Here is a 142129-nt window from a genome sequence, read left to right on the forward strand (position 1 = left end):
TAGAACATACAAGATATAGTTAATTACTTATATATTAATTTATGATAATCGAGTTAATTTAGGTTTACTGGTATTAAGTTATTAAAAATAGGTTGATTAACATCAAACTAAGATACGCATTGGTATTTATTATTTTATCTTTGTCTTCTCGCCCTTACGATTTCTGGGCTTAGTGATTTGCGGTTTATACTTCCTTTCTCTAAGAAGAGCGGGATGGGGTATTTGCTAAGACGCTCTGACACTCAAGTTAGTCCGAAAACAATATGCCGGTGAGTTAAAAGTGAAAGATTACCTTTGACTTTGGGTCTTCTCTGATATTTTTAACTTTGGATGGACCTTAGCTGTCATAGGTCTGCTTTTTGATTTAGATGATAGTCCAATTGTATCTTAATCATAGTTTATAATTAATCTGATTTAATTACAGTTAATCAAAGATTTATTTTATGTTCTTAAGTTTATTTTATCTTGTCGCCATTCGACCTCTCGTACATTATTAATTATCAAATGAATGAAAAAAATTAAAATATTAAAGATATCATTATCCATATTTTGATAAATAAATTAATACATGTCGAAAGTATTAGTATTTATTACTTTCAAAAGACACTTTTTTCATATAGTCATACTCTAACCCAATTGCACAGCAGAGACTTAGTCAATGCCGATCCTTACAGCAATCTGCTTTGACAGAAATGACAACACTGTTCTCATATATTTTGTTGTGTTTCATTTCTTACTTTAGAATAAAAAATACTAATGATTTTAGAATTCGTACTCTTTTAATATTTCAAGGAAGTGGAAATGAAAGAAAAATAACTAATTAGCAATTTTTTGGTAAAGAATGTCTAATATATGTAAAAGTTTTAATGAACGATACTTTGAAATAGAAATAGCAGCACTTACAAAAAGTTCTACGAGAACCACTGATGAACTAAGCATTTAAAAAATTAAAAATAATACATTATTGATGAGAACAATACCTTTTTAATTATGGATAACATATGATTTGTCCATTTATGACAATAATTAAATTTAAGTTGAAAAGCAAGCAATAGAAAAAAAAATGGGGAAATTTTGAATAGAAGAAACATAGCATTTGCAAATGCAGTGGATTAGGTGTGCTTAGGGATGGAATAGAGGTTAGATGTCTATTTTAGAGATGACATGACCAATCTCTTGTACCCAAATCAATTAATCACTCTTTCTTTCAAAAATAATTTGTCTTCACACCTTTTTAAAACGGAAAATAATTATTAGCTATACTCATTTTATATTTTTCAACTTCTTCTTCTAGTTCATTTTTTATTTTTTTTATTAATTTAAAAAAAAATTATCTCATGTACTCGAACGATCGAATTGATTCCCAATGAGTCGATCAGGAACTTAACCATTCAACCAATCAATCACAGTAAGAAGATCGTATGACGACACGTGACCGACCAGGTCAGCAGAGTTATTCTGACTTACTTAAGCGTTGGAGTGCCTTCTGCAAGTACTATCCCCGCCTGTGAAACCAGACGACCGAGAGGAGGAAGGAGAAGCAGGAAGCTTAAAATGATAGCAACCGACCGAAAATAGAAGCAGAAGTAGTCATTCTCTAGGCCCCAACACCCATTTCGAGAATCTCATTTTAATGATACATAAGTTAAAATATATAGGAATTTGATTATACTTATCTTTATTTTTAGTTTTGGAGTAAGAATTCATCTTTATTCTAGCTTTGAAATAGAAGTGATAGCCTATTGTATATACCACAAAACTCTTCCATCAAAAGAAAGAGGACAATAATACCTTCACATCAGAACTTGACAAAAAAAACTATTATTTTAGTATAATATAATATTTTATTCAAAAAAATTGATTATTTTTTTGAGAAAAAAAATATTAAAAAAAGAATGAGTGTTTCTTTACTGAGACACTCCCATTATGTGAAACATTGAAATGGGGGAGGGCATGGAAGTGTTTTATTTTGATTTTGTTGCATATATAAAATATATGTATGTATGTGTGTTGAGGAAAGTTGAATTGTTGAGGGTTGAGCATGTGGGAAATGATAGCATGAGGGGCCAAGATGAGGAAAAATGTTGTGAAGAATCCAATTAATGAGAAGACAAGATCCATTGAGTCTGACCCAACTAATGCTTTCCTTTGAAACAATCACTTGGTCTGCGATTGGATACTTTTAGACCATCATTATTCAACACACTCCAACTTCCTCCTCTTTTACTTTTCTTACCCTTCTCTTCTCATTTTCTCATTAGATTAGATTAGGATCATTATCCCCTCAATCACTCTTCACAAAACTCCAACCACATCCTAATCACAATCACAATGCTAACCCCACAACATTTTCATCTTCAAAACACCCTCATTTAATATTCTAGATCCCTCTCTCATTTCATTCCAACCTAAGACTATTAAAATAGACCACTATAGGGAATCACTACATTTCAGATATTATCGACTTTGAAACTTAAAATTATGGCATTTTTTTATTCTTAAAAGACACTTCCGTGAATTAAGAAACGAAAGTGTCACCACAAGAAAATCATTAAAAAAAATCAATTTAAGAAACCAAAAATAATTAGTTATTATATTGACTAAATTAGATACCATTTTAGAAACTAAAAAAAAATGGTTTCTAAAAAGGTTTCTAATTTTAGAAACCAAATTTTTTGTTAGTCTCTAAAATGGTCTTTAATTTAGTTAATATAGCAACTAATTATTTTTTGTCTCTAAAATTGATTTTTATTTAATGATTTTCTTGCCGTGTGTATATAAATTGTTTTTGATATGTGACTATTAACTCCTTAGTAATTAGTAATGTGTGACTATTGGATGTATCTCGTTTCGTTACGATCTCAAGTCTGTTGAGATAACATCAACTAAAATTAATCATCGCATCATTTGATGTATCGTCTATTTTAGAACTTGAAACTCCATTACGATTTTTTTTCTTAAAAACGTTCAATGAATTAAGAGGAAAAAAAGTGTATATAAACTTTATCTACATCAATTTTTGTCTCTTACATTGACTCTTCTTAATAATGTATAATGTATGATTATTATTCATTGATAATTTATGACTATTAGGTGTACCGAAATATAAACTAGCCTCTAATAAAACTCAACATTGATGAATTATGTGTAGACAGTGAATGATTTTGCTTTAAGGAACAAAATTGCCGTTAATTAATATATGTGTGCTTGCACATGCACCACTCAATTCTTTCTATATCCAATCACTATAGTCACTACCTTTCCCTTTACACTGTCAGCAAAAAGAAACCCGTGATCCTTTTCATGTTGGAAATTCCACAGTTTTTTTCTTTCTAGGGCTCATAAAAATTCACTCTGTTAAAGATATGAGTGGAAAATTTGCATGCACTCATTGCTTTGAGCATTTCTCGTTTAACCCATATTAATTAGTATTACTCTCTCTCTCTCTCTTTTTGTGTTCCCTGGTCTAACCTAACATTGGCTATGCATGCACACCTTTATGCAGTAGATTTATGGGTACTAAAGATGGAATATAGTGTTCAGAAAATGTTCACGTACGAATTGACAGAACTAAAGCTGAATTCTTCGATCGTTGATTGAGGGGGTCATGTTCAAGAAAACACAATATGATTCAAAACAACAATGATGAAAAAGTGAGGGAGAAAAAGCATGGAGTGATGGAGTTCATATCAGACAAAAAGAGAGATAGAAAGATAGCATGCATTTGCATCACATCATGGTGAATTGAAGGACTGTGATATTTGATTTTGATTCAATGTACTATTGGTTTTCGTGTTTCGGCTGCTTAGATCCTTACATTATTGATAAACGCCAACATATAATATATAAAGATTCTGTTATGTTATGTTATCTTTAGAACTCCATCTTCAATTGATTCAGATTATAACGGTTAAAAACAGAAGTAAAAATATTTTTTTATTTGTGGACTTATCTGAGAAATGTAAAAGTTGTGGATTTCACCATTATTAGGACATTTCATTCATTTTGATTCTAAACGAATGTAAATCTTATTTTATAATTTAAAATAAGTTTTTTTAGGTTGAGTTAAAAAAGTCAATTTCTTAATATGATATCAGAGTCATTTAAAAGTTTATCTTAACGATAATTTGTTGAGACTATCGAGCCGTTATATTTACTAAAGATTTTTATAGATGAGTGTAGACCTTACTTTATAGTCAGTTTTATGAGATAGAGTTAAGCTTAAAATTCATTTTTTAATGGAAATTTTTTAAAAGTTATAAATTGATGAATTTGAGTGTGAAGGTGTTGTTATTTAACATTTTTGAAATCTTTATCTTTATAACTGTTTTCATTTTTCTTCTTTTGTGTGATATAACCCATCTTTTCCGTTTGCATGTTATGGTGCTTGCTTAATTATTGCAAATATGAAAATTCTTTTGGATAGAAAAGGTAGTTAGATTATATGAGGAAGCTCATGTCAAATCACTTAGTTGTGTGGTGTGTGGTGTATATGAAGATTTAAGACCTCATCTTATGAAAAAGTTATCTTTTCATACACTCTATTCTTTTGAAATAACTCTTGCTATATTCTCTTAAAGAATCTTCTTAACAATTCACCTTCTGCAGACAAAGTTCTTTATAATCCACGAGTAATACTTATAAACATCTCAATATTTCATCATCTCATATGATAGGGTGAATTCATATGACCTAAAAGATCATATTATATTTCACACCGCAGACAAAGTCATATGAACCTCCATCGACTTTCACCAACTAATAACTTCATCTATGTGATTCTATTATATCAGTAGAGTCATGATGTCTTATTACGGACCTAACAGATCAATACACCCTAACAATAATCTCAACACGGTATTTCCTTTCCTGAAAATACTATATCTTGATCACACTTTCACATCATTCTATACCTCATGTAACACATCAATGCACCATTCAATCATATCATATTTTAAATTTTTCTAAAACAATTCAAATAGATCTCAAAATTTACCGAAACACATAACTAAGTTCATTTAATCATATTTTGAAATAAGATTTATAATTTTCACTTAAAAACAATATACAATAATAAACTAGGCTTTCAAAAGCAAAACTAAAAATTTTAAGTTTTTTTTTACAGAGAATCTAGCTTGAGCGAGAATTTGCTCACTTGAGCTAGACTCGTTCTCACTGAAGCGAAAATTTTCCCGCTTAAGTGAGATTCAACCCGAGAGCACCCAGAACTTCATCCTAAGTCTCGCTTGAGCGAGATATGCAGAAAATTTCTGCATAAACTTGTTTAAATTCAAAACCAACATTTCATTCAATTGATAAATTTATAAATTTACATATTACATTGACAGTTCCTGTTCAGAATTATACAAGCACTCTCATTGACTCATTGAGCTAGTATATCAATATATACATACATATGATTTCTAAATCAAAATCATTTAAAATCAAACAATCAATTCTCATCAAACATTTCATTTAACCTGATTCAACAAACTATTCAAATACATTCATAAACTCTTTCAATTACAGACTCATATACATTCTACAACATTTACTATATCTACCATTTCATATTTCAATTTCAATCAATTTCCAATCGACTCAAAACAAGAAATTCTGCAAACAAAAATTTGGAATTGGTGACCACGTCACCCCCACATCCAGATCTTCTAGTTTAGGGTTCTATTGAAAATTTAAACTAGCTTCACTTACCTTTACTTGAGCAGATGCTCACTAAGAGCTCCAAACCTACCAAAAGCTTCAAGAGTAGCTTAATCTGCACCATAAAGTTTTGATAAAAAAATCTAACTATACCACTAGGACTCTTAGCTAACAAAGACTAATCATAAAGCTAAAAGGGTCACATGCGTAAACTTAGATTGAAACATATCTACAAGTTCAAAATTTAACTCAAAGAGAAGAGTAAAATTGAACTTACTTTATCAGAGATTCTGATCGGGTAGTCTTGTAATCTTCGTTGTCAAAAGTCTAATGGCAGACTCCTATTTCAAACTGATGAGCGATGAAGTCAGAATCTTAGAGAGAAATAAGAGAAAAGGAAAAAGAAAACTTCTAAAAAAATGATGATTCTTTTGAAATGAAACTTGTATAACTGAATTTTTTATTTATATAGTTTTTTATTTTAATGATAAAATATTTAAGAATTATTTAAAATATACCATTTCTTGGATACTTGTATCTTTCTTACAAACATTTTTTGAATTCTGCATACTTTATAAAAACTTTTGGAAACATATGTATTTACACTTTTATTTTTATCTGTATTTATATTTATTAAAATAAAATATAAAATTTGTGTATTCGTATTTTATAAATATTAAATTATATATATACATATATAAGATAATATAAAACAAAATTAAATAAGGTGTACTTTGCTAATAAAAAAAATTGTACTTGGTTCAGCTTAATTTATTATGCAAGATTCATGCCACAATAAAAAGTTAAAGATATAAACATTTTTTCAGCAATAATTGAAGTAACGATTCACGGTACTATCCTTTTTGCTAAAGTCAATTCTCACTGATGTGTAAAGTTACATTGTTATTTTAGAGAAGTTAATATTAATTTAATTTTTCCAAAATAAAAATACATACAAAGTATTGTGTTACGTTAACAAAAAAAAATGTCAAGACATACAATTTAAATTTGATTCAATCTGTACTGAATTAAAAACCAAGTGACTACCACTAAATAGTTTTAATTGTTTTTTTAATATTGTTAACGAATACTCTAAGGTTTTATCTCTTGTTAATCCAAAAAAAAAAACATAATATATATTGAATTTTATTCTCCCTTGTACATGTTCAATTAATTAGTATATAAAAAAATTGTGTATCAACATAAAATAATTTAAATATAAATATAATGAATTTAAACAAATAAACCACTTAACAATTTATGTTCTTCGTATTTTCTTGATTATGCTTTCGTGTCAAAATACGGTTTATTGTACAATGAAATAATATACATAAAAAACATTATTAAATTTTATTTTATAATTAACATTAAATCATAAAGAATGATTAATTATTTATAAGAGACTTGTATTTAGCTTATATTATATATATATATATATATATATATATATATTATTTGTTTTGAAAGTTAGTGTTTTGTTACGATTTTATTATTTAAAAATATATTTTTTAAAGAAAAATAAAATAAAAATAAATAAATATATATATATATATATATATATATAAATTGTTATTATATATATTAGTATATCAACACTAATAAAGTTCAATAGATAAATTTTTAAAGTGATGAAATAAATGTAAAATTTGACACTTGAAAGTGAAGGAATGAGAATTGAGAGTCTTCAAAAAGTGCAAAGCACAAACATAGGTTTGACAATTCTTAGTCCCAAAATTCCACTTTGAAGACACATCATTACTAGTTCTATTTCTAGTCATTCAATTATTAGTTAAACTATATCTCTATCTTTATTATTTTAAATTCTTTTATGCATTTATTATATTGCAACTTTTTTCTTTTAAAGTAAATTAATATAGAAAAAAAAATTGAAGTCAACTATGCATATCCTATCTATTAAATTAAACAATTTTGAAAGTTCCAAATTTGACATATATAGACAAATGCTGGCAATGAAGACCTCCTATCTTAAATAAACCTTATCATGTAATCATGTTCATAATAATAATAATAATAATAATAATATCTAAAAAGTATTTTCTCACATAAAATATCTAGAATGCTATTTATAACAATTATCAGTAAGATAATTATTTTTAAAATATAATAAATGTTATCAGTTTTATGTGTAAAATCACTAATTAATAATCAATTACAATATTTAATCAAATTATTTGTGGTAAGAATTTATAAACATTGAGTTTTTATATAACCAATAACTCGATATTAGTATGTAAAATAACAAAGGTGTAACCATTATTATCTCAACAAATTTAAAATCTTATTACATACATATATTTTACACGGTCATTACTTAAGAAAAAAAGTTTGATTTAAGTAATTTATTTCAATACTCAATTATTTTTCTTTTGATTTAAGATTTACATTATTTTGAATCATTGTGAATATTTTAAAGACTATTTAACTCCAATATATGAACCTTTAATATATTTTTCATCTTATATATTTAACTTGCTCAAATGAAAATTACTAGCTACACCCCTAGATAGGTACTTCGTGTGGATGTAAATCTGCAATGAAATAAATGGTGGGGACAACAGAAAATTTAGAGAGCCTTCCAAAGTGCAGAGCACAAACATAGGACTAAAATATAAATCTATATTAAAATAATTTTTTTATTAATAAAGATTTATCGTAAAATAATTTTACGAGAGATGTTATTAGTTATATTTATATTTATTTAAATGTTAAAATAATATTCATTATCATTTATACTTTATTTTTGTTTTCTTCTATTTTAAAGTCAACACGTAAATAAACGAAAGAAGTCAACTATGCTATGAAGCTTATGTCCTTTTAAGCTCCAAAATTTCCACAGACATCATACAATATCGACCAGAAAATACCTCATGAGTTCTTTATGTAATCATAGTTTCCATTAACGATAGAAAAAATGCAACAAAATTATATGAACTTTCGAACTTACGAAAATTTTCTAATTGGATTTGTGAAACATCTTGAAATTTCATTTTACAATTATTTCATGTTTCATCATGTTTTCCGTCCATTGTTTTCTCAACCTTGTATCTCACTTAAGAACAAAGAATGAAAATGCAAGGTAGAGTCTAAGTAAACCCTTTTCTCTCTATATATCTATGGTCGATTAGATAACAATATTAATTTAATTTTATAAAATTGATTTGTAAAATAAAATTTACATCACTTTTATATATATATATATATATATAAATCTCACATCAATTAGATATTAAGACATTTCATTATATATAAGTGAGTGTAAATCTCTCCTCATGAACCGGTTTTATGGGATTGAGTTAGGCTTTAAAGTCCATTTCATAATATGTTATTAGAGTCATTTTGAATCTATCCTAACGAGTGTTTGTTGGGCTTATCAGGTCACCTGCTATCAGAGAGTGTGTTGGAGATCCCACATCGACTAAAGAAGCACCTCATGAGCTGGTTTCATGGAGTTGAGTTAAACTTAAAGTTCACTTCATAATAATATAAAAAATTGTCTTAATTAATATATATTTTTTAACAATATTAAATAAATATCATAATTATTCATGTTTTCTGCGAAAATAATGAATATAATATGTAAAATATAATATTGTAACAATAGTCATACCTAGTAGTTACATAATCTTCTTCAAATATTTTTATTATAAAAAAATTGGTAACTATCCTAATTTTTATAAGTTTTTTTAATCAACAAAAGGAAAATTAAAATTATAGAACGAAATCTAGGATGCCTTCTATACAAACGAAATAAAACAAACATGTACAAAGATTAATTATTATTATTATTATTAAGAAGCTTATGTACATAATAATCACTCAAACTACATGCCTTCGGGACAAAATAAAGGTAATTTCATAATAAGCGCGTTTTGAAAAATAAAGCATGAATTAATGTTTGAAGTAACCATGATGATTAAATACAATTAAGAGAGTTTTGTTAGATCAAAAGACTATGATGTAATAATAATAGCACGTGACAAATTTATAATAATGTCACAACGGAGATTAAATTTTATGAGATTTGTTTTTGAAATCGTGTAATTTACATTTACACCTTTTGATTACAAAAATAAGTTAGTAGCCAAATTCAATATATATTTTTAACCTAATATAAAAATTACCAAAAGTTGCTTAATCTCATAATCAAACATTTGAATATCTACACAAACTCGCATCAACTAATATTTTAATATGATTACGAAAACCCAACTTTGAAACTAAATATTTTGCTTGATGAATTAAAAAACTAAAAAAAATAGGATTTATTACTCTTCCGAATTTCTGGTTTTAAAGGATTTTTCATTCTTATAATGTTTTTTAAGATAACTTTATGCATATCCTTGTGTATTGAACTAAAATTAATCCAAAAGAAGGATCAAAACAAATAACACACCTTCTCTAGAAATGATAGTAATTTGCATATTTTAATAATTACAAATTACAATACAATTAGGAGATGATATTTCACCTATTACAACCGAGTCTTTTAACGAATAAAATAATAATAATAATCAAACGGCTCTTATCATCGTTTAATCTCTCTAATAACCTAAAAAAACTCACCCAAAATCATTAATTAGGATAAAAATTACAAACCCCAAAAAAAGTAGTTAGTGACAAATGAGTATTGTATTTTCAGGTGAAGGAAACCGAGTCAACTCAGCAGATCAGTTCATCACGAAGCAACGGCCACGATTCAGAGTTGCCGCTCGACACATCCACGTGGCACCGTCTCCTTAAATCCTCGAGCGTGTACAATCCGGGTACGGGTCGGTCCACGACCCGGAGAAGCTCTTCGAACAGAGACTCGTCGCAAGGAAGAGCGAGAGGACCGTGGTTGCAGAAACCGTATTCTTCTTCTGCTTTCGCGAGAAGCATCTTGAAGATCGGATGGTTCAGGTACGTGGCGCGCACGATGAACCTCCTCCGGCTAGGCCCCACGCACACCGCCACGTGGCCCGCCGGAACGTCCGACGTCGCCAGCCGCGCCTTCCTCCGCCACCGGAGAAGCATTTGCCGCACGCGCACAATGCGCCGGATTTTGCTGCAGTTCCCGGTCGTCGACGGCGACATTCTCCAACAGTCTGAACGAAGAACAGAACGGAACGGAGTGTGAGAGTGAGTGCGTTTTCGTTTTGGAGTTTGGATTTTGAAAGTGTGAAGAGTTGGGTCGAGTAGGTAGGTGGAGTGGAAGAAGGTAAAGAGCGCGTGGGGTATATATGGTTTGCGGAATTCGAAATGCCACTGGAGTTTGAGATAATTACGAGATTGTGCCTGTTGCCTGCGTCGTAGTCAAGCCCATGTGGAACCCAGTGGGGTGACTCGATGTGGGCTTGCTTTAGCCCACTAGCCCTGCTTTCTTATCTTGCATTTCAATTTTTCTATGCATTGTACTAGGTCTCCTTTTGCAAAGCTAAAACTATATCTCCACTTTTTATCCCTAACACCACCTTTTTCTGTTCTCATCAACCTTTTACACATCTTTTTATTTTAATTTTATGCCTTTTTTGTCCAAATCAATTTTTAATTCATTCACTTTCGTACAACTCCGGAAACTAAGATTTAAAAAATATAATTTGTAGGCTTAAAAAGTATATCTAAAAATTGTACCCATCTAAAGACTAATCAAATAATGAATGGTGTTAGTGGGAGTTCAAGTCACTGTGTTAAAAGTGCACAGAGTGTGGAAATGAGAAATGCTTCAAAAGACAATGCACCTTTGTTGGGATTTTTTAGAAGAGCTGTTTTCAAGATTGTTCATGGCACTTTGGATCCATCTATTATGGTTTGAGTTGAATTCCTGTTTAATACATGAAATAAGAGAAAAGAGAACAGCCCATGATACACCATTCACTCATATAATAAAATAATAAATTTTGTTATTGTATACTAGAAACTTGAAAAAATAAGGGCAACAAGGGTAATAGTTCAACAATTTGATTTTTCCTCTTCGCTAGTCTTTCATTACAAGAAAATCATGAAATATAGACTAAATTTAGAAACAAAAAACAATTAGTGGTTAGTGACTAAATTAGAGACCATTTTAGAAACTAAAAAAAATAGTTTATAAATTAGTTTTTATTATTGTTAAATGGTTTTTAAATTGATATCTAACTAGCTATCAAGATTTTTGCTACCAAATTTAGAATCTAAATAATTGGTAGTTAAAATCTTGGTAGCTAATTAGATACCAATTTAGAAAATAATTTATAAATCAAAAAATTTTTTAGTCTCTAAAATGGTCTCTAATTTAGTTACTATATCAATTAATTATTTTTTGTCTCTAAAATTGATTTCTATTTCATGATTTTCTTGTAGTGCTTTTTCCTTTCTTCCATCATTTCTAAGTTTTAAGTTTTGGCTATCGATTGAAAATGACCGATGCTTGAGTAAATGTTTAGCATTAGATGATGTTGAGTAAATGTTCAGAATTTGACGTGTAATGAGTTTGTATTGATTAAATGTGATTATTTATATAATTTTTTATATATTATATTATTGATAGATGTATATAATCATAAAAATGAAAATACCTAATTTATTTTATATTTTTTTATCTTTATCTAGTCTGACTATATTCAATACCAAGTATTATACGTCGTCTAGTACCGACCAATTAAAAAATAATAATTTACAAAATGATGAGAAACAAGAAAATGCCTCTTACTAATTGATCTGTTGTTTCTTTAATAAAAGAAATCGCAGAAACGTGGATGTTGTGAATCAAAATGTTGTTTTTATTTTTTTATTTGAAGTTGGAATAACAAGTAAGAAAGAACAATTAAGGCTTAACTTTGTTTGTGGTTTAAGTTACTGAACATGCTCACGTTACATGTGCTTGCCTCAATTAATTATTATGTTTCCTCATATCTAACATAGAGATTATGGGAACTCAAAACCTGATCTTTGTCTTCGAACTGCATTAGATCCCAACTACATAATCCTGTTGCAAAATTTTTAGCTTTCATTATCCTTCCAATTAGTAATATATTCTACTCATGATGTTGTCAATTACCAATCAAGGGCACAAAAATGGAAGTGAATGCGAATTGTTATGATTAGATTAATAGTGAGAGAACCACACTGGATCTGGCTTCTGTGGACACAGACCAACAGAAAAACTCATTTTGCTTTGAATTGATTAACTAAACAAATTATTTGGTCTTATAAACCATGATTTGTGTTCATATGAATCTAGAAAACTATTGAATTCTTCATTTTTCTTCTTCGGTCGGGCAACTTGTTAAGGTTTCACTGGAATCCTTCTCGCCTTCGTGTTTCTCCTTCGACTCTCGGTCTCAGGTGAATACCGAATGGGGTACCTACAGAAGGCACTCCGACGCTCAAGTCAGTAAAGCGGGTGATTGACACTCAGGTAGATACACAGTAATAAATGACATATCTTTCTCATTGGAATGTGTGTTATTTATATTATTTTAATAGGCTTACCTTAGTGGGTCTGATTAGTAGAATGAATCACACTTATGGATGTATTACCTAGTCCTTAATGACATATTAGTTTCACTGACCTTGATTTGAGAGTTAATGGATTTATGTGTCGATCGGCCAAACCGTTCGTGATGATTTCCCTCGGCTCGACCGGATTTCCCTTATCTCGACTAAATTTCTCTAATCTCGATCAGAAAGATCGAATCTCGATTAGGGAGATCGAATTTCGGTCTCACCCGTACCAATACAATTTGATTCCAAAACGGAATGATAAGAGGGAGGTTTAGTGTAATTAACTACTCATAAAAGTTGAAATGGTAGGAGGCAAAAGAAGACAAAAGATATCTATGCGATGAGATTCGGTGATAGCACTGTGGTCAAATCAAATTAATAGTGTTAGTTGTTTATTAGTAACATTAACAAAAGATTTTGAAGAAAGAGACAAACATTGAGGGACAAAATCAACTGCATTTTAATTTGTAATGTTTAGTTTTCTTAATCCCATGATTTTGCTGTCCCCAGAATCGTTTTAACATAGTAATCCTGATTAGAACACCGGCATAACTGATTCTTTTCGAATATATGCTGCCTCCTGCATTAACAATAAACAGAAAAAAGAAAGGGAGCAACAGTGGAGAGAAAACGATAACTGTTTTGCAATTTTTTTACTACTATCACCACTATAATGTCACACCATCCAAATGCTAACTCTTGTGTTAGTTGAGAACAAAGCGTAGTTGCTGGTAAAATAATAGTTAAACAAACATTAAATAAAAAATTACACTTCATTACCCGAAAGTCATATTTACAAAACACAATTTCAATTTTTATTTATTTTATATTAAAACAAAATCGTATGAAAAAGCATAATTATAATTTTATTAATAAAATATACTACTTCAAGTTTATTATGATAATAATATTCATTATAATATTATCATAATATTTTTTTATAATTACAATAAAAATATATTATTATGATTAGTGTTACTATGATGATTTGTATTTTTATTATAATAAAAAAGTATAACTATTATTATTACATTGGTATAATGATTATTATAATATTATTATTTTTATAATTATTATTTTAACATTCATAATAATAGTATTAGAACTATTATTCTCATTAAAAAATATTAATTATTATCATTATATTATCATAATAATAAGATTGAAGTTCAAATTTATCATAATTTTTACGATAAATTGAAAGCGTATTTTGAACGATAAGTTCATTTTAATTTAATTTGATTTTTTCTATACTAATTATGTTTTTTAAATATGAGTAATCAATTTCTATATTTTTAAAAAATATATAAAAAATGGAAATTGCACTAATTTAGTAAGAAAAACCGAATTCTGCCTTAATTTCTTTGTCTTTTCCCTAGTAAATATTTGGAGTTAAATTTGGCATGTCAGCCAATTTTGGTGGAAGAAAACCCATTCCATGGGCTTCGAATAACGAAAAATATAAATCACGGGCTTTGCTTACATAAACAAAAAAAAGTCCCCTTCTTCCTGCACCTCCATGATCTCTGCATGCACCCATAGAAGGTGCAAAGAGAAAAAAATATGCCACCGCAGCTTCTTCTTCCTCCACAAGTTTTCCACTGTCCTTTGCCAACTATTGTTTCATTCTGCTAGTGCCACTCTAGCCATCCTCGTATAAAAAGTAACTTTTTGTACTATTATCTTCTGGTACATTTTTCATGTAGAAGAATCGACAAAGATTTCAAATAAGATATTATATATAAGATTTCAACCGGAAACATATTTCAAATTGACCAAAATAAAATGAGTACAAGTAAATTTAAGATTTTGGATAGAACTATCCAAAAACCTAAACAAGAACATTTCATAAATTGTTTAATTTTTAATATTATAATAATTTGAATTGAGCAATTCAGAATGTATTGAAGTATCCTGCAGATTTATAATATTGAAATATCTGCAATACATAAACAAATTGATTAATCTACAATACAACAATTGAAATGTATGACTATAAAAAGCTTCTCGATATTATTAAGCATTCAACAACCGAAATATTGGATGCCCCGATCCCACTCTAATGCACAAACAGATATAAAAATAATACAACTATCTTAACGACATGGGGATTCCCTAAAGAAACCACCTTCAAAATCAAATTATATATAATCAATGATAGATTAAGCACAAAGACATATTCATTGTTTGATAGTTGCTTAATATGAAATTCTCGATCGTTCCAGCCACCATTGGAGAAGAAAGGAGAAGCTACATAAAAGAGATTGAGGCAATATAGCGTTTTTAAAAATTTGGGGCTGCATGGGAGAAAGAGCATAAAGAAGAATGGGTATTTCAGGCAGCTGAGAAATAAACAGAGGTTAGCAGAAGTCTGTGTGGCAGACTCTTACATAATAGAAGTAATTTTTTTTGGATATACCCATCAAACATAGTAATTATGGATAATCTTTAACGAAGAAATAAAATCTCTTTCGTAACTTTGTAGGACTGACTTCCTCATGCTTTGCTTGACTTGCATTCATTCATTGGTAAAAAAGCAATTCATATGGTTGCAAAGTTATGCAGATTGTGAAGATAATTTAACAATACGATTCTTTTGCTATTCAGCGGAAATTTATAAAGAAACCCAAATTCACACTCATAGTAAGTGAATAAAACAACAGCACCAACCAATTTTAACTTATAAACAACACAAATACTGGTCAATCCAGTAAATTTTGGTTGTATTTAGCTCTTGATCAAATGTGGAGAAAGGTAACATCTATACAAACCACCATTGATAAAGCACGTGGATCAAATCAAACTACTTTCTCCAGTATTTGTGGATCAAATATATACAGCGTTTTCCTCCTAGATAAAAGTGAAATGTTTCACACAAGACTGCTATAACTTACCGTTCAACAAGAACATAAGAACTCTTGAAACTCGAACTTGAACACAAGAGCATGATCAGCAAGACAAGTAGATAAAGTATTTAATCTTTCAACCGTCTAATAATAGAAACATACGATGTAACTATAATACCAAACAAGGTATACTATACAGAGAGAAAAAAATTATTTATTTATTTATATGTATATATATATATAGAGAGAGAGAGAACGAGAGAACTACATTTTTTGGAAAACAGCCATACGAAGAGGGCTTACATTAGCTGTTCTGGAACCAGATCTAACAAAAGACTAAAGTTCATTTCACTCCCACCCATTTCAATCAAGCACAACAACCAAACAAAAGCGTAATGGGAGAATACACTCTAAACTGCATACATTTGATACACAGCACATGAAATAACTGACCAACTTAATTTAAAAATAAATTTGAAAAAATTTCAAAATGCATTACTATTAAGCAAATATGACAGTCTAAGCATCTTGCAATATAAACATGGAAATAAAATAAAAAAGACATCGTATTTATTATAACAAGGCAAAATCTTGAATATTTTCATGATGCACTGAACTCAATGCTTCAAGATTGTCTAAAGCTTAACCAGAAAAAAAAATGGGAGAAAACATGGTACAGTTTCTTGTCATGAATTATTTCAGTATTCTACTCCATCCTCAGAAAGATAACAGCCTAGGCATGTCCCATTCCTTTTCAGTGATGAGCCTTCTCCTGAGCTTTTTTATGAGAGTTGGCTTTTGCCTGAAAGTAAAACAAACATGAATTACAAAGAAGTTCTGCAGAGTGCGGTATAATCATAAGATGTAGATGTTGGAGCAAGGTAAACCAACCTAAATTCAAGAAATAACAAATATAAGGCATTAAGCACGATCGGAGTTTGAATAGAAGACAATAGAAATACAACGCATGGCACAGCACAACAATGCATGCCATTGAAATTGAACAAATATTACAAAATTATATGACAAAACCAGAACAGATTTCAACCATTAAGGATATAAAGCCTTTCCCAAACATCGGGAGACTATTCACAACTCATATCAAAAGATCGTAACCAAAACATCAGTAAGCCGCCACTCAAATTCACCCAGCAGAAAGGCTTAATTCACGTTAAGGCTGTAGATCTGGGCTGAAATTAGAACTAGTCACGAGAGAATCGGCAAGCTGGGGCTTTGATTAATCAAACCAACAACAAATCCGTATGATTCACTCCAAATTTTTTAAATCACAAAAACAATATAGTGCCTAAAATCCCTTAATCAACTGATAACCCCACTCAACATGAATGTAGTGTTGAAAATCAACATGTGGACAGCAATTTAGAATTTCAGATAAACCATGGATTTCTCTAGATCGCCAAATTACAGTTTCAGAAATGCATATCATCGTCACAAAAGAGGTGTACGATCGGATGAATTTTAAAACAAAAACTAGAGATTCGTTAAAATACCTTAAGATACTTGAGCTTGATGCTTCCATAAACAAGGCCGAAGGAAAAAGCAGAAGCTCTAGCAACCTACCAGTGCATTTGGTTTTAGATAAAAATACTAAAAATGTTGTCACTGAATTAGTACCTCGTTTTTCACGAGAAACAAAGAGAATAGGGTAATTCGGGGCATACCAAAGCTAGGGTACTGGCACCGGAATAAGGTCCTGGAGGAGGTGCCATTAGATTGAGAGACGTCGGCGCAGTTGTGGTTGAAGAGAGGAACAAACAATGGAAGGCAACTACTCCGAACGAAGACGATGAAGAAAAGAGTGCTTCACAATTGTCGATTATGGAACCCTAGCCAAGGTAGGACCGAAAAGAGAGGGTGACTCGTTAACAGCACAGTGTTCGTTTAGTGGACTGAGACTAAGTTTCTGCCTCCAAAGCCCAATAGGCCCACATATAGTATCAGCCCAATTTTGAATTTAGAATCCAAACCCCTATGTCTGTAAAAAAACACACGTAGCAAAAAAAAGTAAAATGAAAAAAAATATATAATGTCAGAAGTGGGATTTGAACCCACGCCCTCTTTCAAAGACCAGAACTTGAGTCTGGCGCCTTAGACCACTCGGCCATCCTGACTTGTATATTTAGTTTCAATACTAAATTATATTTATAAATTTCTTAGTGTATTATTATTGGGCCTTTAAAATGCAAAAAAACTAGCAATAGTTTAAAAGGTGTGTAAAGATATGTTCGTGATTTAAAATTAAAAAAATATACATTGTGAAACTAGGGTGTTGAGACTTGGGTTGGGTTCTGAAATTTTAAATTTTCTTTTCCCTTGATTTGTGCCTTACCATTAGCAAAACAAAGTCAATGACTTACAGATTCAAGTATAAGATATATAAGATATATGACCAACACAATCCACGGAATAAAGGGTTTCTTAGAAATGCTAAAACAGAACTTGATGTTTATATACAACAAACAGTGTTGTTTCTACAATTCTTTTTTTTTTTTAAGATACATTTTTATCATTTTTGAAACTTAAAAACTAAGTTTTCACTTCAAAATAATAAGTAGACAGAAAATTTTAAATTTTTTTATAAGAAAAACCATCAAATATAAAAGGTCATAGATCAGACGGGTATGAAATGCTCTTACCATCCAATCAAGTCCAACCATATTAGAAAATAAATTGAGTTTAGAGATTTTATAAAAAAAACTTAAACTTATATAAAATTATATTTAGATAAATAAATTGATCTCTTATCAGATATTTTCCAATTAAAATAAAATAGTACATTCAAAGTAATCTGAGTAGAGATGATCTGAATGGATAATTAGTATGATAATTTAGATTTTCTCAAAACTAGATTCCTTATTAACAAGGTATTTTAAGTAGGAAAAGTTAACTCTCTTTTAAGTTATACTTGGGTTCTATGAGATGAATTTATTTTGTAAAGATCAAAGTTTAATATGTATGAATTTATACTTTTCTTGAATAATTTAAGTTTATAGAAATATTATATTCGTGGAAATTTATAATTAATGTCGTTAAAGCTTTACGAGCATTAATTTGTAATTTTAATTGAATGATTTAAGTTTAAAGAAATATTGTATATAATTTATCTTAATTGCATTGTTATATAATATTTTGTCTGTCTTTAAAAGGGTTAAAGTGCTGTGTAGTGATTGGTGATGATTTGAACTTGATATATGAATTATGTGAATGTTAATTACTGTGGTAGTAATTGATTTGTTTAATGTATAGGGTATTCAAACCATTGCTACCATGAGAGATATTTACGCTTCATAAATAACTCAAATTAAATAGATAGAGATACTAAATTGTGAGAAGTTGATAAAGATTTTTGTCCAATAAATTGTCAAGTATATGAGGTACTGTTAACTTTTTTATCATTGTTTTACAAATATCCACAACTGCGGAATTATCAAGTTAAGCTAAAACATTTCAATATGGATATAGTGGTACAGTGTAGATTCCGTGAGAAGATGTCGGCAAGGCCCTCATACTTGAATTATTGATTTTGACTTCGAGAAGATAAATTGAACAGTTTAGATTAACTTGTTCCGAACGCCATAAAGTAAAACAGATCCATGACAGAATGGTCATTCTTTACAAAAAGAAAGTCTGAACAGTGTTTCTAAATGTCATCACAAAACAAATCATGTCCAAATAATGCTTACAATTTAATAATATATATTATATATACTGAAATTAAATATGCTCTATAATTCAGATATAGGACAGGAATTAGAACTTGTATATGAACTTTTTGCCCGAGTTGGACAGGTAATGCGAATCAAACTTCATACCATAATAATTAAGGAAAACTTTCTGTAAATATGAGAAAATGAGTGCAGTGAAACAGCAGCGAAATATATAACGAACCAACCATCCAGCTGCAGGACCTCCTTCCCAGGCTATTGTTTTATGTCGGAATTTGAGTTGCCATTACCATTCTGGTGGTGCTGCTGCTGCTGTTGAAGATGAATGTTTTGTTGGGATGCAGTGGGAGGCTGCTGCTGCTGGAACATCAGAGGGTTGACAGAATGTTGAGGAATCAAACAGCTAGAACCATGTGAATCCCCACTAAGTTCAGCTGTAGCAATCTTTAGTCTTTGAACCTCGGCAGTAAGAGCCTCATTTAGAGCTATTAAAAGAAAACACAGGGTAAAGAATCAATCAGAAGGAGTCATGGATGATTCTACTAGTCTCCAAAACAAAGCATACACAATGAAGATATGTCACTTTGAAAACCAGTCATTCTTGCAAGAAATTTACATAACAAGCTTCTATGAAAAGGAATGCAGAAGCATATTCTTATTCAGCTTGATAAGTTCATATCCGGCAGATCCTATAATGGGATTGCTTCAATATTACTCATGTTAACTGCAACAAATATGTTGTGTAAACAGAACGTAATTGACTTGGTTATGGCTCACACAGCATTTCTCAACTCTCCCCGAGAAATTTGGACATAAATAACTGAGTAGGTATCTTACACTATAATTCCTACATGCCATTCCTATAATTCCATTTACTTTGGAAGTGCTTCAACCGAGTTGCTCACGAGATAAACTTCTACATAGAAAGGCCTTAATACGATGAATATAAAGCATTTCGGTTTCAATGGGCCTACTATTGTTAGCAAAATGCTTTGATGATACATTTACAATAAAGGGAGCATTATTAGCATTGAATCCGAGCCATAAAGTTTCAGTGATTTGAGAAATATTAATAAATGGATCTGTAATAAACTAATTATTATCCCAAAAAAGTTAGTTGATGAAGGCTAATGAATGATTTTTATATACGAAACACGACCTTGCCCAGGAATCCCCTTCAACGAGAGTGACAAGAATGAAACTCCTAACCGCTAGATAATAAAGTTATGGTATCATATCAAGAACCAACTCGCCAAAGAGTATAAACTGTTAGGTGAAAAGACATGATAGATTATTATTTCTGAAAGGTTCCTAACATTTTATAAAAATATTACTAACAATAAACCAGCTAACAAAATGAGATCATGTAAAGGCCCGGTTTCGTGCATAACATTTACTGCAACAAAATAGAATTGAGTAGCTAACGTAAGCCAAAATCCCAAGTTAGATTGAGAATAAAATTTACCCCCACAACTTGAAGGACCAACATGAACGACTTTTCTACACTACTGTCTATACTTAAAAGCTTCTCAGCTTGCAAGTATCATAAAAGTAAACAATGGCAATTTTATCGTCAATTGCAATGTTGTTTCCACTTTACAAGCCATCTGCTGAATCCTTTCACCCGTACTCTTGCACTCTTTCACAAAAAGTATTCATCATGCACGTTGACATGAAATATAATATAAAATGTGAAGACTAGATCAGCCAAGACTATAAATGAAAAAGTAACTACTGATACCTAGCACATATCAATAAAACAAAAATTTTGAAAAACTACGAATGAAAGGGAAGTAATACCATCTCGGAGCTTTGCTTGTTGTTCCATGGATTGAAGGCGAAATTTCAACTCGCTATTCTGATTAGTGAGTCCAGCAGAATCTCTCTGCGTTCATATAATTGGAGGAATTCAATAAAATTAGAAAGCAAAGCCATGGCCACAGTCTAATCATTAAATTACCAACACAAACATGTTAGGCTCCCACCTGTAACAGAGTAAGCTGTGCAGATAGTGTGGTGGCTTCCGTCTGTAGTGTCTGAACCTTATGCTCTAGCTCAGATATGTACCTCATCTTCCGCTCTTTGGATCGTGCAGCCGATTGCCGGTTAGCCAAAATCCTGAAAATCACCCCAAAACCTAATCAATCAGTCAACTGGTAACATGAACTATATATGTTAATAAGTTTACGAGCTATAAGATAGAATGTTTAATGGTTCAACATCATCACCTTTTTGCACGCTTTGGATCGGTCAAGGCAATCTCAGCAAGTTTTTCATTGGCCATAATTTTCTTCAATTCAGGCCCACTAAACTCCCCATTTCCAAACTCCAAGCTGAAGGCCGATGAATTGCCATCAACTCCACCGGCAGGCGAAATCAAACCAGTTCTCGGCCCCGGCGACGGTGGCAGCTTCGGCGACTCATCACCGAAGTTCAACTTCGAAATGAAACTATCCATGGAGACACTCCTATAGTGCCTGGTGGTGGGTGCAATCTCCCCACCCGCACTCCTCTTCATCCCTTCCCTCTTCTCACTCCCTCCCTGCCTCACCGCACCATCCCCACTCTCATTAACACTACTCTCAGCTTCATTATCACTACTGTCACCACCATTAGTCTTGGTCCCACTCGCTCTACTATCCAAATCATCGCGATTTTCAGTCCCGTTTTTATCATCGGTTCCAGAAGAGTTCAACGCATCAAAGCTATCTAAATTCATGTAAGCAGAGAAAAGATCATCCACAACTTCCCCTTCCGGGGATTTCTTCTCCCCGGATCCCTCTACATTGCTGTGGTCAACACCCCTGTCCCACGGTGTTTCTCTTTTGACCAATTGAGCAGGTTTCGCCAAAACGGGGTTTTCTCTGCCCCGGAGTGGAATAAGCGGTGGCGAAGATTGCAAAACGGTGGAAAACCCAAATGGAATATCACTGTTAGAGCGTCTATGCGCTTTGCGAGGGGGTAAAGGCAAATTGCTGTTGGTTGAGGTGTTGAGTGTTCTGGCGAAAGGTGAGGGTGGCAAGAGGGAGTGAGAAGTGACGTCACGATCCTCCATGGACACGTCAGCAGCTTCCGAGACAGATGTAGAGGAGGAGTCGCGGAAGGGGGAAGGGCTGAGGGGAGGGAGGGAGTCGAGGGAGAAAAAGGAAGGCTGCGAGAGTGATCGCGTGTGGGTGGGTGTAGGGGAAATGTTGTGCGACCCCATTTGCTGCTGACGCGTCACCGGGATCTGAGAGTAGGGCGAAATGGGCGGGATCTGGTGCGGGTGCGAAGGTGGTATACCCGCGCGCTTGTTACTGTTCCCACCGTCGAACTGATGCTGATGCTGATGCTGATGCCTGGCGCGCATTTGCGAGGGATTGAACTGCGGGATGCTGAGTTGCTCCATGTTCAACGGCTGTTTCAGAAACGAAGAACAGTGAAGCCTCTGCATCATGTCATTGGTGGCCTCTTCATTTTCACCCATTCTCCTTCACCTTCAAATTCCACTTCCAATCAAAATCTGCAACCGCACACCACAATAACAACAATCATCATCACAATTGAGGTAACTGAGATTGAGCGAGTTACCAAATTATTATCATCGTCATCGCTATTCATTACCTTGCCACTGTTCATCTAGAGATTGGAACAGAGAATGGTGCAGAGGCCAGTTGAATTGAATTGATTAATAATACCACCGTCGGTCTTGGAAGTGTTAACTTTGTCTGACGGAAATGCCGAAGGAGCAGGCGCTTATCTCTCCAAGATTCACTCTCTCTCTCTCTCTCTCTCTCTGTCTCTCGAACAAGACCAACAACGAGAACAAAAAAAAAGTTTTCTGCGTCTCTCTCTCTCTATCTCTTTCTGCTTTCTCTCTCTACATCCACGACGATGACTACTACACGGATTTCATGACTCCTACGCGTGAATTTAATTTAATAAGAATTTCATTTCACCCCAATTTGCATTTCGCCCGCATTTCAATTTCATTCCGACCTCATTTGTTTTCTCCTACACCAGGTTTTTCTTCCCCTTGTCTCCGCAGCTTATTTAGCCACTCTTTACCCAATCCACAATGTCTTTTTTTCTTTTTCTTTTTCCATTTTTTTTTCTTCTAAAAATCTGTTTAAAGATATAAAACCTATGAAGTGGGGACACTTCTCTTAAATGGCGTGTATAATACTCATATCGAACACCGACATTCGTATGACACTTGTAGGACACGTATATGTGAAGTGTCTAATTCAAAAAGTATTCGTTGAATTTCTGACCATTCTAATATGATTCTAACACAATTTTAAAAAATAAAAATACATTAATTTTTTAAAAACTCAAACTTATTCTAAAAATTATTATTATTATAAAAATAAGAAACAAATCATTTTCAATAAATGATGAAAAACATTTTTTTCTCCAAAAAATAATCTAGAATATATTTATGTATATAAATTTTTATTGTCAATTTATATAATTTATAATTATATAATATATAGATCCATATCACATGTCCTATATTTTAGATATTATACGTATCTCCGTGTCCGTGTGTAGTACCATTATGTCCGTGTCCGTGTGTAGTACCAGTATGTGCTACATACCCTAAAACTTATTTCCTTTTCATTAAATTATTCAAAATAAATCGTTACGAGATATTTGCCTAAATTCACGTTTAACTTAATGAAACCGCGCAGGGTAGTGTTTGTTCATTAAATTATCCCTTTTATTTAAAAAGATACTTTATTTCTTTTTCGGGAAAAAAATGTAATCCCACCACTCTTCCTTCATTGGGGGCTTTAATTTGCAATTTTAAGATGAGATTTTGATATTTGAAAACTGTGGTATATATCTTCCACGTAAATCAACAAAAGTATCTAATTTGACATGGACGGGGCATAAAGATTTGTTCAGATTCTCATTCCTATGATTCTGTCTGATCTTAACAAAAATACTCTTTGAGTTTACATAACTAGTTGGGATATAAATATATGATGGTCACCAAGGACGACAAAAACAACAAAACAAAGTGTGTGGACACTGAAAAAAGATGAAAATTCCATGGGGAAATTTTGGTATCAATTTAAATCATGGTGCAGGGTTTTCTACCCTGTCCCATATCAATGGCACAAGATTGTTAAATAGTAAGATATAAAATAGACATTGAAAAAAGAGATAGTTGTGGATCATGGAGTGTTTAGCAGCCCATTATTACAGAGCTCATCTCAAGGTTCCATAACATCGTCATTGCCCTAGCTGAATCGGGATGGTTGGATTTCTTGAACGGTGGATGAGTCTTACAGATCGAGGTTATGTCCAGAAATTTATTTTTTTATTTTTTTTGGGATTTTATGGAGTACTTTTTATTCACTTAGTTTCATTTTATAAAAGGGTCCAAGTATTTTATGATCAAATATATTATCAAATTCAAGATTTTAAAGGAATTTAAATTCTAAAATTTTATGAAAGTAATTAAATTGTTTAAAATTATAGAATTTTAAATTTATGGTAAAAGAAAGTAAATTTTTGAATTTTTTATTTTTAAATTTGTATATTCTTTCCTATTATTATTTTTTTTCTCTTTAACTTGCCTTTTGGTGGAAAGTTGTGGATTATACTAAATCATAATATTATTGCAATGACTATTTCTTTTTAATTTAGGTTGATTATAATTTTGTTGTTTAAATTGATAAATATTTTATTTTAAATGTTACTATTGTTTTTATTGTTGACTAATGTTATTTTTTCTCGATAATAGGTAGAATTTTTCTGATAAATGTCAAGGAGATTATACTTTGACGAATGCCAACTATAATTTGTCATGATAATTTTTTTTTATGTTTGTAATGATTTTTTCCCATGTTTGCAGTGATTCTTTTATCATAAACACCGATGTTATTATTTTTCAATAGTTTGTTAAAAAAAATGTTGACTATGAAAACTTAAAATATATATTAATTATGATTTTTTTTTATCAATGTCAATTGGAAAATCTTTTCTTTTACATTGATCGAAAAGTTTGAATAAAAACACTAACCATCAACTTAATAAAAATAACTTTAGATGATGTTAACATGTTAAAAGTAAAATTTAAACATCTTTAAATTTTTTATTAACTATTAAAAACAATCAAGTATAAAATGTTATAAGGTTTCTCTTTTGAGATGATGGTTTAGTTTAAATAAAAAAAAAATAACAAATTAGGTAAGATACAAGTATTTTGTCTTATATATGAAATAACATTGTATAATTCTTTATGTCTGATAAGGTATCTATATGCTGAAATCATACATACATGGACTAAGTTAACCACATATTACTTAAATATCTATATGTTTATTCTATGTTGCGGAGAATTTATGTTGTTTTTTATGTGAAAAAAATATTTTTAAAAACAAACACAAATCTCATTAAATGATCTATTGCAAAAACAGTTAAGTTGTTTTCTTCAATAACTTATTGATATTGAAACTAAGTGCATTTATCTCTAACTCAACTAGCTTGAAGCACTGTGTTTCCTTAAGTTAAATGTTAGTTCTGAAAGACATACTATTTTTTTTTCAAAGATAAAGAGAATGAGACACAAAGTGAGACTATATTATTAGTATTTAATTATATAATAATTATGTTTAAATATATATACATTTTATAACCAATTATATCATGTCTTTCGCATAATTAATCTTCCACGTAATTAATTATGCGGTAAAAATATTTACTCATTTATAATAATATTTTACTTAATCTAAATAACTTAAAAATTTAATATTATTTCTCTCTCTTTTTTTTTTTCTTTTCTCTCTTTCACCTTTCATCATTTTCTACATAAACATCAAATTTTCAATAAATAATGATTGATATATTATCTTATTAAACTCGTGGTTACAATATTAATGTAGTTTATGAAGATAAAAAAATGAATTTCAAGCCTTTATCACTAACCTCTTAACCAGGAAAGTTCTTATACATTCAAAAAATCGCATATAATAACTTAATAATAGAAGTCAATAATATTTAACAAAAAAGATTTCTTAATCAGTTGAGATGTCATAAAAATGTAATTTATAAAAAGGTCATATATATATATACACTTAATGTGTCTTATAATAATAAAATTAGGATGAAATTGTCAAACTGAAAAAAAATCTAAATCTCAAAAATGATGATTTACCCTTAATAATTACATTTTAGTGGAATTATAGTATCCATAAAGGTTGAATAAAGAATCATTGCGTTTCATTTGAATCTAAATGTTAAGTTCTTTATAGGATTTCATGCTAATCAGACCAGATCTATGATTAATTAAGAATGAATCTTACCTTATACTTATACTTATAGATCAGTTATATGATAATAAATTAAATTTAAACATAATTTTTAATTTAATATTATATATTATTCTAAAAAGAGTTTATTAAACTTGTTATATCACCTACTATAAGATACAAATATATAATTTCACATACTATATTCATTGTTTTAGAAATCTCACTAACAACTAGACATAATAATACTTAAATTTACTTTCTTACTTTATAATAGGCTCCATGCATTTGCATCTTGATTTAATGAGAAGGAAGAGAAAGATAACATGTGAGAAAAACAAAACCAGACGGCAAAGTAATGACCATAACCAAAGTAATGACCATAACCGTAGAATTTTGTAGATGTGTGGAATAAGAGAATAAAATTTGATGATTTGAAGCTTTGAAGAATGGACAATGAAGGACAAAGAAGAAAGATGATAGGTTGATAAGTGTAGAGTATAATTTAAACCATGGCAATGATGAAACCAATCGTCTGCACCAAATCCTTCTTAATCATTAACCTTTATGGTGCCTTTTGGTAAGTGACCAAGATTCATTCCATAGACCACCAAAATCATTTCAATCTGCAAACATCAAAGATCATATTCCTAACTTTGTTTTTTTCTTTCTTCCAAGCTCACCAATCCACATCTATGGTGAACCCTTTCTATCACACTACTGTGTTTCCCCGTACTATGTACGGATCGTATAAATATATTTAAAGTAATGTGAAAGTTTATATAGTATTTACAAATGTATTTATAGAAATACGTGAGTAATACATAAATTGCTATATCATGTTAATGACCTCACTTTTTAATTAGATTCCGCTTAAATAAATATAAAATTAGAAAAAATTGAAACTCTTGTTACAAGTTTTGTAAATAGGCTTTTGAACGATTATATAAAATAAATTGTTAGAATTAATAAATTTACAATAATGAGTAAGTAGTAATTTATATGTATAATTTTTGTTCTCGTAAAAAATGATTGAGAGAACACCTATCGGCTTAACTATTGACTTTTTTTGTTTCAGTCGGTATTATTTTCTTTTGCTCATTCTCTTTTAAGTCTTTAAGTTCGGTTGGACTCTATTTCCTTCCTTCATTTTCGTTCGCTACTTTCAGTCAAACTTTGCTTTTTTCCTTCACTCTCATTACTATATTCGGTCAAGCTCTGCTTCCTTCCTTCACTCTCGGTCAGGACATCTGCAAAAGGTGTTTTAACGCTCAAGTAGGTGTTCGTTATTCGGTGCAATAAATGCGTAATAATATTATACATTTTTCTTTGAAGTTGTGTTTATTTATATGAATGTGATAAACCTCGTTAGTATTGGACCAAAATTAGTACATGAATCGTGATTCGGAGAATTGATCAAATTCTCCGTACAACTTAGTTTTATTAATCATCTATTTATCTTAATGCATTTTAAATTGACATCGGATACTAAGACATCTAGGACTCATTTGGTCCAAATCGTTACAACTTTAAAAAAATTGTATTTAACAAACACCACTATAAGTTACAAAGAAATTAATAATAGAAATCATGTATATAAAATACAAATTCAATGCAAAAATTAAACAAATAAATGAAAGAGTAAAGACTTTGGTTCTTTAATATTACCATTGAAAAAAGTTATTGGTTAAAAAGAGATTGAATAACATTTGTTACTAAAGCATAAATTGTTTTTAAAGAAAATTATGGTAAAATGTTTAATTAATAAATAAGTCCGAGAATTCATGATAATTAACAATTTTTTAAATATTTTAATAATAAAATATTAAAATATTAAATTAATTTAAGACTTGAGATAATGAATAATTTTTAAAATTTGATGTGAATAAAAATGCATGAGATGCATGAAGAAATCCTATTCTTCATTAGATTCACTCCGCGGTAGAAATGATTTTTCGTTTTTTTCTCATTCTCTCTCACCCTTTTCTTTCTGTTTTTACTTTTCTCTTACATGCCCCCTCTCTCAAACATATTCCCTTTTTCTGTTTTTTCCTTTCTCTGTTACAGTTTCTTTTTTGTGTTGCCTTTTTCTCTTATTTGTGTTTGCTGAAGACTTGAAGTGTGTGTGGTCAAAGAGAATGTAAGAGTTGTTGTCTGTATTCTTAGAAGGTAGTTTGTTACAAGACACACCTCAGCATTCACTTTTAGAGATACTATGATATAAAAATAGTGTAAAATTCCATTTGATGTTAAAATAATAGGTATAGAGTGTTTTTTTCTTAAGTTCTTTTATATGGATTGTATTTATTTATTTTTTAATAATATTTTTTTTCTTGTGTAAGATAAGATTATTGAAACTCGAAGATAAGATTATTGAAACTCGAAGTGTTTAACTTAAATGTCAAGTTTTATAATAATGTCTAATATGATAATTTTTTATATAAAAAAATATCATGATTTGAAAAGATATAATCACGAATAGATTTTTTCTAATTTTTATCCTTTTGAATTAATGATATGTTTATTATTTTAATTATTTAAAGAATAACTTTTTTTTAAAAATTTTAATTAGTTATCCAAACGAAATTGAGATTGAGTGTTGATATATACAATTACTAATTAGTCTTCCTTATTTCTTACACACAACATGTGGAGGTCAAATATGAAATTCAATCTCGTATTAATAGATAAATAATATTCATTCCTAATTGAACTTCACAAGTGTTTTAAATATTTTGCAGACTTTATGTTTGATCAATACATATAATGACAATTTGATCATATAACGATAACATAAGGATAAAACTATCAAATAGCTTGAAACTCTCTATAGTTACATTACCAATCGTTTAAATTTAATTGTGTATGACATTGGTCAACGTCCAAGTTGGGGATTACTATTTCCTTACCACCAAACTTTGATTTTTTTTAAATTATACATTTGCACATGAAACATGATAGGTTGAAGTTGTTCAATTTTTTTTACTATAGTACTAATGTCTTATCATGATTTTATTATTTCAAAGGCTGTCTTAAAAAGGATATAAATGTGTAAAGATTGTGTTTCCTTCAAAATAAAGTTCATACATTCGACTATATTTGTTTTTAGATATACTCGTACCTCATGCCTTCATCATACGTCTTAGTCAACTTTTTTAATGGTATTTGATCTATTTAGGAAACTATTTTATTCGCAGGTATCAACTCATTTTTTATAAAGAATTTCACTCTTCAAAATAGAGTTCATGTATTAAAATAGCTTTTATTGTCATATGTTATAATTCACTTTTTAATAAAATTTGATTTATTAAAAATAACTACTTTGAAACTCTTAGTAAGTATTGATTTTTTTTTTTTAAATTCATTATCCAAAATAAAGTTCATACATTCAACTAGATTTATTGTAATATAATCATACCTCGTGCATTCATCATATGCATGAATTCACCTTTTAATAATATTTGATCTATCTAAAAAATTATTTTGAAAAGTATATGTTCATTTAAAATAAATAAATAAATAAATAAGGCTATGTTTAAATTTTAATACTACGAGTGTGGATGGTGATAGTATCCCATAAGAATTCATTGTCTTAAAGAAAACCGTAAAACTAGCTTTAGAATAATTAATGCTAAAAGTATAAAAGGCTTTTGAGATTTTATGAATCTTCTATTCAAAGTTTTTTTTAATTATCAAAAGATCAAGATAATATTTTAAAAAAGAAGATATTAATCTAGACGCTAGAATTATTTAGCAATAATTTATTCTGGTGTGAGGCAATATAGTAGAACATATCATAAAAAAATGTCATAAAATTTAATTACTTACAAATGTCACTGTTAATCATGTTAAAATTTACATTTTTGTTTTTTTGAAATCGAATTATAAAAATTCTAAACACTATTCGGGTGCCCAACCAACACAAGTTGTCAATTTCGGACATATCATGTTGTCCACCTAAAAAATCTCATTCATTTATTTCTTGACAACAAAATTATTTATTTTTTGAACTCTAAATCATAAGGTATACAAATAAATCATTTTTTAACATCTTCCTTTTTTTTTGTTTAAAACCAAATAAAAAAAGCTAACTCCTCTCTATTTTTCTTCTTCTTCTCTCAAAATGTCTAATTAAAATTCTAAGGAAACTATTGATACAATAAAAATACAGTTTTTTCAAAATAAAAATTAAAAAGGCGTGTTTTTATCTTGTTTCATTTTTTAAAACATATAAAATTACCTTAATAATATTCTCTGCTATTTTTTTATGTTTCCCATAAAAATATTCTCTCAAGAAAGTAAAAAAATAATAATTTTTTTTTAGTTAAAAAAATGTACTATAATGAAAATATCATAGTATCCTTGTTATTTATAATTTAATGTCATAGATAATTAAAATTTCTAGTAACAACATGGTGTTATTTGGTTTTAAGAAAATTTATATGAATATTTCTGGAGATAATTTTTTACCACTATATTTAAGAATCATAATTTTCAAAAAAATCATAGTTTACAATTATGAAAATAAAATTTTCTTACATTAAACCTTTTCAGTGACCTTTTAATATTTATAAGATTTGAAGATGGAATATTACTTTTAAAAAATATAAATTTTACTCTATTCATAGTAAGTTAATGATTTTCTATATACACGTTGGTGGAGAATAGGCCATTAAAAATGGTGGCATAACGAAGGGTATTGATTTTCCTCGTCCATGTGATACATCGTAGTCATATTGTTCGTATTTATCACTCTCCCACGTCCTATTAGTAAAGTATTTATACTATAGCGTGTGTCATCTTTTATTGCTTTCCCTCCCACAACACGTGTGACCTTGGCCCATGCTAATAGCAATAATTATATGCAATTTCTTCCTTCACCATATCATTTTTATATTCATCAAATATACATTTTTAAACTCAACTTTATCTTATCACATATTTGCTTACAATGTCAATATGTGGAAGTCATATATTTTGGTATCGATAAGTGTTAGTTTTGCTTGTTGGTATTTGAAAATGTTACATTTATCTACGAATATTGTCATCTAAAATTATATTATTTAACTATAGATATCTTTATCTAGAAGACACCATCATACTTTCATATATACATATCCAAAAATTAATCATCCTTAGCTTTTTTTTGGCAGTGTGATGCTATTGAAGACTTGCAGTCCAAATTAAGCACTTTATTATTCATATAAGGTCGCACTTTTCACAGATGTAGTTGGTCACACACGATTCACATTAGAAGATCCTCCTCCTCTAATCCTGACCATGTTCCTAATCATAAAATACTATCAAATAAAAAAAAACGTACATACACTGACTTCCAGATTTCCACATCCAGAATTACTCGAAAATACTACCTTCTAGATTTTTTTCATCCAGAACCCATATGGATATCCATATCCAGAAACAATAAATCACAAAAAACCTTCAAGATATAACTATTTGAAACCCCTCTATATACACTTCTGGAACACAAAAAACACTTCCAGATATACATATCTGGAAGTCAAAGAATTTACAAAACTTTAACGTTCTACATTGAGTATCCTTTACCTTTCTGCATTGCGCATCCTCCTACGTTAATGACACTTCCTTTTCGCTACATCGTCATTCTTCACCGCTGTTGGAAAATCCCACATCGACTAGAGATAAGGACATTTCATAATATATAAATGGGTGCAAACCTCACCCCCAAGAGCCGGTTTTATGGGGTTGAGTTAGGCTTAAAACCCACTTCTTAACAACCGCAAAAACACTAATGTGTGTATGGACTTTCAGATATGTTGAGTTCTACCCTAGCTCCAATTACAAGAAGAATGAATTTACTAAGACTATTAGGTGTTGAATGCATCTTAAAATTAACCTAATTTTTACTTTATTAAAGATAAGACGGTTAATTCACACTAATATATTGGGGTGTCTGAAATAATATGAGAATATACCTTTTTTTACCAAAGTGAGAATAGTTTTATCCCATTAAAAATTAGAGTTAGTCGTATTAACATGATATCATAACTTTAATCTAAAAAAATCGTATAATGACATATCATATTATGGTAAAATCGTGCCGACAACTTCTGAAAATAAATTTGTTGTAATGTGACATTCCTGTAATTAATGATTATTTTAAAAGTAAAAGTACTTCCAACTTGATACTTGTAAGTCAATATTTTGATTTTATTTTATTGATATACGTGTATATTAATATATATAATATTAATTAATACAGATAGTAAATAAATTCGATGTAAATAATAATATATAATTAACTATTTAATTATAGTTTAAATATATTAAAATTGAGTTTTGAATGATAATAAGTTATGTAATATTTTGATTTGTTTATTTAATAAGTAATTATTTTTAGGAGTTTTGTGTTAAACAAATATATGTTATTTAATATTGTATTGTTTTATATTTGAATATTACTAATTTTATATAGGAAATCTCTAATTATGAAAAAATAATAAGCATATAATTTTTTATTAATTAAAATTACTAAACATGTGGCATAAATTAAATCAAAGCCAAACAACAAAGTAACAGTTCACGTATAACTACTGTAATTTTGATAAAAAAAACTTTAAAAACTGCAGTATATACATACATACTTCAACTGAGTCAACATAATTTCACATTCCACTAGTAATTTAATATAATTATTAAAATTTGTAATTAATTTCAAAGACAAAGTCCTGCATAACAACTAATCTATTTGAAGTAAACTAATTGTAATTACTTTACTATAAGCAGAATAATTTTAGAACTGTTATAATAATAATTTATTTTTTCCACTATTACAGTTTTTATATATAAAATTAGTAATATCCAAATATGAAACAATACAAAATATATTTTTTAAAACAAAATTCTTACATAAAATTAATTTATCAAATAAGTAAATCAAAATATCACATAACTTATTATTATTCAATATAAAATTTTAATTTATTTAAATAATAATTAAATAATTAGTTAAAAAATACTATTTATATCAATTTTATTTACTATTTACATTAACTAATATTATATATTAATATTTTTTTATACAACACATATATGTAAATAATAAAAAAGATTAACTTAGACATTGTAATAATGTGACATGAATTCAGTTTAAATCTATTTATACAAAAATTGTGATAACTTTCATATAATTATATTTATCACCTAACACAATTTTATTATTTTTTCATTAATTAAAGTCGTATCATATTGTTACGAGTTTATCTTCAACACTAATATTGTCATCTTGAAACAAATTCACTATGATTTTTTCATCATTATACAACTTTTTCATATTAAAGTCGCGTCATATTCCACAACTAACTCTAATACATATTATATAATATACACAAATATATAATATATATAATATGATTGATATATCATATATGTGATATATATTTTATTATATAATATTTTTTAAACTAAAACTCACCTTATTTATTCGTATAAACTGTTATAATAGTACTTAATATAAAAACAAACAAGTTTACAAGTATATATTATTTTAAAAAACTTAACATTCTAATATTGTGTAATATAAATACTATATTCAGGTAGAATAATATATGTTTGTTTGCTATTGTATACAATCATTTTCACGTTGAAATTGCTTATATTTAATAATAATAATAAAATAAAATTATAGATAAAACAAAGTAAATTGGGTTTAATAGACAACCCATCACCACACCACCAATTTCGTAGGATAAGTTATAAATCAATCTACCATTTTTTAAATGTATTAAAATATAAATACTATAAATTAAATAATATAACACTGTATAATAATTTAAACCATTAATGCTTACAAATTAATTTTTTATTAATAATAACGAACTAATTTAACATGTTAAAGTAAAAATATTATCAATTTTTCCCATTAAAAACACAAATTAAATGGGTAAAACTTATATAACTAAATGAATTTTTAATGTATTTAAAAATATTAATACTTTTTTCCAAAGGTAAAAAAAGTAAAAAAGTAGTAGATTAACCTATCAATTTATCTTAACTATAGTGTGTCAAAACAAATATATTGACACCTAAATAAATTTTTCCAAAGACAAAAAAAAAAACATAGGAATAAAAAATGAATGGTAAAAGATATATTTTTTATTCCTTTCAAATAAAATACATACACACTTGTATTTTCATCACTTTCTGATTCTATTTTACTCCAACCCAACAACTTTAACTTTTTATTTTTTCTCTTCTGCTCGTATAGTTTTAAAGCAGCATTAAACAAACAAAACAGAAAGAAAAAATAGAAAATTTGAAAAATAAAGTTAAATGGCAAACTAAATAAAAACACAAATAATATGTATGAGTGTACGTATAGGAGATTCCTTCAGTTAGTATTCTATCCCTAAGTTCCACATTGGCTAAATATATACAATTTAGTAACCTTCCATTCCATGCGCACCCACCACAACCATCACTGTTTAGTGCGCCGTGGACAAATGACGCCGTCACGGAGGTTCTCCGCTCCATCTCCCACTATTCCCCGCTGCTGTGGCAGCTAAACCTCCAACACCAGAAGCTCTGCAACCTATACCTTGTAGTAATGAGAGATAGTGTTCCACACATGGCATATTTGGCATCATGGAACATGAAGAAGCTAGGAGGAAGAATGTGCTGGCTTTCTTTTACTAGTCTACTTTTCTGTTTTCTTTCAAAGCTTTTCTGTTGATTTCAGTTTTTTTAAACTCACCAATCCATGATCACCGTAGTTTACTGATAATAGGATAGCAGGATATGTTTTTCTGACAAAAAAAAGTGTTTACTAAGATAGTCCCACATTGAAAAGTTTTCTAAAAGAAAACAAGTTTATAAAGGAACACCTAATGCACTTGGTCACGACCTTACTTGAACAGGATCTGTTCTATAGGCTCGTACCTCTGTATCCTTGAGTTCTAAGGAGACAGGAACTGAAGTCTGGTGGATGAACCATGACCCTGTGATCAGAGCGTGATTAACGGTCAGGTGTGTCTTCTCTCAGGATTAGATACATCTTAGCTGTAGAGGATCGTTCCTAGTTGTCAACATCTGGGATGGTCACAGGGTTGTCTGACAGACTCCCTCAAATATTTTTTTTACCCCTTTTCCACTAACTAAACCCAAACTGGAAAGGGTCTTATCCACTTTTTAAAATCAAAGGGCCCAACAATGACCCATCGCAGTAACATCATCTTATTCAAAATGATTTTAAAATTATAAAACTATAAAAAAATTAAAATCAAATCAAAATTTCATAATTAATATAATATATGCAGCGAGAGAGTTACCAAAAAGTGCCTAATTTTTTTTGTCCTAAAATTAAAAATTCCATTGAGATGATTTCAAATGAACCATTTGAACAGATAAAATGCAATTAAAGAAAAGATTAAAAATAAAATAATTTAGGAGGTTCGTGTCAAGCAAGGGAAAGGCCTTCTGCGATGAGTTTCTACTCACCGTTCTGATGGTGCCATAGGGGTCAACACCGTTTCCACTTTAATTCAACACAAACATTCTTCAATCTCTCTCACGCTTATTATATCATGATATTCATAGTTCCTATTCATTCAACAAGAGGAATGAAAACGAAAACGAAATTGAAATTGAAATTGAAATGAAACATTGTAGCCAGATCCCTAATCCTTCCCTTCACGCACCATAGGTTTTTGGCGATTCCTCACCCACGCTTCGTATCTCTCTCCGCTTCATAAATCCACGCAGAAACCATGCTTCTGCATGACCAACCAATGGAGGAGGTCCTCGTTCAAATTCTCAGAGCGGCATGGCTCGCTGCCACGTTACCAATCGTAATCGCGTCCCTTCCGATTCCCAATCTAAGCTTCCTCCGCCGCACCTTGATTGGCTTCGCCGGGCGAGGCAAAATCATGCAATCCTCCTCCCAAGTAACGCCACTTTTACGCGGTTTCATTTTCATCCCTCGAAATTTCTCATCACCGACACAATTTTCTTTGTAGCAGAAATTCACCATTCCTCAGAGGCTGTTTCTGCACTTCTACGCGGTGGCTTTTTTGTGGACCACGTTGCTGCTTGTCGCGACATGGGCGTATGCGTACAGCATGGTGCCGCTTGTAGCGGAACCGTTCTCGTACTCTACTATCACCAGCTTCTTGACGGGTGGTTCCACCATCAGAACCGATTCGTATAAACTGAGGCAGAGGTATGTGGCGTGGGAAGCGGTTTTTCTGCTTTTTCTGATGGAATTTCACGTCCTCCGACGACTCTTTGAAACCATTCACGTGTTTGACTACAGCCCTTCCGCTCGCATGCACGTCATTGGTTATCTCACTGGATTGTTGTGAGTTTTTTTTTTCCCCATCTTTTTCACTTGCATTTGTTTCTTTTGAAGTATGGAAGTTGTTTTTACCGTGCTGAATTGAGAATTTGTGTGAAGTCTGTTACTTCCTGTTGTAGTTCGTGGGATGAATAATTCTTAATTGTTGATTGTTTGGTCTGAAATTGTAAGGGAGACTTGTAAACTTTGTAAATTCGGTTAATACAATTCCTGAGGTGCATGGATCGCTGAACTAATTGTCGAGAAATCTGAGTAATGCACTCTTTAAAATTATCTTTCTGACACGCTTTTCCCATAGGTGAATTCAGGTGGGTCTCACTAAATATGTGGTTTCCATTCCCCGTTTGGTGGGCTCCCATTTCTAAATTAGTAGGACCATGAGAGTTTCATCTAATAAGAGTGTCTCAATAGAAAATGTTAGAGAACATGATGCGAACACACAAACTCACATATAGCACTACTAAAACGTTTGAGTCATGTCAATATGACATAGGTTAAAGTTTAATGTTGTTTCCAGGGATATTCAAGTTTGGCTTTCATCATATTGCATTTTCTGAATAAGCTTTTATGAGGATGAGCATGCCGTGGTGCTTGGAAAAAAATGTTGTAGTTGCCATAGCACTTCGAATGTTTAGCATGAGCTGAGAGAAGTAGAACACGCATATTTAAATACTTCTTCTATTATAGAAGACTTCTATTATTTTTTCATATCCAATATAATATTTATGATTTTTTTAATAAAACAGGTCTAAACTAATCGACATTTGGACTTAGTCTGTATATTTGAGTGTTGCCGACATACATAGTCTGAGTGTTAAATCTTTAATCGATACACTTGATCTACCATAATGCATTGAAATTAAAACAGGAGCAAGATGAGGAAAGTAGTAGATGATTTCAAATGAGAGTGACTAATTCCATTTATTTTTTCACTTGTGAATTAGATGTTAGTTATGTGTCGCTTGTCCAGAATGATTTGAAGTACTAGTATTACTTGTTGATTTGTGCAAGCTAAAATAAATTCAATCTTTCTGTTTTTGGAAGTGAGAAGGTCCACACCTATGTTCTTACATAAATATTAATTGCATAATTTCCTGTATTTGTACTTTTTAGTTATATCTGGTTGCTCTCCAGAAAATAATAAAATAAAGAGGATTAATTTATTATTTTTCTGAAGCTAGTTTCTACATAGCAGCACCACTATCGCTGTGTGGTGATTGTGCAGTGGAGGTGTTTAACTTCGTAGCAAATCTAGTGACCGAGTTCATTGTCAAGGGCAAGAATCAGATGCAAGTGACAGAGTTCGAAATCTTTCAAATTTTAAATCCTCTTTTCAGGCTTGGGTGGAAGCATTGGATTGGTACAGCTGTTTTCTTATGGGGTTGGATTCATCAATACCACTGCCATAAAATTCTCGTATGCATTTACTTGTTAGACCTCTAAATCCTTTATTTTGAGAACACGCCTTCATAACTTATAGGGGCTACTTCATGGGTTCTAATTGCTATTTATTTTCATATCACTGATATAGAATTATACTAATGCTACCAAGTGATAAATTTGGCGTAAAAAAAAAATCTATAGTTTTCTTCATTTGCTTTGCGTGTGGATCTTTGTTTTACATTTTGTAAACTAATAAACAAATGATTCTTTAAAATGAAATGTTGGAGTTTGAAGCAAATATGTCAGTTTTGTAACGAGGTTAGGTGAATTAGGTTATCTTAATATTGTTACATTCAATTGTCGTGAGGCTATCTGAGTTTAGCAATTTTGGCAGGGTTCTCTACGACATTCAACACAGGCAGAGGAATATGTAATTCCTCAAGGTGATTGGTTTGAAATCGTATCCTCTCCACATTATCTCTCTGAGATTGTAAGCCTCTTTCTCTGTCTTTTATAATATGTACTTATGTGACTGATATGAATAAGCCTAATATTTGATAATGATGAAGGTTATATACGCTAGTTTTGTGGTCGCTACTGGAGGATCTAACCTAACAATCTGGTTACTTTTTGCTTTTGTGGTAATATTTCTTTTGCAATGTTTTAATGTTTTAAACAAAATTGCCTTCTGTTTTTTCATTTGTTTTTGGCATATTTCTTTTCTAGGTGGCAAATCTTTCATTTGCAGCTGTGGAAACACATAAATGGTATCGTCAGAAATTTGAAGATTATCCAACTAGTCGATTTGCTATAATTCCATTTCTTCTGTGAGTTTGTGAGCAATGTGTAATTAGATCTCAGCAAAGAACTGTACTATTTCTCTAAGTTGTACTTATTTAGATCAAGTTTTTTATTGTAGGGAAGCTTATACTGAAATTACAGAGATAACTTTTGGCTCTCTTTTTGGTGTAAAAATCAAACATTCAGAATCAGAGTCGATCTTATTTTACTTTAACCCACCAAAATAAACCCTAATTTGATATAATTGCATTCATTATGGAAATTTCAGAAAATTCTGGTCATGTAAAATACTCATCGGTTACTGATAACTTTCCCGGTGACAATATTATTGGTTGAAGTACTTTTTTCTATGTTTATAAAATTACAAATCTCAGGAGGACAACTTGCATAACTTTGTATACAGATATACTTTTTTTTATCTTGAAATAACCATGGTTAATACTGTTATCGTTAGCCAAGTCATCAATTCATCATCGTCATGGTAATTAATTACTACTAGGATTCCGAATATAGACTTAGATCATTTTTCTTTCTATTAAAAATTAATAGGCTTCGACCTTCCTCCGTGGCATTATTAGCCCTCTTTAAAGTAGCTTTATATCTGGTAGGAGTATTACTGATAATCTTATTTTGGCTCATGAGATTGTTTACTCCATGCACAAAAGTACGCGCTAAAACGGTTTTGCAGTCTTTGTAATTAATCTTGATGAAACTTATAACAGGATACAGTGGGATTTCTTAGAAGGTGTTGGTGAGGGATTTTTTTTTTTTTTTATATTACCATTTAGCTCATCATCTGGTGTATTGAATCAAATTCTGTATCTTCTGAATGGATCTAGACCGGAGAGCTTCAAACCTATTAAAGGACTTACATGAGAAGGTCCTCTTTCTGCTTATCTTTATTGTGTATGGAGAAGCTATCTCTTTACATTCAGGAGTTGGTAGATGATGGTGCAGGGCAACCTATTTCTATTTTTAAGGATGGTCCTGCTATTTCTCACATTTTTTTAGGATGGTGTCTTTTAGTTTTGCTAAGCCAAAGAGTCTCAGTTTCGTTTGCTTTCTTCCATGTTGAGACATTTTATGGGAAATTCGAATTGAGGTTGAATCTTAATAAATCTAAATTTTATGTTAACGAGGTTAGGGATCTTGGCAAATATCTATCCCTGTTGAAGGAGACGGTGAAGAAAGAATAATTTAATTATATCCTGGATAGAGTTCGCGGTAGACTTGCGGCTTGGAAAGGTAGACTTCTCAACAGAGCTGGCCGGTTATCTAGAAGTTGTCGTAATACAACTAACATGCAATGAAGGTATAAGTTGATAACACTGATAAAGCTATGTAGTTTCAGTTTCTTTAGTTCGTCTGTTTTCCTTTGTACTCTTGCTATATAAGTCTCTTTCTGAGACTTAAGTGTTAATGCAACTTATTTCTTTTCTTTCTTTCTAACAATAAGATCTATGCTGTGAATTCAACTCTAAACTTGCGTTGGGATTGATTCATCATCCTGAGGATAGTTTCCATTTATTTTTTCTTGGTCAGTTTCATTCCAGAGCTTGTAGTTTTGGATTGCAGATTGGATGATCAAATTTTATTTTACTAGGAATTTAAACGTAAATTGGAAGTGTCACATTAGATGATGGAAACATAAAAGATGAATAGTGTATAAAAAGAGTATGATAAACATATTATCTTAAGAACTTTTTGGAAGTGATGTCTTATGAGATTGACTCATCGATAAAATTCTTCGTTGAAGTATCCCAATTGATAAAATTTACCAAATTTTTATAATTGCATTTTCTATATTTCAGAAACTTATCAATTAAATGTTCTCATTTCCAAAGATGAAGACTCCCAAATAGAACGGAAACTAAAAGGGAAGGGAGGGGGTAAACAAATGGGCAAACAAATTAACTAAAAATATTCAGAAATCTCCCTTATTTACTACACGAAATATTCTATGTGCTAAAAAGATAATTTTTGAACCATTAAAATGAAGAGTTTACATTATCAAATCAATGAACTACCAAGGAGCCAGAAGCTTATACCATCTCTGAATGTCAATACAAGTCTCAAGATCAAACGGCCATTATATTTTTGCATACTTGAAAGATTATGATACATTCTTAGGAACGGTGTTCTCACGCATACAGATTTATGCCCCAAAACACAGCTGGTTGATTAGTTCGGTATGTTTTATCTATATTTCCAATGAGCTTCATGTCCTCTTTAGACAACTCAAAATCAAAAACCTGAAAGTTTTCTTTCAACCTCTCCAGTTTTGACGATTTAGGAATGACCACAGTGTTCCTCTGAATGCCCCACCGAAGAGCAATCTGGGCGGCAGTCTTTTTGTATTTTTCAGCCAGACCCTGAAATCAAAGAAAATGGTACAACCTCCTCAAATTAATCAACTCCGTGAAACTGTTTTTGAATAGACGATTGCAGGCAGTTATGGTAGTTTGTTAATAACATTGTGCTCGGAAACTAGTATTGACCACTCACTTTGAAAACTTGGTCATCCAAACATGAAACTGAACCAAACCATTCAGTATTTGCTGCTGCACCTCCTAGTGGAGTGTGTGCAGTGACACAAATCCCATGCTTCTGACAAAATTTTACTAGAGACTCACGCTGGAAGTATGGATGAGTTTCAATCTGATTTACAGCAGGTTTTATCTTGGAATATGCTAAGCAATCTCTTGTCAGAAATATATCATAGTTGCTGCAAATAACATTTTGTCAGAGTGCAATTTCAATAAAAAGAATCAAGCATTTCTCAAGTTAATACTAGGAACATCTAGACCATTAAATCAAACATAGATGGGTTATCCAATACATTCCTCTTATCATGGAACACGAGTCAAAGAGAAATCAAATAAAATAAAGTCTTATTAATCTAGCTAAGGGTTACCCGAACGAAACATGAGACAAGGATGAACAAACCAGAATGATGGAGATCAAAGAATCAGATTCATATCACAGCATACAAAGAATCTTGAATGTGAATCATACCAGTCAATACAGTTTAATAGCTTTATTACTTGGAGAGACTATCAGAATGATAAGATGGATAATGCAAAGAGACTTAGCTGGAAGTCTTTAATCATCCCCAAATAATATAAACTTTCATGCAGATGTCAATCTTGGTGAACTTTACAAAGCTGTTTGTTTTTATCTTTCTTCATTCTTGATTTTACTGTTTCTAAATAACTGGACAAAACTTGCCCATGAAGGGTAGTAAAAAAATGTTTTCTGGGGCATCTACTAGAACATAGCAAAAATTGTTTGCATAACCAAATTGCACCTGATCCCTATGCTGCGAACCAAGCCGGATGAAACAAGATCCTCCATCGCATGCCAGGTAGTTTCCAGGGATATGGTGGTATCTATATCCAGAACTCCATCATCACCCAAAGGACTAGAAGTATTACCAACCCCTGCATGTGTGCAATATGAGAAAATTATACTAGAAGGCATTCAAATGTGCACGAAATCACTGTTAAAAACCCTAAACAAAATGAAGAAGTATTCATGTATATGTCTGATCTCGTTTGTAGGGAATTGAAGCTCATCTGTATTTTCAGTGTAATGTTAAAACACTAGTTGTAACTACACATGCACCGAAAGATAAATGAAAGGGGTGCATAAAAAACGGACATACCAGTATGCCTTACGGCAACAGGAAAGTGAACAAGATATAAATCTAGATAAGTTAACTGAAGCTTTTTGAGACTGTCTTTACATGCCTCAAGAACGTGTCCATGATCGGAATTCCAAAGCTGAAAGCAAATTCAAAAGCAAAGAGTAAGACTGTAATTATCTGAATCAGAAGAATTATCATTACCATCTTCACCTACACAAGTCACAAACAAACAAGTGCACAGGAATCACTGTGAAACTAACCTTGGTGGTAATGAAAAGGTCCTCCCTCTTCACAAGGCCACTATCAAAAGCCTCCTTAAGCGCCTCTCCAACTTCTGCTTCGTTCTTGTAGTCAGCTGCAACAACGCATCCAAATCTCGTCAACCACAGTATGCTTATCCACACATCACTAAGTAAACTAATCAACTAAAAATCATGCTTTGACATTAATTAATCAACAGGTTTTGGTGGGGTTAGTCTAATACTATAAAAGGGATAAGAGGAGCCATTAGAATATTCTGAAAAAAAGAAAGTAACATTGAATCATCATCCATTTAGGGAATCACTAGTCGTTTTGATACTTTAAACTGCACACAAAGAACATTTAGTGATTTTGGATTCAATTCAAATGATGCCGTAAAAAAAAATGCCTAATAAGGTAGAAGATTCCAAAGTAGATAAAGAAGCAAGAAATATGCCTAAATTGGAACTTTAGAATACCAGCACAATCAAAATGGCGATAACCAATTTTGATAGAATTGAGAATTAGGTCTTTGATTTCTTTTCCTTCCATGCGCCACACACCCAATCCAATGATGGGCATCTTGAAGCCATTGTTGAGCGTAATTGCCATGCTTTTCTTCTCTTCCTCCTTCACTCACCTCTGCTACTCCATACTTCTGACCGTGATCTCTTATGCTACAAGTTTGGGCCACAGTGTGGGTAAAAGCCCAAATCCGGTGATAAAATAAGGCCCACTTGGACTGGGGAATCTCTGTTAATTTCTTCTTGCACCTCCATAAATCTCTTTCATTTTCAAAATTACTCTTAGGAAAAAGGTGCAGGATTTGGGATTTTTGCATTTTCGAATTGTATAATCCATAAAAATTCCCTAAAATTCAAAATTATGAACTTTAGAGTTTGGAACTATGAGGCTCGGACACTTCTTCTTAAATGACGTATCCGTGTTGGATGCGTGTATCCGTGTTGACACTCGTACGACACTCGTAGGATACTTATCGGTGAAGTGTTCAATTCAAAAAATATTTGTTGGATTTTAAAAAATTTTAGCACGGTTTTAACACAATTTTAAAATGTATAAATACAATAACTTTCTAAAAACTCAAATTTATTGTATAAATTTTTATTATTATTATAAAAATAAGAACAAAATTCTTTTGAACCAAAAAGATATCTTCCTACTCCCAACAGAATCCAAAACATACCTTTGCACATAAATATTTATTTTCAATTTATATAATTCAAAATTACAGAATATATAGATTCGTGTCTCCGTATTCTTCATTTTAGAGATTATATGTATTTCCGTGTCCGTATCCATGTCGTGTCAGTGTCTGTATCTGTGGTACATAGGTTTGGAATGTATTTTTGAAGTCATAAAAATACTTTATAAACTCTAAATTCGGAATTTTAGAATCTGAAAAAAAGGAGAGAGGGTATTAATGAAAAAATGAAGAGAAGGGCAAAGTTGTTCTTTCACGTCTTCTATGGAGGTGCTCAAAGAAAGCATGGAGGTATACGAAGAAAGGATGGAGGTGTAGGAAGAAATTAATGGAATCTCACTCCAATAAAAGCACGACGTTATGAGAAATGGACTGGGCTGGTTAAATTTGGGTCCAATTGGGGGCACGGAAGGTAATTAACTAACTATAAAACAAAGGAAATGGTTCCTTCCCCTCCTCAGTGTACGGTAACAGAGATCGGAACGTGGAACTTCTCTGTGCTGCGGAAACCGGAATATCCAACTTCTCAGATCGGATCTATTCGACTTCGTTGCAGTGATTATGGCTTCTTTCAGCGGCGATGAGACGGCACCGTTTTTCGGCTTCCTTGGAGCCGCTGCTGCGCTCGTCTTCTCCTGTAATTCAATTCTTAACTTCTCAATTAGATCTATGTTCGAAGTAGTTACATGATCTCTTTCCAGTTTCAATTTATTAGGAAATTTTTTTGTCCTGTGCGCAATTTGATCCCTGCATGATAGAAATAAAAGGTAAACAGTATATGTTATGATTGGTTGATTCAGTTGTTTGTTTTAGTTTCTGTTGTTCAATTGTTTTGTTGGATTCAATTGCGCAGCTTCAAATCGTAGATATAGTTTCTTGTAGATATAGGTTGATGACTGATACCGAATAGTTTTGGTTAGAATATTTGTTTCTTTGGTTGGCTCTCAGTGGACAAAATTAGTCTGTTGAAATTGCTTCACGTTGTTTTGATTCTTGAAATTGCTTGGTAGAAGAGCTTGAATAGTTGTGTATTTAAACATGGAAAGAGGAATTGTGAGGCTTTTTGTTAGCTCTTCATTCTCTCTAGATTTATCTTACTAAGAGTTGTTTGAAATGACGGAGGAAGGTATGGGAGCTGCCTATGGCACAGCAAAGAGTGGTGTGGGCGTGGCTTCGATGGGTGTGATGAGACCGGAGCTGGTGATGAAGTCTATTGTTCCTGTTGTTATGGCTGGAGTTTTGGGTATTTATGGTCTTATTATTGCTGTTATTATCAGTACTGGCATTAATCCCAAGGCCAAATCTTATTACCTCTTTGATGGTTATGCACATCTCTCCTCTGGTCTTGCCTGTGGGCTGGCTGGGCTCTCTGCTGGCATGGCTATTGGCATTGTTGGTGATGCTGGTGTTAGGTATTATTCTTCTGCCTTGGTCACCTTTTTCATTCAACCTGTTTTGATCATATTCTGAATCCTATAGAATTCACGTAATACTTTATGCAATTGCTATGCTTTCAATCAACGGGCATGTTATCATGTTATCCTTGATGAAATGTATATTTTGCTGTTAGTTTGATACAGGAATATAACTTTTATAATGAATCCTAATAAAATTCTTGCTCTAAACAATTAATCTTCTTCTTCTGCAGAGCCAACGCACAGCAGCCAAAGCTTTTTGTTGGAATGATTCTCATCCTCATCTTTGCTGAAGCTCTTGCCCTGTATGGTCTCATTGTTGGTATTATCCTGTCCTCTCGTGCTGGTCAGTCTAGAGCTGATTAAGAAAGATGTGCTGCAAAATATTCTTTGATCTCCCTTCTGTTTTAACCTTCTTATTTTGAGGGCGAGGGGGTAAATTGTTGATTGTGGAGGTTAGTGATGTTGGGACGGCACTTTCAGGATTTAACACAAACTTATGTGAAAGCAGTTGCTGCACCAGTCATTTTTGTGTCTGTATAAGTGTAGTATTTATTTGCTTAATAAAGCTTCTTAAGCTTCTTTTTCCCTGTGCCATATAATCTTAGTATTAAATTTTTTGTGCTACTGCCATTGTAATTTATTTGTATTAATGAGTCTTTAATATTGGATGCTAGTGTGGCTAAATGTTGCCTTGTGTTTTGATCAGTTAGTTGTATAAATCCACATGGATGTTTTCAATAAAAGAACATTTTGAGCATTCTAATATTATTTTGAATACTTTTATTGTCGGAGCAGGTACGAATTATGAAACGAACTTGATTAAAATTGAATAGGCGAACTTGTCAGTGTACTAATTTTAAATGTGGTATTATTTTTCCCTACTAGAAAATACAACGAAATTACTAGATGAGCTATAATATAAGAGCTTTGTTATTTGTAGATTAAAGTCAGAGTATTATATGTATCTTTATATACTTATTTTTAAGTTTCACTTAGTTTTTTTTTTCATTCACATCAGAAAAACATTTATACAAAAATTGAAAGAACAAAATGTTATGTTAAATTGTTGTACAAACAAATAAACCAATAATAACAAAATATCAAGATTGAATTGATGTTTACAACGTGCTTGCCTCTTCATCTAACCTCTTTTTTTCTGAACCTCTCACTACATGACATACACGGAGCCACAAGATCCATGAGTTAGTTTAGGAAATTTTCTTATAATAATGCACTCTAGTCACGTGCTGCGCCGTGACCTTCTTACTCATACAAAGTAGGTCTCCTTCACTGTGTTACTGTTGTGTTGTGTTTATTCCTGATAAATCTTGATCGAAAGTTTTTTTTAGTCTTGGGCTTGACGGGCCTGAAATGGTTGTTATTAGCAAAAGAGACTTCCAACGCTCACATAATTGAATCAAGTTATGAGTAATAAATGTTATTTGAATTACCTCTTTAATGTCAACTATATTTATAAAGTTTGTCTTGAGTTAAGGATTTGTAGGAATGAGGATGCTTTATCTCGTTTTATTATAACAGTACGATTAATGTAGTACGTTTATAGGTTAATTTATTTCAAGTAAAAGAAATATGACATTATCAAGTATTTAATATTAAATATATTTTTTTTTCTAATATTAAATATTAAGAAATAAATTATAATTGTATAAATATATTTTTCCTAAACTCTTGATGTTTTATGTAGCTTCTTAGTCTTAATTGAGGTGTGAACCTCCTCCAAAATAGTGGTTTGTTCCTTCTCAAACAATAAAGCATTATTCAAATGCTTAAACATTTTATGTTATGCATTAAAAAGAAGTAAAGGTTTATCTTCTTTACCAAGCTTTACTTAAATATTTTCTAAATCATCCAAAATATTGTGAAAGTCTTTTTGATGCTCAAAATATTATGAAGGTCCAATGAGAGCTGAAAGGGGGAACTAACCAAAACCAACAAGTGATGGATGGATATGAGAAGATGGTTGGTGTGGCTCCAAATAAACCACGGCGAGAATAAGAATACGAATGAATAGTTTATGAACACACACTTTATGGTTTTTGCTAACACTCACTCGCTGTCTTCCAAATTGTGGTGAGTGCTGAATCCTAATGGAAATGTGTGGAGCCACTGCTCTGACATGGTCTCACACCATCTCTCCGTCGCTTCACCTTCCTCCATCTCTCTCAGTAAGCTCATTCACTCAACCAACCTTTTCCTTTCTCACCTTTCTGCATTCCCCACTTATCATCAATGCCCATTCCTTCCATTTTACCAGACCAGAGACCCTAGGAGCTTCAGGGTTTGGTGCGTCACCGATAAAGATCCCAAGGTATTTCTTACCCTTTCATCATTCTTTCAAAGTCAATGTGAGTGAGTGGCATGCCACAAGTGATACTTTGTAAAATCCGTTTTGTAGCTTGAAAACTAAACACAGTGACACCAAATTCAAGGATTGGTCCAGCAATTTCAAATCCAATGCTATAAAATTTATGCTTACATTTTAGTGTATACAATTTATTTTAAATGATTGGATTTCACGCAGTTGAACATTCAATTAAAGTGAAGAGAACCCCTTATCCGAAAATTTACTGCCAATCTCAGAAAATTTGGTTGAAGGCTTACTTTCTGTGTAAATCAGAAGCAATAAATGGAGTAGTTGAGAAGCAGGTGTTTAGACCTATTAGTTACCCATGTCACTGGCTGGAGTAGCATAGAAGAGGATCTTCTCCTATATATAGTAACCACAAGCTTTCATCCTCCTATTGAGGTGTATTCTCCTTATTTTAAGAGTTTGTTTTTGTTCTATCCTTGTATTCAGAGAGAGATTATAAAAGAAAATTTCTCATACTTTTTTCCCGTGGTTTTTCCCCTTATATGTATTCCACATTAGATATTTTATTTCAGTTTTAATTTAGTTTCATGGTATTATTTCTGTACACTCAAAACCCAATACGGTGGTGTTCTATTTGTTGCTTTTGTGTGCTAATAATCGCAGTAGGCTTGTCTTGATCTTGCCTTAGGAAACCTGATTCAGGTTAGGATTAGCTCTTTTGGTTCAAAATAAGAGTGCCACCTGTGATTATTAAGTTATACCCATCTTTGGCTTAGCAGGTGGTATTACAATCTTTAAGATTTCGACCTCTCAACCTCACAAGTGATTACAAGCACAAAAAAGAGGGATGAGCTATGCAACTTTGTATACCTTGTTGAGTGCTGCGTATAACTAGTATTTACTTTAAGATTGACAAGATTGCTTCTATGTGTGTAGGAAGCATGCTTTTTTGTAAACATTACTTTGGTAATTTGCATATTAAGAATGTCATTAACTGTTATCAGTTTCGCCTTTTCTAACTACTTATTTAGTTTGGGTTTCACAGTATCACCTAAGAGTGTTTTTGCAGGGAAGTAAAATGATCATATCTGTAACTGGAGCAACAGGTTTTATTGGTAGAAGGTTGGTGCAAAGACTGCAAGCAGGTTATGCCACGCTCTAGCTTAATGAGCACATTTGTTTATGTTTTATGATATGAAATGCAGCATTTTTCTAGTGATCTATTGTACATCTAGATTTCGGCCGTTTTTAATCCTGCATAAGTTTTACTCTAAAATGCATTGTGGTTGTATTTTCCTAGTTCTCTCTTGTACATCTAGTTTGCACACAGTTATCCTCTTGCTTTGCAAAATATAAACCTAACGAACATAAATAGTTGCATCCTATAGTATGTTGCGTCCTTGGTTTGGTATAACCTCTGGTTTTTTCAGACTCCTGCTTGTCTATTTTTTATCGATTAAATTCTATCTAAGCTTCTGTGGGTATATGCATAAACATTTAAGCTAACTTGCATCTCAAATAACAATATTTGCAGACAATCACAGTATTCATGTCTTGACGCGATCTAAATCTAAAGCAGAAACAATTTTTCCGGGTAAGAAGGTAATAAATTAATGCTATAAATGTACACTAACAGTCACACTTTAGAAAAGAATACCAACAAACTTATTCACAAGTGCTAACCTTTTCAAAAGATCATAGTGACAGGTCAACTTCAATTACAGCAGAATAACTTTAATTTTTAAATTATAAGCAATATATATTTGTTAGTTTCTATTCATACTAATTTAGACTCCTCTAGTTTTATTTTTCTCATAATGGTAGAAGAAAAACAATTTTTTTGCACAACCTGACTCTGTCAGAACATACACTATAGGTTGGATTAATTGGTTAATTTTGCCTTGGTATCTACAGCAAAAGACTTTCCAGGAATCAAGATTGCAGAAGAACCAGAATGGAAAGATAGCATTCAGGGCTCAACGGGGGTTGTGAATTTGGCTGGACTGGCCATAAGTACCCGTTGGTCTCCTGAGGTTATTGCCGTTCTAATTACTTCCACTACTTATATGATTTAGTACTCAACTTACACATATTTGGTGGTTATTTAGGCATATTAGGTATCTTTCTACTAATATTTTGATATTGTCTCTGTTCAGGCTATTTTGATTTGTAGTTTGCTTATTGGCAGTGCATGTGTTCTTTTATAGTTGTGCTGGAAAGACCTCATTTACTTTTTTTAAAATTTTATTGGAATAAGAAAATTTACAGACGACTTTTTTATATCCAGAATTCTTAAATTATAAAATAATATATTGATGTATATTTTGGAAATTTTTGCTATCTTGGACATTGCTGTAAGTTGAAAACTGCTGAACATTATTTTTTAGAGGAACTGACTATACGCATACACATACACTGTTTATTTTTCTGTCTCTTCTTCCTCCAACCTTTACTTTTGTGCTGGTAAAATTAGCACATGCATAACTTGAAGTGAGTAACATGCATTTAATGCTGCAGATAAAGAAGGAAATCAAGCAAAGCAGGATTAGAGTGACCTCAAAGGTAACCATACATTTCCCATTGACAAAAATGAAAATAAATGTATTTTTTATTATTTTCTCTCGGGAAAAATATGTTCCTCCATATATTTTTCTGTTATTTACATAAATCATTGCTTATTCTTCCTGACCTATTTATTTCGTAGCAAAGGTTGTAGAATTGATAAAGAGTGCACCAGATGAAATTCGACCTAAAGTTCTTGTTAGTGCAACAGCTGTTGGTTATTATGGTACGTTTGTATGCAAAAAATGGTTAAATACTAGTTGATCACTGTCTTGCTTTGTGATTAATATTATCATTGGTTGTTTAATGCACTGGTTAGCAAATGTAATGTAATTACTTTTGGAGCACGTTTTATATTCACCGACTGGTTAATAACTATGCATTATTTTGCATACAAAGTAAGTTTTTTCATTTTCCTTCCACTTTAATATGTTCAGGTACCAGTGAGACACAAGTCTTTGATGAACAAAGTCCATCAGGAAATGATTATTTGGCTGAGGTAAGTAAAAAAAATAGGAAAAAAATACTTCTTTGCTTTGTGAATGGAATGTTTAAGAGTATACTCATGAATTTCGAAAGGGTATTGATCTTTCTTATTTAACATTTTATAAGATGATTTTTTTAATATTTTAGCCTTTTGTTTTTCTACTTAGTTGACGGTGTACAAGAATATTTGTCACAATTGATTGATATACCTTATAAATAGCTTTTGTCTATTTTTCCTCTGAAAGTGTGTTTCTGATCATTCAGTTCTACGAATCCGATATTTTCCAATCAACTAAAGGTATTAAAACTAATCGACTTTGGTTTTGGGCATTTAAGTAATTTGAAAACCAACATTTATTAAAAGTTGAAAAAGAACCCAGTTTCTGCTTTAAAATTTGATCTTGAGACTAAACTTTAAAGTGTCTAGTACAAAATATACAAGTTAAATGAAGGCAGTTGTTATGAAAAATCGGAGCTACTTCTGTCTAACTTCCTGTCCCTTGAGATGTTATTCAAATATATGGAACAATGTCCAACTGTAGCCTCTAGATTGTATTGATCAAGAATGCCCCTTCTGTACAGGTTTGTAGGGAGTGGGAATCCACAGCCCTAAAGGTAAACGGAGATGTTAGACTGACTCTAATTCGCATTGGTGTTGTTCTTGGTAAAGATGGTGGAGCACTAGGTTTGACTTCTAAAGTGCAAATTATGGACTTAAATATAGTATTTGATATATTATTGTCCGTAGGCTTATATTGGTGATTATATTAAATAGGAATTTGAAAGGTATTTTTCTTTTTTAATGTCATGAAGAAATTATATCTGATAAAAAACTATTGAAAATTCATGATATTGTTGGGTTAAACTGATAAAAACATCTGAGTCTCTGCAGCTAAAATGATACCTCTCTTCAACTTGTTTGCTGGTGGACCTCTCGGCTCTGGAAAACAATGGTATTTCACTCAGTTTCTTTCGCTTGTAAGAGATGTACTTCGTAGTATTTTTAGCCCATTCTAAGACACTGTCGATGAAGCAACTTCCCACTCCAACCTGGTGTGTTTTGTAAAATGCAAAAATAACCCTTTTCACAGCTTGAATGCTGCTAATAAGATGTGTAGTTTGTATTAATTTCATGGTTGATGCCGTAGTTGAGTACTTGAGTTCCTTTTATTCTTTCGTGCAGGTTCTCCTGGATTCACTTGGATGACATTGTCAATTTGATATATGAAGCGCTATCAAATCCATCTTACAAAGGTGAATTATTCACTCCCATATCCCCAAAACAAATTTATCAAAATTCTTTAAAAAAATGCAAATGAATAATGAACAGTGGATATTGGTCATAGCACAGACTTCATTGTAATAGGATTACCCATTTTCCTCCTATTACATTAATACCTCCAGCCGCAATTACACGGTTAAATTATGTTATTCCTTTTGAGATTACCTCTAACAACTCTAGACACTTTCAAGCAAAATCATGGATATATTTTTCTGTTTAGTTTGTTGCATTATCATGAATCATGTTTGTTTAGGTGTTATCAATGGAACTGCACCAAATCCTGTGCGATTGGCAGAACTGTGTGACCAGCTGGGACATGTCTTGGCTCGTCCGTCATGGCTGCCGGTACCGGATTTTGCACTCAAAGCTGTTCTTGGAGAAGGTGCTTCTGTGGTAAGGAATAATCTATGGTTAATTTGTCCTCAGTTTACTTAACTTCTGGCATCATTTCATTTAAACGAACCTTTAACTTCTTTTCTTTGAAGGTTTTAGAAGGGCAGAGAGTAGTTCCTACTCAAGCTAAGAAGTTGGGTTTCACATTCAAATATTCTTACGTGAAGGATGCCCTTAAAGCTATTCTATCTTGAAGCATTTTTTGCCCAGTAACTGTCATATTCTTTATTCTTTTCAATCATGCATGCATCATCAACCTTTTAAGGACATTAGTGGATGTCATTCACCGTATTGAGATTTTTGAAAGCGGTATACGTTTGAAGATGTGGTTGCATTGTGTAGTCAATATTATATTTTGGTAATGTGTATCAGAACGTGTATTATAGCACATTTTCTCTTACTTTTTGTGAAGTATTTTACATTATCTCTACATAACGTTAGAGAAACAACTAGGTCCGAATTTGTCCAACTAAATTCATTTTCTCACCTTTAATTAACAATGCAGAACGTTTTATCGTAACTATCCAATTACACATCCTAATGTATAACTATCAAATTCATTCAGTAATTGCCTATTCATTTAAATTAAATATAATTTATACAACAATTTAATTATTTATCATAAATTCAAATTATATCATTATCATTAGAGTTTTAATTATAATATATCTTTCATTCTGACCAAAGACCAATAGGAGAAACTTGTTAACTGTGGACACCAAAGTAACATTGAGGACCACCGGCGCATACAAGAACAACACTCCTATAATTTATAACCTCAGTTATAAATAAAACTCCTTTGCCAAACACGTATCGTAAGGGTAAAAATGTCTGAAGATAAGCATATTATCCTAATCCACGTCTGTGGAAGTTTGGGCAGTGCTCCTTAATTGGGCGTCGCCGTTAGCGCAGTGAAGTCCTTTGGGTTTAGGGTTCCTCCAGAAATTACCAAAAGAGCCTTCAATTTCCTCAAGAGTCTTCCCACGTGTTTCGGGGAGCATTGTGTAGTGAAAAATCCACGCAGCAACAGCGACACCGGCAAAGAGAAAGAAGGCACCCCCAGTGGTAATGGCCTTACAGAGGGACAGAAAAGTCATTGAGATCACCCCACTCGTCACCCTATTCACCACCGCCCCAATCGCCACGCCCTGAGCGCGCAACCTAAGCGGGAAAATCTCCGAGCTATACACCCACGTGATGGGCCCCGACCCAATCGAGAAAGTCGACGCATAGGCCAACACCGCAGCGATGCTCAGCCCAATGGCCCACGTCAGCGTCGACCCAGAATGGCCCACCACCGTGAGACACACACCCAATGTCACAAGCGATAATATCAGCCCACTAACGCTGCATAAAAGCAACACGCGCCGCCCGGCCCGGTCCAGCAAAAACGTGGCAACCAAAACGGAAGCGGTTTTCACGAACCCAACCGCCACCGTCGCGAGGAGAAGGTAGTTATCGGATTTGATTCCGGCGTTCTGGAAGATCCTGGGGCTGTACAAAACGACGGCGTCGATGCCCGTAGCTTGGGCGAAGAAGTGAATCCCGAGCGACGCGATGAAGATGTGGCAAACGGCGCGACTGGGGTGTAGGAAAAGCTCTTTCCATACGCCTTGCCCGTGACTCCGCTTGGTCACTAATACGACGTCGTCGTCGCAGTCCTGAGGAATCCCAGCCGTGTCTTTTATGTCGGCTAGCCTTAGCCGAGCCTCTTCCTCCGAGTCCGAGATTTTGTGCAGAATTCTCTTTGCTTCGCCTAATCGACCTTGCGCTACGAGCCACCTCGGTGACTCCGGCATGGCCAACACTGCCACCGCTAGAAAAATGGCCGGAACGGCTCCCACTCCAAGCATGAGCCGCCATCCCAGCCGAAGCGGCAGCTTCGAAAATCCGTAGTTTGAAATGTATCCTATTAGAATCCCTCCGTTCAGGAATATCTGAAAAACCGAAATGGCGTCAAATAATTTTGCATTGAATCGTTGTTCATCTTAACTAATCGAAATGAATCAGAGAGAACCAAACTGAACTTAGCCATGTCAACTGAATAAATATATCAATGAAAAAAATAGTTTGTTACCTTTCAGTTGAGTTCGAGCGCATAGTTTATTTCTAATTTGATAAAACAATTCACTCGATTTCATAACACTTTTGAAATTCTTATTTATGCAGCTTTGAACACAGTAGTTTAAAGTCATTATTAGAACATGATTGGAAGGAGAGAGAGAGAGAGAGAGAGAGAGAGAGAGAGAGAAATGGAAACCTCTGGGAAGGAAGTGAGGAAGCCGCGAGCGGAGGTAGGGGAGATTTCGGAGTTGTAGACGGGGGCGATGAGGAAGGCGAAGCCGATGCCGACGCCGGCGAAGAAGCGGCCAAACATGAGAAAGGCGTAGTTAGGGGAGAATCCCATGAGGATTGCTCCGACGAAGAAGATGACGCCGGCGAGCGCAATGGTGTAACGGCGACCTATCCAGTCGGAGGTTCTGCCGGCGATAAAAGAGCCTACCGGCGAGTAGAGGTTAATGATTCCACTCAGGATTTCGATTTGGACGTCCGATACTTTGAGATCTCGTTGTATGTACAAAGCTGCTCCACTCATGACTCCAATATCTGGAGTGATTAAAATTCACATAAGAAAGAGAAAGAGTGTTGGAGTGAGAGAAATTAACGTAGCAGTAGTGTGATACTCACCATAACCTAGTAAGATAGAAGTCATGGAAGCTAAAATGGCACAAGCTAAAGCAAACTTGTTTCGTTTGGGTTTGTTTTTAGGATCTATCATAGATGCAGCTTCGTCCACAGCCATCTTTTTGTTGAAGAAGATGATGCAGATTTTTGAGAAGAACAGTGACCATATATAATTGGAATGCACGTTCCTCTGATGTTATCTTATCTCACACTCATGCCATTTTCTTTGACTCTTCACTCTTCAGTCAAACAAACGTGCAATAATTTTCTACTCCTAAAACAATACTCACTTATGTAATTCACTTATTTCCATTAAATAAATAATTAAAATTGTCTCGTCTCTAAATTATTCTTCTATCAATTTGTGATTACAGTGCTATGGCCGAGACCGAATGATACAGATGTCCGAGACGATCGAAACTATTATAGAAGGTCTGAACTAAATCATTAACGATCAAATCAATCAATGCTCAAATCAAGATCAATGAAATTAATTCATTATTAAGAATTAGGTAATACAATTATAAATGTGATTCATTCCACTAATCAGATCCAATAAAGTAAGTTCATTAAAATAATATAAATAGTGCACATTCCAACAAAAAAAAAAGTACCTCATTATTACTCTACACACCCAGGTGTTGAATATTCGTCCGTTTCAATGACTTGAGCGTCGGAGTGCTTTCTGCAGGTACTTATCCCATTTGACATTCCTCTGAGGCTGAAAAGAGTAGTACGAAGACCAGAAAGACCACAATAAAATCCTAGCAACCTCCCCGAAGGAAGGAAGAAGACGAAACTTTCAATAGTTATTTAGGTCTCATCTCCCTAACAGGGAGAGTAAAACTTCATAATACTTTATTAATTATTTACCAAACTTAATTAGTTATAATTTTTATAAACAAAAAATAGACGTTTATATATTTTTTTAATTTTAGAAATCTCTAAGCTTGATTTATTTTAAAATTCGAATTAAATTATGATGATGTTATCCATATTGAATGTGGATAAGGACATTTTGCATGGAAAGAGTGTCCCAGACCAAAATCATTCATGCGGTTATTTCTTTTATTTAGATAATGTAGATCAGAAAGAAGTATCTGAAACACTAAAATGCTTTAGATGATCAGGATAATGAACCTGTTATGTTTTCCAACATACTAGGTTATTTCAAGAATCAAATTTAAATATAATATTATAAATATTAGACTTAATTAAGTTTCAAAAGTTACTCGTAACTAAATTTTGAATATTTTTAATTGATTTTTTATTAAAAAATAATTTACTTCAAAAATTTATATTTTTTAATACAATCTTCATAATTTATTTTTCTGAGTAGATTATCTTTTGTTTACTTAATTTCATACATGTTAATAAATGTAAAAATTTCTAGTTAATATAAAGTAATATTACACTTAATATAAAATAGCGAGTACTTTTTATTGATTCTATTGAAAAATGTGTTTAATAACAAACTATTATCATGGTCACCTTTGGGCAACATTCTTTTGGTGGTTGGTGTAGATAATGATGTAAAAGCCATAAAAAAAATCTCATTATTTAACACATTTTTAATTAAAATAATAAAAAATTTATGTCAATTTATGTTAATTATAAAAGCTCAGGTCTCTTAATACATGAAGACAACAAGTAAGCAATATTATCAGATAAAATAATAGTCACGATATTCAAATTGCAAACAAATTAACAACAACTCAAATTAAACAATATAATTTTTTTAATATTCACTGTAACAGGAAATTAAATAGAGATTCAGTTAAAATATTTAAATTTACGAAGAATTTCAAAATTAATTAAACTTAAATATTATTCTCTCTAGCTTTTAATCAAAATTTACATTTTCATTTCACCTAGTTATAATTCACATGCATTTTGTTATTACTTAAAGAAAAACATGACTAAAGTTAAAAAACAAATCATTGCAATTCAATTTTTTTTTTAAAAACATTGTATTGTACACTGAAACAAAAAATTTGATCATACGAGATAAATATGTATTTAAGACAAAAAAAAAAATCATAAAGTTGATGGAATTTGTACTCTAACCCAATGAAAGTGAGGAGAAAATAAAATGTACAGAAAACAAATGTCCTATTGGAACAAACTATAATGGAGATTGCTAGAACCTCATTAATTATTACCTTAATCTCTCTTCTATTAGCTCCTTCAAAATGGTTTTCCAACAAAATCAATAAAACAGTTAATATTATTTAATTACTTTAATATATATATATATATATTTATATTTAAATTAATTATATTAAAAGTTATATACAACTATTATGTTATTGTCAAACTATCATTTCTCTTAAAAAATAATTTTGTTTGAATGATTGAGATTCACTTTTTTCTTTGTAGTTAGAGATTAACTTCACAAACTAAATAAAAAAAACTATAATTATTAATTAAAATTTAATAATGGAGATTGTAGTAAAAGAAACATATATTCTTTATAAAATAAAATAAATAATAAATTTAAAATTAAACTAATGTAGATAAAAAATTGAATTTCCAACTCCATGAAAAAATAACAAAATGATTATTATTATTATCATCACTTATAACTCTAAATAATCAAAATTATAAGCAAAAGAATTATCATGTATGTATGTGAATAAAATTGATATTAGCTATCCAGTAAATTTATGATTCAATAAAAATATATAAAATAATTTGTAACTTGAAAGAATATATTTTAGTAAAAAATCTATAGACTAAATTAACTTTTATATATATATATTATGTTGTTTCATTGAGATTTTAAATAAAATATTCTCACGGGTATGTGGAAAATAAACATAACGAAAATAATACCTAGTTGTTACATACACTCGTTTTGTGATTTGTTGGGAAAATATAAATATACAAATTCATTTTTCTTTGAAGTTCTTCAATTAATTGTAAGATTTTAATATTCAATAAAATCTATCAATTCTTCATAAAAATGTCATATTATTATTACAATTTTAAAAATGAAAATTTTGATTGAACTACTCTTAATAATGAAAATTACATGAATAGAATAAATAATATTCAAAGCAAATAAAAAAAAAATTGTTAATTTATTTTTATATTATCATTGTGGAAATAGAAAATACACTATAATAGGGTAAAGGATTGAATTGTTTTAAAAAATATTTTATTTTTTTGCAAGTATCCTCTACGTACTAAGATGATAAGTTTAATACTAATCAGAAGAATTATAAAGATTTTTAGATACTTGAAAACGTGTCACTTTTACCATTATTGTTGAGACCATTATTATTGAGCGAGTAAACCGTCATTGTCAATTGCTGAATTTAATCAACAATGAAGTCTTACCAGGTTTCCAACGAACTCGTATTTTTTTGCCAAACATAATCTTTTATTTAGCAGATAAAAAATGGAGAGGTTGTTTAGCGCGGATAAAAAATGTATAGGTTGTCAGAATGTTCATATAAGAAAAAATTATATAAAAAGATATAAAAAAAAGGCTCAATTACCATTTACATCTTTATTTCCCTATCTAGCACCCTTTTGTTTTTATTTCCCTTATCTAGCACCCTTTTCTTTTTATTTCCCTATCTAGCACTCTTTTATTTTTTATTTTCCTATCTAGCACCATTTTAAAAATAAATAAATAAATAATAAATTATTTTTTTTTTTAATAATTTTAATTTTGAATGCATTAAAAAATAAATATTTTTAATGTTTAAAATAATTATAAATATAATTAATGAATAAATAAATGAGTTTTTACAAAATAAAAATAAAAAAGTAATAAATTAAAAATATTTAGTTTAAAATTATTTTTTTTTACAAATGTTACACTTATTTTATTGTTGTTGTTTTTATTTTCTAGACTTATTTATTTTTGTATTTTTTTCTTCTCATTTTTAAGCATTAAGTGTAACATTTGTATTAGTTTTTTTTAGAATTTTGCATTTAGGTAAACACTTCAATATTATTTATGTGTCCACTATTAATTAATACTAATTGACTTTGGTTTTTTTATAAATATGTCCTGTATTTTTTACTTGAAATTAACATGATTATATCATCAATAATAATCAAAATAAATAGTAATTTATGTTTATAGATTCAACTTTTATGTTGTTGTAAAGTTTAATTTTTTATTTTCTTCTTCTATGATGGAGATCAAGCCCAAGAGAACATGGAGGCCACTCATCAAGCTCAAGAAGAGGTGGAGGCACAAATGTAGGACGCCCATGGAGGTCAAAGTCCACCTCAAAGGATTACAAGAAGCATGTTCAAAGCCTTGGGAGCTAGAGGACATTTATTTTCTCTTTTTGTAGTGTCTTTAGTTGAAGGTGCTTAGAGGGAAACCTTAGAAACCTCTTTTGTTATAGCATCTTTTAGGCTTTAGTTAGGAGCTTTAGGGGGGTGTATTAGTAGATAGGTGTAGGAGTAGAATAGGGGGTGCCAAAGTGAAGGAAAGGATCACACCTTCCTTGCTTTGCAAATAGGCGCCGGTTCTAGTTTGAATTGGAGGGAATTTTGAATTGTTTTAGCTTTCTTTTTTCAGCACCTTAGGCTATAAATAGAGGTGCCTTCCTTGTAAAATTCAGATTTGAATTCATCTAAAGAAACTATACTCAAAATTGGAGTGAGCATTTGGAGAGCTTTTGAGCTTCTACTCTAGTCTTATCTTGAAGGACCATGGTTTCCTCAAGTGGCGGCTTGCACACTCATCTAGGAGCATCCATACTTCTAGTGGCGTGATCATCCAACCATTCTTCCATCTTCATGAGCATTCTCTTCTCCTTCCTTTCTTCTTCTTCAATTTGTTCATGTTGCCTTGTGTTTTGAGTTGTTGTTGTTTCGGTTCTTCTAATTTTCCAGCACCTATATTCTGTTTGTTTCTTAATTTCTGTTCGGTACATTTGATTTTGATTCAATTCTGTTCGGTCTCTTCTTTTTAAATTCCTTTGTTGATTCAATTTGACAATATTTGGTTCATCCAAATGAGTTTGGGATTTGGTACTTGTTATTGGTGAGTTCTTGACTTAGAACCATGATCCAACTTCTAAGAAAGTGCCTCTATATTTTCCAGCTCAAGGTGATTCCTCAAAGTGTCAAGAATCTTGTTCTATGTGGCTATTGGAATCACATCACTATTACAATCTAACAGTCATATATTTATACAGAAAAAAATGATCAGTTTTTGTTATTTCAGTTTTGATGTGGATTAGTTAGAAATGGATAAACAGTTTATTTTATTATAAAATCCATCCACAAAAGCCATCCACATCCACAACAGCCCCACCATATCTTTGGTATATTTTCGTTTCTAAACTTATTCTCGCATGGCGAAAACATGTATCATTTGGACGAAAGAGTTGCAAGCCTGTTTCTATGACTTTATTCTCTTATGTGTATTTACATAATTTCATATACAGAAAATATATACAACTATATGGAGACTTTCTCTCATTGTCCTTTTTCATTGTATATATCAGTGTATGCAAACCCTTTTTCATTGTCATTTCCTTCTCAACTCTATTTGGATTGACTAATCAAAATGGTAGAATGAAAAAAAGAAAGAATAAAAGTTAAAAATTGATTGTTTAGACTGAGAAAGAGAATAAGGAAAAAAAATACTATAAAATTTGTGAGTAATTTCATAGATAATAATTTTTAAAAATATGTAATAACATATTTGTAAAACAATTAAATTATCTTTGTTATTATAAATTATTTTTAATTAATTATTAAATTATAATTTTATTATTATTATTATTTTTAATGGTTTTAGTATTATTTAAATTAAATATTATTTTTATTTGTAATAACTTTTTATTTTTTATTTCATTATTTCTTATATATATATATATATATATATATATATATATATATATATATATATATATATATATATATATATATATATATATACTCAAGAAGTAAGCCATCCACTGGTAGTTTTGGTTTATAAATATTAATGAGTACGTAAACACAAATTAGAAAAATCATACACCTTTAATCACTGTTAACCAGAGGGATATATCCCCTCCTTAACCTTTGTATATAAAGTAGATTATATACCTTTAATAAGATTGATTGAGTTACATTTTATATCTTCTCTCTCTAGCTCCTCTACCCTGTGCCTAATATGGTATCCAGAGCTATTAGCTTTTTCGCTTTTCTTTTCTTTTTTTGAGTACCCATGACTTCTGCAGCCTCTGGCCCACCTCCTCCACCTTTTCCACCGCTTCCACCTCTTCCACCTCTTCCACCGCTTCCGCCTCTGTTTCTTTACACCATTTCCACACTCCGATTCTTCTCAAGCTTGATGAAGAAAACTTTCTTCTCTGGAAACAACAGGTGTTGGCCACGCTTGATGGTCTTATGCTCTCGCATTTTCTTGATGGTTCTTGCGTTCCTGAATCGCCTTCAACCTCCGCCGATGGCACTGTCCCAGCATCTCATGCTTATCGTCTGTACAAACAACAGGACAATCTGGTGGTGGCGTGGCTTTTGGCGTCAATGACGACACCATTGCTAACGCAAATGGTTGGTCTCCATTCTGCAACCCAGATCTGGACCACGCTGCACACGTATTTCTTGTCTCATACTCGATCTCAGGTCAAGAAACTTAAACTCACTCTCAAACAACTCAAGAAAGATAAATCTGTCTCAACGTATGTTCTCGGCATCAAAAGAACTGTGGATGCTCTTGCGTCAGTCGGTGCGCCCATATCCGTCGAAGATCATATCGAAGCCATCTTGGATGGTCTTTCGTCTGATTATGATCCATTTGTTGCCTCTGTTTTGTCACGAAGGGATCCCTATACTGTTGCTGAGATCGAAGCCCTTCTTCTGGTTCAAGAAGAGCGTCTTGAGCGGCACAATCAAGTCGATCCATTAACGTTTCCTGCCACTGCTGCATACACATCCTGGCATCCGGCAAATCCATCTCAAGAAAAATACAAGAACAATTTTTCTGGTTCCCGTGGCTCTGGCAGAAACAACAATTTTAGTCGCGGTGCTCGTGTGGCTCGCTCTTCCAATCGTGGTGCTTGGAATAACTCCAAGATATTTTGTCAAGTGTGTGGCAAACCCGGTCACACTGCTCTTCATTGCTGGCGCTGGTATGATTATCAACCGCAACCTCCTCCACATGCCCATGTCTCTCATTTTTCAGATTCTGATCATGCATCGAATGAGGCATCTTTGTTGGGCGTTCAATCCACTATGGACGATCCTCTTTGGTACCCTGATAGTGGCGCCACTCATCACGTCACAAAGGACTCCACTGTCTATTCTTCAAAACAGCCTTACCATGGCACTGAAACTGTCAAAATGGGTAATGGATCAGGTTTGTCTATTGCCAATATTGGTTCCACATCTTTTTCTTCTCCTTCTACTCATAAAAGTTTAGTTTTAAAAAATCTTCTACATGTTCCTTTAATTACAAAAAATCTTCTCAGTGTGTCTTCCTTTGCTCGTGATAACAATGTCTTGTTTACTTTTACTGCTAACAGTTGTTATGTTGTTGATCAGGCTACGAAAAAGATTCTTCTTCAAGGCACCCTTAAAGATGGGTTATACAGTTTCCCAATGCTTCATAATCATCTTCCTTCATCCTCTGTTCACAATATTTCTTTTACTCGTAATACACTGACTGCTAATGTTTGGCATCAAAGACTGGGTCATTGTAATATGGATATTCTCAAACAGATTTTTCACAATAATGATATCAGATGTTCCAATCATATTAGTTTTTGTTCTAGTTGTCTGCTTGGTAAACATATGCAATTGCCTTTTCATTCTTCTGCTACTGTTTACACAAAACCTTTAGAACTTGTGTTTGCTGATGTGTGGGGACCTTCTCCTATACCAGCTTCCAATGGTGCCCGTTATTACATTTCGTTTGTTGATGCTTTTAGTAAGTATACATGGATATATTTTCTTCATGCTAAGTCACAGGTTCCTGCTGCTTTTCACAAATTTAAATCTTTTGCTGAAAATCAAACGTGTTCTAAATTGCGTTCTTTACAAACCGACAATGCCCGTGAATTCCTTTGTCTTAAACAGGTTCTTGATCAGCATGGTATACAACACAGGCTCATTTGTCCTCACACTCATGAGCAAAATGGTGCTGTTGAGCGTAAGCATAGGCACATAGTTGACATGGGATTAACTCTCTTGGCCACTGCTTCTTTGCCTAGGCGTTTCTGGGCTGAAGCCTTTCTTACTTCAACTCATATTATCAATGTGCTTCCCACTCCTGTTTTGCACAACTCTAATCCTTATACTATGTTGTTTAACAAAAATCCTAATTACGCTATTTTCAAAGTTTTTGGTTGTGCTTGTTTTCCTTTATTACGTCCTTACAACAAAAATAAGTTTGATTTTCGTTCACAACAGTGCTTGTTTCTTGGGTATAGTGTTACCAACAAAGGTTATATATGTCTAACTCCCTCTGGTAAGACAATTGTTTCCAGACATGTGCACTTTAATGAAACTGAGTTTCCATATCATGAACAATTAAATTCTTTTCCTATTTCATCTGTTTCAGTGCCTTCCCCTGTGACTACAACTCCTCCACTTACTGTTATTCATTCTAATGCTAATACTAATATGCCTATTCATAGTTCTTCTGCTCTTGTCCCTCTAGATAACAGCACTGATATGCATCATAATACTGGCTCTGAGATTCAACCTATCAATTCTCATCCCATGGTTACTCGTGCCAAGGTAGGTATTTTCAAACCTAAGACATATAATGCCATAATTTCTATACCTACTGCTCCTACGTCTGTCAAGGAAGCAATTTCTTCACCTATGTGGTTTCAAGCAATGAATGACGAATATCATGCTCTCCTCTCCAACAAAACTTGGACTCTTACCACACTTCCACCAGGAGCCTCTCTTGTTGGCTGTAAGTGGGTTTTCAAAACCAAGCTACATGCAGATGGTACTTTTCAACGGTGTAAGGCCCGACTGGTTGCAAAGGGATTCAATCAAACTGAAGGTGTGGACTACACAGAGACTTTTAGCCCAGTGGTGAAACATAACACCATCCGCATTGTGCTCTCTCATGCTGTCACTCAACAATGGCCTGTGCGTCAAATTGATATCAATAACGCCTTCCTTCATGGTGACTTGATTGAGCATGTCTACATGCAACAACCTCCTGGGTTTGCATCTCGTGATTCAACTCTTGTCTGCAGATTACACAAGGCCATTTATGGTCTCAAACAAGCTCCCAGGTCCTGGTTTTCTAAACTTAGTCAAACTTTGATTCATCTTGGTTTTCAATCTACTGTCAGTGATTCCTCTGTTTTCACCAAATTCACTACTTCCTTCACTTTATTTGTGCTTGTTTATGTTGATGATATAATTATCACTGGCTCTTCATCTACTGCTGTCACTGATCTTATTTCCACTCTTAGTTCTTTCTTTGCTCTTAAAGATTTAGGCCCTCTCCATCATTTTCTTGGGATTCAGGTATCAACTACACGACATGGTAATATGCATTTATCTCAGGCTCAATATATCAAAGACTTGATTCGTCGAACGAATATGCTTCATGCAAAGTCCCAACCTACCCCTATGACTTCATCAACTCGCCTGCAACAAGACTCCTCTGAACCTTTTCAAGATCCATCTATGTACAGGTCAATCGTTGGTGCTTTGCAATATATTCTTATAACGCGACCTGAGTTATCCTATTCAGTTAACCGTGTTTGTCATTTTATGCATGACCCTAAACTACACCACTGGCAAGCTGTGAAACGCATCTTACGCTATCTAGCTGGAACCATCAACTTTGGTCTTTTACTGAAACGTCAGTCTTCATCTTCCATCATTGGCTTCTCGGATGCAGATTGGGGAGCTGATGTTGATGACAGGAAATCAACAACTGCCTACTGCATCTATATTGGCTCCAATCTCGTATCATGGTCTACTCACAAGCAAAAATTTGTTTCCAGAAGCTCAACAGAAGCTGAATACCGTGCTGTTGCAGCTCTTCTTACTGAAGTTATATGGACTCAGTCTCTTTTATCAGAATTACGTATTCCCTTTCTCACACTGAAGTTGTACTCTGATAATCTTGGTGCTGTCCTTCTAAGTGCCAATCCTGTCATGCACTCAAAGACAAAACATTTTGAGTTGGACCTACATTTTATTCGTGACCACATCTGCAAGGGCAACATTACTCTTCTTCATCTGCTTGCACGCTTCCAAGTCGCGGACCCTCTCACCAAACCAGTATCTGGAACTATGTTTCTTAATGTCAGGGATAAACTCATGGTGGTTCCTAATCCAGCCATGAGTTTAACGGGGGGTGTTAACCAGAGGGATATATCCCCTCCTTAACCTTTGTATATAAAGTAGATTCTATACCTTTAATAAGATTGATTGAGTTACATTTTATATCTTCTCTCTCTAGCTCCTCTACCCTGTGCCTAATAATCACACAGAACATGTTTCTTCGAAATTCACACCTTTCTCATTATATAAACAATCTTCAAGATTGTTAATAGAAGCTGCATCTATTCTATGTAGCAATTATCACAAAATAGATTATTATACCAGCTATAAACCTTGAAAATCCGGCAACTACTACTTTACCATAAATAAGATTATTAGGCTTCGCGTAGGTCACTATAAAGTGATAGAAATAAAAATAAAAGTAGTTCAACAATAAAACTTCAGCAACCAGAGAAATTAAAAACACAACATATCCATAACAGTTGTGTAAAATAATCTATACTGATCTACTCTGCCTCGTGGCACAATTCAATTGTCTCAGTGTAATATACAAAAGTACATATGACTGACTACCTTCAAAGTGAGGGAGAGAAATTAAAGTAGTTCACAATGAAATAAACTTGCACCAAGGAATTAAGGTTAAGAAAAGAAGAGAAAAATGTCAACTCGTTAAATGATACACCAAAACCATAAAAAAAGACAAGACAACCGCCCAAAGTGGCTTAATCAATAACTCACACATCTTATCTAAATGAAGATGCAATCCTCACGTTTCTATGGTTGAAAGAATGCAAAACAAGTTGAAGAGTGTGATCAATCAGAAACACTGATAAAATGTCTTTAACACTGTACACGGGCGGAGCAAAAATGAAAGGACTATAAAAGTGATGCTGAGCTATTTTTCCATGAATAAGATGATCTCCGCCCTGTGATTTGGGGTGTGAAGCTAAGCCCAAACATCTCCTTGAGGGCCTTGCCCCTCTCCCAAAACCTCACTAACTTGGCAACTATCGTAGCACTTTGCATTACGTGGTTCGTATCATTTTCGCTCCACAAACGGTTCACTAGTTGCAGTCTCCTGCGCTTTGAATCCAATGAAATGCCCCACTCCTCGTACAGCCTTATTCTCTCCTTATCGGAAAGCCTCCTGTGCATAAGCTTCACAAGCATTCCTCTTTCTCGCCGAAGTGCTTTCACGCTGTATCCCCAACCAAGCGCATACATGAAATGAAATACACTAGTTTATAAATTAACCACCATGGTGCAACGAAAAGCAATAAATCAAATAAACCATAAGTGAATCAAATCAACAAAACAGACAACAGTTTTTTGCAGGGTATGATGAGTCTTTATATGTGGATAAATAGTCATGATCTATTTCTTAACATTAATTCAGTGTCACAGTGTTCCATGTAGAAAAAATTTCGTTGGTGGTAGTATTGGCCAATATGCCCATTTGGATTCCAAATAATAATATAATATACAAGAAACTGAAATACATGCAGAAGTGACAGAAAGAGAGAACAGAACCTTGAAGCTAGTGTGATTGTCTGACTATCTCTCACAGACTGGTTTCCATCAGAAAATGTTTCTTTCAGGAAGGATAGTCTTCTAAGTTCTACCTCCATGTAAATGGAATCTGTTGGATCACCCCTGAACAAAAGAAAGAAGTAGGTCCTGTGGGTCAATGGTACACAGCATGATTGCCACAGTTCAATTATCTCTTTTTGCTGTCTACTGAATTGCAGAGACCAGTCTAAAGGAGTTCCAGATGTCTCCAACATTGGATCCACACCTGCGTCTTTCACGTTCCTCTTTCTTCCTGCCTCATGGTCCTACAATTCAGGAAAGCATAATTTTTTTAAAAGCATCGAGATTAAAATAATGACCTTCCAAATGGAAAGTTCTATGAAATTATGAACAGCAGTAGCACATATAATTTGTAGCATATAGATATAATTATGTTAACTCATTATCCATGTTGTTAGTATTAATATTCAAGTCTTGATACGGTGGAAGCAGGAGTTTCTCCTACCATTTTGCTAGTGAAAAATAAGAATTTCATGCATTAAATGACAGATAAGAAAATTCCTAGAGTAAGGTTTTCCTACTTAAGAACCTATAATTGCCATAAACACTACAATCTAACAATCATATATTTGTACAGAAAAAAATGATCAGTTTATCTGATGTCTGCATGAATGTGATCAGTGATCAATATTGCATAAATAGTAAACAGTCTCCTGTACTTAGAAAGAGAAAATGAAAAGACGGTAATACTTTAAAAATAGCTGAAACGAATTATTCTCACCTGACCATCAAAAAGCTGTTTTTCATATTCTTGTTTGACCATTTCTTTCATCCCAGTAACAAAAGTCTGGATGCTAGCAATATCCTCATCAGCAGATGTTCTAATGCTGCTCGCTCTAAGATCATCCACAGAAAGACTTCCCATGGAAGACTGAGAACCATTCCTTAACAATTTTATGGAACCATCATAATTCAACTGAGGAAACTTTCTCCGCAAACCATCTGGCCTACCAGGGAATCCTTTATCATATCCATTGGCTGGAGTCCTCTGTATTACTCCCACTGACTCCGGAGAACCAGTCATGTGATATTCCGTACAACTCCAGCTTCTTGTTAATTTACGATTCCTATAATTTGACACATTTTCTGACATGACCAGCGGAGATTGTTCATCAGGAGAAGGACATATAAGAGAATCAATGGTTGACTGTACATCATGCAGTCTCCGCTCCAGCAGTGTTGAATTTTCTTGGATCTGGCTGTCGCCAGTATCTTCACTCAAATGTGAAGATATTTCCTGGCCTGTTCCACTTTCCACTCCAGATATTGGTGAAGTTAACTCTCCAATGTCAACACATCGAACTTCCTTGCAGTAATCTTCAGTGTCTTCTGTACAAGCAAAATTAGCTAACAAATGTATAATGACTGAATCTGATGCAGTTCCAGCAAAGAATATGATCTTTATTATCAAATTATTTACACTACAGGCATAGATATGCAAGGACCTACCTTCAGGATTACTTCCACTATCTCCATCAATATAATGAGGGTTGTTGAACTCTCTGTGTGTATTAGGATGATGAGGACCACAAATGCTCGATGACTCTGATACTGAACAATCATCTTCCCATATATCTTCCCCTTCCTGCAGATTAAGATTGATGATTAATAATGCTAGACTGATCAAATACAAGCCCAATTTAAAGATACGACATCAAACATGTAAAAAATTATGAAATATAAACTACTTTTCCAGATATCTGCTCCTTTCCGACCATGCGCAGCAAATCTTCAACCCTTGATTGAGCAAGGTCACGTTGCTTAGTTAGCTCCCTAATCTCCTTCTCCATCTGAATGTGAAATTCATATTATGAACATGTAAGGAGTAAAGAAAACAGACATTTATATATATATATATATAGCATGAATCTGTCTGGAAAATCTATCATTTAACATTAATACAACTATATCTAAGATATCAAATTTTATCCCAAAAAATAAGGCTATTAACCTATATAAAATGACTACATTCAAGTGTTTCCAGGGAGAATGTGACACGTGTTGAACACTGTCTCTAACCGCCAATAAAATATAAATAACAGTAACATATATTAAAGAAAACCCCTGCTCCATCAAAAAATATAAAAAAGAAACTAAGGCCAACAAATCCATTTGAGATCTAGTCTAACACTTAACAATCCTTCTTATAGATAGTATACATAAATTCACAGGGGCAGTATTGGTCACTAACACAAGTATCCAGAAAAGAGAGATTACCACACAAGACATGTCACAATCAATACAAACATGCTGATAAAAAAAATCAATACAAACATTATAGCACAAGAGTTCAAACAGTAAATTATACAACCTTCTCTATTTGGAGATCTTTCTTTCTCAACAATGTTGCATAATCACAATTGGAGGTAACAGGAGCACCAGGAGTTTTCAACTCACTCTCTAATCTAGCCACCTCTTTCTGCAAATGCTTGACCAAGGCCTTATCAGACATCACAACATTAACCTGTGCTTTAGTGGTCACTTCTTTTGCACAACAAGCAAAAAGAAGTGTGTTTCTGGTTTGCTCAACATGACTTCGTGCAGGGCTCAAAGTGCAAATGATAGCCGTCCTAGCATTTCCACCCAAGCAAGGCTGAAGTATACGTGTCAACTTGGAATCTCTGTAATTGATGTGTCCATGTCTCCCATTACTGTATTCATTCACATCAAGTCAATGGATTTATTAAACAGGTATAGGTAGCTCCAGCATTAAAGTTTTCAACATACAGAAAATTTCTAGTGTAAAGTAAAGATATCTCCAATTAGCCACAGGGTACATAATAAACAGTGTAAAGATTTCTCTCACAGTTTCTTGACGATGGATGAAATAAACATCATATTAACTAGATTTCATCTTTCTAACTTAAGATTTCATATATATAAAAATTAACTAAAGAGGCTACCCTAGTTCTTTATATGTAAAAACGCCATCCTACTATGACATTATAATAGTCTCATTTGAGCTAGTCAGTTTCATGCATATAGAAAACCAAGCAACCTTATAGCCAGGAGATTATAAAGAAAAACTAGAATAATATGATTAAGCAATAATAAAATTAAAAGACATGTCTTGTGAAATTAAATAAAATTGATGTGGATTTTTCTAACTACATTAGAAACGGCATAAATAAGGAAGACACCATAAACTGAGGAGTGAGTAGACAACCTAAGCTTGCGAATAACTGTTCCAAGAGTAAGTAAACTCCGGTTTATATGGCACCCTTCTTTTAGTCTCATCCCAGCTGATGATGCCTGAGATGCACGCTCACTCCCCGCCAAATCAACAAAATTCTGCAGAGAAACAAAAAGAAATTAAATAATTATAAAATATTTCATAATGCCCACAATAGGAAGGGGATTTTAAAGAAAGTAAACATACCACACCAGCTACTAGGGTGGCCGAGTTGCCTTTGCCTAGGAATTCCCTGGCAGAACTTTCCATTGTCTGAAATGTTGCAACTCCGTTAATGGAAATCTATCAGTAAAAAATACTAAGCACAATATTTTAAGCATGCAAGGGGAAGGCACATACCAATCTGATAATTTGGTGAGATCTAGAACTCTTTTCATTTAGGTATGTCTCTCCCACCTGTCTCTGAGCTGCAAGAATAAAGTAAACAATACAATAATACCTACTACTGACTAAACTGTAACAAGAAAACTATGCAAAGACCTTTACCTTCACTGAAGGCTATAAGCTCTTTTAAATGCCCCCAGTCTCGTAGTGTCTCCTCTGTGAGTTTCTCTAAAATGGGTCCTCTCTGATATGAAAATAATGAATCATTAATAAAATAACAGTTGATTATGCAATCTTTATTATTAAACTTTTATCCAATAAAGAGGCATTCACCTCTGGATCATCACGTAGCCTAAGTGGACTGTTGTCAGTACTGAGGAGGTCTCGAACAATTTCATTGTAAATTTCAATTGCTGAGAACTTCAATATAAATGCTCTTTCTTCATGCTAAAAAAGTTAATTACCGTGTCAACAGCACTTAGTAATAATATTTATTATAAATAAGGGCTCTGGTGAAGAAAGATAGCCAAGAGCTAAACAAGCATATACATATATATAATAGTAGTCTAGTTACCCTCTTTATATAGTCAAAAATATCAGCAACAGCGTATTCGGTTATTCCAACCATCGTATATGTCTTTCCACTACTTGTTTGCCCGTATGCAAAAATACTTGCTGAAAGAATATATAGATATACCTATATTAATCAAAGTGGGCAATGAGTACAAGAAAATAGCCATCGTGACAGTATTTACTCACAGTTAATTCCACCAACAACTGAAAGAGCAACTTCTTTGGCTCCTTCCTCATATACCTGCCTTGTGGCACAATCACCCCGAAATACTTTGTCTATCACCAATGATAAAAAAAAAAAGTTTAGAGACACTCCGCCAATAATCAATGGGTCTCCGGTTCAATGTCTTTATTAAAAATAAAACTTTGAAACGCTTTATCATACAACAAAACGAAGCAAAATGCAATTTTAAGCGTAATAACAATAGATTTAAAAAATAAAGTTTAAAGAAAAGTGGGATTGACACTTAGCAAGTTGTGCTAATTCATCCACCAAATGTTTGCATAAAAAATAATTATTTTCTAAAGTTAGACCACGTAAATTAGGAAAAAAGTGCATTGCCGCGGCAGTGAGTCAAGGAAATGCAATCCTAAACTAATCGAAATGTAAAAATAATAACTAAACGTCATTCTTCAGATAAGGGAAAGAGATCCGTGTAGCGTTTAGGACTATATATTTACCAAATCTAACCCACGTTAAGTCCTCAATACTTTGTTAGTGTCAAGTATAAACCTGAAACTGAATAACTCAGTTTCAATGGCAATAAAAATTCCAAATAATAAAGCAACATCTAGATTAAAAGCAGGCATTTGCTTACCAAATGTGTAGGCACTTGGAAATGTGGATCCCTCACGCAGTGTGTTCCGATACAAGATGGTAGTATCATTAATGCATTCCCAGTCTGCTGATTCATTAGCGGCAATCTCCTTCTCATTCAGAGGCCTCAGCCTTATTGACACAAGAATCTTCTCTTCGCGGCCACTCACTCCTTGCATCTTCTCCCATTTCAGCAGCTCTTCTCCAGCGATAGCTCCCATGTCTCGCTTACTCAATGTTTCCTCCGACCCAATTAACAAGCTAATCAGACCTCAGAAAAAGCCCATGACTCCTAAAAGTGGACAAGTGGGGTGGGTGATTATTAAAGTTATTCTTCATTTCCCAAGATGCAAGCATTTAAAAGAAAAGAACCGAGTTTAAAAAAAGAATAACTAAGCCCTTAACTAAATGCAAGAAGATAATCACAATTCATAATCATGAAATGACCAAACTCAGAAAAGATGGTAACCGTCAATTTCGGCTGATAAATAAAACACTCGTTAACAGCAATAGCGAGCTAACTATTGATTATATTTATATCCAACCAACGAAAGAAAGACCGACACAATACAGAATGCTAATTAATTACGCTTTAATCATCAATAAACTACCAGCGGTTGGCAACATATCACGACCTAAAAGACTTCTGTTTAAAGAGAGATGATCAATCATGGTTTTTAGCTTAGTCCGATTAAAGGACATACGGGTCTTTTACTTTTATTCTTTGGTACTAAGCTTCATATGGAGAGAAGAATAAAGAAGAAGGAGCGAGGGAAAAGAAAAAAGGGCTGGCTGGGGCCAAACAAAGCATAAAAAGTGAGGTTCCCTTTTTTATTAATCCTTCCTTCAACAATAAACCAATTGCAATGTAACAATAGAAAACTTTGAACAGCAGCGACCCCGATAACGCTTGAGAACGAAGTAACAGAGTTTTACATAATAATAAATATGAAATTGACCCTGAATTGGTAGTTATGCACAGCACGACACACAACACTAGTCCCCAACCAACAGAATAACAGGGCCATCCCTTTCAGTTTTTTTCACCCTTTCTCTTTATTTTCACTTCTGGCCAATTAACAAAAGCATCACAAACACTCACTCTCTCGCTCATTCTCATACACATCATTTTTTGCAAACCAAGGGATTTTCACCTCTCAACTTCCCCGTCCTTTTCGCCACACTGTATCAACGATAACCTGATTCACTGCACAACGTAGCTTATTTACGAATCTGCAACCTCTACTATTTTTTGGAGCTGCTTTATCTGTGATCACAATTCAGAAATACTACGATACGAACCGAAATATAAACAATTTATCATCTCCGCTTCCATCAAACAAATGCCACGATCATTCACAACAAAACGCTCCAAATCACCTCGAGTGGACCTTTTGGAAGTTAGCAAGTATATTATTCTTCCTTAGCCGGCACAAGCCACAACGCAGCGTTAATCACCATCAGATTTTGTTAAAACAGGGAAAAATAACACAGAGCAAGAATAGTAATAAAGAAGAAGAAGAAGAAACATACTCGGTGCAGAATAGAACAGTGTGAATCCGTAACGACTTCACTCTACGAAATCACGAACCGCGATCTGAAACAGAACACAATGCGAGTTAGAGAGAGCATTCGGTTGCTTCCTCTCTCTCTCTCTCTCTCTCTCTCTCTCTCAGAGTCTGAAGCTCACACGCATCCTTGTTGAGAATGGACCAGAGGGCGCGTAAATCTGATGCGGTGTCAATTTCTTCCATCTCTCGTTTTTTTTTTTTTTTCTTCTCATTTTTTAATTTGACTTTTCATGTTTGTTTTTGCTTACACTCGGTGTGGTAGGAGAGAAGTCAAATGACGATTGTGCCCCTGCTTTTTGCTTATGAATTCCTATCCTCAGTCACGTGTGGAGGGGCATTTGGGGTATTTAAGAGTGAGGGTGTGAGCAGTTGTGACCCAGACGCCGCCAAGGCACGTGCAGAGTGTGGAGAAAGCGGTTGCAGTTCTACCCACTAGCGTTAATGTCTTAATGATGTGTTTGAGAAACCGTCCACACGGATAAAGATCCATTGCCGAGAATCCACACGTTTGGAAGTTTGTGTCTAACGGTCACTACAGTCAATAATAAATAAACTAATGTAGCACTTGCTAGTTTATTTATGAATGTGTTTTTCTATTTTATTTGTCACTCTGTTTAATTATAACAATAATAAATTTTTTTATCACCTCAAATTGGCCTTTAAAACTTTGGAACAAAATAATATACTTCAATTATTTCTTTCAATTAATAATATACTATACTATATCACATATTTATTTAAATAAACTATTATATTAAATATTTATTTAAATAGTATATTATATTAAACAATTACTCAAATAGCATAGTTTGTTGTAACAGATACAAATTTTTTTACTTCGAATTTAAAGAAAATAATAAAAAATATTTTATATAATTTAAATTATTGCTTTGTGAATAATAAATACGATAATTAAAATATTTTTTAATGTAATATTTATTTTATAAATAATTATTTAAAGAAGAAGAATTATTTATAAAATTATTTTTTGTATAAAGAACACTATTCACTAATTTTTTATCTATATTTTTGTTATCTAAATATTTTATTAATTTTGTGTATAATTAAAAAAATTAAATTGTATAAATAAAAAATTTGAAATTTGAACTAGAATATTTTTAATATAGGATATTTTACATTTACATTTACTCTGTGTTTTATTTATAAATAAATAGTTATTAATATTACATTTATTGGATTGAATACAAAACTAAATAATTACTTTTCTAAATATTTGATTTTTTAACAAGTTAAATTTTAATTTAAATGTAAACTATATTTTCACTCAAACAAGTCAATTTTTGTTCACAACAATTTTTTGTCAAGTTAAAAATGTCTCTCTTTTTTTCATTCTCTCTCTTTACTGGTTATATGTGAATCTTCATTATAATGTAAAGTGAATGTTAATATTTAGATTTAATTGATTTATGATTTTGTTTAAATGGTATGAATCTATGGTCACATGTATGAGATAACATGTAAACTATTATTTGATTTGTGTATTAAATATTGACATGTAATAAAATTCTCATTGTTTCATTAATCATTTAAGTCACATAAAATAAAATATCAGGTGGTGAGAAGTTGATGGATAATTCTTGTAATAAACCTACTCTGATACATTATTTGTAGTTTTGTTTGTAAATCTAAGTACTAACTTCTATAAGATGGTAGTCTTTGGTGAAACATACTTAATACGAATCTTTCAAAAAATATCGGTCAATATTTCGCTTGTTGAATATATTTTATGTGCATTTTTATAATTTTTGATATATTATTGTATGATAGAATTGAATTATTTTTTATTTTCTAATCACAGTGTTTCATTTATATATACTTTTTTGAGTTAAAAAAAAATATTTTTATAACTTATCATTACATATATTCTTTTGTATTGTGATATGCAATAATTATATTATCTACGAGCATATATGTAAACAATTATTCATTTAAGTAGCTATAACTTAACATGTAGAGATTAAAATAACTATTAATGTCAATTTTGATTTTATTAAAAAATATGTGGGATAAATACGAATTTAAAGACAATTGTTTTGAAAAAGCAATAAAGTTATCGTAATATTATTGATAAAAGTGAAAATGAAAGGTAAGGTAGGTTGATTACATTTTCAAAGCACACATCGATGAAAGTGATTATATAAAAGAATTACCAATAGAATTAACTTAAGTTAAAAGATATTTAAGACATTTGATAAAAAATCACATCAGCAACCAAATATTTGAAAAAGTAAAAAAGAACAAATAAAGTATTAGATAGATGTCAACATTAAGAATATTTAGACAATACATCATTTATAAGTTATAAATTAAAATCGTCAATTTAATATAAAAATCTAACATATAACATAGTTATAATTAGTAATTCTTGAGGAATGTCTACAAGTAGAAATACGTAAATATGTATTCAATAATGTGAAAAACATATTTACACAAACACACGTTACTTTTAATGCCCAACTATGACTAGTAAAAAAAAGTAGTTAATGTGCGTTTTATTACCATTTAGTTTTTCCACACATTCTTTTATTTACGTTGTTTATTTTTCATTTTATATTAGCCTTCATGATCATTTAAAGTTATTTACTTTATTTTTTTCAATAAAAAAATTATGTTCTCTTTAGTTTCTTAAACTGTTACTAATTCTGATTAATGATGTAGTACGATTTTTTTTTATCTTCGATAGTGGATGCAGATGATTATCTGCAAAAGATATTTTGATTCTAAGCTAACATTCAAAATGAAACAGATGAATGTAATAAATATTATTTAATGCATACATTTATCTTGATTTGTGTGTCTATTTATAGAGTTGTGATAAATTTGACTTAAAATCAATATAGGTTATTATAGGTTATTGGATTAACCTTTAGATTAAAATGTTAATAATTTTGTGTTAAGGTATATTTGTGAGATCTATGAGGGATCTATGAAAATTACGTCACCTAAGATATTTAGTTAATGATTTTAATCGAGACACCATTGAAATTCATTCGGTAGAATTTTCCCTCTAGTTACTTTTATTTTATTTTAGGTATTTTAGACTTGTGGTTATTTATATTTCAAACCATTTTACAATTTTTCAATCTATATAATTCTCTTGTATTCATTTTCACATCACTTTAAATTATATTTCTTTATAATTATTGTTCTTCAAATTAAGTTAATTCATTCTATATTCGTCATTCGGTTCAATCTCAATTAAAACTTTTGTTTCAATCTATGTCTCTATAAAAGGATACATTTCGTTATAAATGCTTTTGATCTTATTTTCAACTAGAATGTTACCCTTTATTCAATTAAAATATTTTTATCATTTTTCAAAATATACCACCATACAATTCCAAACCAAATATAATTATACAAGCTTTAAAGTATTAAAAAATGTAATAACTTCTCAATTTTTATCTTTTCAGAGTAATTTTAAATCTATATTTTTTTACATATAAAAAAGTTGACACACGCTCTTCTCTACTTTCTAAAAAATATTGCATAAACACAAAAAATCAATGAAAAAGGTTAATTTGTTTTAATCAATATGATAAGATTTTGATAATCATAAGTATAAGTGTTAATTGTCACAGTAATGGATTAAATACTAAAATTAATTATATTCCTCTGAATTTATAAACTTTTGTTAATATAAACAAAGGAAAATTTCGGTCATAACACAATGTATATTTTCACAAAAAACACATATACTAATTTCTCAATAATTAATGATAAAAAAGTATTTATTTATACTGTATTTTTTTCTTTAAATTGAGTGGTAATAGAGTATTAATTGTATTATATTCTATTCTATGTCACTCACGTACAAATTAACATACCAAAGCAATCATTTAAAAAATTATTAAATACAAATTAATTTTAGAAAAAAAATAAATAGTTGTTACAAGGATTAAATTAAAAACATTTTAGAAATTAAAAATATTATTAATTTTTATTATTATAAATAATTTCTAAATTTATATTTAGTAACTATTAACTAACAATATTATAAATTTGATAGTTAATTAAATACTAATTTAACTAATATAATAATTAATTATTTTTACTTGTGTTTATTTTCTTTTTATATTTTTTACATAAAATTCTATCATCCACTTTTCACATCATGACATTACCTAATAAAGCAGTGGCAGGTGCAAATTAGATTTATGGTTGTGTTTGTTTATCTATCTTCCAACATTAAAGCTAAATTTTATTGGACTCACGATAATCAGAAAAAAATAAAATAACACATTCTCTCTCGTCTTCATTTCGAATTCATATTTTAATTTCCATTTTGTAGTAACACGTCTCAGTTATTGGTTTGTACCATAAACAGTGATAAAATCTTCCACACATTTTCTTCGCATAAGACTAATTCATATAAAATATTGTATATTTATAGATAATTCGATAATAATTACATAATAATAAATATTTTTTATGATATATTTTCAATGATTCTAATTGTATCTGTGTGGATGTCAAAGGAGTAATATTGATCCACGTCGATACACAATGGTTATCGTGCTTCGAGCTGTCCAATTTTTCAAGTCTGTCTTCCTTCTTGCGTGCGTTCGTCCGGTCGGCGGGTACCTATGATTGCACTCCGACTCTCAAGTTAGTGTTAGTGTTTAGTTAGATTTCCCTGATAGTATCCAAACGTACATTTTATCCTTTCAAAAATTCCTTTAGTAGGACATTAACTGTGTGGGCCAAGTAATCGATTGCTAGAAACATGCCTAGTGGTCTTTGATGCTGGTGACTTCCTAATATTAAGGAAGTACTCTACGAAATGCCTTTAACTCAGGAAGTTACAACAATTTATTTTCTACATGTAACCATGTTTACTTATTTATTTATTTAATGTGCGCATGTCCGGTACCGACCAGTACACTAATACTATTTTAAAAAATACATTTAAACATAACATTGTATAAACTGAAATTTAACATATTATGTAAACAAATTTATATATTATATAAACTGAAATTATATATAATAAGTTTTTAGTTAAAACTCATGGAATCTCTTTATTTAACATTGTATTGATTAGCATGTAGAAAATCAGACCTTGATTACAGGAAATTTGAATTACGCGTGAATGTGTAGAATCTTACAAAGTCAATGGTGATCATTGCCATTTTCTCTCTCTCTAAGGACTGCTTCAAACCTTCATAATTTTCTTCGTTTCGTGTTTGGAACTAACAACATTATTAAGCACAGGAAAACGATGCCCCTTTCTGAAAAAGACATTAATCATATATAATTACAAACAGTACACTTATATTTTCATTTTGAATCTTGGACTTACATTGATCATTCATGTGTCCTTTTCGTGTTTTTCTATGTGTAGGTTTTGTTAGTCCCTTCACAAATCAATGAAAATTGGAAAATATGCCGTTAGCAGTTAAGTTAATTATTATTATGACTTGGGTTGCAAGTTTAGAGTTTACGTATGAATGATAGGAACAATTTATTAAAAAAAGTACATCTATAAATAACTTTGGCTTTGGCTTTATGTATAATAATAATTGATTTGTTTTTTTTATAAGATTATAAGATAATAAAAAAAAATCAATCAAAGTATTAATATGAACTTTAAACTTAACTCAATCTCATAAAATCAATTTATAAGATGATATTTGTATTCAGTTATATATTATAAAATGTCTTAATTTCTCTAATTAATGTAAGATCTCATGATGTATTCATTTAAATTGTATGATTTTTTGCGTTAGATGTTTTTTTACTGGATTAGTTATGAGAGTTCTATATAGGTATACATGAGAGTAAGTTTAGTGAGTGAGATTATGGTTGAGTTCATGTATAAGAGTTGATCACCCCTAAAGTGGTTCATATTTATTATTTTTTGTTGTAAATAAAATAAACTATTAACTATTGTTAGAATGTGTGTTTTATGATATTTTTTTTTCATGAGCAATCTTCACTCCTTTTATTTGGGTTCATTTGATTGATCTTCAATTCCATCCGCAAATTAAGTCCACCTTCCACACAGTGACAAGGAGACCACAACTACATTTGATTAAACTTGAAAAGTGATTCTCAAAGAATTCAATATTGTATGACTTAACATTATCAATTAAGCTACAATTATTAAATGGCATTATATAAGATCCAATCAAAAGCAACTTAAAAACTTGTGGGTTAAAGCTTTTAGGGAGAGGAAGAAAAAAAAATGAGGTCTTTAATGAATTGATGGAGCATAATAACATTGCAAAGTGGCAACAAAAGAAGAAAAAGGAGACTGCAAAAGATTGGTACGGTAAGAGTCAAAGACAACTCTTCTATTTTGGTTTTGGGTTGCACGCGTTTCTATGATTTTATGGGCCCTTTGTGTTTCATGTAATCTCAACAATTTAATTAGGGTAAATTCTCCCTTTTAGTTCCATACTTTTTTTGAATAATCTTCATACCTTTTTTAATTTACCCTTATGAGTGTGGTAAGAAAGGTAATGTTTTATTTTTCATTTTATTTGTAAGAGATAGTGGTTGTTTATGGTAATTGATGATGAACAAATATGATTAGAGTAAGTTTTCTGATGATTTTATTAATAATTGTTATTTTTTAAAAGTCACAAAATCTAAAAGAAATCTAAAAGAAGAGAAAATCAACTAGATTCAAAACTAAAAAAAAGTTATTTTCACAATGAACGTTAAATATAATAAATATTTTTATCAATCTTTTTACACATTCAAATAATGAAATTCTTCTCTTAAATAGTATGACGCGAAATAAGGTATAACTGGAATATAATATATAATGCTAATGAACTTGAAATTATTTTTAAAAAATAAGTTATATTTTATTTAGAATTATTTAAAAATTCTCTCCTTATTTAAAAAAAAAAGTCACGAACTAAAAAAAAAAATCACAATGAAAAAAAAATTAGACTAGTGAAAATATAAAAAATAATCAAAATTTTATAAAAAGAATAAAATTATATAGTCACGAACTGTAAAAAAGTACTAATTTATGCCTAATCTTAAATTAACAATAAATCGAGAAGTAACAGCTTTCACATGAGCACATGCAAAAAAAAAGTGGTAACAGAGTGAAGGAGAACAAAACTTAGATTAAAGTGGAAAGAGAATGGCTTTAATAAAGAGTGCTTGCATGTGTTTTTGTTCATGTTTTTGTCAGATGCAGGCTTTTCTCTTGCATTATCAAAACGTTGCAACATTTCCCAGTTTTCCCCTCTTTTCTTTCAGATCTTCGAATCAATCTCAGGCTTTGGAGTAAAGTGACGCATATATAACACCTTCATAGCTGTTTTATTTAATAAAGAAAAAACGAAATAAAGGCTAATCATAAATGATGATTAATTAAACCTACTTATAAATGATGATTAGTTTAATCTGAGCTTAACTTTACTCCTTTTATTTTTTAACCCTCACTTATTTTTTTTTCTATAATTTAAAATTATATAATATGTAGTTATATATTCTATAACAACTTTAAAATGAAGAAAAATGATACTTTGACAATTTTAAAAATTATATAAGATTCTTGATGTGATAAATTTATATATAAATATATATAATAAATGATAGATTTGTAATTAAATTATATGAAAAAGATATTAAAATAATAGTACTGAGGTTGTAATTTGGTTGTATAAAAATTATGAGTTGTCAATATATCATTACCCTAAAAATAAAAATCACCAAATTTCCCCTTAGATATGGTATTTCTTTCTCTCTTTCCATATCTCCTAACTTCTCTTTTCTTAATTTCCTTTTCCAATTTTCATCTATTTTACAATTTGATCGGATCATGTTTTAGTTGAAGAGTTAAGGAACATTTCTACTTGATCAGATTTTTAAACAAAGTTATTTTTGTTATAAAGATATTTTATTATCTATTTTTCTTTAAAATTATAATTTTTTAAAAAACTCTAAATTTGTATAAAAATATGTTAGACATATACTGTAATAGTTAGATGTATACCTGGAGTGTTACATATTTTTGTTTTAAATTATGCAATTTGAACTAAATTGTTTGATAATATTTTATATCACATAATCATGTTCTTTATTTAATCCATGATTCTTTCATATTATGTCACATGAAATCATATTCTAAATTACATAATATCTTTTTGATTACTTAATCCATAATTACGTTATGAATTAAGTAATTTAAAATTTTTAAATTAGGTAACATACACTACATTCCGGATATACGGAGGTGAAGGAATAAAAAACACAAAGGGTTATTTGTAAGCCCATCTACAAGTGTTTTTGGGCCAGAGTTACTTTTAATTATACTCTTAACAAAAAGACTATTTCTTCCTGCACCTCCATAACTTCTCTTCTCATGCACCTTCATAAGTTAGTCAAAAGACTATTTTATTCTTAAAAAAATACATTTTAAATTTTACAATCTGGAAATGTATTTTTTTCTATTTACCCATATTGTAAAATTTATAAGGTATTTTAAGATGTGAATTTTTTTTCCAAATTTTATATATATATATTTATTTATTTATTTTAATAAAATACATTATAAATTACAAAATTTATAAGATATTACCGAATTTATAAATATATTAGGTACTATACCATCTATTACAATCTATTAATTTAATATATATTTTAATTGTACAATTCGATAAAAAGAAAAAAAAAACACCAACACAGAAACGGTTAAATATTATAAAATTTATCTCAACTATTCACCACCACCAACTACGAGAAGCACTTTTCACTAAAATAAAAACCATAACATTTATCCAAAAAGTTATATAATTGGAATTTAAAAAAATATATAAAAATACAGGTAGAAGGTATGAAGTGCAGGGACAATTTGCCAGTAAAAATATCAACCCAAAAGAAACATCAAGTTTTTTTTTTCTACATTGACAAAATCAAATTAAAATTCTAAACTTCACATAAACCCTATGCCATTGTGTCCATCATAATTAGTTAAAGACATGCAAAGCTAAAGTATGTATTCCAACCATTATAAAGAATGGAAATGAAACCTAAATCAAATAAGAAAAGGATAAACACATGACAGTGAACATGTTTTGGTATTTTTGTTTATCATTTTATTCTCTTTTTTCAAATATACCCAATTGTTGAAAGCATTAATGGAAAAAAGTAGTAATTAAAAAAGAGGGAATAATTGTTTGTGAACTTTTGGGAAAACATTACCATGTTGCTTCCTTTAATTCTTGTTTATGATTTTTATGATTCTAGTTTTTCCGCGATTTAAATTTTCATAATTTACAAAAATCACACTTGTTTCTATTCTTACTTTTTATATAAAAATAAAAAATAAAAAATTCTTATATTATAATACTAAATTGTTTTTTTATTTTTATCCAAATTGTTGGATATCTCACTTCGACTAAAGATGAAAACAATTCATTGTATATAAGTGGGTGCAAACTTCAACCTCATGAGTCGGTTTTATGGGATTGAGTTAGGTTTAAAGTTCATTTCTTAATATGGTATTAGAGCCATTTTCGAGTTTATCCTAATAAGTATTTATTAGACTTATCAGGTCACTCCCTATCGGACCGTTATCGAACCACCCATAATATGTTATCCCACGCACGAATTGCTATTACTCTTAACGTGAGAGGTGTGTTGGAGATCCCACACAAATATTTATAATATGAATAAAAATTAAATTAAAAATATATATATCAAAATTATAATTTAACCTTTATAACAAATAAAAATGAAGTAACTTATTTTATAAACTAAAAAATAGATAAAAAATATGACAAGTAAAAAAATTTATGACCATAGAGAATGTAGAAAAGTAAAGGTGCAGAAGTATGAAGCATGTGATTCGATTTGGTGGTGCTTTTAATGATGTACACAATCTTAAGCCACATTTTTGTGGTTTTGCTTCACTTCATTTTCCACTTTCTTTACTCTGCAAAATAGTGTGGCTATGAATAGATGAACAATTGCTTTCATATTAGTCACCTTTGAATCTTTGTGGTTCCAACATCTTCTACCATCTACTTTTTATTTTCCATTTTGTCCACTTTATAAATGGGAAAAAACTTAGTTCTCAATGCTTGCCACTTGTTTGGAAAATCTTTATTTAGATGAAAACAATTGTTTGGTTGTTGGTGTTTATTTTAAATGATTAGGTTAAAGTACTTACAAATTTAAGTCAAAGTTTCAAACTAAAAAGTTTTTTTTTTCACACAACAAAAATAAAACTTGAAGTTGGAATATAATGAAAAAGTTTATATGGTTGTAATAATGGTTTTAAATTTGAGTTATGTAAATTTCTAGGCTGTTTTATATGGTGCACATTGTCATTAAATCTTACCAAAACTAATTTGACATTTAATAGAAAATATTTTAGGTTTAATATTAACTCATAAATTTAAATATTATTAATTATTTAAAAAAAATTGAATGTTTTTTATTATTTGTCTATTTAATATATCATTCTCTCTAATTTTACTATTACCGAGATTATGTTACTATTACTTTTAGTTTTATTTTCTTTATTGGTCCATTCACATTTCTCTTTCCAACATTCGTCAATTTGTCAATCGATTTATTTATTTTATAGAAAAAAATAATGAAAAAGTTGATCATGAAGTTTGAGATAAATAAAAAGGAAATAAACAAGTTGACGAGTTAAAGATGAAAAAAAAATTAATAATCAAGTAAGTTTATTAATGATAAGATCAAATGAGGATATTTGGACAAAATTAAAAAAAAAAACACTTAATAAAACAAAAATTAGAAACTTAATTGAAAATATGAAGTATTTAAAACTTAATTAAATTAATATTTTATTATAAAACATATAACTAAAAATTAGTTTTTAACTATATTATTAATATGAAATATTTACTTATCTTATTTAAGTCAGATAAAAAACTTATTAATAAATTAAATTAATTTAAATTTGTATTTTAGTTATGCTTGATAATATAATTTGTAAAAGTAGTTCTATCAAAACATAAATGATTGGACTCTTAATTTTATCATTTAGATTATTTAACATTACAGATTACACAAAATCCAGTGCTTGTTTCTCAAGAAAGTTACGTGATGTTTTACAGATTAATTTAATCATATACTTTACATTATTTTACATAACATTGTTTTAATTAGGTACTTTTTTTTCACAATTTAAAATCATTTTGGTTTATGATTACTCATATTTTTCGTGAAAAAAATACGATAAGTTGACTAATTTATGATTTATTCATAAATAATCTTTTCATTAATATAATAGTCTTCAATATAGTTTGTTCTTATAATTCTTTATTAATAAGTATAGTTTATCTATGCATTATTTTTGTTAATATATGAGTTTTGGTATAGTCTCTCCATATATATATATATATATTTTAATAATATTTTCATGTGATGACAAATAATTGTTGTTACTTTAGGTGTAAACCTAACTAAGATATCAACTAGCATAATAATATCTAACATAAAAGTTTTTTATAAAAATAAAATAAAAAATAGGTACCTTTTTAATATATATATATATATATATATATAAATTATGTAATAATAGATGGTGATTGATATTTGAAGTGTGAATTAAAATGTTAAATTTCATAATAATACCTAATATAATTTTTTTTTATTGAAATAAAAAAAAATATGAGAAAAAACAGTTAAGTGATTCAATCCCGAAAGTATTTTAAGTGATATTTTTTAAAAAGTATCATAATCATAAGTATTTTTTTTAAATAATTACATATGCATTATCATTGACCGTTTAAACTGAGATTTTGATATTGATCCACATGCTTAGTAATAATTTAAGTAGTTCAAACAGATATTTAAAACCAAATAAATGTATTAAAAGAATAAAGTTTTTGATCCTATATCACGATATCGTGATTAGCACTAAGTAAAAGTATCTGTCCATTGTTTTAAATATTGTTGGTGAAAAATTAATAAAAGAAACAAATTTACATATATTTTAACAAAATTTAAAGTTAAATTAATTTTAAAAAAAATTATAATAGTAAATTAAATATTAATTTTAAATATATCTAAATAAAAAATAAAATTACAGGCAACCTGAGCAGAGAATCAGAGTGGGCTGGGTATAGCAGACCTGGTTTATGGCTGTTAGTTTTGCATGTATAATTAATTTGAGGAAAATCTGATATTAAAAAAGTATGAAAATAGCTTTTATATAAAATTTTTATTATAGTATTATGCACAGTTAAATCAAGTATGTAATAATATAAAACATAATCTAAAGGTAAATAAAATTTTCATTATAAATATGCATTTCTTAAAAATATGTACTAAAATATTAGTTGCAGTGACTTGAAATATAATTTAAATCCAAATTTATTGAAATATTTTTTTTACATTATATATCTATCTATATATATAGAGAGAGAAAGATTAACTTTTTTTTTTCTACTTACTTAATTTTCAAATTTAGTTAAGTTGAAACTTTAATTTCTTCAACCGTAAAATCATAATTAGTTTTGTACAAATTGAGCTTAAAAATATATATTATAATTTATATTTTTACTATATTTCCTAACATGAATGTATACATTTTTTTTTAATGTATATAATGAGTTCCTTTTATTATCATTGAGAATTTATGTATTCGCCTTCTCTTAAGCATAATATGTTTATTTTATTTTTTTTATAATAAATATATTTTAGAAATATTGATCAAGTAAATTATCTTTATATAATAAGATAAGGTTGTAAGTAAATAATTTTAACAAAAGTGTTTTTTTTTCTATTGTAATCACATGCAAAAATATTAATAACAAAATATTTATCTTAATAAAAAAAAATCCTGATTCATAATTGTCTTTCAAATATTAAAGAAGACCGTTTCCAATATCATGTTTTGTAATGACGATAATAATACTTAGAATAATAAACTTCACCTCTTACGTCAAATTTTCCCACATAATTGACCATATATTGTTGTTTCTATAATAAAAACAAAAAAATAGATTAAAAATATCTATTTTGGGTGAAGATGGAAAGAGAACTGATACAACTAAAATTGTAGTGTAAAAAAAAAATATTTGAAATAAAAAACATAATATTCAATCATAATGGGAAATATAAATATTATTGTAAAAGTACAATATAATTATTTCTTATTTATTTATTTATGATACTTAACTTCGTAATTGTTTATTGAAGGAAACATAGATTAACCAAAGAAGTTATCCATAATTATTTTGAGACAAAACTATATAACAATAACATTGCAATCAAAATTTACATTTACATCTGATAAAAGTAAATATAATATTAGTTAATAGGACAGCTATCACAGAGTATTTGTAACTACAAATTTTTACAAACATTTGAATACTTTATTGATTATATTGTTTATTACTATTAAAATTACTTTAAAAATTTCAATTATTTATTATACAACATGTGTGAATTCACTATACAATAATGAATAATTTATTTGTTCAATATGTTCCAATTTCAACATATTACATTATGCCAAATAATTATGGACAAAAATTTAAATAATAATTCATACTATTACACACACATTTTATAGTGTATTTTTTTTTACAAGTGATTACTTTAATTATTGTTATTATTATTAAAATTCAAATATAATACATACTTCTACTAATTTTATTATATGGTATAGAAACTATTTTTATTAGTAAACATTAATTTTTTTTTCTAAAAAGTCTTATGCAAGGATAAAAATACAGCTTTGTACAAATTTCCATTAAAAATATTTATTATAATCTATATTATTATATATGAGGTTGGTACATTTCTCTTAAATAGAATGTATGTATCAGAATCATGTATTGGACACTGATATTCGTAGGATAAAGTGTCTAATTCAAAAAATATTTGTTGAATTTTTAATAATTATAGTACGGTTCTAATATAATTTTTAAAAAAATACATTAATTTTAAAAAAAATTGAATTTATTGTATAAATTTTTGTTATAATTATAAAAATAAGAAACAAATATTCTTGAATATCAATCAATAAATTGCAAAAGTATTTCTTTGAGTGACATTGTTTAAGAAACAATCCAATATTGGTAAAAAAATTCAATCGATTAAAAATAACAATAACACTAATGAATAGAAATATAATTCACATATGCATTGAAATCAATAGACTTAAATTAAAAGAAGATGAATAAAAATATGATTTATGTAAATATTAATAAAAAAATAACTACAACAAGTTTTAATTAAAAAGAAATTTTGGTCAGCATTTAAAACCCGAGTGAAATTTGTCCCTAACAAATCATCCTTTAAAAATTCTTTATCTAAACTTACTATTTACACTATCTTCCAAACACAGTTATAAGCACTAAATAGTAATTAAAGTTTGTATGATGATTATTGATATGATTATAGTTAACATTAATTTATAAAAGATAATCTTAAAAGTTATGAAACATGTAATTTAAGATGAACTCAATTAGAATAATAGATGTTATAAAGTTAATATAGTAATATCTAATAATATGCTGATGCGCGATAAGTTTAATTATTATTACAATAATTTTCAAACTTTATAATTGAAATTATTTTTGGATTTTTTAATTGTGTAAAAACATATTCATATTATAGAAAATTAATATATTTCTAAATGCAACTCTTTTTATAAACGATAAAAACAAACAAATAATTATTTAAAATAGAATAAATTAAACACACAATATTCTTTTAATCCATAGAAAAATTTCAACACACCTTAAATAATTGATTGATATAGATAATAATGTTCAATATAAAATATAATGTTATTCTCGTTTATCTCATTAATTAAAGTTAATTACGTATTTAGTCTTTGGTCAAAAAAGTTGAGTATCTACAAAAAATATCTTGATATGGTAGGCAAAAATAATATATACTTTTCAATTGATACCTTTGTTGGTGTGTGTATTTATATGATTATAGTGGATCTTCGATGTTGAATATGAATTAAGGTGAGTTATCGGATTAACTTTGGAGTTATGATAATATTTCCTATTATGATTATGTTAATCCTAATGGATAAAGAGACGTCGAGTCTTTATTAACCCTGTGAATCACATAGTTATCTTAATCAATAATTCTTAATATAGTTAGTATAGGAGGGTACATATAATAATAAATTTATGCATTTAACTATTTTTTGTTGTTGTATTTTATGTGTATTGACATGTGATTAGTGGAGATGTCACCACAACTAACGTTAACAAATTTTAGTTTTAAGAATAATCTACTTATTCATGGCTTGTTTGGAGGATTTTCTTATAAGATTTTTTAGAATAGAAAATTAAAAATTAAAATGATTTCATACATAAATCATTTGAATATTCTCCTTCTAATAGTAGATAAATTGATTTTAAAGAAAAAGTTAATTATTTTTTCGTATACTTTTTTTTTCTAATGCTTAGTTTGGTTTGAAGTATTTTTGAGCTCCGACGTGGTTGTATTGCGTAAGTGATTTTCAGCTTATTAATAGAATTGTTAAGTAAGCCGTTTTGAAATTAAGAGGAAGTAAAGTTTTGAGGAATTGAAGAAGAATCGAAGAAGAAGGGTCAAAGAGCATAGAAATAGAATAGATAATGCGAACCCTTTGCGACGTTTGCGAGAGCGCCGCTGCCATTCTCTTCTGCGCCGCCGATGAGGCTGCTCTCTGCTTTGCTTGTGACCAAAAGGTTCCTTCTTTCTTTCCTTTCTCTTTCAATTCTATTCTTAGCAATTTCCAATTTCATCCATAAATTAACAAATACATACAAAACAATTCTTTACTCTTTGCCCTTACTGCAAGTATTAATAATCTGTGTTCAAAGGAGCCGAAATTCGCTTCAATGTTGTTTCACTTTGATTTTGATGTTTGGTCCTGAGATTGCTTCAGCTTTCATATGCAAAGTAATGCATTTCCCATGAGTTTGGGCCTTAATTTTGAACCTCTTTTGGTTTCAGTTTTCATCCTATGTATGTTGGTCTTTCTTTCAATGCTCTTTTATTCATATTATTTTCTCAGTTTTTCACCTTGTTTTTAATTTGCATTTACTGCCATTTTAGACACTGTTTGTTGTTGATGTCATTTCTACCTCCTTCCGTACCACACACCCTTGTTTAGATGAATATCACCATTAGTACATGTGAGAAAAGAAAGTAAAGAGGAGATCTCGTGTAAGCTAAAATCTCCGTATACAGTTATAAAAACTTTTTCATTTAGCTTCTGTATAAGCTCAAGTCTATAAGTTGAATTTAGCTTGAAGAATTTAATTCATTTGTCATTTTTTTTGTGAGTGTTTGTGAATTTTTTTTATCTAAACAGGGTTTATATCTTTTTAAGATGTGTTTTTGCATCATTGGATCTGAAATGCCTTTGAATTATTATCTCATAGAATCTTAATGTGGAGATTGATTCACTTAGCAAAAGAGGTAGCATTAGGACAACCGAGTTGGAGTTGCGACTCACTTGAAACTGGAACAATACTAACTTAATGAGTAGTTAAGCAATCTAATGGAATTATATTTTGCCCCGCATGTTTTCTTCGAATATCTTTTTATGTCGAGTGAGGCATCCTACCTGTGAATTTCATATTTTTTCTTAGATGGTGCAATAATTACTATGACCCAATTATTTATGCCTTTTGTCAAACGTTTCTGTTAACAACATTCATATATAATTTAATGAAAGTACTACACACTACATTTGCATGCAATTTTTTTCTGACAGCATGTGTTTGTGGTTTGCATTGGAGGTACAGATCCATATGTGTAACAAACTTGCTAGTAGACACATTCGGGTTGGCCTTGCTGACCCCACTGATGTTCCACGCTGTGACATATGTGAAAATGCGCCTGGTACTGAGGGTATTCATATCTTTTTTGCAAGATTGTGCATTCTAAACTATACAGAAGTTGAATCTTTCTCCCATGTCATGGAAATTTGTATGTGTAGCTTTCTTTTACTGTGAGATAGATGGTAGTTCGCTGTGTCTGCAATGTGATATGATTGTGCATGTTGGTGGTAAAAGAACTCACGAAAGATATCTTCTATTGAGGCAAAGAGCTGAGGTATGTTTTAGGATGTTGTAAAGAATTATCAATCTTCCTAGCTTCTGAATAGATCATTTTGAAGTTTATATATCTTGCTTTTGGCCTTTTTATGGCAGTTTCCAGGAGATAAACCTGCCCAAATGGAAGAACTAGGGCTGCAACCTCTGGATCAAAATGAATTTAGGAGGGATGAAGGTCAGTCCCTCAAGCTAAAAACAAGAGACAGTCAGCAGAATCACAGTATCTTACCTGTTCCAAGACAAGAAAATAATATTGATGGCCATAGAAAAATGGATAAAAAGTTAATTGATCTCAACACCAGGCCATTGCGGCTAAATGGACCAACACCAAACAACCAGGTGATTGTTTTTTCCTTTTCTACGTGGACTTGAGTTATTTGATTGAGGGTTGTTTTATAATATGCATTTCATTACCCTTGAATTTAACTAGTTTTCTTAAACGCGCAGAAACAAAAAAGTTGTGACACTTATTTACTTGTCGAATTAACGTATAATCTAATTCTTAAGGAACAGGGTATGGATATTTTAAGAGGCAATAATCATGAATTTGCAAGTGTGCCACCAGTTGAATCCTACAAACAAGGGGCTGAGAAACAATAAAGGTACAACACATGAGATGGGCTGAGGCAGTTACAGAAATATAATGTTTACTCAATTTTCTTTTACACTGTTGACCTTGTTTCTGTCTGCTTAAAGTTTGACTTGTTTGGCTGCAGACCAAATTAATGAGGGAACATAGTTACTTTCATATGAATGAGCTGCATTATGGAGGTAGCTTAAAGTCGATGGTATATACTAAGTTTTCTTAAAGCAGCTTATGTTAACATCCTTAACTTTTGGTTTCTTAAACTTAGTCTGACCTCAGAGGAACTGTTGGTCATATATATTCATGATATTTAATTACATGTCTGCATATTATATATGATTAAATTAAACCCTCAAATTGTTTAAATCTGCTGATTTCAGTTTCTGTACTATGTTAAAAGGGACTGTATGCTAATGCATTGGTTGAAGTAAAGACTTATTATGGCTTCTTTATTAAAATACCAAAGGGGGGGAGGATTGGGGAAGAGTTGTATGATGATGATGGGGTGGTTGTATTGGTACCTATCTGGTTTAACGTTTGGAGCACCAACCACAGTTATAAAAAGGAGTTTAAAGCAACATTATTCTTCATTTATGAAAACCATAATATTTCATTACTATGGTGAAAATACTTCAGAGAAAAAAAGTGGGATGATAAATAAGATTTGACTAATATAAAAGGAAAATAGAAGGAAATAATAATAATAATAATATACTTTAACAACCTAAGAAGATGATTGTTTCAACCACAATCTCAAGGACAAACAAAAACATTGAATTTGTTTTTTTTGTTTGTTTAATAGCACCTCTTTTATGTTGTAGTTACTTTTCATGGGTTATGTTTTATGACCCTTATATTTTTTTTCTAGTTATAAAATAGATATGTTTTTCTCTGTTTTCAATAAAATGACATTTACCTTTTCTATAATTGTAAAATAGACTTTCAACTCTATTGTGATTTTAGTAAATGACATTAATTTTTCTTATATTTTTATTAAAATAATGCTTGACTCTGTTATTTATTTTAAAATAATTCATTTACTCAAACTTAAATACAAATTATAAAAACTAAAAAAATAAAGTTTTCAAATATAAAGTTAGATAAATTTTGTTAAACAAAAGATTGGATTTCACCCCGTTCTGGTTGTCTTTCTAAAAGACCCAGCTAAAATTGATCCACTTCTACCACAGTTTCTTGGACTGACCCAACTTGTATTTTATAAGTTGTTGAGAGCAAAAGTAACTATTTTTTTTGACAAGGGGATTTCATCCTGCACTCCCATGATTTCTACCTGCACTCCCATACTTTCAAAAATATCAATATGATATATTTTGAGTTGTATTACGATCCAGAGTACAAAATTTATATTTCAGACTACAATTCAAAATACAAAATATGTAATTAGAAATACAAACTTTGTATTTTGTATTATTCAATCTAAAATACAAATTCTAAAATATAAAATTTGTTGGAATGTATTATATTTTAAATTATACAATCTAAAATTTTGTATTTCAAATTACATATTTTAATATAAAAAATTACAAATTTTAACTTCTGAATTCTATACTTTTTTTTTTAATTTCATAAAAATACTAAAGAATAATCTGGATACTATGGAAGTAAAGACTGAAACATAGTCGAGCAGGCTGAAAGTGCAGGAAGAATTTTACTTTTGAGAACTCTGCACCTAAGTAACTGTTGAGCTTTGTATTAATAATTTTTTTACTAAAGGTGCACTCCAATAATTTTAAAAATATCAAAATTATTTATTTTGAATGGTAAAATATACTATACAAAATTTATATTTTGAATTATTAAACTAAAATATAAAATTTGTATTTTGATCATAAAACATAAAATACAAAATTTTTAATTTAAAATATATATTTTTAAATACAAATTTATATTTTGTATTATATAATTTAAAATAAAAATTTCAAAATACAAAATCTGTATAGTCCAGACTGCAGAACTCAAAATACAATTTTTTTTAATTTCCAATTTCATATTTCAAAATATAAAAAAAAATACAAATTTTAACTTTTAAATTTTATATTCTAATCTAAGAAGTATCTCAATTCCATATTTTAAAATTGAAAAAATATTTAATAAAAAATTTAAAGAATAACTTGAATAAATATGAAATTAAAGAAAGAAACATACAAGAATAAACACGCAGAAATGTAGGAAGAATATTTTCCTTTTGACAACTGCCCAACTAAGTAACTCTTGAGCTTTTATATTAATAAAAAAATATTAAAGGTCCTTCCCAAACAATATAAAATTAGACAAAAATAATAATTAGTTAATAAGTTATGAGATCTATTAATTTTATATTTTTAATAATTTTTTATCAACAAAAAATAATAATCTTAAATAATGTATCATAACGTTTCTTAAAATTTAGCTGATTAAAATTTATTAGAAATTATAAAGTTATAAAATTTTAACATGCCTACTTTCTTTTTGTTCTTTGTAGGTTTCACCATTGCGTCTTCTTCTTTCTCAACGTGCTGCCTCCTCGCCGCCGAATCATCCTCCTCCCGCGGCGCTGCACGGACCCACGGACCGCCGCATCCTCATCCTCTCCGCCACCATTCACGGCCTCCGTGAGAACCGTCCGCTGTATGATTCTCCCCCTTGCTTATCGGCACATCAACAAACAAGGGATCGTATGTCATTGAAACTCATTCTTTCCCCTTTTTTCTTCCCATTGAATGATTAACGACATTCACTACTCACTCCTAACTTGCTAAGTCATTGAAACTCATTGTTTCACCTTCCTTCATTTACTGCAAACAGTTTATGAGTGTTCTCTGTATTGTTTTCACATTATCTTGAAATTTCATGTCCGTGTTGCCACGGAATGTTTTTCTCTATGTCATTTAGGGTCTGCTAAAATTCTCAATGAGCTAAAAGAAATTCCATTATGAAAGTGCTTATAGAAGAATTTCCTACAAACAGCCCTTACTTGTTTCAATGATGCAGGGTCTGATTGGATTTAACTGCCACATTTTGGTTTTAAGTTGGAGATTTACCTGTGCTTTTTTTTGTTGTTGACATTTTTGCATTTGATTCTCCATAGGGGTTTTAACAGAAAACCAATGGCAAGTGCGTTGGTTAACAGAGTTGGTTCTGTTCGAAACTGTCCTTTACTAAGATCTCCGCTCAACTTCATGAAAGCCTTGAGCACTTCTTCGGATTCTACTTCTTCTGCTCAGAACCCTAAGAAATCAAAGCGAAGAAAGAAGAAGAACTTGTTCGAAGTGGCTCAGTTCTTACCTAACTGGGGAATTGGCTACCACATGGCCAAGACTCACTGGAAAGAAGTTTCTTACGAGATCACTAAGCTCAATCTGTACAAGGTGCTTCTCTTTCGATCCTCAACTTTTTCCTTGTCCTCCTATTGTTTTGCATCGGATTTCATCCAATTCAAATTGAATTTTACAGTGATTTATTCCTCTGCTGTTATCCGTTTTCAGAAGTCACTTTCTTAATTTTATTTTGCAGGATGGAAGGCATGGAAAAGCATGGGGTATTGCTCATAAAAATGGTTAGTGTCATAAGTAGAAGTGATTTTGACTTTTGGATATTCTGTTTATCAATTCTCTGTGCAGCAGAGTCTATTGAAGCCACTGATAGTTTTTCTGCACTGCTATTCTTCAATGAAAGTGTAGGCTAGGCCAAGAGTGACTTTCTTAATTCTTACATAAGAATTGCCTTGATGTCCATTTAGGATAGTCAATCTATTATTGGCGCTTATCAATCTATTATAAATACTTAACAAACTGGATAATAAGCAGAGTTTTCCATAAACAATAAAAATTTGGGTTAGTGAAAAATGTGGGGAGTTTTAATTGAGAACTAAAGAGTTGTTTGAGTTTCATCTGATGGATAAGCTTCATTGCCTTTTTGAGTTGCAAATTTAAAACAGGTGTCCTTCTGTCAATTACGATATACCATGATGTAGAAAGTAGAAATTGTTTACCTGATACTTCATTCCCTTTCCAAGCTTGTCTCTGTTTCATAGCAATATTGCTTGCAGTGTTTCTGATTACACTGCGGTGCTTATGGATTCTCAATCGGAATTTGTAGTTTTTATTTGAGTTGGTTTATGTTGTTTATGCATTCACTTAGGAGGTTCTGTTGGAGTTATTTATTGCTCAATTCAGTGTACCCAGTCCTGCCTAGCATAATACCAAATTGATTCTCTATTATGCTGGTCCCTTGTCTTAGTCTACTTTAACCAAAACTTCTGCTTTAGACCCAAAAATTTAAGCAGTTCTTTATTTCATCCATTCTAACGGCTACTGAAAAGAAGAATTGTAAACATATTCTTATGAATTTTGATAGAAGTGTCTGTTTGACATTTCTAGAGGAACATTTCTAACATTGCCGTGGTGAAGGGCCCTTGGAGAGTGTTTAACGCTTATTGTGAGCTTGTTAGAACTTGTGAGAGGATTGAGCTGGTGTGCATAAGTTCGTCTAAATGATGCCACATGCGGCACTCCATTACATTTGCATGTCTCGGTGTTAACTTTCTTTCTTTTTTTCATTCATGTTCCATATCGAATTAGTTATGATCTTAGTTATAAATCACATTTTTTTTCTTATTTGACAATGTAGTTTCTGTTGGTTGTTAGAACTTGGCAGCTTTATTTTGATAAATTGTCAGGATGTTTTTTGAAGCATAATGTACCTAAAATAAAGTGTAGATTGTATGAAGCATTGCATAAACACTAAAGCATTTTTTAGTACTTTTTTCTGCCTTGATTTTATATAGTACAACTTATTGCAGGCTTGCCGTTGGCAGATGCTCCAAAAAAAATTAGTGGAGTTCACAAACGCTGTTGGAAGTACCTAACGGATGTAGTAAAAGTATCAGAAAGCTCAACAAATTTAACGAGTCCAACAGACAGTGGCTTAAAAGTTGAAACTGAAGCAAGTTGATACTTTCTAGTTCAGGTCTTTGTTCAGGTCTTCAACATTAGCTCATGTTTTTTCAATTGGTCTTGTTGTTTTCGACCATTGTAGATTTTCTAGTCAATCTTGCAATATTCCTTACGCAATCTGCAAGGTGCTTACATAAGTTTATTTTTATATTTATAATAATCAAATGAACTCGCGAATATGAAACGTGCTTTGAGGGAGTCATCTGGCTGCATTTGGTTATCACTATATTTTGTCTGAGTTATTTTATATCCATTCTAATAAATCACTGAATCTATGGTTTCAATATGTTAGTTATTAATTGTGTGTTGATTGTAAATGGGGACTTTGTATGTATGAACATAATTTGGTATCCATATACTTCAATGATGTTCATTTAAATTTATCTACGTACATGATGTAAGTGCTTCTCTAAAGCTATCAGATTTGGATGTCAGATTTCATTTAAAATCAATTGACATTTAGAACAATTTTCCAGATGAATTGTGTAATTTGATACCAAGTCACATTTCAAGATTTGAGACAGACTAAGACCTTTCTATAGTTTTTACATGAGATGATGATAAGGATTTAGACTTGATAGTTACTACATAAATCAAGTACCTTTACATTTCAAGCACATACAAAAAGGTGACAACATCTTGACTTTATGAAAAAGCTTAGGTGGACCTCGTTAATAAATAATCAGTTAACCAAAATAACAATCAAAGCAACAGGGTACCACTGAAGTTGTTCTAATTGGGTGTGTGATAGATAGTAAAGTATATTTACAAGTGATTGACCTATAACATTTAAAATCCCGAAGGTGTAAATAGAAAAAAAATGACATTTTTGGATTGTAGAATCATAAATACTATAAATTAAGACCACGAAAGAAAGCTATAAATATTTAAAATTACTCATTAGAATACAAAGTCTTCGTGTTAAATAAATTGAAAGGTTGTTTATTGACTAAATAGTACCAAGCCATAAATCTTGTACCAAATTCTTCCTACACCTTCGTACCATCTTACTACACCTCTATAACTTTTTAATTTTAACTCTACCTTTTGAGATATAAAATTTGTAACATTCCTTATTATAATATGTATTTTGGGTTGTACAATCTATAAGATAATTTTAGATCCGAAAATATCTTATGAATTATACAATCGAGAAGTTATTACCGGACATGAGAATATTTTCTGTATTATGTAACTCAAAATAAAATTTTTGAATGAAAAAATATATTATAGATTGTAGAATCCGAAAGGTGTAAACAGATTTTTTTTTTTTTTTTTGAGTTATAGAATCTATAAATATTGTTTAAGAACAAAATGAGATGGTCGGAGAAGCTATAACTTTATTTCGGAAGGAATCCAATATCATTGATCAAGTTCATCTCCTCTATGAGAAGCAATTTGGTTTGTTAGGAATTGTTTCACGTGATTATTGTTTCATATGACCATCATTACGTATGGATTTGAATTTCTATTTCACATGCTACATGGATTAGGCTAAAGTTTATTTTCTCTAGGCTTTGTCCAAATTATGATTTTGAGATTTCAAAAAGAGAATACAAACACACTATACATCAATAATGATACTACACAAATTAGACATCTCTTTCTTGCTTTAAATCTGGATAGGCAGAACATTTTTTTATCCAATCACGTATGTGTTTGCATGCCATTCATCATAAATTAGGTTAATTTGTAAAATTCAGCTCAATATTTCGTAATCATAATTGAGGGTTAACAAATGAAATATTTAATACAATGTCTATTTTTCTTCCTAAATTTTGTCACTGTTAAATCTTGAATGAGTTATTACTCTCTTCTAATAAATTCTTGTGGTTTAGAGTTTAAATATCTACTTGAGTTTTTTTTAAAATGAAAAGCAAATTTGTCATGTAGCATTTGTCAAAAGATACGCTGTTGTCTAAATAAAAAAGCAATATATTACACTTTTTTATGTAGTTTGTGATAGACAAATATGTATCATGTGGCAGAGTATCTGTCTTCAAAAGTTCTGTAATGAGAAGTTGTGATATATATTATTAGCGTGTTAAATCAATTACACATTTTATTTTTCTGTTACAAGTACAAGAAGAGAGTGCTAAACAATTTTCTTGAAGGTATCTTCTTGCTAACTTTGACTGGTTTTATCTTCCTTGGGGATTAAAAGTTGTTTGATCTTAGCCTAAGCAAGGAAGACTTCATTTTCGTTTAAAGAGGAATAGAGTGGACTTGTTGGTAAGTTTGACTCCATGGCAAAATTTTCAGTTCTCAAATTGATGATATGTTAATAATCATATACCAGATTATAACTGAAAAGAGAAATATTTTTTTTGGGTTTTTATCAGATAGATTCAACAATTTTGTTATACATGGAAACATATTCAAGTACACAACTCATAGGAAAAGGTTTATTAAGTTGTAAAGGAACATGTAACCATAAACAAAAATAGTCTCCAAGACTATAAAAACAGTACATTTTAGACAAATTAGTCTTTCAATTCATCCTCCGTCAACACCTACTGCAACTGCTGGTGGTGTTGCTGCCTAACATGTATCATATGCACTAGAAACATCTTAGTAGGAGTAACCTTTGACGAACAACTCCTTCTTGGCTTCCTCAGATTCACCCTCACCAGTGTACTTTCCAAGCTGAGCCAGTGAGTTGGACTTGGCACGGAAAAGGAGTGCATCTTGTGATGCTTTCACTTGCTCTGGGAGTCCTCCCCATGTCTTCAAGGCAGTGTTTTGGAGGGCTCTGGCATATGAAAATGACACATGCCAGGGGTTTGGAGACTGGTTCATGGCATTCAAATTTAAGGTAGCTTCAACCTCAGACTGTCCACCAGACAAAAACTGCATAACACAACTTTGGTTACCACATGAAAGGGAAGTTAGGAATGCAAAGAATGATGCATTTTGGCAGTGTTACTTACCATAATTCCAGGAACAGCAGGGGGGATTCTCCTGTGAAGGAGCTTTAGGGTGTAATCAGCAACTGTTTCAGGACTGACCTTCTCCTTGGACTGAGCTCCAGGTGTAACCATGCTAGGCTTCAGGAGAATACCCTCAAAAAGGACATTGTTCTCAGCAAGGTAGAAGAAAACCTCTGCCCACACCTTTTGGGCCACTTCAAAAGTTCTATCAATAGTATGTTCCCCATCAAGCAAGATCTCTGGCTCCACAATTGGGACCAATCCATTGTCCTAAAATCATTGAATGAAAACATGTTGACCCTTCAGAATCAATACATTATATGTTCAGCATTAAACTCAAAATCGTTATCAGTTTTGTTCGAAAATTTAAATGACAGATAATTATTATGGTTTTAAGTGTAAGTTATAGTATAGTTGCTATCAGATAACATGTTTGAGAAGTCTATTGTGAGACTAGACTATTTTAAAAAGATGTATTCTCTATTTGAAAAGTATCAGTGAACTAAAAATATATTCTGTGTTCAAAATAAATAGGTCCTCTTCTTAGGCTTATGTAAAAAGCATCCATTACCTTACATCCATAAACAGAAGTGTAGCTCTAAGAAAAAAAAATCAAATCACCAATACAACTTGAGTGGTTTTCTCACCTGAGAAATTGCAGCATAGCGAGCCAGACCCCAGGCTGCTTCCTTAACAGCCAGAGCAGTGGGACCATTGGGGATGCTCACAACAGTACGCCTAATATGGTGTTATGGGTTGATATGATGAAAAAATGAGCATGATGTGTAGCACAAGAAAAAAAAAGGCACAAAATTATGAATGATTTTGCTGTCACTGCAAAGGGCAATGAACAATGAACACTCACCATTTGGCGAAACGGGCACCTTGCTGATAGTATGCAGCTGAGCGAGAGGCAAGACCATCCAAACCTTGGCACCATGACTCATCGTTGGATCCAGCAAGGGGAACCAAACCCTGTTGTCTCAATTACATAAACCATGATTTAAATGTACATACACTGCCATATTTTAGTTCAACATCGAGATTTTCACTATGTTGAACTACAAAAAAGCTAACCTCCGATATCTTATAACTAAGCAGTGTTTATGTGAGACTTGAATCATCTTTCTATATGGACAATAACAAATATCTGAATGATGGTACAATTAAGCATAAAGTACATATCATATTAACATCCATCAACACTCATACTAATTCTTTTCATTGCTATTTGAGGTGTTAGTAGTAACTGCATAGCAAAGGAAGAAAAGGGTGATTCCAAAATTCTTACCTTGTCGACCTTAATACCAGGAACAATTTTTTGCTCTTGGAGCACATCGACAATCTTCTTGCCATCAATGGTGGATTGGTAGAGAGTTTCCTCAAAGAGAATGGCACCAGAGATGTATTGACCAAGGCCTGGAACTGTAACAAGGAGGGTACGGTATGCCTGGCGGTTAGCTTCAGTATTCTCTAGCCCAATTGAAGCCAAACGCTTCCCACAGGTAGCATTGGACTCATCCATAGCCAAAATACCCCTCCCTGGTGAAGCAACGATTTTCTGTTTCCACACGCAGCAAAATATTATCAACAATGTGAAAACCATACTTTGGAAGCAAACAAGAACAACCCCAAAGATTTAGCTTCTAAAGTAGAAAACAAAGTGAAGTTATATTCATTGATTAGAATAGTTCATAACTACAACACTTAGGCACATATTTATAACCAGAATCTCAAGTGTGACAGTCATAAACTATCCTTTCTCCTCTAAATTCCAACAAAGCCAAATGGAAAACAAGAAGGAATCGGATTATGAGTGTGAATAATTTCAGTTTAGTTCAATTACAAGATGCTTTTAGTATCTATCTGTAGATAAAATTGTCCATAAGAGCCAGAGAAAAAGGTAAAATGCATTTAGCTTCTGTAAGCTAAAATAATCTAAACTGCTGAAGAAGTTAAACAGAAAGAAGTCACATAAAAAGAAAGTGCATGAGTTGTTTACTATCATACCGCAGTCTTAACAAGCTCATCAGCATAGGAACCAGCTCTGATGGTGAGGGCTGAAGGGTTGGTGGGGCTGCATCTGACAACTGATGCAGAAGGTTGGCGAAGGGTTTGACCCTTCACCCACTCAGACTTGTCAAGAACAAGTGAAGACTTGAGCAGAGAGGGTGATGCAGAGGCCATTGTTGAGTGCAGGTGTTAGCACTAGCACAATCTTATCTCCTACAGCAACCTTTGTATAGGCCTCTTTACCACACATGCAACGTTTTCGCTTCATTTATAGTTCTCAAGTGATGTCTCATCTGAGGCTGCTGTGAGCTAACCTATCCACACTTGACATGTGGATGATAACTTCAGCTTCCTTCCCACTCTGTGCTGCCATTACGTGGTTCAAATGGATGCTTTTTTTCTCACCTTGTAAAAATGACTTAGAAAAAAAGAAAATAGAGGATCGATATTATTTCCCATTGTGTTACTAGTCGTGACAAGTATTACATGCACCAAAAAGGGTACCAATTATTGCTGTCTGTGGAGGAAGGAAACGATGAAGCAAGTATGAGGTTATTATTTACATTGTTGATTAACTGTTTTGTCTCCTTCTCACTGGTTTATGGTCTTGGTTCAATGATAGGGTGTTGTGAGGTTGAGGTAACGATGTCTCCAGATCATGCCTTGTCAAGGGTTCCTTGTAATTATGCCTTCTTCCCCTGTCCCACATCCTCTGCAATGATATTTTAATGCCTAATTAACTCAAATATATACACACTAACCATATCTTTGGGTTAACTTAAATTTTAATCTAAAGAAAATTGATAAGTTCACAACGTAACAATTTATAGTTATAATTATAATTTGGTCAGATGCAATTTTAGAAATTAATTTATTTTAATATAAAATTAATTTTCTTTTTAGCTTTAAATTTTTCATTATCAAATTTATTCTTATTATTAAATTTATCCTTATTAGTAAAGAATATTTTAATGATAAATTATGGTATATTAAAAAGTATTTTAATAATGGATTATGGTATATTTTTTTATAAGTTTGAGTTAATTTTTTTAATATATAATATTTATAATTATTCTTATTTTTGTAATAAAAATTAATTTTATATTAACATTTAAATAAATTTATTAAATATATAAAAAATATTGAAAATAATATTTATTATTATATATATTTATTTTTTATATAATTATATATGTTTTGTTGATATTATAATTTTATTTTATTATTTATAATTATATGTTATTATTAATAGTATAACTAAAATTTATTAAATAAATTTATTTAACATTTAATTTTATATATTATATATATATAATTATATTAATATAATTATATATATACAATATATAAAATTAATATTTTATATTATATAATTTCATAGTTATATTTATGAATATTTTAAAGGGTATTAATGTAAAATACTTTTATTCTTTTAATTTTTGTGAGAGGAAAATAAAATTTTAAAGAGTGTTAACGTAAAATACTTCTATCCTACATTTCTTTTAATTTTTTCATGTGAGAGGAAAACAAAATTCATGCTCTCTTCAGTCTCTTCCTTCACTTCCAAACATGTTGATCCAAACAAGGGATCTTTTTACTCGTTCATCGATGTTCACACTTCATCAGCGAATCCAAACACAACATTAATCTAATTAAAAAATTGATTCATTTCAATACAAAATCATTTTCTTTCTAATTTTAGTTTCAAAATGATTCATTTTAGTTGTAATTTGGTATATGATTATCAACATATGAACACTCTAGATCTAATTAAGAGTTTTTTCATCTTGTTGAAAAGAATATATTATCTCTATAGACAAGTTGGGTTTTACCCGATAATTAATACTAAAATGAGATTTTGCATGTTGTTCAAGAGAATATGTTTTTTTTTATTAAAAAACTTTTATGTTAGACAGTCCAAGAAAATATATTTAGAAGACTTCTTTTACACCCCTATGTAATATAGTAGGTTTATACAAAAGTTCCAACCCTAGTGTTTCTAGTACATCACGAATCAATAGTAAGTATTAACTTTTTTTATGTCATTAGTTAGAATTTTTAATAATTTATTCTAATTTTATATTAGATTATTTATTTATATATGTAGTTCATTTCACTTATTCTTTATTATTACAATGCAATTGATGAGTGGTTAATAAATATGATAATATCCTTTAGAAAATTTGAAGTGATTATTTTTTTTTTTAGGAAATTTGAATTGTTTAAGGATAAACTATGCTATTTAGATATAAATTTTTATATGAAATTGAAAGTAGTAATTTGATTATTTAAAATGAAATAAATTTAAAATTTATTTTTAGTTAGAATTTAAAATTCATATTCTTAAATTTATATAACTTTTTTTCGTATTTTTTTGGTTGAAACTTCATCGATTTGACTAAGATTGAAGTATTGTTGGTGATGAAAATCATTCAGTCATAACATGCATAGGATAAAGAGACCAAATAAAAAGGACAATTATAGGAGGAAGGAATGTACAAAACATATCACATAAGACCTCCACACCATGAAAGAATACTAGAGTCTTGGTCAAAAGACTAAAAAAACTAAGACTCAACTGACTCAGTGAGACAAAGTCAAACATCTTTTTAGACCGTACTTTAATTTATATAATTTGTAAAAAGTAGATTATTTGGATCATTTATTAAGTCTTGGTTTAATTTTGAGCCTTATATTTGGACCAATAAAAGAGTGAGTGCACATAGTAATAGACCGTATAGGTTAGAAAAGAGTAATCCACCACTTGGCATCAGAAGCATGAGTGTGTTATGAAAGTGGACTTTAGGCCTAACTCAACCCCATAAAACCAGCTCATAGGATTGAGGTTTGCACCCACTTATATACAATGAAAGGCTCTAATCTCTAGTCAATGTGGGATCTCCAACACACCCCCTCACGCCGAGACTGCCAACTCGTGCGTGGGACTATATATTTTGGGTGGTCCGATAACGACCCGATAGCGACCCGATAGCGGGTGGCACGATAGGCCCAACACAAACACTCGCTAGGATAGACTTGAAATGACTCTGATACCATAAATTTAGCATAGTATGAGTTGAAACTATTTGAATTGATAGAATATGTAGAGTTATAAATGGATCCTTTTTGAGTAATGCTAATCAAAAGATAGTCAATTAACCTTCTCTTAAACTTATTTATGTGTGATTCATGTATAGGTAATAATGCCTCAACTTCACTAATTGGAATATGATCAAAATTGCTTTCAATAATAGAGATTATGAGGTCATACTCTTCTAGTAAACCTTAAAAAATAATATCTAAATGTTTGCGAAGAAGAATAAGATCAAAATGGCAAGAACCAAGAGCATCAATAATATATTTGACGTGAAGAAAAAATTCATGCACCATAACATTCCTCTTCATTAAAACATAGTATTTTTTAACTCTTATAATTAAATATATATATATTATCTAGATAAAATCTGAATATTGAAAAATAAATCAAATAGTTTATTGTGACTGAATGAAATAAAAATAATAATAACTAATAATAAGAAGAGAAATATAAAAAAAAAATAAAGAAAGAGAGAAAATGGGATTTTGGAGTAATGTAAGAAATTTTAAACCTAAAAATATTTGTAGCTTAATTATAGTGTATCACTCCAATCAAAAGGTAAAGAAAGAGTCATGTTAAACTCTTTTATATTAATATTAATAAACTTATATATGTTCTATTAATCTTTTATTTTTTTAATTATATATTATTTCACTTTCTTTAATTTTATATATATATAATTTAATTTCCAGTTTCTGTTTATTTATACGGATATAATTTAAGTTATCTCTATTTACACACTAGTTTTGTTTGTTTATATTTGTGTAATTTAATTTATCTGCAATCATATTTATTTATTTATTTATAATTGTATCATTTAATTTCTTGTTACATATTGGTTTTGTTTGTTTATTTATTTATATGTTATTTAATTTATCTTTTGATTAAAATTCATAAAATTATTCTTGAATACTCATGAAAATTACATAGTCTACACACGTCTGTTTATGAAAATACTCATGAAGCTGATCCGAAATTTGAAATGAGTGAATAGAATCTATTAGTCGAGACAAAATCAACAAAGAAGAGAGTCAATTGAAACCATGACAGAAGGATATAATCTTATTGTTCTCGTTTACTCCCTGCAGCATCTTACTGCACTAAAGGTGGAGTTAACTTGGTATCTGCTGATTTTCCACTTTCCATCCGAAAGTTATTCCATTCTGTTTCCATATGTAATATGTAGCAAAGTACTTAATAGTAGTAGAAAGGAAGTGAATCATATATGTTATTATGCAAAAGATTCAAATGCTGCAGATGCCTCCTCAGTATTTTTGTATTCAGAAAGTAAGAAAATGGCTTTAACAAGTACGAAGAATCTATTCTGAAGGTTCTTTTTTAAGGTTCTTCTAAAATGTTATGTTCTTTAACTTTTTAACAGTGTAAGTCACTTATATTTTACCTTGATGATTTATGAGAATATCTATGATAAGGAAATCAAATTAAATTGATAAAATAACATTTGTTCTTGGTTGGACTCTGCATCCACCAAGTAGGAGATTAAACACACTCATTATGTTTTCTTCAGCAGAAGTAGTTTAGGTGAAAAAATGGACCTATCATCAATGATATGAATAAGAGCAAACTGGATCTAAGAATCGCTGAAAGAAAAAAAGTTAATTAGGACCATATGTGGTTTTCATAGATTCACATTGTTCTAGATGGGAACAAGTCATCTGCTACTTCATTATTCTGTTTCATTTTGTTTCTGAAATGATGATTTTTTAAATGTGTGAATAAATCTTGATGTCACCTTTTTAGAGGAATAAAAAATGGATCAAAATTGCAATTACAATCCTTATAAAGCATTGCATGTATAACTTACTTTACACTGATAGCAGGATTCAGAACTACCGTTTTTTCACATGTCTTTTCCTGTACTTCCATAACTCGTCCTTTTTTCTCTTAGGTTTCACAATACCCATCTTATTTCTAACCACACCAATCAAGGATCTCCTATCCGTTCTGTTTTTGATTGCAGCTTTATCATCAAGAATCGTCCGAAGCTTCTGGTAAGAATTGGCATCCATTACCTTACCATTCTTGACCATCTCCTGGTGATAAAAGAATGCCTGAGCAAAATCTCGAACGCGGATAAATGCATATATGATTGTTGAATAAGTTACAGAATCTGGCTTTATGTTACGATCTGCCATCTCTTCCAACAACTCTGGCAGCTTTGAGTGTCGCCCTCCTCGCGCATACGCATTCATCAGCATATTGTATGTCAACAATGTTGGATGCAATCCAACTTTCCCAAATTGAGATATTACATCTCTTGCTTCCTTGTAGTGACCATGTTTAGAAAAACCATCAACAAGAGTATTGAATGTCACTCGTGTTCCTTCAACTTTCTCCCTCCTCATCAACTTCCATATTTTCATTAATGTTTCGGTATCACCAGCTCGTCTAAATGCATCTAGTAAAGCAGTGTAGGTTTCTATGGATGGTTTAACACCTTCCCTTTGCATGTTTTCAAATGCTGCATAAGCTTTCTCATGCCAGCCACTAACTGAATATGCATGGATCAGAGCTGTATACGAATGTGAAGTGGGTTTAATACCATCCTTCCTCATCTTCAAGAATGTATCTGCAGCCATGTCACTCATCTTTTTCTGCTTCCCATATGCACTGACAAGACAAGTATATGATTTGGCATTTGGCTTCAACCCAACATCCAGCATTTCAGCAATCAGCTTCTCCACAATCTTAGGCTGCATTTTTCTGCTGTATGCATGCATTAGAATGTTGAACGTAGCTTCAGTGGGCTTAATCCCTTTAGCTTTCATCTCAACAAGAAGGCCTTCAGCTTCTTCTACACAGTTGGATTTACAATATGCATCCATCAGGGTGTTGTACATAATAGCATTTGGAGAAACTCCTTTCTTCTCCATTTCAGATAGGATGATGAGAGCTTCCCTCATCAAACCCTCAACACAAAATGACTTTATGAGTGCACCTAGAACTTCTTCACCCCATTTGACTCCTTTTCCATTCATTTTCTCAAAAAATTGCCATGCATCTTTTGCACTATGGCCAAGTTTTCTCATAACAATAACCATAATAGAGCATGTCACGTGATCCGGCAGAACATTATCTGCTTCCATTGACTCATACACTTTCCAAGCATCTTCATACCTAAAACAATCAGGTAGACTTCAGCAATAAACTCTTACAATACACGGTATTTTAGAGAGGGGTGATGCTGCTCTAAACATTGTGAGAGCATTTGTCTAAGTAGGGAGAGATGAAACATCTTTGGTTATTTTACATTGTTTTCCATACAATAATAAAAATATCTTAATCATAAATAATATTTAAGTTTTGACAGTTTGAAGTTTGTAAGCAGCACAGGGAACCAATACATCAGAGGTAATTTGTAACATCTTAATTCTCTGACAAGTACCACTGGAGTTTAATAGACTTTATAGTAGTTCATAGGACTCTCAATAACAAACCTAGAACAAGACAAGCCCAACAGGCAAAAGAAAGGACTTCCATTGATCAGCATTAATGGGAAAACTGACTGGTGTTTAGAGACTAGGGATTGTTTCAATCAATGGAAAGGCTGCAATAACCAACACCTAGTTAAATAATCTGTTAAGGTATATTTTTACCCAAACAAATTAAATTATATATTTTTCGCAACTGGACTGGAGTAAAACTACAGAAACATTATATAAAATAAAGTAATTTACAAAACAATATACTTCCAGTTCCACCTTTGAAGAATAATATACATTAACAATGTTTCCCTAACTATATTACTAATATATCTAAGAAACCAACGGATAGCCCATCAAGAGAACTTGCAAAGAATATGCAACCACATGAAAGTCATGCTGAAACTGATGTGCTAGTACAGTTAATATTCAAGTCATAACATTGTCTGGTTTCTTGTAATCACTGATCAGAATTCTAGGTAGAGATGATCCAATAAGTAGTTTCCAGTGTTCAGTTGAAACATAATTAAGAAATGACATGGTTTATACCACTGCTTGGATAACAAGCCTACAGTATCTTGTTCATTTCCTTATTTTCCACTATCATTACAAGAGTTATCACTGAAACAAATGAACTAGTAAACAAGTTAAATTAATTAAACGTGTATCATTCTACCTAAGCAAAAGTAACAATCTATTTTACTTGCATTTGCATCCTCTATTGATCTTCCCATGATCCACACAAAAGCAGCAAGAGAAAAACAAGCAAAGCAACTGTATTTTGCAAAAACTTTTTACCTGCCACTAGAAAGAAGGCCTGAAATTGCAGCATTGTAAACATGAGCATCTCTGAACTCCTTGGTGGATGGTAAGTTTGAGAACAAAACCATCAACTTATCAGCCATCCTTGCCTTCCCCAACAAAGGAAACAACACAGTGCAAGCCCGAGGTGTCACCAGTGAAGGTTCCTGCGACCTCATCCACTGAAAGAAATACAAACAAGATACCAGAAGGTGCTCCTCCCCAAGTGATTTCAAAACCTCCCAACACTCTTTCTCACTAACCCTTCCTTCGTATTCAACCAAACCCTCCTCCAGAGTAAGATTCTGCGGCAAGTTCCTTGCAAGCTGAATAATCTCCCCCACAATCCCCTCAGGTAAAGGCAAACCCTTTTTCTCACAAACCATTTCTCTCTTTTCTTCAACCAACAAAGAGCCATCCTCCAAACCCGTTTCAGATTCTTCTTCAACAGGGTCACTCGTGTCAGAAGCAAGGTGCCATGATGTGCGACGGTTCTTCTGAAGCGACAAACTTCCTTCTCTTCCCGGGTCTTGGAAGGAAATCCTATTGCGGGTTTTGAAGAATTTGTAGATTGGATCATCTGGGTCGCGAGCTTGTTCCTTCTCTTCTTCTATTGTTTCTATGACCTCTTGTTCTTCTGGTTCTGGTTCTGGTTCTCGTTGGAGATATGGGAGGAAAATGGGGGTTGGTGAAGAGTGGATGGTGTTGGAAGGTGATGCACACAGACAAAGGGTTTTGGAGATTAAAGAGGTTGAGATTTTGGAATGTGAAAGAAAAAAAGGTTTTGAAAAAGTATGAACATGAAAATGGTGTGAAACGGAAGAAGACGGAGGTAGTGTGGAGTGTGTGAAGTTGAAAGCCATGGCTCTCTGTGAACGCACACAAAGGTTATCTTCTCCCCAAAGCTTGCTGATTCCTCACATGATTCCCATTCCCAGGTTCTGCACTGTCTCAAACAAAAGAACACAGAGAAATTGCAATTTTTTGTTCTTCCTCCAATTTTAGTTTCTTAATTTTTTATATTTTTAAAAGTCTACAATTTTACTTTAGTTTTTAATCTTATATAATTATTTATTTTCATTTGATTTAATTAAATTCTAAACATAACATATTTATTTAAAAACACAATGAGAAAGTACTGTAATTAATCAACATGCAAAAAGTAAAACACAAAAAAATTAAAGATTGAATCAAAACTATTATTTCAAAAAAAATATATAAAACTAAAATCATCAAAAAATAAAAAATTAATAACTTAACCTAACTTTTTAAAAATATTAAAGAAAAAAAAATTCAAAATAATTTGTTGGAGGGAAGTCTGAAAATATTTTAGGAAACATGTAATTGATAATATTTTTTTTAAAAACGATTAAATAAGAGTTATTTTATTTTGATTATAATTAAATTAAAATTTAGATATACTTTATTTTGGTATACCTATCAAACTTTAATTAACTTTTTTACTATCACATTGTTGAGAAGTTCACAAAATTTTTAGCCTCTCCACATAACTTACATAAATCATAAGATCCTTAAAAACATTATTGTTAAATAACACGTTAAATTTTCTATAAACTCTATACCAAAGATTTAGTAAAATGTATAAATAGGATTTATAAATAATCTCAACAAGTACATATAGTATTTAGACTAACTTAAGTGTCAACAAAAATATTCTTAGTTGTTTAGATAGTTATGGATGTATTTAATTTGATGCCAATTTTAATTATATAAATTGGTAATTATTTAAAGTATAGCAAATATGAAAGTTAATTTCTCAATCAATTTAAATTTAAATTATAATTACTATCTATATTTTTTTATTATTATTATAGGTGAATTATGCGGCACTCTTTGGAAGCTTCCAATTCAGTTTCTCCCACAACAAAAGGGTACTGGTTATATGAATAGAACATCAATATCAAAACCTTAAGGCTTATAATAAAACAAATATTAAACTCTTCCTAGCAGAGAAAATTATAGACAATAGAACCGAAAGAAACATAAAAAAAAAAAAAACAATATCTAATAATTTAGATGAAGGATAGTCATGAAAAAATGGATAAACAGTCCGTGTCTTATTTTATTATATAAACCGTCCCACTTCCACATCTTTTTGTATATTTTCATTTCCTAATTTATTGTTGTAGCAATGGCGATAACATGATTAGTGGGATCAAAGAGTTCCAAGCCTTGTTTCTCTAAGCTACAAGAGAATGAGAATCTAAAATTTTTTATTTTTTAATTTTTTCATCAACATTTGTATTTTTTATTAATTATTTTTTTTAGATGCGACTCCGAAAAAGATATTGAAAGTCATGCTTCTCCCTCTGGCCTTAAGCGTGTGTTTGGATTAGGGGGAAGAAATGTGAAGATTTGAGGAAGTGAATTTGAAGTGATTTGAGTGAAAAGTACGAAGAAAGTTAGGTTGTTTGGATTAAGACAGATAAATAATGAATTTGTGGAGAAAGTTTATTAAAGTTATTGAGTGATGTGATGTGTGTGAGGAAATTTTTAATTTTTTAAAATATTATAATGTAAATTTATAAATTTATCTATAATTTGTAGTAATTAAAATTTTGTATATTTATTTTTATTTATTATAAATAATTTTTTTATTATTAATTATTAGTATTTATTTTTATTAATAATATTATTAAATATTTTTATTGCTTAAATTTATTTAATATTTAATATTTAATATTTTTATTTTTATCATAGATACATATAAAAAATATTTTATAAATAAAAAATTATTGTTAATATTATTATTTAATAAATTTATTTTAATTATTATTAGATTTATAATTTATATTTATTTTTATTATTATTGTTTTTAATTTTATTTTATTTTTAAAATTTTATTTCATTTACTATTACTATTTATAATTTTATTACTTTTTTATATATTATTAATATTTTAAATTTTATGTATATTATTATTATTTTATTATTTTTATATTTATATTATTAATTTATTTTCTTTTATTATTATTTATAAGTACATTTAAATTATTATATAAATATATTAGTTTATTATTATATTATATTACCTAACTTTTTCAGAATTCACTATGCTCATTTTCTAACTCTCCCGTAAATCTACACCTTTCTGACAAATTCTTTTTACAAATAATTGTCTTTTAATACGAGTGAATATTTAGCTGAGCCAAAGATATCACATAACTAGTCGCCACCAAGTGTTATTATCTTTTTCAAATTCTGTAGTCCATTCATTTGTAAGTCTCTATATGCCTAATCTGTTGGCATTTTTTTTTAAAATCTTCAGCTATTTCATAGTTTATCCACTAATTCTTCAATCCTAAATCAATCATTTTTCTGGTATGATAGAATTTTTTTTCCTATTTTAAAATGATGGTTAGTAATGAGGGGTCAGTTTTGAAAAATAATAATCAGAAAAAAGGTAAATCTAATGATAGGGTGATTATAGAATAAAATTTCTTGTGTTTTAGCACTATTTTAGTGTAAAACTTGTATTTTTACCTTAAATAACACATCTTTGACTTGGTACAACCAAGCCCTCCCTTATACACTATCAATTTCACCATACTCATCTTCTCCAATGCCCCATATTCTTCCTTCACCACACCTTTACTTATCACTCTTGAACCTTATAAGTGAAACTCATAAAAATCAATCATCTTAACCTTCTCACTCACTTCATTATCATTGGAAATGAAAGTTGATGCATATCATGAAAATCACGCAGTCACATGTTGTCTTCTCCGAGTCCAACTTTTTCTACATTATCTAAAACTGTGATCATTCACATAAATTTTATGTTGACCAAAGAAAGAAAATTACGTGTTTTTACATAACTTTTTCATAATAAAAATCGTGCTATGACGTAATTTATCCAATTCCATAAGAAAAATTTATCCCCTTATATAATAAAACTAATAAATTGTATCATTTTAATAGAAAAATCATTTTTTAATATATGTTTGTGTAGAATAGAAAAAGATAGGTTTTAACATAAAATTTACACTCTACAATTTACTTAAATTTCCTAATGTTTTGAATAAAGTGAAAAAAATTGAATGTGTTTGGATTGAAATATGTTAGGAAAATTTATTGATATATGTAAGTGATGAGATAACTGTAAATCTATTTTAATTTTTTTTTAATGGTGTAAATTTTAAGATTACAAATTTACTCTTGTATATAAAAAATAAAATATTAATTAATTTTTTGCACATTTTAGTTAATTAAATAATATAAATTTATAATTATAAATAAAAAATTAAAAACATTAAATTAAATATTTAATTATAATTATACTATTATTTATTTTATTAGTCAAATTAGTGTATTTATATAATTTTAATATTAGTTATGATTATTTAATTTATATTATATAATATTATATATGTATTAAGTATATATTTTTATTTATATAAGAATATTAATATTAATGATGATTTTTATTTAATTACCTTATTCGTCCGTACATTTGAGGTTAATATTCAATTTAGTACTGTAATTTTAAAAAAAATCAATTTGGTCCTTATGTTTTTTAAAAAGTATTCAAATTAATCATTTTCTTTAAGTTTCATCCGACACATTGAGAGTTATTATTATTATTATTAATATTACTAATAATAATAATAGTAATAATAATAATAATAACTTTGAATCTCGCATCTCTCTCCACATAACCATGTTCACATAAACACCCTCTCTGTCACATAGACACTCTTTCTCTCATGTAAGTAACTTGACTCAGTTAGACTTACAAAAAATGACTAATTTGGATACATTTTAAAAAAACATAGAAACCAAATTAAGATTTTTAAAAACCACGATACTAAATTGAATATTGAATCCAAATGTAAAGAGAAACAAGGTAATTAAATCTTATTATTATTACGAAAATGTTAATAAATTTTAAAAATAAAATGAGTATTTAAAATTTGGACAAGATTTTTTTAATATATTTATAATTTAACAGTATTATGATATATGATTTAAATATCAATTGAATTCTATTATTTATATTTTTAGAATTTAAATATTTAAATAGATTTTTTATTCTTATTAATAAATCAAATTTAAACTATTATAATATATCAATTGAATTTTATTATTTATATTTTTAAAATTTAAACATTTAAATGGATTCTCTATTCTCATCAATAAATCAAATCTGAATAATGATAATTTATCAATTGAATTCTATTATTTATATTTTTAGAATTTAAATATTTAAATAAATTTTTTATTTTCATTAATAAATCAAAATCTGGATTATATAATATATAATTAAATTTTATTATTTATATTTTTATAATTTAAATATTTAAATAGATTTTCTATTCTCATTAATAAGTCAAAGTCTACATTACTGTTATATATAATTGAATTTTGAATAATATAGTATAAATAAAATCACTAAAATAATAGTCTATAATTTCAAATAATGATTAATAAGAAAAAATATTTTTTAATATTTCTAAAAATAAATACAAATAAAATATTAAATTATAACAAAAACAAAAAAGACAAAAAAAAAACACCTAAAAAATCACAGAAAAAAAATCATAAAAAACAAAAATTGGAAATTAGTAATATTGTAATTGCCAGTTAGTCATTCGATTGGAAATATTATTTATTTATTTTCCTTCTTTTATCTGTTGAAATATTATACCTGATCATTGTCTCTCACACAGGCACAGAATACTGGCGAAAGCTGTAACAGTGTAAATATCCAACAATGGTTGATTTCCATAACTTGACTTGTCAAACCTGTAACAGTGTGGGTCTTGGTGATGGCTTTGATGGCTTTTTCTACTGCCTTCGATGTGGCTCTCGATACGAGGATGTCGACGACACTGGTGTCGATGCCGATGATCTCTTCAATAAGGGAGAAACCGGTGGCGGTGCTGTCTACATCGCCAGTCACCAACGGCAACGATCTGTAGCAATCAAAGCCGAACCCATATCTCAGCATGACTCATTCTATAATTCCCAGTCCAATTTCATTAGGAATCTAGGTTTAGAAGATGACACTCCTCAACGAAATGAACTTGTTCAAGTTAAAGGAGAGGAATTTGATGCCGATCAGTTTATTGAGGAAAGTCCTTCAGTTCCTAATGATTTTGGAGGCTCAGTTGCAAGCTTTGAAGATTACCACAACGAGATAAGGATGCGGTATGTGATGGGGTTGCAGCTGATGATTGAGCTTCAGTGTGAAGCATTGGTGAAGGAGTTTAAGGTTACCCCTCTAATTTGTGGCTTGGTTGGGCCAATTTGGTTGAGATTTGTCTCTGGGACTGGTGTTTTCGATGATGACTGGGCTGATAAAGTAATCCATAACTCTGAGATGCAGAAAGAAGGTAACACAGTTTCCTGTCTTGTATTTCTACATTTGAATTACAACACATGTGCTCTGTTTTGTTTCATGGTTTGGTTCTGTACATTCCAGTCAATTTTCCTATATAGGGTTTGGTGCATGCTCCTGGTTCAGTATTGAATGTGATGTTCCAATTCTCGGTTTGTTTTGCTTGTAATGTATGTGGGGCATTAATATGTCCTGTTCACGAAAGGTTTCAGTACATGCTTTCTGTTTCTCTTAAAATTTAGCGAAACCTGGTAAGTAATTGAAGTGTTTACTCTCTCTAGTATATCATATATGATAGTCAGAACTCAATTTAATAATAATATTCATTAAATTTGGATTTAGTTATCAAATTTATTGTTTGAGCAATAGAGTAAGAGGATGAGCTTGACAATTTTATACTAACCTATGTTTATCAAGTCTGTACTACAGTCTTTCTGCACTCAGAACGAGATGTTTTATTTTCATCTAGCATATCTTATAGTTTGTTGAGTTTATTTCTTCATTGGTCTCAGATGAACCTGAAGAGCATAAGCCACGTTCTAAATACAAAGCAGAGCCCCACAATATATTTGGTCAGCGAGCTGTGATGATATGGTTTAGGTCTTTAAAGAAAAGGATTCCACTATCTTGTACTCTTGCTGTTTCATTTCTGGCATGTCATGTTGCCAGGGAAGCTGTCTTGCCATCTGACATGATGAAGTGGACGTGTGAAGGGAAGCTTCCATATTTTTCTGCTTTTATTGAAATTGAAAAGCGCATAGGACAACCTTCAAGTGCATGTCCTATTAGTTCAAGTGTTATGTTCAGGCCCCAGCGAGCTGTTCCGGTACAGAAGCTAGAGTCATTTGCTGCATCCATTGCTCATTTCATAGGCTTGGAGTTACCTCCTGTTAACTTTTACGCAATAGCTTATCGTTATCTCAAAAAATTATCACTTCCTGTTGAGAAGATACTTCCTTGTGCATGTCGCATATATGAATGGTCAATGCCTCCATCTTTGTGGTTATCCCTATCCACTAAGTATTTTAGGCTACCTACTCATGTATGTGTTATGTCAATTCTAATAGTAGCAATAAGGATATTATATAACATAAATGGCTTTGGAGAGTGGGAGAATAGTTTGTCTCGTAATGATGATGCTGTGGAAAACAGTGAAAGGGGTAATGCTTTTTCCACCAATAATGGACATGATTTTGCTGGAGAATCTAAAGATTCAGCTGAAGATAAAGAAGGAACTCAAAAGCATGAATTGGATTCTGCCTGGCTTATCCAACACCTTCAAGCAAGATATAATGAGATTGGGGATATCAATGGTGAAGTTATTGTTTACTTATGTTATTATCTTACTATATTGAACCTATGTTGCATGAATACATATTCTATTTTCATACTATTTTTTGCAACAATTAAATGACTATCTAACATCCAGTATTTGTGCAGAGTATACGAAGGACTTGCCTACGTATCTCAAATACTGTAGGGATGTTGTGTTTGCTGGATTAGAGCCATCTTATGGGAATCACGAGGAAGAAAATATGATAGAATACCTATGGAATTTTTATCAGAACGAAGAGGTAATTAAAGAACTTAGTTATTCCATTGGCTTGCACAGGCCTTTAGAATTACGATGCCATGAAATTGTTTTCAAGTTTCAACTTCTTTCTTTAAGTCTTTCTTGTGATATTCTAAGAAAGAAGTAGGCCCTGTGCCTCTGCCCTTTTTGTGTATGGGAGATAGCTCGGCTGTTCATGATTTTCAATTTCTTTACCCGTGGAGCTTAGAAAATAATTTGGCTGCGACAATAAAAGACATGAAAATTCCATAAAATTGCCACAAAGATTGGCTGACTTATTTCTTGAAATCAAATTTGTATAAAATAGAACAAAGAGTGGAATTTATTTTCCGTTTCCTGCAAAGTTAAGGGGCTCAATCAATTGCCAGCCATTTAACTATCTGTAAATTTCTTAATCAGGTTTTGTTTTATAAAACTGATTGGGAGAACATGCTAAAAAATGACACGTTGCTTATTTTTACATGTTATTATTCGAATACATTTACTTAGTTTCAACTATCAAATTTATAACATCCGTGTCTATGATTCCTGTGAGAATTGCTCAATTATTTATGGATCAACTGATATTTCACTGTTAGTACCTGCACTTTCTACAGTTTTGTTGTTCTCTGTCATTTGAATCAGTGAAGGGATGTGCATTTGCATTCCCTTAATGAAATATTTAAGTAATAGTGACTGCGGAATTTTTGCAGACATATAAAATAAAATTTGTAGTCCTGCATCTCCTAAATGTTATGCAAGGCAGATTTGACTAAATATACTTAATTTTTATAAGTTTGATCTATCTGCCTAGGAATGTCTAGTTATATGTTGTTAACACTTTTCTTTTTTTTAATTTCAGGATATAAAACCATTAGAGAATGTAGGGCAGTCAAATTCTTCTTTAAACCAAAAGAGTTTGAAGGATAAAGAATGCATTGACAGGACCTCCAAGCAGGAAAAGATTAGAGAAAAAAGTTTTAGTGAACTATTTCCTGGTGATGAAAGCTGCCTTGAAGATGACTTGTCTGGAAGTGTGGATGATAATAGTTCACAGGAGAGTTCCTCAGAAGGCGAAGAAGACTCAGATTCCCATGATCACAGTTCAGGAAAATCTGGAGTGAGAGAAGCCATTAGACAGATGAAATTAGACATGGAAGAGAACAGATTTTGTTATATACCACCTAGTGTCAAGCGAAAAAGACTTGATTATATTCACTATGCAAGAAAGAGGGATGAAGGTGCTCTGACCTATGTTGCCCATGCTGATTATTACATTTTGCTTCGGGCTTGTGCCAGGATTGCACTAATTGACATTCGGATTTTGCATATTGGTGTGTTAAGCCTCGAGAGAAGACTTGATTTTTTGGAGGAACGGACTGATAAATGCTTACATTCCAAACCAACTAAGATTACATGTCAGTTTTGTAGTGATCAAGCTACGCAAAATGTATCTGATTTGAATATTTGAGAATTGACTACACTAACAACTAGATTTGAGAAAGGATGCTTCATTGCTTCTTTTTTTTTCTTTCATTTTCCAATTATTCATAACAGATAATAGGAATTATAAGATGAGACGATAAGAACCATAGAAAGAAATTAAAAAGATAACATGAATTTTTTGATTGCTAATGAATGAGCCTTTCAAGTGTTTTGGAGCTGTATGTTTCAAACAGTTGAAAACTGTAAAAACCTTTTTCTTTATAAAATGAATTTGAAATTTATTATTTTTCGTAGTCCTTTTTCTTACAGCTTTACACATTTTTTTACGTGGAAACTGTTTTCTGCGTTGAAAAAAATAATTATCTTATAATTGTTTTTTATGTTAATTATAACCTATGAGGCTTAGATATTTCTCTTAAATGACTGTATATTCGTACGACACTCATATGACACTTATCGGTGAAATGTTCAATTTAAAAAATATTTGTTGGATTTTTTTAAAATTCTAGCAAGGTTCTAACACAATTTTAAAATGTATAAATACAATAATTTTCTAAAAACTCAAATTTATTATATAAAACAAATTCTTTTGAATCAGTCATGAAAAATATCTTCCTGCTTCCAAGAGAATTTGAAACATACTTTTACACATAAATATTTATTTTCAATTTATATAATTCAAAATTATATAATATATAGATCTGTGTCTCCGTGTCCTATATTTTAGAGATTATACGCATCCGTGTTAGTGTCCGTATTTGTACTACATAGATTATAACAATAATGATTTTATATATTGTTGATTATTAAAATAAATTAATTTTCACTAGAATCTCAAACGCATTTTTGTAGTTTGACGTATTTCCCAATTTTCTATTATGAAAGAATTAATTAAAATAATATATAGCATAGGAAGCAATCACATAAAGATAACATATTAGTGTGTAGTATATATGGTGTATTAACGTCGTATTCTGAATATTGTTTGCACATTTACACATATTTACACTTGACCTTATTCATTATCATTTTCTTATATCATTTTAATTTTAGATACACTAATTCTAATACTTAATTATGATGTGACAATATGTATCATCCAAATCATGGGAAAGAATCATTAGTCTTGCCACCAACCTTTGTGTGAGTGCCATATATACCTTATCTAAATATCAAACTGATCCTATCAATGACTTTTCATAAACAAGGACATGGGTGGTGTCAGGTGCACTAGGCCCGTAATGTCCCAAAACTGAAATTCTGCATTATGAAAATTTGTTTGGGACGGGAGGAGTGGAAAGTTAAAGGTGTGGGAAAGTGTAAGAAGAAATTGTGAAAAAAATTAGTGTCAGGGTATGTTAGAGTGGATGTGTAAAGAAAGTTTATTTAGACTTGAGTGATGTGGTGGTTATAAGAGTATTTTAAATTATAAGATTATAAATTTATCCTTATATATAAAAAAATTATTAATTTTGTGTATATTTTAGTTAATTAAAATAATTTAAAATTTCATTTATAAATAAAAGAAAAAAATGTAAAATTCAAAGAAATAAATATAATTTTAAATGTAAGTATATTTTTATTATTTTTCATTTTATTAATTTAAATTAATTTTGTTATTTAAGTTATTTTATTTAGATAATTTTAATATTATTTATAATTCTTTAAAATATATTATGTTAACATAAAATTATTATTAATAATAATTTTCATTATTAATATTATTGTATGAAGGACATAGTCTTTTCATCTCATTACACTTTCCTTTCTCTTCAATTATGAGAGGATCCTAAATATTCTCAACTTTCCATTTACTCTCATCCTCAACCTCCCCCTCTTATAGAAGCAAATAAGGGTGACATTCATTCCCTCTCAACCTCCATCACTCCCAAAATCAAACACACCCTTAATTCTCATTCTGAGTCTTTTGGAATGCTCTTTTACATTAAAAAATACTTATTAATTTCTGCATATTCTTTTAAGCATTCTCATTGAATAAGTGACTGTGACTCTCCTTTTATCATTGTTTTAAATTTTAGATCACTTAACCAATTTATTATTGGTTGTGTATCTGAAATATTGGTGATATATGGTTTTGTTTTTCAAAAGGAAGGGAAATATAGTTTATACTTAATTTTCTCAACCTTTTTTGGGTTAACCTGCATGTTTTTCTTACACAACAATGAATGATACACATATGCCTCCATTTAACATACATATATTAAACAGTTATTTTTCTTTCCTGTCTGTCTTTTAATCACATTATATATCCATTAAACTTACAACTTTTTTCTTTCTTTCTGGATATATGTCCGGTGTTGACTAATATTGAGTTAACATGAATCATTTCCAATGCTGTGGTGGTTGAAAATGGTAGTAATTGTCCACCTGCGAAGCAAATCCTTTTTGTTCATGATCTCTTTTCATGTACTGTCATCTACTCATTAGTGGTTGATGCTTCTTGCTAGAAATAATTTCACTCACTTAAGAATTGAGATTAAATATAATTTTTATATATATATATATATATATTTCTCTTCTGAAATATATTTTAAGAAAAAAATCGTGATTAAATTTCAAATTTTAAAACTTACAATATCTGAAATCCTAACGATACCATCTTGGTGTACTTAAATTTAAAACAAGAGTAAATAATTATTTTTTTATGAAGTTTTGCAAGTAACAAATATAGCTCATCATGTTCCTCCTATCTTTCTTATCTTTGTACTTACTTTTCCATGCGAGTCCACGTTAAATTGCTCATTTTGTACTTGTTTTCGTCTGTGTTAAATACAATATTGAAGATATTTAAAAAAACTAAGAATTTAAAACAAAATAAACACTTTACTACTCACTAATAACTTTTAGACAGTTAACAAATTAACCCTTATATACAGGGCAACAATCTCGAATATAACACTTAGAAGTAATCACCCCTTCTTTCTATTGATTAAAAGTCAGAAGCAGCTTTTGTGAGCACAAATTTAGTAATGTTCCTAAACCCTCTTGATTATTTTCTCAAGATGAGAAACATCTTCAGGGTATATCTTTTCATTTAGGAAAAAAAAATCCTATATATGATGGTCATTCTTACATCAACTAAAGCTGGGATTTGCAGCAAAATATGCTAACACCCCAACAAATGGTGCATTAATGTACGTGGTAGGTTCAGATTTCCTAAAATCAATTCGATCATCCTCATAATCATCATTTTCATCAGGTCCTCCAACAATGGCTCCAACAAGTACATTAGGATTGGGATTTGTTGAGTTGAAGTAGATTGAACCTTCTTTGCATGCAATGAACTGGGGATGATCCTTGATGGAGGGTAAAGAAGAGGCACGGTGGTGAATACGTTGAGGATAGTAGTTGCTATAGCCAACCATGTAGGACAGTCCCATTGGGTTTTCACCCAAAATGTAATCAACTTGCCTCTTGGCATGTTGACGAAGAGTTTGTGCACTGACATAGACATTGCCACAATTGATGGCTTGTGAAGTGTGTGTTAGGTAATTGGCATACACCAATTCAAGGAAAGCAATTGAAGTTGCATGTTGCAGGTTGCTGCCTCCGGGTCTGTACACAAGCCCACCAGGTGTGTACTCAATGTTTGAGCTTGATGATTCAGGTATCAGTGTGCAAATGAACCTCTCTGCTGAGGACTTGTAGGACTCAAGAGAGTACATGTTTCCTTCTATAACTTCCTATAAATTTCATAAATCTTTTGGCTATTAACATAAATTTGGTGAGTTTTTAAAGTTGTGGTTGAAGTCAGTGAAGGAGTAATATATATGAGGCTGACCTTGGAGAGAAGTACGTTGAGGCCAGCATGCTTGTTGTCCCAACCAAACTCATTGATGTTGTCTTCTGCACCAAGAGTTTTCCCATTGCTTTCAATGTAGTTTAGGAAATTATCCTCCTGTGTCGCCCTCCTTAGCCATGCAGCTCCCCACAACAGCTCATCCTACCATTTTCATATTAACTCACTCATCAAAACAAAACACAACACAACTACCTCAACTTCCATTTCTTTCTTTTCTTGTTTTTCTAGGACCCAAAATATAGACTTCTACTATGAAAAGGCAAAAATTATTGAGCAATTACATTCACTGTGCTAGCTACCTAGGGAGTGGGCACTGGGCATTATTGCCAGACCTAGCCACATGCATGTGACATCTTCCAACTACCAAAATTATAGGTATTTTTATTACTTTCTAGTTAAATTTTTTAGTAATTAATCTACCCAAAATTTAATGAACAAGTTATTTAAATTAAAAAAACATGTAGAACTACATAAACAATTCAATAAATTAACATTTTAATATTTTTTATTTTTTAATCATATTATTAAGTTGTCTCTGAGTTGAAAAAATTTAAATAACCAATCAAATTTTGTTTTATACTTTTATACTTCTTAGATGAACTAACTGAACAAAATGATATATATATATATATAAAAGATGGTAATATCAGTCAAATATTTATTATATTTTTTTATTGTTGATAAAAAAATAATAATATATTAATATATATTAGGTTATATTATTCAGAATAAGTTATTTATTAAAATAATATCATCTCAATTAATTTAATTTTTAAAATTAGAAACTTAAACATGTACATAGTTTATATAATTAAAGAAAGTGATAGTAAAATGAATTTACCTGATAGCCATCGAAATCACAGTAATAGGGGCAGGCATTATACTTCACGTTTTCATTGTCACTGTAAGCACCCCTGTAGTTATCTGCAAATTCAAAGGCAGTAATGGCATTTCGAAGCAGTGTCTCCGAGTAACCGGGGTCCGATGACCGGAACGCCATGGATGAAGCTGCTAGTGCGGCGGCGGTTTCGCCGGCGACATCGGAAGCGGCGTTTGGTGCATCAATAGCATACGTAGTCCTCGCCGTATCCATGTCCTCTGGCCTCTCCCAACAATCGTGATCTGAGTTTGGATCACCCACCTATGCCATTCACATCACCAAAATAAATAATATATTAATCCATCTAATTAATCACAAGTTTACGTAAAATAAATTTTTAATTTTACTAAAATGGTTCGTGATTATCTTTTTATTTATTTCATGGTATAAAGCTAATAAAATGATTCGTTGTTCCTTTATTCTTTTTTGCGTTTAGATAACGTATGCTTCCTTCGTGACTAAGATGGTTATAATTTATTTATATAAAGAAGTATTTTTATTCTCTATTATTTATTATCAGTAATTTTAGGATTTTTTTATATATACTTTCAAGTAAGTAAGATTTTGGAGATTGTAATTAAAAGATAATGACTTGATGTTTTCTCATCTTATTTCTACAATTATGTCATTCTTTTCAATTTTATTATAAAAAACTATGTTAAACAAAATGAATTATCTTATAAATGCTTCATCTGAACGTATTAAAATATAAAACTTATTTCATATATTTAATTATAATAATATCTCCAATGAAATCCATAAACGTAACTCAATTTATCATAAGAATCAAATGGAAAAAGAAAAAGGTTTTGTTGTCACCGTCAGCAAGGACCGTTTTTAAGGCTACTTATAAAGTTAAGTAAATTGAATCTACAATTATTGTTTTTGTAGTTGAAACTCTCCAAGTTTAACTTTTTCAGTCCAATTTTTTTTTCTTTATCAGCTTTTCACCTAGTATCCATAATCGAGCCAATTCTACTGTCTTCTATTTAAAATCTATTGATCAAAATCAAATTTGACTAAAAACAGATGAACACACAAGTTTTCTCTTCACAATTTCTAACGTCAAGTTTTACAAATCTTTCTAATCTTATCGGAGTTTCAGTAAATTTGTTGCTTTTGGAATTATCCGTATCTCAAAAAAATCACCAACCCAAAATAACAATTACTTTTGGATTAAAATAAAAACAGCGAAGAGTAATTGGAATTTACCTGAACGAAAATTCGATTGGGCTGAGAAAGAGTCTTGAGAAGATAATCAGTGGCCCAACGAATTGCGAGGAGTGCGTTCCTGAGCTCATTGGGAGGCATGACGTCTCCGAATTCCAGGACGCTCCAGGCCAGCATTGTGGTGGTGAAGGCCATCGGAAACCCGAATTTCACGTTGTCGCCGGCGTCGTAGTAACCGCCGGTGAGATCCGTGTTGTAGTTCCAGCCGTCACTGAGACCGGAGTTCCCTCGCCAACTCACTCTCTGATCCTGTGGCAGGAATCCCGATCGCTGTCCCTCGAAGAAAACAATGGCCTTCGACAATGCGTCCCAATAGTCGTGGGCGCTTCCCATTCCGATCAACACCGTCTCAAACACCGCAACGTAGAACAGCCTCCTCCACCACGCCTTCATTTTTCTCATCAATCACACACTCCTCTCAACTCAAATCACATGCTTCCGCATTTGTCACTTCGGAGCTTTTATATTCTGTGGGTCCAATAACCTTTTTCTCTGCTTCCTTTTCATTCCAATAATGATAATTAAGATTTATCCTAAGCTCTGCTCTCGCAACCCAACCCAAGTGTTTATTTATTCCACCCCATCTTAGATCGGTTGCGTTTGTCGTTTTTAAAACACAGCACCAAACTGGATTCTGGCTTAATCTAATTTCATTCTATGCTACCAATCCGACAACATTGTCACACTCCACTTCAGGAACTTCCTTCTATTCAGATTATTAAGAACACTAATTAAAGTAATGATAACGTAATATATTATGTTACCTCTTTAAGTGATCACATTACTCAAAACTGAATATTTATCACTTCTGTCTTTCAAATAGAATAAAATAAAAAAAACCTTTTCTACACAAATATAATCACTACACAGTACTAAATTAATCAGGGCTTTTCGTTTTTCAAATAAAAAAATGGTTGTCTACTTATTTCAAGAGATTATCGAGCTTAAATGGAAAATTTTAATGAATGATATTCTACACTTGTTTATAAACAACATACTTTCAGGAAAGCTTGTCCCACATTTTAAAATACAGTTGATGATCCTTTGATTTGAACGTGCATGATTAATTTCTATCCGCAGCAATTAGAAGCTACTACTTCTAACCATTTTTATTATTAATAGACACGTTCTTTATCTTGCAGGAGTATTTTACTAATTTATATATGCATAAAAATGAGAAATGTTTCCAAACTCGGTTGATGAGCTAGTGGTTCCACAAATGTAGAGCAGCTACAGAGAACATGAATGTTCTTTATCTATATTCATGGTAGCACGAAAAAAGATAAGCTCTTTCTTTTTTTCTTATTTAATATTTATTAAAATAATCTATTTTGCATAAATAATTGAAAATCAAGGGCCATTTCCCTTCATACAAATGTAAAATTTTACTTCTTTCAATTGCCCACGTACATCAAGAATTTCTCTTGTGCTTAACATTCTGCAATCCTAAAAAAAAAACCTCGATCTCTATATTTTGTAAGCCATTTCAGTGGATGATCAAATAGTTTAATTCACATTAGAGAGAAAAACATTAGATTCTCAAAAATAAAAGAAAAAAACGACAACTCATCCGTCCCTTTGGACTTTTACTATGACTTCAATAAAAAAGACAGTGGGGGTACTGTCAAACCAGTATACCAAATTTGGGGGTCCACATTGGAAGACAACATAGGTTGTAGAACCAAAAACACACTATTCGGTATAACAAATATACACATCAACTCTGGCAGAAAAAAAATATTTAAACCAAGTTCAGAATGTAGTAAAGAAAGTGGCCAGTGTGTAAAAATTATTTATAATTCAATTACCTATATATAAAAAATTGACCTAAGGTAAAGAAAAATGGCCAATATGTAAAATTGAATTTATTTCCGACACGAATTACAACAACTGTCACCTTCGTTCGCCTAGATAGAATGTCGAAGTAGTTCTATAATGCACCTTGCACATCAGGGGTGATTGATGATCGAAATCTAAATTCGTCTTAAGGGAGCATGGATTTACCAAACATGCAAGGTGTACTGTAGAATTAGTTTAGAATGTCATTTAGGAGCTCTTTCACATAGTTACCCACTCTGTTCAAGTTTTTGGCTACACCGGATGCCACCAGGCCTGCATTTCTTTGAAACCTGCAAATTTAGAATCTTCCGGTGTTAGAATTAGCCGCATCCTCAGTAATAGGCTTACAACAAAAGTTAACACGTGTATGCTGAAAACTTCCACTTGCCTGTTCAAGAACTCGGTTGTATGATTTGGAGGGGTGTATCTTCGAGGTTGAGGAGTAGGATGTTCATCTTCAGGACAAACAAGACCAAAATCTCAGAAATGAAAAGGCACAGTATGTAAAATGTACAAATAAAAGAAATGAAACTATCTACAAATAATAGAAGAATCTTAACTAATAAAATAAGTAATACGCAAAACCATGAAAATCATTTTTAACATGAAACAATTGTTTGGCGTAGAAATTCATGCATAATGAAAAAAAATCGCATTGCAAAACAATGACATTTTTTCTGGTTCTACAGGAAAAATACTAGCCTAGGAGAACGAATTACCCCCCAACAGTTCTAATTAAGGTTTGACAATACTAAATGAAGCTCAATTTAACAAAAAAAAAACTCCATTTTCTTTTTTCTAGTGATGGATGGATACTCGGGGATTTTTTTCCTATCTTGGTCATAAACTAATCCAGTATTAATCAAACTAGGGTTCAACGCACAGAAGTGAGAGGAAAATAAAAAGCTTTTATTGGTCTATAAGCTCTCAAATTCAAGAGTCTCAGCTTCTCTCCCAAACTGTGAATTTCCAAAAACTGAATGCAGAGCAGTTTTTCTCTAATTACATAATTGCCACTAATAACTGTCATACTAAGTACTCTATGTTATACACTGACTCATAGGTCTAATTCTCTTCTAGTCTCTTCCTGTTCCTTCTAAAATACACTTCAGTAATTGAGATCAAGATAATGTCGGAAAAGTACACAACAGATAAGGTGTCCAACTGCTTCTGTGACTTTGCCTATGAACTTCCAGTATAACATGTTTGCCATTTTGGGAAAGTTATCATTTATATAATGAGGGAACACAAATTAATCATCTCCAAGATCAAAGAGAGTTATCCAAATATGTTTGAAATGAGGAATGAATGAAAAAGAAAGTTAACCTAGAAGTCTAGAACTATTAAAAAACTAAGAAATTCAATACCTTCAGTTTTATGAGTAGCAGGAACATGGCTAGGAGAGGGATTTGAAGCTTTCTCTTCTAAGACAACCTGAAACATATGTTAATAGTGTCATAAACTGAGATCACATTACCGTTCACAGTTTGAGTGATCACTGGTGCACCACCGCATCTCCACTTCTGACTTTTTAATTTTAGTTTTTCTTCAGAAATGCTAGGTTGCTAGCAACAATCTTATAGACTCTTCACTATTGGGTGGAAATCATGAGAGTTCCCACAAACAATAAATGAGACTCATTAGAGAAGCAGACCCAAATTACTTAGTGTCTCTGCATAACTATTAATGGTGGTGTTATGGTTTAGCAGTTTTCTTCTATCTTTAATGACTTCACAAGTTTATTATTTGGTTCCCCCCTGTAATAAATTGTTGCTTGTGGCATGATATGTGCAGCTTTATATTACAAGAAATGTGTACCAGCACCCAAAGATACCCATGGAACAAGATAAACCTAGTTTTAGAAAATAGATAAACTACAACGGAATGGTAATCAAGATATATAACCTCAAGACCAACGCAAAAGGGCAATTTCGCTTTTTTATCCTGCAAGTCAGCTGAAGAATCTTTGTTGTCTAAGTACACAGAGTATCCAATACAGGCATACTTGAAATTTGTAAGACTGCGGCCCTCTTTCGAAGCTTCCAACTCAGTTTCTCCCACAACAAAAGGGGGTACTGGTTATATGAATAAGAACATCAATATCAAAACCTTAAAGGCTTATAATAAAACAAATATTAAACTCTCCTGAGCAGAGAAAATTATAGACAATAGAACCAATCCGAAAGAAACATAAAAAACATAACATAAAAAATAAAGTACTAAAAAGTAGTAATAGAATAATTTAGATGAAGGATAACCATGAAAAAAATGGAAGTAATGACTAACGAATATACTGGCTAACTAAACTGACAAATTGACAAAAATAAGAAATAAAACAAACATTGTAAATATACAGGGCTAATTCTTAATAGCAAAATTTGCATACTTATTGCCACAAGAAAAAGCACTATACATTAGACTACTAAAAAATATTAAGTTTCAAGATTATCAACTGCATGTGTATAATTTGAATCAAAGTTCGTAAGAAAAAAGGGATACAAAATAATTATTGCCATAACAAAAGAACTATACATTAAGCTTCCAAAAAATATTAATTTTCAAGATTATCATGAACACGTCTAAAATTTGAATAATAGTTCGTAAGAAAAATGGGTAAAAGGAAACAAATTAGGTTGTGAATGATTTTTTTTGTTTGAGCTATAAATGATTTTGTGTCTGCTGAATGCTAACCCAGCTCCCTCTCTTTCCACAAACTAATACTGATGATTTTTCTTAGTAGCAACTACCAGGATGAGCACAAATGCCATATTTCTAATGATTTCATGTACAAACTAACTGCCACAGCAAGCAAATTAAAATCCATCTGCAAGAACAAGTCAAAACAAGAAATGCAATGCCATCTTGAATACGTTGGTCCGCATCTATAGGTAAAGGAAAATGTAGTCCACAAAAATAAAATAAAAATTACTCCGCTAAATGGATATCAACGTAGCTCTGAATTAATCGATACATTCACTATGCTCAGAATACCATGTTTGATATTCGGTAACCAGATTTTAAAACTTTCACACACAGAATTTTATTTCATGCACTTTCTGTTTTTATTGCTATACACTTTTTCAAGAATCGAACCAACCCACTAAAAATTGAATTGTAGACCAAGAGAGAGCGACCTTGCTGGAGTGTTCTGGAGAAGCCGACGCATGTGGGGTTTTTGGATTTTGTTTTGTGAAGCGATGAGTAGTAGGTACATCCCTTGCACGATTTTCCTTTGGATCCTCTTGTGGTATGAGGCGGGTTAGGGTTAGGGTTTTGATTGGAATTTGGATTTGGAAATGGATTTGCATTAGGATTTTGATTTGGGTTACCGTTGGGAATGGGATTCCGAGGTTGAGCACCACCTGCTCCTGCTCCTGTGGATGCAGCTTCGTCGTCGGAGACCGCCATCGTCGTTTCGCTTTTCTTGCTCTGTCAGGTTCCCATGTCTGCGTTTGATTTCAATGAGAAGTACACGGAGAAGGGGAAAGACATAGTTCAGCATAAAACGCAGCAATGGATACACGACACCACATTGCGTTTTGGGTTGGGCTTTTGAGTTTATTAGTTGGCAGTTTCATCCTGCACCCCTACATTTTTCTTCCTGCACCCCCACAATTTTTTAAATTTCGAAACTGACCCCACAATTTCGGAATCTGAGAGTGTGCTACGGATTCGACAATCCAAAAGTGAATCATGTTGCATTTCAGATGAGTGGGTGTTCTGGAAGCAAAGTTTACATAAATTATTGATTTCCAGATTGTTGAATCTAGAAACCTAATTTCTATTATAGATTGATGGATCTGGAATGATTTTTTTCAATTATGAATTTCTGAATCCGGAATGCATATTTTGAATTATGGATTGGCGGATCCGGAATGGTTTTTTCAATTAGGGATGTTTTGCATTTTTTTATTTTGGATTAACACTATCATTCATGTACTACCGAAAGCATCAATCCGGGAGATTACCGGATGCACCAATCCAAAAATTTACCAGAAGCGTCAATCCAAAAATTTACCGGATTTCATAATCCGGAATACAAGAAAAAATATACAGTTTATATAGGGACCAGTTTTGTCTTTGCGCAACCTTTTGGGAGTGCAGGAAGAAAAATGTAGGGGTGCAAGAAGAAACTGCCTTATTAGTTTTGGATATGAGTGCAGATCCAAATTCCAAACTGGGCTACCCTCTCACAAGTTGGGCTCTGCATTCTGCACCCCATAATCTGAAATCCATTTTTACCTTCTAATAAATGTGTATTATGGAATGTATAATTCCAAATACAAAATATCTAATATATTTTGAATTGTATATTACAAAATATTTTTTTATATTTTTATTGTATATGAAATACATCTTTTGTATAACGAATTATATGTGTTAAAATACATTATTTTTGGATTTTTTTTAAATATATTTATATTATATTTGAATTAATATCAAACACAATTAATTTATTTTAAAGAGTCATTTTTATATTTTAAAAAAAAATTATGTATTTAATAAAAAAGGTATTATTTTTAATAGGAACAATATTTACCAAAATTAAACACAATAAATAAATGATGATAATATCTAATGTATTAATAATCAAAATGTTTGTACAATATCATTGTTAAATTTAAAAATACAAAACCTAAGTATTAAAATTATGTCTTTGTTGTCTATTTCGTACAACGGGTGGAGGTTTGGTATAAATGGTTTCATCATCCATGACGCCATAAGCTAATTACAATTCACTATAGATTTTGTCCCACACTACCTTTTGCCACATGTCCACAGTCAATCATGCAATGCAGAATATTGGCAATCCTCCTGAATATATTATGCATTTATTGATTCAGTGCATTAGGCACTTTAAAATAAATAAATAAATAAAAATCTTGGCAACGTAAAAATTGAAATAACTCACTGAGAAGCATGCTCTTATTGTGATGGCAGTCATGTTTGACCAACATCTGAACTATATGGCCAACAACGCGACAATACATTCAGTTGATCATCATCCTCCAGAGAAAGTATGTAGGGGTGTGACACTGCTTTTTTAATCAATGCATGTATGTGACTACACATGATGAGGGTTACAAATGAATCTTAGTGAAATTGTTATCTACAATGCTTCGTACGTTTGTGTCCAACTTCACTCTATCGGATCCCTAATGGAAATCCTTACCAAGATCATGTTACAGTGTAATCAGTGACTTATGAATATGATTTTACTTGTATCTGTTTTAGTAGTAGGGAAGCCAGTGTCACATTGGTAAGAAAATGGTCGAAAAAGTGCAATCATTGATCATTAATGACAACAACTACACCTCCTTTAGAAGGTGTGTGAGGCTAAAAAATCGTCTGCTCATATTCAAATTGGCACAACACAAGCTCGGGAAAATAGAGTTGTGAGCACGCCCTAAGTTGGATATATCCCGAGAATTTAGTTATCGCCTTAAATAACTTACTAGGTTGATGATTATCATGAGGATTCCATAACACAACAACATGGGTAAGATCATCGATCTAGACACGCACAATAATATCCATACATATATGGTGCCTAGTGACATAACGACACGCTCGAGGAAGGAGCTCCTTATATGTGGGGAGTGAAATCCCTTATTCTCATCCATGGGAAGTGTTCATATCTCTATGTCTAATACTTCTGAATTGAATATTAGTCATATATTTAATTCAAAATAAATTTAAATGGTTCAAATTATGTGTATTATTTACATGTAGTAGCGTGACATAACTTCCTTATTATTTTGTCTACTCAAAGCAAGAATTCCCAACTGATCGTACATGAGGATGAATGCAACAACTCTCCGTGCATACCCACCACATATCCTCAAATTGTTGAATAACAAGTTTGTCACATTAACCAATGTCCAACTTTTATTAGCAAAAAATTGAGTACCCAATCAGATGCAACAAATAAGCGTGAGTTGTAAACTTCCCATTTGTGGTGTACAATGCACTCCCTATACACATTGCACAACCAATTCACTCGCATGTGAATACCACGACACTACCTCAACTCTATCTTGGGGTCACAGAAATCTACCCCAAGTTGCTCAACCAACAATGATGACACGAATGTGAAATTTGTCACATAAGTTCAAAACTACCTCCACATTTAGGACATGCAATAATGCAGATACATCATCCAAAATGATGGTCATCTCACAACCAAATGGGTAGAAATTGTTGGTGTCGTGGTGCCACCTCTTAACAAAGACTGGTATGAGATCTTTATCGGCAATCTCATAATTAATGTTGTACAATGACAATAGCTCAGTGTTAAACATTAGAACTTGAATTTGGGGATAGAACCCAAACATACGCAACTGACTTCACTTTTCCTTTATTCAATAGTGATGCAACAACAATGATAATGAATGTAGTTCCAACAAGCTCTCCCATTCACAAACGGAGGAAGAAAAATTGGAACAGATGCCAGCAAGGGATGCAGTGGAAGGTAGAAAGAAGTGAGGAGAAGAAATGAGAATGAATGTATGTTAAATATAAATACATAGAGAATTAGTTTAGTCTTTTCACAAACAGTATGGGAGTGCAGTTGAAATTTATGGGAGTGCAAAATGCACAGTCCTCACAAATCTTCTCGTATATTATTTGAATTATTCAATTGTAGATTCATTACGATAATATTACTTTTGCCTTTAATTTGATTAACTATAATTGCTTAAAAATATTAATTATAAGTAAGGGTGTAAATTATTAAGATTGTATCCTGTAAATCTAATTTATTTTACTTAGCTATCTACTTTTACAAAGGTGAAGAATATCAATGCAAAATTGGATGATCTTCTAACTAATGCAATAACGAATGAAAAATAATATTTATACTAAATATTTTTTTGTTAATTGTCTTTTTCTTTTACTTAGCTATCTATTTGTAGAAGGTGAAGAACCTTTCCAATGATCTTCTAACTAATGTAATAATGAATGAAAAATAATATTAATACTAAATATTTTGAAAATAATAATAGTACCATTTTTTTTGTTAATTGTGTAAACTTTTGTAGGATTATCCATGTTATGTATAATATTGGTTTATTTGGGTAGATTTTTTTGGAAGTGTCCAATATTATATCTAATATTTGTTTTGTTGTTATTTAGGTGTGATAATTAGTTCTAGATATTTATTATAATTAATTTGATAGTTACACGTTTTAATATTGTCTATTATTTCATAGCATTTCTTATATATATACTTTTAAAAATACATGAATTAAAAAGAGAGATTATAGTTTTATATTAAAGATTTTGGAAATAGATTATGAAGGTAATGGTGATTGCTCTAGGAAGTAGGCAAGGCGTGCAGAGTAAAAGGGAAGTGCCGTGTTTGGCATGTGCACATGAGTTGTGGTGCTTTTCATTTGGATTCTTTTATTATATAGTTAAGATTCATGAAGAACACCATCAGAAGCACGTTGTGCATTGAATGGAGGGTGCTTCTACGCTCTTATTGTCCTACCAACAACTGCTTTTCACATGGACAACATTACACCCAGTTCAACGTATACTTTTCTCTGCAACTTTTCGGAAGCACTTATGCACCCACGTCTACATAAGATTCTTCCTAAGTAGAAGAAAAACAATTTTTTTTAAACTTATAATTATTTCATTTATAAATTCAAAATAAAATGTTTTAGAAATTATAATATACAATGAAATATTTTCATCTCTAGTCGATTTGAGATCTCCAATACACTCCCTTCACATCGAGAGTGATAGTTTATGCAACTCATGGGTTAAAATTTACACTCACTTATATATAATGAAATATCTAGTCGATTTTCAACATATAAGAAAAGACTTATGTAAATTGATTTTCAACATATAAGAAAAGACTTATGTAAATTAAGTTACACATAAAGTAATTTTAACCTATACATATCAAGTTTATTATTTTTTTATCAATTATATCTCACGAGTGTTTGCAAAATGATGTGATTATATTTCATTATTTTCTTACAAAAATTAGTATAATGTTTTTAACTATAAATTTTTTTTAACTCAAATTAATTGTAGATATTCATAGTGTCGATTGTTTGACGTCAAATTCAACAAGTAAACATTTAGTAAGTCAACATTAACTAATATGATTTTGGTCATGTGTAAAAAACACATGTTTGCTCATAATTTAAAAAATATATATATTATATTTAATTGCTTTAGAATAAAAACTTATCGCAAAATTAAGGAGTGTGATATTGCTATATAGATAATGACTGGAAAAAAATTTGTTAACAAAATGAGTCTAATTTTTCAAGACTCTAAATATAATATTTCTTTTAATTTAAGTTCATAATTTTTTTTATTTCATTTTATGTTTAGTTGCATGATATTTTTTGTTATAACAATATAACACTTGAGATAAACGCATAAACAATAAAACTAAACATAAATAATATAAGGAATGGAACTTAAATCTTCAATTTTTAAATAACAAAGTTATTAATTTAAATAAAAAACATGCAACATAAAATCAATAAACAACAGATACATAATTAAATATACCATATCCCACACCTTTATTTTTATCAGAAATTCATTAAAAAAAATAACATAAAACAAACAAAAAAAGAGCATGTGAGAGTCATGTGATCCTCCTCCCCTTTGTAAAAGTAATCATTCTATTGTGAATCAATCAGTTGTCTCATGCAACATTTACATGCTTACATCCAACTATCAAAGTTAACTAAGTCTTATATATGACAACAAGTATTTATTAATTTAATAAATTATTAAGTTCAATTATTATAATGATAATAAGTATTATTGAAGATTTTTTAACGTAAGTGAAGCAACTCGTTACATTTAAACCAATTGAAACAACGTCATGTGAAACGATGTAAGAGAGGGAGTGGTGTTTCAAAACCGCTTGGTCTAGTGTGTCAATTAGAATATTACACATGGAAAGACATTTGAGTAGGCGCAAAATCTTGAAGTGACGTGTTTGAGGATCCCATAGGAAGGTTTTAGAACATTTTTTAAGTATTTTCGTTCTATTTGACTCAAAACTGGGAGATTGTGTATTGTCTCACACTTAGGAGGTCAATCCATGTCTGACCAAATACATTGTGAAGGGGGACCTCATGGTAAAATGTTTAGAGAAATTCAAGGTCTAAACGTTAAGTAATAGTAAGTCGCTCTTTAGATGATAAGTTTATCAATCATAAATTAATTAATTTTTAGACAATGAATGTGTCGATTATGAGATGTCATTTTTGACAATTCTAATGACATTAACAAAAACAAAGATTATATTATAGACAATTTTAGAACTTGAAAAACAACTAAATTTTTAAATTCATAACTTATTTTTTTTATATAATCTCCTCTATCTTGAATCAATTTTCAGTAGTTCAATTTATCACTAAAAAGAAAAAGTTTCTATAATAAGGATACTTAACCTTATTTATAATCCCTACTTTGAAAAAGTCACATTGAATCAAAAACTTATAAACTTCCAACTAATTTTGTCAAAAAAAACACCTTTAATTAATTTCAATCCCTTCATCTTTAATTAACAATAATAATATTAAAAAAAGACCACCTAGCCATAACAACGCACAAACCTCCAATAAAAAAAAAAGTAGTTCATCAACCATGTGCTTATGTGACTTTTTGACAAGGGTTCATAATCTCTGAATTAAGAGTTGTTTATTACGTATAGATTTAATATGAGTTGAAAAACTTAAAAAAGTTATTTACGTAAATCGTGGTTGTGTCATAGTTTTTTTTCTTTTTTTTAAGGAAGGTATTATCGTGAAAAAAACCAAAACCAGTTCAAAAAATTACCCAAACAGTTATGTTAGGTTTATATGGCAACTTCCTCGAGAACTAGCATGCATAAAATTTCAATCTTAAAGGATATAAAATAAAAGACAATTAGAGGAGTGAAAATTAAATTTTAATACGAATTTTCATATTGTATCTCTCCTACTTGTGAAAAATATATAAATAGTTTGGTGATTAAATAAAGAGAACATTAGGAATATAATTAATATCATCTTAAATTAAAAAATATAAAAACAGATAACTTTTCAATTTTTTTGCAATTAATGTCCTTAACTAAGTTAATAAATAAATAAAATTTATGTTCAAAAAGAAAAAAAAATACAACCATTTTTTTTAAAGTATAAGTCATGTCTCCTAACCATTAAACATGGAGATGACTCACCATTGATGCTTGTAGCCACAAACACAAAGATGGAGTACTTTCAATCTTTTTCATAAGATTTTTTTTCATCTCAATCTACCTATAAAATTATCTCCAAATTTATCTTATATAAAAATACATTTGAATGGAAATGCATTAATTAATTAGGAAAAGAAAAAAAATAATTATCTTAAAACAATTATAATAAAGTAACTAAATAAAATTTAATAAATATCATATCAATTATTCTATCTTTTACTTTTAATCTCGTATTTTTAAAATATTTTTGTTTTTATTTAACTATTACTTTGAAAATTCTTAGTTGTATCCTTGTTTTCACTTTTTTTTAAAAATATATAATAAAATAAAGAAAAATTTGATTGATTTCTTATGAAAAAGCTTAAACCATAAGAAAAGAGTTTTAAGGTTGTTAAGTTGTACTACAAATGTTTCTTTTGAAGTGATTAAGGAATTAAATGAGAAGTAATAATAGAAGTCCACCTCATCCTACTTGACCATTCCATTAGGAGGTAGAACAGTTTCCATGGTCTCAAATCAATCCAACTTTATTGCTTCAATCACTCTCAGCCCCACCTTTCCTCTCTCTTTCCTTCTCACTGCACTATTATGCACAAACTCAATAAATATAAATAATTCAATCCAAGTAAAAAATAAAAAATATTACTTTTTTCTATCCCAATATAATTTCACATAAATATTGTTAAGAATGGAATTAAAAACAGTTCATATACTTATTCTTCTTCCAAAAGCAACTTTTAAAAAAAATCGTAACAAAAATATAATTTTTTAAAATAAATAATACTTCAAATACAATCATTAATCCTAATAATATTATATCTCAAAAACATGGACTTAATAGAGAGTCAACTAAAATATAAACTCAACTTGAAAAAATGTATATAAGGGCAAGAAAAGCATGTTCTCATAAATTCTTAATTAATTTTTGTCTTTGTGGACATAACCAAATCTGATTAATAAATTAAAACTGAGCTAGCAAAATGGGATACAACAATCAATGCCTTCCTAATGTTCGCTGTCACTTTGCACAGAACTACCTCCCTACTTCACTACCACTAACTTAAATCACTAATCACTATAAACCGGTTCAGACCGGTTCGTTGACCTAAACCTACTCTATTCTCTATTCCACTCTAACAAAATACTACTAATTCAAACAAAATGTTGTTACTCATTCAGAATTTAATTTCTGCCTTGGAAGTTTCAATTCTGATAAGAAAAAACATTTAAAACACCTAATAAATTGCCGACTAAGTTTGGTGTGCAAAATTCAACAGCTTGGGACCAGTTGAGTCCGGTCTGAACCGGTTTCCAGAACCGGTTCTGTGGTCTCCTTTCTTCGCCTCATCTCCAACACCTTCCGGTGGCTATTTGAGTGAATCTCGCCAGAAAAAGTTGGGCTAATGGCCGGTCTATACTCTGGAAAAAGCCGACCGGACTTGAACCGAACTCCGCAAGCGTTGCAGAGTGTTTTGGGCCCCAGTGGGCCGGTCCTCCACTGCGGCGTTTTCTGCACCTGGCAGTGGCTGCACCGTCGCTGAAACTGGGTTCCACTTTGGGCCTCAGCCTTTTTCTTCTGCTTTTTAGCCGTGGGTTCGCCAAACTCAACTCCAGCCAACACCGGAGAACACAAAAACGGCGGCGACACAGTAAAAGACCACACCCGAGCGTTGGGCTTTCTACTCTTTTCGGTTCTCAACCTTTTGGGAACCGTTGAAGCCGTTTGGGCCCGGCCCGGTCTAGGTTCTGGTTCGGTCCGTACCCTTGTTTTCGCGGCAGGGACAGGGTACAATAGAGATAGCTCAGGGAGAGAATCATCTACAAAGTGAGAAACCCACTCCAGGTCCGCCACATCATCCGCCTTCAAAATTGAAACAAAACGAATCATTATTCTTTGTGTTTCTTCAAAAAAAAATGTTCGAAATAATTTGTTTAAATTTACATAAATTAAAAAAAAAAAAACAAAAAACACTGAAGAATTAGAAAACTCACAGGAACTGACAATTCCCCGGCAAAGACGGAGTCGCCGCCGCCGCAGGCGGCGGAATTGGAATTGCTGTCGTCTTCGATTCGGTCCTGCAAGGAACCGGAGCTGCTGTCCTTTTCCTCGTCTTCCTCTTCCTCGCAGACGTCGAAATCCTTTCCAAGCTGGAATTCGCCGTTGGAAAAGTCAAGAAGGTCGTCGACGGAGAAATCTTCGCCGACAACAATGTTGTTCGCGTTGAAACACAAAATCTCGTCGCAGATTGCTTGCGGGAAGATGAACTCCGTCCGCAAGCTCGGTTTGAGCGCTTTCGCCGCCGCAACTTCCATTTTTTGTGGTTCCTACAGACCTCAAAGCTATTATTGTGACGACAGAATACAATTTTACGTCAGAGATTGATGTTTTTTTGTGGTGAAGATTTAACATGTTTAATGAATTTAATAAATTTTTACCTGCTAAGAGAAAAAAGTGGTGAAGAGAGAGAGAGAAAGGAAAGTGCAGTGGAGTTTCCTTTGGTTTAGCGAAACAGGCGTGTGAGGTATTGGTTTATCTTTATCTCTGTTTTTGTTTTGGTCTCTTATAAGTGTGTAGTACCATTTTTGGATTTAAATATGGCACTACTAAATTTTCCTTTTCCTTCAGAGTCATGCATTGAGGGCGTGACATTTGGTCAGGTGCTGAGCCTTCACTATTATTGGTCTCTGATTTTTTATTTTTTATGAAGGCTTTGGAAAAATTCTAAAACTATGCTACAGTTCTTATCTCTACAAAGTGGCTGGCCCGGTCCATTTCTACGTTACAAACAAAACAAAACCAAACAAAAGGGTTAAGGTCACATGCCGGTTTTGACTATTACTTTTGTTCATTTTTTTGCTGCAAATTGCATTGCAGGATATGAAGCGTGGGTTTGACTAAGTGTAATGTGATCGACTTGAAATGATGAAATTAATCAGAGTTTCCCGCTGACAGTTTTCGAAAGAAAAAGAGAGCATGATGAAGAAACTTGGTGGGTTGCGTTTACTACAACTTTTGAGTATTGAAATTTGAAAAAAAAATGAAGAATGAGTGTAAAGAGGAGACACAGCGAAAAGAAATCTCACAAATGGAGATTAGGAGAAGCTTTGCTTCAACGCGTTAATTGCGCCTCGTTATGTGCCAAGTTTTGGATTATTTTTCCCGCTATTTTCTTTTCTTTTCTAATTCTCTAATCATGCCATGTAGGACCAAAACTAATTATCTAAATTAAATTGTTTAAAAAAATATATTACTTTTGTTTTACATAAATTTCACGATTGTTTTATTCGTTATTATTTGTTTTAGCCATTTAATTTATATTTTAAGAAATTCAGAGATTGTATGTGCAAAAAAGTAGCGACTAGGTAAGTTATTCTTTAATACATTATGAGACATTATTTTTAAGTTCTTAAGATTTGGTGTTATGTTTAAGTTTTAATTTTTAAACTTCTGAAACTCGGATCTAAGGTTTTGGGAGGTTGTGCTGTTATAGGTTAAGTTTTGATTTTGAGTTTCTTAAGTTCGGAATTAAGATTTATTTCGTTGTGTGATGTTAGAGATCGATTTTGGTGTATATAAGGATATTTAAAATTAAATAACCTAAATGTGAAAAATAATGATATTAGTTAATATAAGTCTTGTTAATGTCTCTTAAACATTTAAATGATTTAAGGAAATAATAAAGATAGTGTCAATATTTAATAATAAATAAAAACTTAATGTATGATCAGATAAAAAAAATAAGAAAGTAATAATAAAGTTTTAAATACTCGTATTTAATATAATATAAAACCACATAAAGTAATACTCGTAAAAACTATTAGTCACAATGAGGCTGGTGTATTACCTCTCTAGAGAAAGAAAATGCTCTAAATCAGATGTCTTTTTGCAAAATTATCATACATTAAATGCTTCTAGCACTATTTTTATTTATATTTCACGCATTCAGAGTATGCTAAGAATAAATTAATAGTTAATTAAAGAGATAAATAATATATTACTATTTTCTATGAAATTCAAAATATTATTTGCATTCCTTAATACAAAATAATATGTAAAATTACAAACATGATGGATAAAATTAAATGAAAGTAGTATTTATTACTCCGTCCCATAAATAATTTTCTTTACATATATTATGAGGAACTAATTAATATATGAAAAAAGACAACAATTTTATAAAATTGACAACGTGAGCATTAGTGAGTTTTTGCTTATCTGTGGTTGGAGATCCCACATCGACTAGAGATTAGAGCCTTTCATTGTATATAAGTGGGTGCAAACCTCAACCCTATGAGCCGATTTTATGGGGTTGACTTAGGCTTAAAGTCCACTTCGTAATATCTGTAACCCGTGCTGACACGATCGGACGACTCGGTGAGTCGGTAAGAAATTTGACCATTTAACCATTCGACTACAATAAGAAAGTCATGTACCATCCGGAAAGCTAAGAGAGACAAGACAGGGGGAGAGCATAACGATCGTTCTCTAGGCCCCAACACCCGTTCAAGAACAATACCATTTTAAAACTTCTTCATATATTATTATTTTATTAACTTTCATTTTTTTAGTGTAAAATTTCTCCCCTTGATACTTTCAATTTTTTGAATTTTAGTTTATTTTACAATTAATTGTATATATTTCACAATTGAAAATTACTTTTTTAATAAATAAAAAATAGTTTTTCCTTGATACCCTGATATTAAAAAGGAAAATAACAGTATAAAAGTCATTAAATATTATTTTTAACCCCATTTGAAAATTCTATTATCTTTTGTAGTTCTGTGAAAAAAATTAAATAAAACAGATGTAATTTATTTATGATCTAGTGTAAGATAATAAGTTGAACAGAATTTGTTAACAATACATAACCAAATACAAATTTAGTTTATTTTAATTTTAATTGTTGTACCACATTGCCGTTGCTGCACCTCAGTATTCTGCTGCACTATTTAAGAGGAGGATGAAGAAGAAAATAGAACCTTAAGTTTGGTGGAAAATTTATTATAGCAGTTATCATATATGTTTTAGAAAAATTATTTATAAAAACATTTCATATGTTATAAAAAGTTTATTTCAGAAAAAATTAAAAAAAGTTATTTTGAAAAACTCATTTTAAGAAAGTTTATTTTAAAAAATTTGTTACGGAAAAGTCATTCTACAAAGTCATGTTTTGGAAAGTTTATTAAAAAAATTTATTTATAATGTATTTCATATATTTAAGAAATCATTGTGGAAATTTCATTATATTTCAGAAATCATGTTTTTGAAAATTTTATTCAAAAAATCATGTTTTGAAAAATTTATTCTACAAATCTTTTTTTTTGAATTTCTAAAAATCTTGTTCCAGACTATTTTCAAAACCAGTAATTTTAAAGTCATCTTTATAAGAAATAAAATGGTAAAAATTATAAATCTCTTTGTAAAAATAGTAACAATTAGCGAGAACAATTTAAATAAAAATAGCAGTATAAATGAATATTGTTTCTTCTCACACCAAACCCATTGATCGTTTTTTAAATAAAAAAATTAACAAAAATAATTTTTATACTATTTTTATTTAATTTTGAAATGGTGTGTGGTGAGAGGAAATTGCTTGGTTTGAATTATCTAATTTTTTTCAGTTGTAACTCGCACATCCATTCAAAATTATATTTGTATCTTTCAATCCTATTGATCCACGTAGCTAATCTTATTCACGTACAAAATCATATTTTCACAAAATTAATGTTGAATACTTTTCAACAATTTTATTTTAGCAAAAGAGGTGTGAATAAAAAACTATGACTTTTGCTATTTATACCCTTTTTCTATTGTTATTTCAAAAAATACTCTTTGACTTAAACACTATAAACTGGAACTATTCTTTAGATCCCACTTTAGTTGTCCTCTTAGCCTT

At 30.9% G+C, this 142129-nt stretch overlaps 16 protein-coding genes, 1 long non-coding RNA gene, 2 other non-coding genes and 1 pseudogene across 42 annotated transcripts; 8 read left to right on the forward strand and 12 right to left on the reverse strand.

The window, feature by feature from the left end:
* Positions 1 to 10087: 10087 nt before the first annotated feature.
* Positions 10088 to 10883, reverse strand: LOC150022999 (indole-3-acetic acid-induced protein ARG7 pseudogene; annotated as a pseudogene). Its single transcript, XR_016517721.1, has one exon. The product of XR_016517721.1 is annotated as an indole-3-acetic acid-induced protein ARG7 pseudogene (transcript).
* A 5654-nt stretch (positions 10884 to 16537) lies between these two features.
* LOC137810356 (uncharacterized) lies at positions 16538 to 17915 on the reverse strand. Its single transcript, XM_068611618.1, has 3 exons — positions 17672 to 17915; positions 17501 to 17566; positions 16538 to 16791 (listed from the first exon to the last, which is right to left on the reverse strand). The coding sequence occupies exons 1-3, from the start codon at positions 17717 to 17719 to the stop codon at positions 16744 to 16746; spliced, it is 162 nt and encodes a 53-aa protein (XP_068467719.1). The 5' UTR covers positions 17720 to 17915; the 3' UTR covers positions 16538 to 16743.
* A 122-nt stretch (positions 17916 to 18037) lies between these two features.
* On the reverse strand, positions 18038 to 18121 carry TRNAL-CAA (transfer RNA leucine (anticodon CAA)). The gene has a single exon. It is a non-coding gene; the product is annotated as a tRNA-Leu (tRNA).
* Positions 18122 to 19604: 1483 nt separating this feature from the next.
* Positions 19605 to 23577, reverse strand: LOC137810444 (bZIP transcription factor 29). Of its 2 annotated transcripts, none has more exons than XM_068611733.1 (5): positions 23279 to 23577; positions 21904 to 23177; positions 21661 to 21793; positions 21476 to 21560; positions 19605 to 20160 (listed from the first exon to the last, which is right to left on the reverse strand). In XM_068611733.1, exons 2-5 carry the CDS (start codon positions 23139 to 23141, stop codon positions 19931 to 19933), a joined length of 1686 nt encoding a protein of 561 aa, XP_068467834.1. In that variant the 5' UTR covers positions 23142 to 23177; positions 23279 to 23577; the 3' UTR covers positions 19605 to 19930. The 2 variants fall into 2 exon arrangements, with proteins under 2 accessions (XP_068467834.1, XP_068467925.1); XM_068611824.2 differs by lacking the exon at positions 19605 to 20160 and adding an exon at positions 20953 to 21314 and having other exon boundaries at positions 23279 to 23568.
* Positions 23578 to 35795: 12218 nt separating this feature from the next.
* LOC137811859 (small nucleolar RNA U3) lies at positions 35796 to 36016 on the forward strand. The gene has a single exon (XR_011081183.1). It is a non-coding gene; the product is annotated as a small nucleolar RNA U3 (small nucleolar RNA).
* A 304-nt stretch (positions 36017 to 36320) lies between these two features.
* On the forward strand, positions 36321 to 39647 carry LOC137810556 (3-oxo-5-alpha-steroid 4-dehydrogenase family protein). Of its 5 annotated transcripts, none has more exons than XM_068611929.2 (6): positions 36331 to 36839; positions 36915 to 37252; positions 38431 to 38665; positions 39027 to 39122; positions 39202 to 39273; positions 39359 to 39647. In XM_068611929.2, exons 1-6 carry the CDS (start codon positions 36663 to 36665, stop codon positions 39461 to 39463), a joined length of 1023 nt encoding a protein of 340 aa, XP_068468030.1. In that variant the 5' UTR covers positions 36331 to 36662; the 3' UTR covers positions 39464 to 39647. The 5 variants fall into 5 exon arrangements, with proteins under 5 accessions (XP_090153179.1, XP_068468030.1, XP_090153178.1 ...); XM_090297051.1 differs by having other exon boundaries at positions 36366 to 36839; positions 36912 to 37252; XM_090297054.1 differs by having other exon boundaries at positions 36370 to 36839; positions 38431 to 38679.
* A 1742-nt stretch (positions 39648 to 41389) lies between these two features.
* LOC137810630 (NADP-dependent D-sorbitol-6-phosphate dehydrogenase) lies at positions 41390 to 43996 on the reverse strand. Its single transcript, XM_068612047.2, has 6 exons — positions 43799 to 43996; positions 43340 to 43434; positions 43098 to 43215; positions 42741 to 42873; positions 41939 to 42158; positions 41390 to 41805 (listed from the first exon to the last, which is right to left on the reverse strand). The coding sequence occupies exons 1-6, from the start codon at positions 43929 to 43931 to the stop codon at positions 41575 to 41577; spliced, it is 930 nt and encodes a 309-aa protein (XP_068468148.1). The 5' UTR covers positions 43932 to 43996; the 3' UTR covers positions 41390 to 41574.
* A 987-nt stretch (positions 43997 to 44983) lies between these two features.
* Positions 44984 to 46722, forward strand: LOC137810716 (V-type proton ATPase 16 kDa proteolipid subunit). The gene is made up of 3 exons (XM_068612160.2): positions 44984 to 45178; positions 45668 to 45953; positions 46190 to 46722. The coding sequence occupies exons 1-3, from the start codon at positions 45103 to 45105 to the stop codon at positions 46320 to 46322; spliced, it is 495 nt and encodes a 164-aa protein (XP_068468261.1). The 5' UTR covers positions 44984 to 45102; the 3' UTR covers positions 46323 to 46722.
* Positions 46723 to 47799: 1077 nt separating this feature from the next.
* Positions 47800 to 53414, forward strand: SULA (NAD(P)-binding Rossmann-fold superfamily protein). Its single transcript, XM_068612571.2, has 13 exons — positions 47800 to 48145; positions 48235 to 48288; positions 49361 to 49436; positions 49826 to 49885; positions 50206 to 50324; positions 50809 to 50853; positions 51001 to 51079; positions 51291 to 51352; positions 51922 to 52024; positions 52232 to 52292; positions 52523 to 52593; positions 52875 to 53014; positions 53107 to 53414. Exons 1-13 carry the CDS (start codon positions 48068 to 48070, stop codon positions 53206 to 53208), a joined length of 1050 nt encoding a protein of 349 aa, XP_068468672.2. The 5' UTR covers positions 47800 to 48067; the 3' UTR covers positions 53209 to 53414.
* A 292-nt stretch (positions 53415 to 53706) lies between these two features.
* On the reverse strand, positions 53707 to 56096 carry LOC137811006 (polyol transporter 5). Its single transcript, XM_068612550.2, has 3 exons — positions 55703 to 56096; positions 55275 to 55621; positions 53707 to 54951 (listed from the first exon to the last, which is right to left on the reverse strand). The coding sequence occupies exons 1-3, from the start codon at positions 55815 to 55817 to the stop codon at positions 53866 to 53868; spliced, it is 1548 nt and encodes a 515-aa protein (XP_068468651.1). The 5' UTR covers positions 55818 to 56096; the 3' UTR covers positions 53707 to 53865.
* A 10301-nt stretch (positions 56097 to 66397) lies between these two features.
* Positions 66398 to 74231, reverse strand: LOC137826144 (kinesin-like protein KIN-7E). Of its 11 annotated transcripts, none has more exons than XM_068632413.2 (16): positions 73972 to 74198; positions 73593 to 73856; positions 72440 to 72730; positions 71808 to 71897; positions 71623 to 71723; positions 71382 to 71495; positions 71211 to 71292; positions 71064 to 71131; positions 70911 to 70976; positions 70698 to 70822; positions 69843 to 70182; positions 69220 to 69321; positions 68981 to 69116; positions 68253 to 68857; positions 67472 to 67776; positions 66398 to 67139 (listed from the first exon to the last, which is right to left on the reverse strand). In XM_068632413.2, the coding sequence occupies exons 3-16, from the start codon at positions 72657 to 72659 to the stop codon at positions 66818 to 66820; spliced, it is 2676 nt and encodes an 891-aa protein (XP_068488514.1). In that variant the 5' UTR covers positions 72660 to 72730; positions 73593 to 73856; positions 73972 to 74198; the 3' UTR covers positions 66398 to 66817. The 11 variants fall into 11 exon arrangements, with proteins under 11 accessions (XP_068488514.1, XP_068488220.1, XP_068488147.1 ...); XM_068632119.2 differs by having other exon boundaries at positions 68253 to 68860; XM_068632046.2 differs by lacking the exon at positions 73593 to 73856 and having other exon boundaries at positions 68253 to 68860; positions 73972 to 74231.
* Positions 74042 to 74617, forward strand: LOC137826610 (uncharacterized). The gene is made up of 2 exons (XR_011083547.2): positions 74042 to 74175; positions 74272 to 74617. It is a non-coding gene; the product is annotated as an uncharacterized LOC137826610 (long non-coding RNA).
* Positions 74618 to 89252: 14635 nt separating this feature from the next.
* Positions 89253 to 92006, forward strand: LOC137811028 (B-box zinc finger protein 18). Of its 5 annotated transcripts, none has more exons than XM_068612599.1 (6): positions 89253 to 89677; positions 90743 to 90839; positions 90937 to 91052; positions 91151 to 91393; positions 91562 to 91656; positions 91771 to 92006. In XM_068612599.1, exons 1-5 carry the CDS (start codon positions 89585 to 89587, stop codon positions 91652 to 91654), a joined length of 642 nt encoding a protein of 213 aa, XP_068468700.1. In that variant the 5' UTR covers positions 89253 to 89584; the 3' UTR covers positions 91655 to 91656; positions 91771 to 92006. The 5 variants fall into 5 exon arrangements, with proteins under 5 accessions (XP_068468700.1, XP_068468709.1, XP_068468691.1 ...); XM_068612608.2 differs by having other exon boundaries at positions 89448 to 89677; positions 91568 to 91656; XM_068612590.1 differs by having other exon boundaries at positions 89482 to 89677; positions 90743 to 90848; positions 91568 to 91656.
* A 2060-nt stretch (positions 92007 to 94066) lies between these two features.
* On the forward strand, positions 94067 to 96879 carry LOC137811047 (uncharacterized). 2 transcript variants are annotated; one of them, XM_068612620.1, is made up of 4 exons: positions 94067 to 94315; positions 94729 to 95008; positions 95154 to 95196; positions 96442 to 96879. In XM_068612620.1, exons 2-4 carry the CDS (start codon positions 94748 to 94750, stop codon positions 96591 to 96593), a joined length of 456 nt encoding a protein of 151 aa, XP_068468721.1. In that variant the 5' UTR covers positions 94067 to 94315; positions 94729 to 94747; the 3' UTR covers positions 96594 to 96879. The 2 variants fall into 2 exon arrangements, with proteins under 2 accessions (XP_068468721.1, XP_068468731.1); XM_068612630.1 differs by having other exon boundaries at positions 94099 to 94268.
* A 2099-nt stretch (positions 96880 to 98978) lies between these two features.
* On the reverse strand, positions 98979 to 101779 carry LOC137811059 (fructose-bisphosphate aldolase 1, chloroplastic). Its single transcript, XM_068612641.2, has 6 exons — positions 101536 to 101779; positions 100817 to 101086; positions 100391 to 100500; positions 100173 to 100263; positions 99526 to 99795; positions 98979 to 99445 (listed from the first exon to the last, which is right to left on the reverse strand). The coding sequence occupies exons 1-6, from the start codon at positions 101710 to 101712 to the stop codon at positions 99167 to 99169; spliced, it is 1197 nt and encodes a 398-aa protein (XP_068468742.1). The 5' UTR covers positions 101713 to 101779; the 3' UTR covers positions 98979 to 99166.
* Positions 101780 to 106366: 4587 nt separating this feature from the next.
* EMB1006 (Pentatricopeptide repeat (PPR) superfamily protein) lies at positions 106367 to 109878 on the reverse strand. The gene is made up of 2 exons (XM_068612651.2): positions 108877 to 109878; positions 106367 to 107773 (listed from the first exon to the last, which is right to left on the reverse strand). The coding sequence occupies exons 1-2, from the start codon at positions 109740 to 109742 to the stop codon at positions 106486 to 106488; spliced, it is 2154 nt and encodes a 717-aa protein (XP_068468752.1). The 5' UTR covers positions 109743 to 109878; the 3' UTR covers positions 106367 to 106485.
* Positions 109879 to 114493: 4615 nt separating this feature from the next.
* Positions 114494 to 118320, forward strand: MEE12 (maternal effect embryo arrest 12). The gene is made up of 4 exons (XM_068631014.2): positions 114494 to 115235; positions 115753 to 116553; positions 116681 to 116814; positions 117655 to 118320. Exons 1-4 carry the CDS (start codon positions 114614 to 114616, stop codon positions 118261 to 118263), a joined length of 2166 nt encoding a protein of 721 aa, XP_068487115.1. The 5' UTR covers positions 114494 to 114613; the 3' UTR covers positions 118264 to 118320.
* A 2742-nt stretch (positions 118321 to 121062) lies between these two features.
* Positions 121063 to 124833, reverse strand: LOC137811075 (endoglucanase 24). The gene is made up of 4 exons (XM_068612662.2): positions 124154 to 124833; positions 122903 to 123202; positions 122041 to 122202; positions 121063 to 121942 (listed from the first exon to the last, which is right to left on the reverse strand). The coding sequence occupies exons 1-4, from the start codon at positions 124571 to 124573 to the stop codon at positions 121334 to 121336; spliced, it is 1491 nt and encodes a 496-aa protein (XP_068468763.1). The 5' UTR covers positions 124574 to 124833; the 3' UTR covers positions 121063 to 121333.
* A 1190-nt stretch (positions 124834 to 126023) lies between these two features.
* LOC137811083 (altered inheritance of mitochondria protein) lies at positions 126024 to 129544 on the reverse strand. Its single transcript, XM_068612674.1, has 5 exons — positions 129145 to 129544; positions 127916 to 128085; positions 127378 to 127444; positions 126399 to 126465; positions 126024 to 126300 (listed from the first exon to the last, which is right to left on the reverse strand). Exons 1-5 carry the CDS (start codon positions 129416 to 129418, stop codon positions 126201 to 126203), a joined length of 678 nt encoding a protein of 225 aa, XP_068468775.1. The 5' UTR covers positions 129419 to 129544; the 3' UTR covers positions 126024 to 126200.
* Positions 129545 to 137114: 7570 nt separating this feature from the next.
* Positions 137115 to 139320, reverse strand: LOC137824553 (GATA transcription factor 7). Of its 3 annotated transcripts, none has more exons than XM_068630232.1 (3): positions 138669 to 139320; positions 138225 to 138557; positions 137115 to 138093 (listed from the first exon to the last, which is right to left on the reverse strand). In XM_068630232.1, the coding sequence occupies exons 2-3, from the start codon at positions 138543 to 138545 to the stop codon at positions 137503 to 137505; spliced, it is 912 nt and encodes a 303-aa protein (XP_068486333.1). In that variant the 5' UTR covers positions 138546 to 138557; positions 138669 to 139320; the 3' UTR covers positions 137115 to 137502. The 3 variants fall into 3 exon arrangements, with proteins under 3 accessions (XP_068486333.1, XP_068486322.1, XP_068486326.1); XM_068630221.2 differs by having other exon boundaries at positions 138225 to 138572; positions 138669 to 138830; XM_068630225.2 differs by lacking the exon at positions 138669 to 139320 and having other exon boundaries at positions 138225 to 138650.
* Positions 139321 to 142129: the final 2809 nt, after the last annotated feature.

The sequence above is a fragment of the Phaseolus vulgaris genome, chromosome 11 (genome assembly GCF_051622355.1).
Source record: "Phaseolus vulgaris cultivar YP4 chromosome 11, ASM5162235v1, whole genome shotgun sequence".
Lineage (NCBI taxonomy): Eukaryota > Viridiplantae > Streptophyta > Magnoliopsida > Fabales > Fabaceae > Phaseolus > Phaseolus vulgaris.

Coding starts and splice junctions, on each gene's coding strand:
- LOC137810356 (XM_068611618.1), bottom strand. CDS start 17,719: ATGGCACCTCCTCCAGGACCTTATTCCGGTGCCAGTACCCTAGCTTTG. Junction 17,567..17,671: donor GTGCCAGTACCCTAGCTTTG/GTATGCCCCGAA, acceptor ATGCACTGGTAG/GTTGCTAGAGCTTCTGCTTT. Junction 16,792..17,500: donor TCAAGCTCAAGTATCTTAAG/GTATTTTAACGA, acceptor TTTTACTTTCAG/GCAAAAGCCAACTCTCATAA.
- LOC137810444 (XM_068611733.1), bottom strand. CDS start 23,141: ATGGGTGAAAATGAAGAGGCCACCAATGACATGATGCAGAGGCTTCAC. Junction 21,794..21,903: donor GATCCAAAGCGTGCAAAAAG/GTGATGATGTTG, acceptor GGTGATTTTCAG/GATTTTGGCTAACCGGCAAT. Junction 20,161..21,475: donor ACAAGCAAAGCTCCGAGATG/GTATTACTTCCC, acceptor TTCTTTTAATAG/CTCTAAATGAGGCTCTTACT.
- LOC137810556 (XM_090297051.1), top strand. CDS start 36,663: ATGCTTCTGCATGACCAACCAATGGAGGAGGTCCTCGTTCAAATTCTC. Junction 37,253..38,430: donor GGTTATCTCACTGGATTGTT/GTGAGTTTTTTT, acceptor TTCTGAAGCTAG/TTTCTACATAGCAGCACCAC. Junction 39,123..39,201: donor CACATTATCTCTCTGAGATT/GTAAGCCTCTTT, acceptor ATAATGATGAAG/GTTATATACGCTAGTTTTGT.
- LOC137810630 (XM_068612047.2), bottom strand. CDS start 43,931: ATGGCAATTACGCTCAACAATGGCTTCAAGATGCCCATCATTGGATTG. Junction 43,216..43,339: donor ACCTTTTCATTACCACCAAG/GTTAGTTTCACA, acceptor ATTTGCTTTCAG/CTTTGGAATTCCGATCATGG. Junction 42,159..42,740: donor GTTCGCAGCATAGGGATCAG/GTGCAATTTGGT, acceptor TGTTATTTGCAG/CAACTATGATATATTTCTGA.
- LOC137810716 (XM_068612160.2), top strand. CDS start 45,103: ATGGCTTCTTTCAGCGGCGATGAGACGGCACCGTTTTTCGGCTTCCTT. Junction 45,179..45,667: donor TGCTGCGCTCGTCTTCTCCT/GTAATTCAATTC, acceptor TGACGGAGGAAG/GTATGGGAGCTGCCTATGGC. Junction 45,954..46,189: donor GTTGGTGATGCTGGTGTTAG/GTATTATTCTTC, acceptor CTTCTTCTGCAG/AGCCAACGCACAGCAGCCAA.
- SULA (XM_068612571.2), top strand. CDS start 48,068: ATGGAAATGTGTGGAGCCACTGCTCTGACATGGTCTCACACCATCTCT. Junction 50,854..51,000: donor GGATTAGAGTGACCTCAAAG/GTAACCATACAT, acceptor TTCGTAGCAAAG/GTTGTAGAATTGATAAAGAG. Junction 51,353..51,921: donor GAAATGATTATTTGGCTGAG/GTAAGTAAAAAA, acceptor CCTTCTGTACAG/GTTTGTAGGGAGTGGGAATC.
- LOC137811006 (XM_068612550.2), bottom strand. CDS start 55,817: ATGGCTGTGGACGAAGCTGCATCTATGATAGATCCTAAAAACAAACCC. Junction 55,622..55,702: donor TTCTATCTTACTAGGTTATG/GTGAGTATCACA, acceptor TAATCACTCCAG/ATATTGGAGTCATGAGTGGA. Junction 54,952..55,274: donor TCCTCACTTCCTTCCCAGAG/GTTTCCATTTCT, acceptor TCGGTTTTTCAG/ATATTCCTGAACGGAGGGAT.
- LOC137826144 (XM_068632046.2), bottom strand. CDS start 72,659: ATGGGAGCTATCGCTGGAGAAGAGCTGCTGAAATGGGAGAAGATGCAA. Junction 71,898..72,439: donor TCCAAGTGCCTACACATTTG/GTAAGCAAATGC, acceptor CATTGGTGATAG/ACAAAGTATTTCGGGGTGAT. Junction 71,293..71,381: donor GGCTACGTGATGATCCAGAG/GTGAATGCCTCT, acceptor TTTTCATATCAG/AGAGGACCCATTTTAGAGAA.
- LOC137811028 (XM_068612581.2), top strand. CDS start 89,585: ATGCGAACCCTTTGCGACGTTTGCGAGAGCGCCGCTGCCATTCTCTTC. Junction 90,849..90,936: donor AAATGCGCCTGGTACTGAGG/GTATTCATATCT, acceptor TTGTATGTGTAG/CTTTCTTTTACTGTGAGATA. Junction 91,394..91,561: donor GACCAACACCAAACAACCAG/GTGATTGTTTTT, acceptor CTAATTCTTAAG/GAACAGGGTATGGATATTTT.
- LOC137811047 (XM_068612620.1), top strand. CDS start 94,748: ATGGCAAGTGCGTTGGTTAACAGAGTTGGTTCTGTTCGAAACTGTCCT. Junction 95,009..95,153: donor CTAAGCTCAATCTGTACAAG/GTGCTTCTCTTT, acceptor TTTATTTTGCAG/GATGGAAGGCATGGAAAAGC. Junction 95,197..96,441: donor GGGTATTGCTCATAAAAATG/GTTAGTGTCATA, acceptor AACTTATTGCAG/GCTTGCCGTTGGCAGATGCT.
- LOC137811059 (XM_068612641.2), bottom strand. CDS start 101,712: ATGGCCTCTGCATCACCCTCTCTGCTCAAGTCTTCACTTGTTCTTGAC. Junction 100,501..100,816: donor CTGGTATTAAGGTCGACAAG/GTAAGAATTTTG, acceptor TTGAGACAACAG/GGTTTGGTTCCCCTTGCTGG. Junction 99,446..99,525: donor CTGCTGTTCCTGGAATTATG/GTAAGTAACACT, acceptor TGTGTTATGCAG/TTTTTGTCTGGTGGACAGTC.
- EMB1006 (XM_068612651.2), bottom strand. CDS start 109,742: ATGGCTTTCAACTTCACACACTCCACACTACCTCCGTCTTCTTCCGTT. Junction 107,774..108,876: donor GGCCTTCTTTCTAGTGGCAG/GTAAAAAGTTTT, acceptor TGATTGTTTTAG/GTATGAAGATGCTTGGAAAG.
- MEE12 (XM_068631014.2), top strand. CDS start 114,614: ATGGTTGATTTCCATAACTTGACTTGTCAAACCTGTAACAGTGTGGGT. Junction 115,236..115,752: donor CTCTGAGATGCAGAAAGAAG/GTAACACAGTTT, acceptor CATTGGTCTCAG/ATGAACCTGAAGAGCATAAG. Junction 116,815..117,654: donor ATTTTTATCAGAACGAAGAG/GTAATTAAAGAA, acceptor TTTTAATTTCAG/GATATAAAACCATTAGAGAA.
- LOC137811075 (XM_068612662.2), bottom strand. CDS start 124,573: ATGAGAAAAATGAAGGCGTGGTGGAGGAGGCTGTTCTACGTTGCGGTG. Junction 122,203..122,902: donor GTGATTTCGATGGCTATCAG/GTAAATTCATTT, acceptor TGAAAATGGTAG/GATGAGCTGTTGTGGGGAGC. Junction 121,943..122,040: donor TCAACGTACTTCTCTCCAAG/GTCAGCCTCATA, acceptor TGAAATTTATAG/GAAGTTATAGAAGGAAACAT.
- LOC137811083 (XM_068612674.1), bottom strand. CDS start 129,418: ATGGCGGTCTCCGACGACGAAGCTGCATCCACAGGAGCAGGAGCAGGT. Junction 128,086..129,144: donor CTCCAGAACACTCCAGCAAG/GTCGCTCTCTCT, acceptor TCATATAACCAG/TACCCCCTTTTGTTGTGGGA. Junction 126,301..126,398: donor ACAACCGAGTTCTTGAACAG/GCAAGTGGAAGT, acceptor CTAAATTTGCAG/GTTTCAAAGAAATGCAGGCC.
- LOC137824553 (XM_068630232.1), bottom strand. CDS start 138,545: ATGGAAGTTGCGGCGGCGAAAGCGCTCAAACCGAGCTTGCGGACGGAG. Junction 138,094..138,224: donor CCGGGGAATTGTCAGTTCCT/GTGAGTTTTCTA, acceptor TCAATTTTGAAG/GCGGATGATGTGGCGGACCT.